We start from the raw sequence: 111199 nt of genomic DNA, 5'->3' as shown, positions 1-111199 counted from the left end.
TAAGGTATAACGGTTCATTGCAAATGTATGTAACAGGAAGTATCTCCGAAACCATAAAATATATATATTCTTGATCAGGGCGCCGAGCTGAGTCGATCAAGACATGTCTATCTTTCTGTCTGTCTGTCTGAGCGCATCGATCTCATAAACTATATATAATCGCGTATACAATACGCAGATCGAGATTATAATTATTTTCCGATATTTCCTCCCATTATTTTAGTATCGATAATTATAAATTTCGTCACATAGTTTTTAAGATGGCGAATATTTGATTTGTTTCAACATTTGTTTAAACACAGTTTTGTGCCATATGTAGGGACTGAAAATTTTATAATGATCGGAATGTGGATACCGATACTATATATGCAAGACTGTAGTTTATTTGTGTGTTTAAGTGTATATATGTATAGATGCAATTACGAATGCCTGAAATGGCAGTTCGGCATTTTCTTCACAGTATCTCCAGGTCGAGCACTCCCGACTAGAGCACTCTTACTTAATTTTTCGTATTTTTCTTCGGCTGCGTTGTAACTTGGTGTTGATTCAATTGCGCTCACACACACACACACATACAAACAGACACTCACACTTGCACACACAGATACAGACACGTACAGTCAAAAAGGTTTATGCAAATGCAATAAATTATATTTTATTATGAAAAATTTAAGCGCATGCCGCCTGCAACGGGGCGTGGTGTGCAGCAACATACAGGAGAGGCCATGAAAATCCAATTAATTGTTATTTTATTTGTTTATTGTTTTCTGATTACGCCACAATAACAACAGCAGCAACAACAATAACGACATCGTCGTTGGGGCTCTCCTTTTCTGCGTTTTGATTTATTGTCACAATTTTTAAAATAATTTAATTAATAAAATATTTAAAGTAATAAATGACTATCATAAAACTTAAAAAAAGAGTGGTCAAATAAAATTGTCTTATGCGGTCTAAAACAAACAAGACTGCTTCTGCGGGTGACCGAATAGAAGATACCCTGTGCGTACAGTAAAATACGATCTCACTTGCAAATACATATGTACTTTTACATACACTTACTACGCAGGCAGCCCAGCTAAGAATCAGCTGCATTAACTCTATATAGGCGATTTTCAACTAGTACAGGGTATTAAACTGCGCAATGCATAGTTGTATATAGTTGCAGTTATTCCTCGTAAATCTTGAAATTAAACTTAATTTAAAACAAGACAGAACAAGACAGAATTTTTGGCACGCCGGACATTCAATACCCTTGAAGACATTTCGCTTTCCGTCTTGCTGATATGCGAGGAGAATGTGAGACTCAGAATTGCTTTTTCATATAGAAGTACGATCTTGATAAGGCTGCGATCATAAATAAGGACCATAGAAAATCGAATAAATGCCGGTTTGGGTGAAGTTATTTTTTAAAACAGAAAAGTTGTAGATACAATTTTAATATTCGACCGATCGTTCCTTTAACAGCTATATGAAATCTATGGTTCTATGATGATACAATTTTGTAAAACTAAAAAATTCCATGTTCACTCAAGTTTTTCGACCGATATATGACCTATGATATATGATATAGTGATTTGATCTGGCCGGGTCCGACATATGTACTGCGTGCATCAGAAAGACGGGCCTATGTTTCATTCTTAGAGAATAGCTTGCATAGAAACAGGCAGACAGACAATCTGACCAAGAATATATATACTTAATGAGGTTGGAGTCGTCTCCGTCGAAGCTTCACCCATTTAGTGACAAAATTATATTACCCTATTTGAGAGTATGAAATAACACTGTGTTTCATTACAGAAGAAACTCGTACATTACTTATGTTATTCTTTTGTTATCGAAGCAGTAGTTGGGGGTTTTTGTTCCCATTCGCAAGGATCTCTTGAAGCATGTCGTTATTTTTTCGGGGTATACCACAGTTCGCCACTTAATTGCCAGCTCTACACAAATGATGTACCTGTGGTAACTCCTCATTGCTGTCCCTTTCTTACACAAATGATATACCTTAGGGTATCCCTTTCTATCCCTCTTTCTCTTAGTTACACCTATGAGCAACTGTTGAGTACCTTCATTTAGCTTGTCAGTCAACGCACTGTTCATTTATCACCGCCAATGGGGCGCTCCGAGCTTGTAATACCCTAAGAGCGGCAATAGCTTAGAGCGTATGTGATGATAATGCTCCCTGCCCCTGTCCCTGGCCCATGGCATGGGCGCTGCAGCTGCCCCCGTTGGGCTGCCTGCAGTCGCGGGGCAGAGGAGCAGGTGACAAGCGAACGAGTAAGATAAATTATTATTTTAATTGCATTTAAATTACACGTTGAGCGCGGCATATACGAAACAATTTTAAAAGCCTGCTGTCAGACGGGGGCGGTGGGCGTGACACTGTCAAAGCTCACCCGCTGTTAGATAAAGGGCCACCCATGGAGGCAGCTGACCAGCATTTAGGCCAGAATGTCAGTGCGATGAAGTCATTTGGGAAAGTTTCATATTCTCTTCTCTTTATTGTTTTTTTTTTTTTAGAGTAAGCAACAACAGCTTGGTGTCCTGTTCCTGGTCGGGATACGGCTGTGCCCTGTGTGGATTCACCTGGCAGCGGCCTCTTTTTCAGACATTGCCTTATAATTGCCAGCCACCCGCTGCGTGCTCGCCCACCAACAACAGTTGCTGCTGGGCCAAGTCAGCAGCAATTTATATTCATGAGTTGTTGTTAGGAATTGTAAGTTGCTGTTTCTGTTGTTGTTGTTGCTGATTCCCTTAAGCATGCTTATTGTTATCCGTGAATGAAGTTCTCTTATCGCGGCCCAGCCCCCGCCTCGATAAGCTCCTTTGGGCCGTCTGTGCAGATGTTTTGTACTTTGATTTCAAGTCTTGACTGGCGTTGTTGTTGTATTTATTGTTGTTGTGCATATCAAAATTGTTATGGGAGCACGCAAAATGACTTTAATTGTCATGCTGATAACTCAGTGCTGATGACGACGCTGAGTGCGACGAGAACGGGCCGAAGATCTCAGCCACAAATCTTTTGTGGCTTTAAATTTGCTGGCTTTGCGGCGACGCCGGAAATAATTGCCAAAATATAAACTAGTTATAAATTATTAGCATGCACATGGATGAAATGGCTGCCAAACGGAGCTGAAAGTCTAAATTAAGGCACAGACAGCCAAACATCCTTGCCAGCTTCAGCTGTAATGGATAAACACACACACACACACACTTGGCATATTTTATAAGTCTGCGTTGTGCGGTTGAAAATTTAAACAAAGCCAAGCCACAAAATCACACAAGGAACCTCTTTGCTTTTCCATGGATATCCTTGAGCAACATCCAGAGGTGATGGCAAGCAGGCTGAGGGGCACACACACAGAGAGAGGCACAGCGAGAAACAATAATTTGAAGTGCTTAAGAAGCATTGAAGCTTTTATACGCTTTCTTTAATTTAAATAAATAGTGAGTGATTTAATAGAATCTTGGAATATTTACGGAACAAACAATGTTTATTCAGATAATTCCTTTAGAGAAAATATGTAGCTGTTCGATATGCAACTCTTCAAGCCATTAAGCCTACTTATCTATATTTATTATGTTCATTCATAATCTGAAATAAGACTTAAAACAGTATGGTAATAAGCTCGATAATAAGGGTATAGATTTGGTCAATGCTCTAGCCAATGTCTAATACTTTAAAACGATCATCTCCTTGCGGATGTTTTAAATTCCTAATGAAACTTTTTACAATTTTTTAAAGTTGATTCTTTTTATTTATTATGCAAGCATCTGCATATTGACATATTTGAATATCCTTTGAAATTTATTTATTCTTTAAATTCGGTTAAAGTAGAGTGTCTTTTCTCTTTATACCGTGATTGCACTTCGAATAAATTTGTATGAGATACATTTATAGTTTATATGGCGCTGAAATATAGAGAATTACGGATAATAAAATTAGAAAGACAACATCAATTTCTCAGTATTCTGGTTAACAGAAGTTCCCGTTTAGTAGAGGTCTAGTTAATTGAGGTTCAACCGTAGATAGCTGTTTACTAATTGAACAAACTGTTAGCATTTTACTGAAATTTTTCATTCTATGCCGTGTAAAAGTCTCCTGAAATCGCCTAGACCTTTTCTAAGAGTATAGCAATCAACAAAGGCAGCTGGAGGGGGCAACATGTTGGCAACATTTCCTCCCTCAAAGTCGTCGTCAGCAACACATTAAAGCAGCTTCATTGTCCTTGGCTGCCGTTGCTCTCCCTGTGTGCGTGTGTGTGCGAAGAGTGTATGAGTAAAGTTTGTAAGCAGATAAAGTCATTTGCTTTGATATCTTTTACTAATTATTGCCAAAGCGTCGTCTAAGCCAGTTTTCTACACAGCAGCAACAGCAGCAGCAGCAACAACAACAACCTGCACCGCAGCAACATCGTCAGCGGCAACAACAAGCATAATAAATGACAGCAATTCAAGCTAAATGCGGCTGCTTGAATCCTTTTTTTGAAACACACACATACACTGCAAAGCGGGGACCACATCCTTGTCGCTCACACACGCACACACACACATACACACACATAAAGAGCGAGAGGGAAAACATTAACAGCATATTATCCCTGGCAACGCATACAAACAAAATTCAACGAAGCGTGGCGCCAAAACCGCTTCAGCAAAGCCAAAAAGTGGGCGGGGCCCAGTTTTAGCTACTAAGTTCACAGTTTGCCATTGTTGTTGCTCCTCTTGATGTTGTTGTTGTTGTTGTTTTAAGCAGCCAGCAACAAAGTGAAAAATATGATAAAATTAATTTTTGTGTTTACATTTAAGCGCACGTCTTGGTGTTGTTGTTGTTGTTGTTGATGCTGCTGCTGATCCTTGTTGTGAATGGGAAAAGGTTGAAAACTGAAATGTTTGAGATTAAATTAAAGCTGCTGAAATGTTGTCATTTATAATTTGCACAATTGCCGCTAATCAAATTTTCGACGCACTGTCAAGAAAATGGAAGCGCACACCCTTGCCGCAGTCGAGGCGCTGGCATAAATATTTGGATACTTTTTGTGTTAGCGCCTCTCGCCTTTTAATATGCCATCAAAATGCCAATGGAGCTTAAAGTGGGGCGGGTTTCTTGCTGGGCTGTTTGGCGTTTGGCAAAAGGCGATAAAATAGACAAACCTTACGAACGTTTGGCGTGTGGCTGACTGCAGCTGGGGGGCACGCGGCAAGGACTCTTCCAGAGAATCCGCCGTTCGACACCCACAGCTAAGCAAGCATTGAAACGAATCTATTAAGTGGAAATTTATTAAAGCAACAACCAAAAGAAGTCAAGTTAAGCCATAAAATGTAGCTTGTTTGTGTTTCTGCCCACTCACAGAAGTACATAAAAATATTAAAAAACAAGTAAGATTGCGCGAGTCGCGAATGACCGACTTGGAGATACCCTAAGCCCAGCGCCGTGTTATCGTTATAAACATTATAGATTTCTTGTGCATCTGTCCGATTTAATACTATTCTTAAAGCTTATTAATAGTGTGTATACGCGAAACATTATAAATTCAACAAAGTGAAATATCCTTCATGTAAGTTTTCTATACGACAACCTACAAATCTACCAAGTAAGATGTATAAGCTCTTATTGCTTAAGAAAATAAGTCTCAAAATCAGTATTTATCGTAGTTATAGAAATGAAAGGAGATATTGATAAAAGTATTTAGTTTTTAAAGTTTCTGAAATTGTCGTCCGCACCAAGATTGTCGTGCTGATCACAAATATGTTACTTACATTTGCCGAAAAATAATATAGCCATTTTCCATTTATCAGTGAGTTCTGTGTATAATAAAAAAACACAAAAAAGAAGACAGACAGCCAATAATAATAGGAGAGAGTCGCTGCCTGGCTGGGTAGCCTTTTGGTCTGGCGTTGATATTTTTATTGCTGCAACGGCTTAGGACGACAGCTTTGGCCCAGCAAATTCCTTCCTATTCCCGTTGTACTAGTCCAGACAGAAAAATTTGCACAGCATTTGCCATAGCATGTGGATTTTGCGTTGGTTTATTTTTTTCATATTTTTGCCAAGCAAAAGCTTTTTCGTGCGCATTTATTGACGATTTAGCAACTGAGCTTGGCAACTTGGCGTATGCGTAATTTTTTCGTTTATTGTTAATAGATTTACGTACATTTTGCGTATACCATGTGGGCCGTTATGTATACGCATTTGCGTCACATCGCTCCATAAATAAAGGTTTAAGAAGTGAGATTTCGAATGTGGAAACGTAAAGTTAATCAGGGAGACGAAGGAAACACATGAACATTTTTTGGTATATATTATTCGTCTGCCTGCCTCTCTGTCAGTCCGCTGCTAAGGATTCGTCGATCTCAGAGACTTATCGGAAATACTTGAAATATAGATCTATTGCCCGCCTTTCGTTTGAGAAGCTTTTATTCAGCTGCCTAGTTCTTAACGTTTAGCCACTGCATTGCTCACTTGTTAGGTAAATACTATATACATTAAATACAGACATTTATCAATTGTATTAGACCTAAAAACTTCCTGTCTGGCGCTTATCAGACAACCTAATCGAGCTAATTTCCGGGGCACACATCAAACTTCAACATTTGCTTGAATCACACTGGCACATCAGAAGGCGTCCATTTTGTTGCTCATATATTAGCCAGTGGTGGCAGGTGTCAGGGGACATAGTCTAGGGCGGCTGCAAATTAGGCAATTTCCTTTTGGGCCTCCACAGAGAGTTTGGCATGTTTCATAAATCAATAAAAAAGCTCTGAACTAAAACAGATTGACACAGGCCTTGGGAAATACTACTTCAGTGCGAAAAACTTGTCTGGCGCTACTTCCGACATCATTTTTTTCCTTAAAATGCCACAAGTTTAATAAAATAATGACTGCAAAATGGCAATTGAGCATGAGAATTACTTCACTAAGGTCCATTAAAGCTGAGGAAAGTCGCGTTTTATACTCCGTTGTCGTAGAATATGTGTAAAATGTAAAAGTTTTATCTAAACTCATGTATGGAATGGGGAAGAAGGCGTCTCTCTCTCAGCCTGAATTATTGTGTCGATCTCAGTGACTAAATAACCATTAAATCGTTTAACCAGCTGCCTGCCTCAGTCAACTCCCATTCGAAGGCTTCGAGAAGGGCCCGGCAGGACTGATCTACTTTAGCTTATGTGAATTTAATTGACATCTTGTTATAAATAGTTTTCTAGTTTAAAGCTATCCGTTATACTTAAACATGTATGACAACATCGTCTTAATTGTTTCACAAAATTTTTTTAAAAAAATCAAAACAAACATTTAAACTCTGAAATTCTACCCAGACATTCAAAACGAAAAGTTTATTCAAATTATTAAATTATTGGTTCAATAACATTTTGAGATGTAGCTCAGTTATTTTGAATGGGGAATTTGCAGTAATATATTCATATATTAATGCCTAGCATTAATTTTGCCCGTGTAAGCTTATGTTAAGCCGGTGATATGCTTCGCAATCAATTTTTAATTTAACAAAGTAATAATAAAAAACAAAAGCGACAATCCCATTTCCGCACTTTAATATAGAAAATTATAATAAAAATAGCAATAAAATACATCAAAATATGTCAACAATAATAATCCTATTTTAAAAATTCCCAACAATCTCTCCATCATTTTCATACTTTTCGTTTTCAATACTTTTTTCGTTTTTAAGATGATTAAGCCACAAAAGAAACATCGTTTCAGGCTTTTTGTTATTTACTTTTTTATGCATTGTACATTTTACTTTTCATAAGCTTTAAGTCGACTCCCAAAAGGATATCACGCATCTATGGAGGTAATTTGCCAGAGCCAAACAACAGAGGAGAGCAAGGAGGATGCTTGATAAATCGTTGGGACAAGGCCGTGGAGGGGGTTGGGGTTTGGGGGCTGGGATGCCTGGGTATAAACGGGTTGGCTGCGGTGTAAGTGAGAAAGAGACAATTAAAAATCCATTAATTTGAGTAGCGGCAACCCATGTAAGGCTACTTATACTTATATTACCCAGCCACGCCCACACGCACGCCCACAGTCGGAGCGCTCTGTCTGTGCGAGTCACAGTGAATGGAAATTTACATTACATTATACTCGCATTTAAATAAATTTTTGCAAAATTAAAACGTAATGCATACAAGAGAAGAGGCGCCCAGCAACACACACACACGCACACATAGACATTTTGGGTTATATATCCTGTGGATGTATCTGAGTATGTGTGTATATGTGTGTGTGTGCGTGTGTGCGTGTGTCTGAGTGCTGGTGACTGTATGAGTGCATTGTTGATGCATTGGCCCTGGCCCAACGTAGTACCAAATTATTTATGTGTCGCACATTTAACTTGTACATGGCAAAATATATTTTGCATTTACAGAATGCACTTCCATCATTATCCAAGGAGAGAGAGAGAGAGAGGGATAGAGAGAAAGGAGAGAGCATCAAGTTCTGGGCAGGCAGCTGGCCGGATGCTGGAACGCTAGGCACAAGGCAGTGGCATTGTTTTTGGCCCAGACCAGACCAGACCAGGCCTGGCCAGGCTGGGCGCCGCGTCTGTTCGGATTAAAATGCATGGGTTCATGAAGTGGTCATCTGTCATCTTTGCGGTAGGAAGAACTTCGCATGTTGACATTGTCGCAACAGTTTATACTTACATACAATGGACGCAACAACATCAGCATGCAAGCAGGCAGCCACCCATCAGCCCATTGGCACCCACTCAGTGCTGCCACTCAGCTGGCAGCTTGTTATGGCGTTTTATTTTTTGCAGCCACTGTTGATGCTGCCGCTGCTGCTGCTGCTGCTCAACTACGTTCAGTTTTCAGTGAGTTGGTGCGCATTTCCCCTTGAAGCCGGATTAAATATGGCTTAAAAGTCAGTTGACACGAGTTGGCCATTTCTCGATGCCTCGAGCCAAAATTGCGCACTGGTGTGAGATAATAAAACATTTATGCAGATAGCCAGCCCAACAACATCATTGAAATTAAGTAAAACACGCATACGCACTGTATGCCAAAATGAGACAGACAGAACGACCCCCAATATCAACCTCGTGATGTGCGGAGCAAAAATGTCTTTAGATGTCATTAAAATTAATTGCGCTGGCCCTGACTGACTGACAGATAGACATTCAGCGAGTTCATGGTTCAACTTAATGCGTTTAAATGCGTTTAACAGGCAATCCTCAGTTGTGGGCAATTTGTACTCTTTAGCTGAACTTGTACGTGATAATAAGTGGTTAGTATTTAATCGCTCAAATTTGGCCGCTAACGGCCCTAATTAACATTTTCTTATACACAATTTTTCACTTTAAGTTAGTTTATATGCTCTATAACAAATTTCCTTACTCATTTTAATAACTGATTGGTGACATTGACATTTTTATATTATTTGAAGTATTAGTTCACTCCTTATTTCAAACAGCTGTCCATATAAATGTCATAAAAAGATTATGTTAAGTTCATGTGAACTATCGTCAGCATATCAAATTTAATGCTATATTTAAACACACATGCACGAAGCTTTGTACTTTTATTTACGTTAAGTAAATAAATCAGTTCTGCACACATCATCACAGAAGTATGTTCGTATCATTCATAAACTTTATTGCTTTCGATAAAACTTAATCCCAGCAATACACGCACACTTGAAATTCGATTTTTAAATATCAGAACAACCTTTTTGATCGAATAATAATAATTAATAAAAATTGTTCCTATAGAGCTATATGAAATAGTAGTCGGATGTTTATTAAGTATCGCTCATATGTAAGGTGCTATTAGTAAGTTAAAAGTACCAACATTGATTCACATATCTAAGTAAACAAACTCCTTTTTCATAGAGTAACTTAATTATCAACGGATAGATGTCAGTTATATGAAATAGCTAATTGATGTAGTTGCTTGAAGAAACAGGCTGACGGACTTGACAACTTGACAACATCGACTGGGCTGTTGATACTGACCAAGCCTATATATACTTGATGGTTCACAGATTTGTTATACATTCCCCAATCACATATTTTTTTAAAATTAGTATTTTAAGTTTTTCCTGAAGTTAAATTTTGTATAAGCTTGTTTTCTAAATGCACAAAAGATCTTTGCTCTTTGCTCTTTAATCGTCGGATCAGTTTGCTTGCCGCATTGCGATTTGTCCCGCTGCTCTCCGCCTGCCAGGCTTGTGGCACAAATGTTGTATTACGTCCTGACATGCAACATGAATATTCACTTTGCACTTTCGGGGCATTGCCGGTTCGGATTTAGGATACAGGTGTTTTGCTAGTGCGTGCCTCTCGTCCCTCTGCTCGTGTTGTTTTTGTTGATGTATATATTGCTCTTGTTGCTGCTGCTGTTAGGCTTTAACCGAAATTTGCATCTTAATCTCTGCCGTCAACGCCACTGTTGACATGCAACAGCAACAGCAGCAGAAGCCGAGGTAGCTGCAAATCGTCTGCTTACGCATAAACTTGCAGGACATGCGGACGGACAGGAGCGCAGGCGCAGGCCCAGCCTAGCACCAGCACCAGGACCAGGACCAGTACACTGACCAGCTACAGTTGTGGCTGATTGTTGTTTAGTTTTGCAATTTAAATCACATTTTCAGGTGCAATGCTCGAGGAGGCGGCAACGTTGACATATGTATGTACAACCAGCACACGGGCTGCCGGGTGCGGGTGTCCCTGGCCATTACCAGGAAAACACATAATTGGGCAGCCTTAAAGTCGGCGGCAACATTGTCATTGTTTGTCGTGCGTCTGTCTGACGTCTACTTATCGCCTGGACAGGCCCACAGGACAACAGCGAGCGATAGGAAATACAAGCAGAGCCGCCAAAATGTGCTAGGCGTTGCCCTAAGAGGGGACGAAGGGCCAGTTTCCGTGTCTGAGGATTTTTTTATGTTGTTTTGCGTGTTTTTGCTGCCCCAAAACAAACGAAATGAAATGTAGATGAATATCCTTTGCCTAACCTCATGTGTGTGTGTGTGTGTGTGAGTGCGTGGGTGGATAAATGTAAATTGTATAAATGTGCGCATAAATTTTCGTTGGCAAAATTTGAAATTCCGATTTTCGACCAGATTGGTAAACAATTTATGTAAACAACAACAACAACATGAGCAACATTGAAATCTGGTTCAGATATCTCGCAGCTGCCGCTTCGAGTGTCCTTTGGCTTTTGTATGTTTGAGCGCGCTCTCACTCCCTCTCTCCCCCTCTCACTCTCTTTATCACACTCTCTGGCAGCATGTAATTGCGTAACCCTTTAGTTAATAGCACCCTTGAGTACTCGAACATTGTGTATTGTTCATCCTCGTTGTCCCTTTGCTGCTGCTTATGGTTATGACCATACGAAATACCAGAATTTCCCGAGACCACTCGCCCATCACTTTTGCTTATCTTAAGTATTTTACTTATGTTCTGATGCTGTCTGTCTATCGCCAAGGGATTCTCTGGAGACTTGCGTCCGTTTTCAATGTTTGCATTTACACATTTTCCATTTTCTATGCGACAAACTGCTTGAGTTTCTATAAATGATAACGAGGCTATTTCGACATGTGGCTTGTTTCTCGTTTCTCGGTTGATAAAGTGTTTTTGACTGCACATAAAATCGTTACCGAGGCCCCTGCGATATGCCCAACTAGTTCAAGTATTGTTATTACTTGACTTTTTAACCAATTTCTCCCCTTCTTATAAATCTACGCTCTATTTATTTTTTGCCTGCACCCTCCCCAAGAAGAAGTGTGCAATAAGTTCAGAAGTGAAATTGTGTAGAAAATGCTTTCGGTCTTACACACTCTTTGGGCATGTTGTGCCATTTACTACACACACTATTTCCAGGCGAGTGTTTGTTAGTTTTGTTTGTTTTTGTTTTGCTTTCGTTTTTGTTTTTTGAGCCATCCAAAGCCTGTGTCCGGCTGGCCCGGCTGGTCTGGCAGTTGCTCAGCTTGTTGTTGCTTGCCTGCACGGCTTTACGTGCTCGACAATTTGCCATTAATTGAAAACAGATTTGTCGCCGAGATTGCATTGTCAACAGGCAACTGATTTCCGTACAAATTAATTATAGCTGCAATCGACAGCAGCAGACCGATTGGCGGCTTCAATCCAGATTGAATTGAAAATCTGGGCAGCGCATGCAGAAATTTAATTCAATTTTATAGAGTGTAGCCGAACTGAAAGTCTACACTAATGAAATTCTAATTGCGAACTGCTTTCTCCGACTCATTAAATTCAGACTGCTCAAAAACGGAAAAAAAGGCGAGAATGTAAATAATAATAATAATAGTTGCGTCTGCGGAAACGGATATGCCAGCTACGGAAAAGCGATGCTGTGCATAAGTCAGGGCAGGGTTGAGGGGGTTGCGGATGAGATGGGAGTGGGGAGGGATTTTGCTTGACATTTTAATTTGTGCACACGTGTTGAGCTGCGTATCCTGTTTCAAAAAATATATTTGCTCTGACCATATGTTTGACACTTTGCAATTGCCATTTTATTGTTATTGCCCACTAATATTTACACACAATTAATTTCAACAATTAACTATTTTTATTGCATGCAGGTCTATAAATAAGCGTTTCGTATTTATAATGATAAAACTACCATAAGCAAAAAGCAAATAAATATTAATTTTAATGGTGTGGGCAATGTTTTTATTGTTTTTACAATAATTAACAATATTTTCATATAGAAACTTTATTTCCGATTGGTTGTTTCTATGGGAACTACTGGGTATATTCATCGAATGTTGATAAGATTTTGCTCGTATGTGGGAATAGTTATTGAGATAAGATAAATTGCTGAGCAAACGAGTTTTTCAATTTACATTATGCCGATCGACTCTAAGGGACCAATATGAGTTGATAACATGGCTATATTGAATTGGCTTTTGATACCGATCACTCTACGGGGTCGAAGATGTTTTTATGTAACATATTTTGTGACACAATTATAATACCCTGTGCTAGAGTATAAATTTAATCAAATTCTAAATGTATAATTTATATGATAAGCCATGAGCATCACAGCAGTGCGCTTGGAAGGCTCTTCAACTTTGACAATGTTTGTATAGAAGCTTAAGACGTAAGTACTTGTGCACACTGAACTTTAGTTAAGTCCACGCAAGGCATCTCCGTCTCCACATGTTCTTAGCCATTAATAGATCTAAGAGACAACAAGACAACTAGACACTTTCCCTTTGGGAGCGAAGGTCCTCACATTTCCCGCACAGGTCTATTTCGTTTCACGAGTCCACGAAATCGAAAAGAATTTTGCGATAGGGCTCATTGACCATATCTCTTTTGAGAGCTAGAGAAACCAAACTTGGTATATAGGCTCTTATAAAGCTTACACAGATTAAGAATACAGTGAAAACTATCCTATTAGACGGACTCTTGCTCGACGGTGAAGTTTTTAATATAATTCAATTTCTGAACACCAAAATAAAACAAAACTATTATCAAAGAAATACTTTGCGCTTTCATAGGAGCACACTCTGATAGATTTTTTTTTTTAAGATCGGACATCAAACAACCCAAAATATTTGAGAGTAAGGAAGAATAAGCTGCATAAGCTGTGTATGTTTAAAAGAAAATTTAAATACTTGCTTTGACATCTTTCTGGATACAGGGTAACTCCTTGTCCGAAATTTTTGATGGGAGCACAATTCTTGATGTAAATGTTTTACTCTGTCAAAGTGCTTGTGAAATTTTCATTTTACACTCCGTTTGTCTGACTCCCGCCATATAGGGGATATAAATATATTATATGGCCTCTTAATTTGCATCTCGCTTAAAGCAATCAGATTGTTTAAACTTTCGCAAAAAATATATTCTGCTTTGTAAATTAATAGGATAATTATTTGTGGACCCAGCTTCGTATAAAAGCTAATAGATTCTTTTTTTTAATGATGAAAAGGATTGCATTGTAAAACATTTTCCATTCATTTCTATCTTCAACAAACTTCAAATAAATGATAGAAGCTCAATACTTATAAGCTTACATGCCAATAGAGAGTATGATTCCGTGGAAATCAGATATGTTTTATTCAAAGGACAATCGACTTTACATCAATGGAACACATTAGTTTGAATTTTTAGTTATATGCAAATAGAAGAAGAATAATCGTTGTGCTCACTTTGCAATGCGTCAAATGAATTGGAATGGATTAAGAGGATAACCGGACAGCTTGATGGATAAATAGATGGATGGCTGGACATATTGATTTGTTTACGGACACCTACTTGACCATGTCCCGAGGCCAAAATGCGAGACCGAAAATGAAATTGTTTGTTTGACTGCTGCAGCTGCGATTGTGTGTTATGTGCACTGGTGTGTGTGTTTTGTGTGTGATTTTAATTAAAAATTGATTTAGCGAAATTTGCATAAATTATACATTACTCTACGGTAAGCCAGCGAGCAGTGCACAAAGGCCATTTTGCAATTGTGCCAGTGTCAATAAATTAGAAAAGATTAATTGAAAAACAAGTCAAAATTTCATAGTTAATAATTGCATCGACTCAAAGACACCCAGTAAGTATCAAACTGGACCAACTATGCCAAAGAAACTTACGGACGCTTGGTCATGATTTTTTTGTATATTTAAGGTCAATACTAATTTTTAAATTCAAATATTATTAATTTTAAACAAACTGCGAACCCTAAACTGTGATAAAATGTTAACGCAAAGATAATATTATACATGAATAAAGGTTTAGCGGCCAGAAGGACAGCAATGTGGTGATGGACTGCCTCATTTGATGTGAAAAGGTGCATACAACTTCATGCCATTCGCATGTTTACAGAGTATAAGCAAGAAATTCATGTGCAAAGCCTTTTATAGCATGTTTCAATTGCAATCGCAATTTCAATTGCTTTTAATTCAATATTTATCTTTTTTTGAATTGCATTAGCAAACTACATTAAAATTGCTGCCTACTTTAATTATTGATATCTGAAGTCTGGTTTTGTTTAACGTAATATAAAATATTTTATATTGCCATTGCATAATTAAAAATCATTTAAGTTTGCCATAGAAGTTCTGTCTACTGCCGCAGCTCCAATTGTGACTGAAATTCGCCAAAAATATGCAAAAGTTGCCATAAAATGGCATGGGGGGCATTGGGAATGGGACGAAATGGGGTCTAGTGAAAGTTAGGAGGAGTGGCAACACTCAGAGGCAACAATTTATTGCGGTACCCTGAAATATGGCAAAAGTTTTCAAATGAAGTCAGTCTGGGGGCACAAAACCAACAGCATAAGCAAATGAATGAGCGACTGAATGAGTGACTGAATGAATGAATGAGCGACCGCGCGAGTGAATAAGTTAACAATTGAAAAATTGTCAGCATGACGAACTTTTAATGCACTTAAAAGATCTCTCGCTGCAAGATTAATTGAATGAATATGTTTAGCTTCAAAAAAAGCGAATTTATGGAAGTGAGTTGTAGAGTTCTTGCAATACATTATCGTCAGTGGGGCATCTATTTAGACATAGACATAAGCAAACTTCTTTATGAAAAGAAACCTTTCTAAATAGCTTTAAATAAAGGCTTGACTTATTCTTTTTTGAATCAATTGAAATCTCTTTCAAATCGTTTTGATGTATTATTGAACTCTTTTCCATCTGATAGTGAATAGGCTTAAAAATATTTTGCACGAAATTATGAGATATGGACATTTAATTTTAAAAGCTCCGAAAAGATTAACCAGATGTAATGACGCTTGAAGTGAAAGAAATATTTTTAATGTAAATACATAAAATATATATGAATATATGAAACTCTTCATTTTGTTCACTACTGCGGTTGAAGAAAACAAAAACGAATATTGTATATGCAGATAGCGCCACCTATGAGTCAGGATCAGCGGTGCAAGTTAGGAAAAAGTGGAAATGGAGAGAGTGGTTTTCATATTATGTTAAGAAATTGGAAATGGCGAATGTTCCACTATCCCATGTTAATAGTTTTCGTTAAGCCGAACTTTGCTACTAGCAACTTTTTTAAATTCTGGTCGTCAGTTAAGACAGTTGTACTCGCGAGAGCAAGTGCGAAAAACTTTAAATCGCTCTGTCTATAGACAATTATTTGCCGCCCATAAAAGTTCCAGATTACGGAAAATAATTTTTTTTTTAAATATTGAAAAAGTGCCAAACCCAAGGAGCGGTAGTTAGCCAAGGTTTTTTTTCCTGTCTAATTGCAGGATTGGCCCTTAGTACGAGCTCTAAAATATAGTATGAGTTCAGAACTTAGTACGAGATGAAAAATAACTACTGGACTCACGCCTGCTACCCGCCTAAATTTAGCACCAGGCTAAGTTAATAACCAGTCGAACGTAATGCAGACTAAATTGCTGCCGAAGAAAAAGAATATTTAAAATCTTTGAATTCGCCTAAGATGCTTGCGAAACGCCGATCAGATGTTTCCGACGGAGATTAATTAATGCGCTCCCAGCGTTAAGTTGAATTCGCCGTAAAGTGGAGCTTGAGGGAGAGACTATTGTCGCTGCATTATCGCTTAATCAGTACTACTCCGCACCTTAGCAGCAAACGTCGGCGGTGAAGCTGCATATGTTTCGGAATTTCATCTTAAGTGTGATAATTCTATTGGCTGAGTGTATAAAACAAATTTTATTTTAATTCAACTTAATTTTTTTTGTCTCAAAAATACAAGTGTAACAGCCAGAAATCACTGTATCATGATCGCCAAGGGCGTTATTAAAATCGCTTAGGCGCATCACGCTACAAGTTTTTAAAAGTGTCTTAATTTGAACAATTTTGCTATCGCCAAAAAAAGCCCACATGTAAATTTTCAATCGGTCCATTCTTTTTCTATTTTTTTTTTTCTCCTTTTATTTTTTATTTTTTTTGTGTCCACCTCTCCGTTGTGATGATCGCCATGTTGGTCAAGAGAGCAACTTCTTAAAGAGTGAAACAAAAAATTATTTAAGAGAGCAACTAGAGCGAGAGAAAAGATAGCTCAGCCATATAGGACCAGTGCTTTTTTTTTATTTTTCTTTTGGTGCCCTGTTGTGCAATGTTTTTTTTTAGCAAGTCGTCGCCGTACATCAACGAAAGCGCTTTTGGAGATGGATGGTATGTACGTAAGTGATATCATTATTTATTTATTGTAAATTAAAGACTCTTTAATGAAGAAAAGTGAGACTAAATTCAAAAAAAAATAAAAAAATAAACAAATTTCAGCACAGAAATGGAATACAAAGAGAAAAGAAGAAAAAAATGAATAAGATTTGAAAATGATTAAAAGAACTTGAAATTAACGTCACATTTCCATTGGCTGAGTTTGCACTTTTTGATTATTTTTCGTAAGTTTTAAACTGTTTAAAATGTACACTTTTTACTTACTATAAGAAGATAATTAGGAATTCCCAATTTGGAGCCACTATTATAAGTGTTTTTAGCATGCAATTTAAATTTATTCATATTTAACTTTAAGTTTTAATCAACCTTATAACAGACCTTTTTTATATGATTTTACTTTTAAGTGATATTCTTAGTTCTCTTGAACTTGATGTGGATTCTAGTAGGAACAATGATATCTTGCGTTATAATAAAAAAGTTAAAGTGGAATTTTAACATGTGCTAATTTGTCTTAAAGTAGTGTAACTTTTGTTGATTAAGGGATCACCGACCAATTGTCTGGTCAAGCGGCCCCGGTGATCATGGTAGGGTGGGCAACAGCTGCCGCATTAACATCAGCACAGCATATGAACAACAACATCAGCCACTAACATTTTTTTTTGTCCCTGTTCTGTGAGTTTCTCAATCTTTCCTATTTCTTTTAAATACCATCGAACTTCTCAACAGCACGCGAATTTCTATGTAATTATGCATACATGCGAGTAGGTAGTAAGGTGATACAGTATAGAAGTAGGTAGTAAGGTGATACAGTATAGAACCCACCCCAGCCGACGTCATAGAGCCGGAACCATGACCAGCTAACAACTACACGACCATCAACTCGCTAACATACGTGATATGTTACACAGACTTGAAATCGATCTCATAAATATATCTTAAAAGGACTTTCATATGTAAGTTTCGTATTTCACCTTTTATTATGTATTTAAGTTTATTTCGCCTCTGTTTGCATTGTATTTAATTTTCTGACAGAGTAAAGTTGCTCAAGTTAAAAGGCAGATGAGTGACCAGTGCTTAGGGCAGCGGTGGAGTGTGTTAGTTTTAGGTTTTTGAGTTTTGACTGTTGATTGAATTTGCTCCCTTTTGACGCCTTCCAATTAAGTCATATGCCTGGAGAAGGTGTCTGCTTCGCTTGTGCTTTGTAGCGTTTACCTTTTTCCATTTGCATTTCATTAAAAAACACAATTCCTTTCTTTTTTTAACATTTAGTTTTATATGATTTTTCTGTTTTTTTTTCCCCGACCAATTTCATTTGCCCTCCACAAATATTTATCGACACTTTTGCATGTTGTTTATGCTACTGCTTGTTGTTATGTTATACCCTGTGCGCATTGAAAATGGGTAAAACAGCCAAGAGCACAACAAAATATTATTTATTTTTGATCATGCTGGCTATATTATAGGATGTCTTGGTAAGGTCTATTTCTGAATATTAAAATCTATTTTATGCTTTTTTAATTGGGTTTTCAGTTTTCATGACCCATAAATTGAGTAGTAGGAAAAAAGTGAGTGCCGACTTTTCGTAGCTGGGCGGAGGGTATCTCTTGAGTCTAAAAAGACTCAATAAGGTACATACATTCTTTACTACAATCAGCAGCCGAGATTCCATAGAAACAATTGGTCAAAAATTATGTTTGATAACAATATTCTTTTTTTTTTTAACATATAAGGAAAATTACGTTTCATATGGGATTAAAAGAGACCAGCATTAGACGCCATATGATGTTGATATCATATTAGTCAGAGAATGGCTCATAATATATCAGAATGATTTCAACATTTTCGGACAATTTTATCATTTAGGGTATTTCATCTTCGACAACTCTAACTCAACTATTATTTCTTGTTCAGTTTAGAATAATAATAATAAAAAAAAAGAAAACATCACCTGTGGCTATTTTGATGCCAAACAACACCTAGTTCCTTGGCCTTTATTCGTTTTGCTGTTATATGAAAATGGACTCTGTTAGTTTCAGCCAAACAAACTTTACCCTCATCGATGCCAAAACCAATTTAAAATCAAATTTTTCTCTACGCAGCAACAGCTGCAGCAGCAGGTGAGCAGAGGGAAAGAGCTGCCACAGCTCTCGACTTGGCTATGAGTGTAAATTAAATAAAATCGCAAAAGGGGCGAGATGAATGTTGTCCATAGACGCTGGCTCCTCCGTTTGCTCAATAGCTCAGCAGATCCTTCAGCTGACTAGCTTTCCCCCTGTTGGCCACCAGGCGAAGATGTTGTTGGTGTTGCAGTTAGCTTGCGCTGATTGTCTGTGATTGATTTTAATCGCCTCAAGTGATTTCACTAAACGATTCAACTTTGAAATTGGTTACTTTGCATTGTGTATGCTTGCGATAGACAGACAGAGAGGGAGAGAGATTGTGTGAGAGAGAGAGAAAGACTGAGAGAGGGCAAGTCAGAACAAGCGAGGCATTTGGGTGCGGGTGTTTTACTTTTGGTGCTGACTGTTGCGCTTCAGGCGAATTTTATAACAACATTTTCCAGGCTGGCCGCAATCCATTTACAAACGAGTACATCAAATGGTTTATATCTGTGTTGTAGTTGTTCTAGTGGTTCTTGTTATTGGGTAAATATTAAATATACATAGATTGGCACAAAAATCGATTGGGTTACTTCTCTAAATAGTTTACATGTGGAAATGAACATCTTCGAGATAGTTTTCTATGAACAAAGCTTTTGTTCTTCAATATATCTTTGATATCTACCGAAATCAGACGAGCTTATAATTTATTGTGATATCTTTACAGCACGTTTTCTCCCAAAATCGGGTTCGGTTCGAAAATCAAAACATATTGAAGATTTTTTATGAATAACTGGAGTAAATATCGTCTGATTTTGAAAAGTTATACCTTTTTAAATTCGCACAGATCCCTACTATCAATTTACATTCAAACAAATTAAAATTCGATGGGTTTAAAAAAGTTGTTGACCAAAAAACGATGCGGTAAAGTCAACCGTTTTTGATGTTTTGTTAGAATATCTCGTTCAAATTATGTCCGATTTTGGAATTTTAACCATTTGGACTCGTAAGGATCGATGCTATCGATTTGCATAAAAAAAATGAAAATCTAATTTTGACCTAAATCCACCAAAATGCAAGGGTTACATCACGCATTTTCTCAAAATCGGGTTCAGTTCGAAAATCAAAACTTTCTTATGTTTTTTTGTTATTTTCTCGGGTATATATTGTCTGATTTTTAAATATTATACCTTTTTGCATTCGTACGAATACCTACTATCAATGGGCATTCAAACAAATTAAAAATCGATTGGTTAAAAAAAATTGTTGATTAAAAACCGATTCGTTTGTAAAGTCACCCATATCAGACACCATATAGCATTTAAGCTCTTGGTTAGGACGAGGATCTGAGTTTCTAGACGTTTCGGTCTTGGTGAAGGGATTTTAAACGAGAAGGAAGGGCTATCTTCGGCACGCCGAAGATTTAATACCCTTGCAGACCCAACCTTTTCATAATGCTCATAGTGCTTTGCCTGTATCTAAGAATCACAGGGAAAATAGTTAATGACAGTTAATTAACCGAGTATGGTTAAAATGTCTTAAAAAACAAAAAAGTTTTCCATACAACAACTTAATTTCGACCGATCGTTCCTATGGCAGCTATATGATATAGTTGTCCGATCGTAATAGGATTTTGCATATATATGAAGAGCATAGTAAAAATAATAAATACCGAGTTTGGTCAAGATATCTTGAAAAACAATAATATTTTCCATACAACAACTTAATTTTCGACCGATCGTTCCTACGGCAGCTATATGATATAGTGGTCTGATCTTAATAGGATTGTGCATACCCTCTGCAAGGGTGTAAAAATAGTATATGAGTTTTACACACATTTGTGTGTTTTGACATTTGTCATTTAAATTCTTTGAAGTACTGTTTTGCGGACCATACACTTAAATGATTGTTGTTAAGTATGCAAATATTGAATGTTACTATTCTTAGGAAGATTTTTACAATCAACGACTGATTTGAACCTACTACCAAGTTAATAAGTTGATTTTCGTTAAGCTACGATTCCACGATCCAAAGCAAAGGGAGTACTTATTTATGCAGCAGTTGATTAGATTGTAACCCAGAGAGATATTAAGAAATTCTCTTAACTTGTGATCCAAAAAAAAAAAAAAACAGCAAAACAGTTTAAGCTGCAGCAGGGCGTTGCCAATTTTCAGTGCAGGGCAATTACAAAGGCCAACAAGTTAAGCGCCGGCTGTCAAGTCAGGTGAGTGCTAAGAGCTACGATAAAGAGCGAGGGGTGTGAGGTAGGACTAGTGGCAGTTGCCACTTTAATGAAAACTTTTGCCGGGGGCCGCTTAGCGGTTAGGCAACTTCAACGGCTTGCGGCACTTGCAACAGCAAGGCGGCAACTGCAGCGGGTAATCAGCCATGTTATGGCAGTTTTGGCAGCCTCGTATCCTGGCAGTCGGGTCCGGACAGCCAGCCCTGTGATGGCTGCTCCAGTGTGTGTGTTTGTATGTGTGTGAGTGTGGCTCGATCTGCGGACTGCGCTGCCTGTCGTGGCCCTGTAAAGCGGTTACGGTTACGGCTCTGCGGATTATGGCCTTGCGATGCACTTGAAATCTTTGTGGTTGCTGCTGCTGTTTTTGTTGTTGTTGTTGTTGTTGTTACTGTTTGACAGCAACAGGATAATCTTCTTGGTGTGCATCCGTATTCTCATCAGCTACATTGTCCTGTTTGACTACCTTGCCGCTCTCCCTCTCGTCCTATCTATATAGCTAAATGCATATATATATTCGTTTGTAATGCTGTCGTCGCCTTCGCTGTGTTTGAGTTTTCATTTTCATTTATTTTCTATGTTTTTAGTTTCCTTATTTTTTTGGGCTTACCGACCTCTTTTCCAAAACAAACTCTGTGCAAGGCTTTTCTCGGTTGCATTTTTCTGGTTTGCACCGGCAGCTCCAGTTGTTGTTTTAGTTTGCCAAGCACTGTTGTTGTTGCACTCCATTTCATGCTTTGTCGGCCTTTCGGTTTGGCAGCTTTTAGTGGCTTCATTTGTTTTGCATTTGGTCTCTTTAGGCAATCAAATCGGGTTTCGGTGGCTGGATAAAGAGGGGCTTTAATTAACCAAAGCTATGGCTAAATGTATTTGTTTTGGGTCTGACCCACTCGCAGCGTATTAGCATATTTATTTTGTTTAAAGTCCAACTATAATGGACTAGAAAAGCATTTTTAATTTAAAATAAGTTTACCTCTCCCCTTTTTCGCTTGTGGTTTCGTTTTTCTGAAATCTATTTGAAACTTAAACATATATATTTTTATATTTATTTCTATATATAAAACTGTTTGTCCTGACTGACCCACAGATTGATGAACGCACAGCCCAAACCTTAAGAGCTAGGAAACTGAAATCAGAGATATCTAAGGGAAATTTCGCGGTAAAATTCATTTTGAAAGATCTTTACGAAAAATTATTTGAGATATTTTTTTTAACTTTTTGCAGAATCCTAGCTTCCACATAATAAGGAATTGAAAAGTATGAAACACGTATCCAAAATATCCATACCTATACCTATACCTATACAATGATATTTACGAATTCGCTTTTGCCAATAAATTAAAGAACTAATACGTTTTACACAACTTTGTATTGATGGGTAAGGTATTTATTTTTTGGTAATTCGGGTTTGGACCTGTTAGTCCTGCTCTAATTATCTATAAAAATATAACATTCAATTGTTTACCTACCTATTAAATCAAAGATGAAGAACTAAACCGATTAAGGGGCTTTAGGCATAGGGAGCAATTTATCCATGCTTGTAGTCTTTACATTTTAAAGACCACCCTCTTCCAGTTCAAAAGTTGACTTATGTTCATGTTTCAACTATATCACGCGTATAAGATGTATATTTATAAATTAGGTGCCTAGTTGTCGTTCGGGTTTTTCGCTTATTCCAAATTTCTTAGGCCAACATTTAAAACAATTGAGATGGAAAATCAACACTTTTAAAATAACCAATTCAATAACTCTTTAAAAATAGTTCAGAAGTACTCGCTTTGCTTTTCAACGGTCTTATTGTAAAATCATTGAAATGTTAATCCAAGTCTTTGAACGTTTTGTGTGCAACAGTCAAGCAATCTAATCGACGTCAAAATAAAACTATTTTTTAAATAGCATTAAATTTAATAGTAATAATTATATTCTAAGTATATGATCCGGTCAGAACAGATATTTCATCGGTTCAGTCACAGCGAAACAAAGTCAACCTTTATTTTATTATATTTCATTTCATTTCCGACTGTGCTCATTGTCCTTGACATTGTCAGTGGCCATTTGGGAACTGCTTTTCATAACATATTTTCTTTCAGCATTAAATAACCAGTGCACTCATTACTATGGTTGCGAGTGCAGTTGTAGTTGAAATTATTTGATATTGATGCTGCGAGTTGCCTGCGGCCTACTTGTTGAATTAACTGAGCCTCTTTAAGCTGAATTTTGGTCCAAGGATCGACCTGATTTAGTTCTAGATTTAAGGTGGGCCAACAAATGGCGAGCTTATCAATAATTGCGTTTATCACAGTCATTTGCAACTTTGTTGTTCAATGCCGGAAAACTATTTTTCAATTTGCAAGCTGGTAAAAGTTGTTCTTTCCAGCTGACGCCGCGTGAGCATCGCCTTCGCCTGGCACAGCTCGAATAGTGCAACATCCATTACACACAAACATGCACACACACACACACACACACACACGCAGAACAACATGGCGATAGCTTTGCACGCAGCTATTAGCGCACATATCGATTGCCAATATTGCCAATTGAGAAATAAAAGGCAGCGGGCTCGGAAACAGAGGCAGACCCAAGGACAACAAAATGGCGGCACGTCCTGAGCTGGGCTAAAGCAAACGAAAGCCCGAGCCAGGCCAGAACTGAAACTGTAACTGAAACAGCAGCTGAACAGGTAGCAGCTGCCTCCTGACGCTAAAGTGCCAACTTATGCCACACAAAAATGCTTGAATATAATGGCCATGCCCTCGGATTTGGGGGTGTGGTGGGGGCGGCGGCACTGTGGCTGGGCTGTGGCATGCAATTGTGCGACGCAGCAGCAGCAGCAGCGGCGGCCACAAAAGGCCGCAGCGAAAGGCGAAGACGACATGCAAAAGTGGAACGTGCAGCGTTGGCATTAAGTGGCATGTGGCAGCAGCAGAAGCGGTTACAAGGACACTGATAATGATGAAAAAATTCCCAAGCACACACATGCACAAACACACGTGCACGCACACACATGCAGCGATGTATACACAATTTATCTGCTGCCTCGGTGGGCACACACTGACGAGCATAAAAATTGCACTGGCAGCCCGAAGACAGTGACAAAAAGCCACTTGCCAGGCCAGAAGCATGTGTGTGTGTGTGTGAACCTGCTTAACTCACTGCTGCAACCCTTTGGTGATGTGCTGGCATGTTGCACAAGGCGCATAGCTGCCACCTGGCCAGGGGCAGCGGCGAACAGCAAACGAAATCGACCTTGACTGACAGCTTGACATGAACTCGACTGCTCTCAGCGTTGCTGCTGCGCGTTACTAGCAGTGCCTGCTTCCAGCTTACACTTACACAAGCACACACACACTTACACTTTAGCCAGCTACATTGGGCTCATTATTTTCGCTTTAGCCGGTCAGCAGGAGCAGCCACGTGGAGCCAAGAGAGAGAAATGGGACAGGTAATGGTAATGTTGGGATATTTATGTGTCAGTGTGTGCGTGTGGGTACCTTGGTGTAAGTAGACCTTAAAGCCGCCAAGCCGCAAAGAGCTGGGCGAGCTTGTGGATAACATTTGAAACTGCTCTTACAGAATTTGTTTTTCCAATGAGCTTAAATGTTGGTTGTATACCCTTGTAGCTCTTGTCATAAAATGTGTGAAGAATATGAGGCAGAAACTCCAACCAATTAAATTATATATTCTTGATAGGTATCAACAGCCGAGTCTGTCTGCCTATCAGCCTGTTTGTTTCTATGCAAACTAGATTCTTAGTTTGAAAGCTATCGTCGTGACACTTGGCATAGATCTTTGGAATCGGTCGGATAGGACTACAATATCATAAAGCTGCAATAGCTGGTTGAAAATTCAGTTATTTTATGAACAATTTTTTTGTTTATCAGACACAATGATAAACTTCGTTTTTCATAAGGTTCGCTATGCACTTTATATATGGGAAAATCTTATATACGTCGAAACACTATATCTTGTAACTTCCACAGGAAGTATCGGTCAAAAATTAAATTAACTAATGGGCTTGCGTCATTAAACAACGTATGTCAAAAGTTTTAAGAAAAATACTTGACCTGTCGAATAACTATAATTTTTCAAAACTATAATAGCTGCTATGATGCTCACATCACTGATGCTTTTATCAATAATTCTAGACTGATCGTCAACTATTATATATGAAAGAAAATATTCGAAAACCTTAATAACTGCAAAAGGTCAATCTATTTTTTAAAATATTATAAATTTGTTTATATGTTCCGCAGACATGTTACACATTATGCTAAACCACTTGTTACCCATTTAAGACCCAGTTGTGAATGGAACTGTCTTCGTTCCCAGCAGTGCAGACAGTTTTTAAATTGTTAAGAGTTAAAAATTTATAAACTGTATATTCAGAGAGATTTTTGGTATATCCCAGCATTTAGTTCCCTTTTTCCACTGGCGCTGCGCGGCGCTGGCACAAATTGTTTCATATGTGGCCCCAGAAAGTAGGCAACATTTTTTATTCAAATGCCTGCAGGTCAACAAAATGTCAGCGGCGCTCAGTGTCATTGTGTGTGTGTGCGGAATGTGGATGTGGGCTGCGAAAGGAGGGCTTATAGGGAGATGGAGAAGAGAACGTGGAGCCCGCATGTGTCCGCTATCATGTCGTCGTTGCCGCTGCTGTCGTTGTGGGCGCAGCGACGGGTTGCGTCCGTGTCAAAGGTTCATAAATTCCTTTTAATCCTGCTTTATGGCGACATCACATCGAACATGAACTTTAACGCGACGACGTCGACGCGACTTCATTTGCATTTTACAACTTCATTTGAGCTGGCAAATGCGAAGCAAAATAAAAGAAATAAAAGAAATGTTCGCAATTTTCACACAAAACCAATTGGTGCGATTTGTGTGTTTGTGTGTGTGTGTGCCATAAAATTATTGTTTAATCTTGCCAACTGACCGGGGCGTGGCAGCCAAGCACGCCCACATCCACATCCACACACACACACAAACACACACATATCGAGGCAATTTGCAGAGAAAGCACAGTGAATGTCGCGCGACAAGCGACAATTACTTTAAATAGCCCTGCCGCGGCCCCTCCATATGCACCACACACCTGCACGCCCACTCACTGATTAAGGGCGCGAACCGGAAATGAACATTTGCACGGTTGTCGATTGAGCCAGTCATTGACCGAACCGACAGCCCGCCACCCCAAAAGACATTAAAATTCGCTTTGGTGTTGTTGCCATTTTTTTGTGTTTTTTTCAATTCTCAACTAATTTATTATTATTTCTTTTTTTGTTTTGTTTTGTCTTTCGAGTTTTAGTTTAGTGACATCCTAAAATAAATTGTTTTTTTTGCTGTTATTATTGATAATTACAATTTTTTCGTTTGAATTGAGTTGGCGTCCTTAAATATTCCCATATTTCCAACTTTGATTTGATATTTCATAACTTAAAACTCTAATAAAATGTCTAACAATCAAACAATACATCAATCAATCAATCAATCAATCAATGCCTGCAGTCAGTGCCAACTCAATTCCACTTAGAATATACGTATTGTATTTTATTAATTTATAATTATTATTAGGTTTTTTTGTTTTTAATGAGATCGCTTAAAGTACAAAAACACTTTTAGTTTGACTAACACGAGAGCTTTGGGTCTTGGAATTATCAATCAGGTTAGGATTTTGAAATAGGGGCTTCTGTCTATACACTTACGATGTGACTGTTGAATGCGTAGCGAGTAGAAAGAGTGGAAAAGTGTGTGTTCTATAATACAATACAGGGGCTGGCGTTATAACCAGTTAAGAGCCCCATCTACCTAAGCCTAATTAAGAGAAATTTCGTATTGAGAGACATTACCTTGCAGAATTATAAAACATTTGGAAAACAAAAGCTTATCCGAATGAAGTGTATATAAATAACTTGCTAAGTTGGTAAATATTGATATTTTATCAAAAATCATGGCATCACATATGTATATCAAGTTAAAAAACTTTTGAGTTTGTCTTCTCCATAAAAACATTCCTCGAACATTTTTTTGTTATTTAAAGAGTTTCATTCTAAAAGTTCATTAAAATAAGAAAATCAAACATGATTTTAATCTGAAAAGCTGTCACTGTTCTTGCCAAATAAATCAAATTTTGCTGAAGTTTCGAAAAACAGCTCGGCAGACATCCTTAAAATTTTCTAAAGCAAGTTCTTTGAAACTAGCCCAAGATCACATATTTAATGAAAGAAAATGTTGACTAAAAGTTACAGTTGAGAAAAGGGCGGAGTTTAGGTTTTACTGGGAACTAAATAGTTAAACTTTGCGGGTACTTCTGCAAGGGTATGTAAGCTTCGGTGCACCGAAGACTTTTCTGGTTTCTGGTTTATTCCTTGGCTGTACACAAGTTCGATTAGCTCTTGAAGATATCTTGGCCAGGCTGTGGCGAGGCGGCGCTTGTGGGCCCATTGCCCGTGCCATTGGCATCTGGATTCAAGCGCTTCAGCATGGCGTTGCGGTGCAGCCAATAGGGCGGGGGATCGGGTGGTTGGCCGGGCAGTAATGTTTTCGCCTTCAGCGTCGTTGTTGGCGGCTTCGGACTATGCGAGGCAGTCGCCGCGCTGTACATCACAGGGTCGGCCAGCTGGGCAGCCGACTGGCCAATGGCGCCGCGGAGTGGCGTCTCCTTCTTGCGTATAGTGTCGCAGGTCTCCTTCATTTTGCACAGCTGATCCTGCAGATTGCGATACTCCTCCAAGAAGCGCTCCAGCTGCGCCGCATGATAGTCGTAGGCGGCCACCGAGGAGTTAGCCGCGCCTGCAGCGCGCGTCGCCAGCGCCGAGAAGTCAAGCAGCGGCGTCGCCGCGCTGCTTAGTGAGCGTTGGTGCTGCACAGGCGACGATGGCAGGCTGGGCTTCTGGCCCAAATGGTGTCCATGTATGGCACCTTTATGGCCGCCGCTGTGCACCAGGTTCAAGAAGCTATTGGCACGCTGGCCACCACCCGTGTAGGTTGTGGTGCTGGCGTAGTTCGCATAGCTAGACTCGGCCGAGTAGCGCCTGCCCAGGCCCATGGCCTCGTTCAGGAAGCTGCCGTCTCCCAGCGTGCTGCTGCCGTACTTGCTCGAGTTGTCCGCCAGCAGTGGCGACTGGCTGTCCGACGAGTTGCGGAAATACTTGCCACTATGCTTCAGCTTCCGCGGCAGGGTGCAGAGCCCGCCGTTGGCTGGGGCCGCCCCAGCTGGCGCATAGGCGTGGCTTGATTGCGCCGCCTGCGCCACAGCGTACTTGGCAATGTCCAGTAGATCAGGATAGTTGCTGTCAAACAGGTCGCTCTCCTGGCCATCGCCGTTGCTGCTGCAGAACACCGAGGTGGCCATCTCGTCCGCCGAGTGATTGCCATAGTGGCTATAGGGCGTGGCCGAGCAGGGCGTGCTAGTGGCCTGAGTTGTCGCCGTCGATTTGCTGTGCGGCGATGTGATCTTTGTGGTTGCTATTGGCGTTGTCTTCCAGCTGGCAGCGTGTCCTCCATAGCCAGCGAGCCGAGCAGCGGCATCCACCTTACTGGATATCGAACTAGACGCTGAGTCGGTGCTGTAAAAGTTGAAAACACAAGTGCATAATGAACAGATATAGGTTGCAATTAAAAAAAGTGTGAAGGAACAAGTATAAATCCATTTAAATTATTGGGGAATAGCATATGCGATCCTTACGACTTGTGCTCTTTCTGGAGCAGGAGGCTTTTTTGCTTTCTATAAAGGCTTAGAACATCTTGAAGATCTTTTTAAGCTTTAAAATGATCAAAACTTCAGAAATTCTTTCAAAATGTAAAAAGGAATTACGAATGTGTCATAGGATAAATACCAATTCTCATCCTAACCAAGTGAACCATCAAAACTATAAAACATACGTAAAAAATAAATTTGCCTAAAAATGTATCGAATGATTTATCTTGTTAAAAATTGACCAGTATTCGGCCTGAGTTTCGAACTCTAAATTGGTCAATAATAAAATTAATCAGTGAAGATAAAATAAATTATTCCAAACGATGAAAATTTGTATAATTTTGTTCTTATTATAACATAATTTTGTAAATAATAAAATTATCTACAGTCATTGCTGAAAAATGATTTGCATGCAAAAATAAGTAGAAAATAATCATGACTCTATTTTGAAAGGGTTTGTTTTGTAATGTTTTACTAATCAGATATTCCTTACGCCATTTAACTTCGACATAATATCACAAGATTTATTGAGATTTTATGTGGCAACCTTAGCAAACGTTGCAAGAGTGTTGTCCTTGCCCACCTTCTTCGTCCTCGTTAATTGCACATATTCTTAAATCTGTTGCAAGCTCTTCTTATTTCTTGACAAGCTCTGTCAGAGTCTATTGATTAATGAACAACCCTTTCTTCTCCTTGGTATCTATTTTCGGGATTGGCTACAGAGGCAGCCCTTCTTCTTGTCACCCAAAGTACACATATTCTTTATTCATTATATTGCATATGAGAGGCACTTGAAACACTGCCCATGCTCGTTTGCCCCAACATGAGAGGCGCCAATCAACGAGGGGCGCACAAAAATAAAATACTCATATGCCGCGTGTGGCAGCCATCGCATATTTCGCGCGTCATTAGCACGCGCCTTTACACTGGTGAGGAAGACCTATGAAAGGGATGAGGTGGGCTGAGGGGGGTGGCGTTGGTGCAGCAGCACTCGAGCGGAAAGTGTCAAGTGTTGCCCATAATATGAACGGATCCGGGCGTGGAGCGCACTAGAGTATGACAGCTCTTTGACGGGGCGACTGCAGCAGGACAATTGCCACTCGAAGTAACGAACAGCAGAGAACAAAAGCAATGGGTAGGGAGGGGGCTGGCATGCTGAGGCGGCAGAGAATAGCACTGTGGGCGAAGGGAGGTCAACTTACCCGCCGATGTCAATCAGACGCGGTATGTGCAGATCCGTTTCCTCGGCGGCCGCAACAGTATTATTCGCTGCGGATGCGGAAATACCATTGCTCGCCATGGAGCCCTTTCTCGGCCCCAGCTGCGACGGCTGCAATGGCTGTGCTGGCTGTGCCTGCTGTGCTTGTTGGGTGTCCTCTTCGTCGTCGTCGCAGTGCGTGGATACATGCAGGTAGTCGCCGTTGCGTCGCGTGCCATTGCCAGCGCTCGGATTCACAATGGCCGCCTGGCCCGCACCGTGGTCGTTAAGTGGCGTATGCGCAGCCCGCAGATAGCTCTGTTCCTCGGCATCCTGAAAGAGGCCCGCGCCAGTGGCGCTGCCACCGCCACAGCTGGCGCCGCCACCCAAATCCGGTCGCACCCTGGCCGTCATCTCGATCTTCTCGTAGCTCTCGCTGCGTCGCACTGGCGGCACCGAGTTCCACAGTCGCAGCTTGCGGCGCCTCCGCAGCGAGCAGAAGCATATGGCCGCAAACGAGGAGCCCACCACAAAGAGCAGCGCTGCCAGCACGCCCAGCAGCACAATGCGCACGCCGAGTGGCGCCTCCGGGGGACGGCGGGACACGGCTAGGGTTACGCTGGCCTCCACCTTGCCGGCCTTGTTCTCTGCGGCGCAGGTGTAGATGCCCGCATCCTGCATGTCCGCGGTGAGTATCGTCAGATTGGAGGCATTCCTCAACATGTTGACCACATACGTTTTGCGGCCCTGCGTAGCGGCTGCTGTGCGCGGCTCCTCGGCATCCTCGCCCGCGCCGGCCGCACTCAGATTGGCAATCAGGCGGTTCTTGAGCAGCCAGCGCACTGCCGGCTGGGGCACGCCCTCCACGTAGCAGCTCATCGTCACGTTGCGCCCCTCCACGCCGTGGGCGGTTGTGTCTGTGGCAACGATTTGTGGCACACACGCAAAATCATCCACATCCAGCTTGTCCCAGGCGCGGCCAGCTAAACGCGCTGGGGACTCACATGTGGGCGGTATGCCACTGGGTATATTTTGCTGGAGCATCCAGGCCCGCAGCGGTCGCAGTGAACAGCTGCAGTTCCAGGCATTGCGCGCCAGCTCCAGGCCGTGTAGCGAGGCTAGCGAGGTAATTGTGCCCGATCTGACCTCGCTCAGGCGGTTTCCATCCAGCTTGAGCCACTCCAGGCTGCTCTCGAGGCCGGCAAAGGCGCGCACCGCCACGCTGGAGAGGCGGCAGTCGCTGAGCTCCAGGCGCACCAGCTGCGGCACATGCCCAAAGGCGTCGTCCGGCACTCGCGATATGGGATTGCCCGTGAGTCGTAGCTCGCGCAGCTCTGAGACGTGATAAAGGGCCAGCGAGGGTATCGCGGACAGCTGATTGTGGCTCAAGTCCAGCTCCACGAGGTTGATGAGCTTGCGAAACGCGTGACGCTCAATGAGCCGCAGCCTACACCTGGCCAGGTAAACCTTCTGCAGATTGAGCAGCTGGGCCGAGGCGAAGCTGTCATCGGGTATGGTCTGAATATCGTTGCCACTTAAGTCCAGCAGCTGGGTGCCCGCGTCGAGCGGCTCGGGGATATGTGTGAGGTTGGCGTTAAGGCACAAGACGGACTCCTTGCCGCTCTTCCACTTGCACTCGCACACCGACGGGCACTCGGCGCGCAGCTGGCTGAGGCAACACAGCAGCCAGAGCAGCTGGCCAAGCGGTATGGGCGGATGCAGTCGCCGCAGTGGTCGCCTGTCGCGTCCTTTTCGACGCACCTTCGTGGCCAGCGTACGCTGCTGGGCGCTATTATCGCTAGCTATATCGCGGGGCCGGGCACGATCCTCCTCCAGCGTCGCTGTCGCTGCTGCCATCGCATACTAGGACAGTGATCGCAACTTGAACTCAGCTAATGTTGCCTGTAAAACAAAGTGAAAGAGAAGTTCGGTGAGTGAATGAATGATGGTCAGGTGCATAGTCTCTATCGCTTCAACCCTGAAGTAGACTCGACAAAATCGATTAAAGAATAAATATAATCGGATGTTTGTTGATTATCTGGAATTATTAATTTTAGCAAGACATTTAATTTTAAATGGATTGAACCGGGTATAAATCGGAAATATATCCCAACGCTTGAGCAGAGGTTCGGGAAAATGTAAATTGGAATATCCAGCTCAAATGCGTTCGATTTAAAGCTAGTTTACCACCTTGATTATATTGAAACCCTTCGTTTCGGTTGTCTAGAAAGTTGCCTCTAAAAATCATTCAACTTATGTAATTGCTTTGTTTCTGGCCTGCCCCCGTCCCCTTTTAATGGTGCGAGCTATGTAATGCAGCTGCCATAAACTTTGCATTTGCGACATTTTAATAAGCCCTCCGTTCTCGGTGTACTTCCATCATAACTGTCACTTGGCGCAGCGACATTAAGTCATAACAACACCAGGCCAACGAGCTCAGCCTAGCCGTGGCACTGGCTTCAATTTTTAGCCCTAGCCTCCTCTCAAGAAGCCGGTTGACTAGGGCTTTATCGTGAGGCTCGCGGCTTTTATTTGACTTGTCTGGCAGTCCTTACACTCCCCCCCTGTCGAACCCTCTCCGTCTCTCTCTCTCGTTCGCTCCGTTATGTCGTGGCTTGTGTTTGCGGCATGTTGCAATTATGGACGAGCAGCATGCAAGTAGAGTAAGCAAAGCAAAACACTGCGAGGCACTGAGACCCGTTGCCGGTTAATATATAAAATTTGCATGCAGCCAACGGGGCGTATGCACAACATTTGAGCAATTTCGCTTTAATATTTCCAGCCAAGCGCAGAGCAAATGTCTGTGAAAACCTCTCAGAATCTGCTTAAATTACAATATAGTGAAGTATAAATATTAAAATCATGGATATTAAGCTTTGATACGATTTTTAAAAGTTGAAAACATGTGAAACACACTCATGAATCAATATTTTTATTATTAGTTAAAGCACACTAACAAAATATAATCACATTATTGATTATTTTCGTACTTTATTATATTGAATATATAATAAAGGAAAAGTTAACAAAGAGTAAAGAACAGACTTCAAATTGGATAAGATGAGTGGGGAAGATCTTAAAGGAAAAGCTATGAAAAACTTAAATAATAAGCTAGTATGTTGAGAAAACGTCGAGCTGAAAACGAGTTGTGTCATGAAAGGAATATGTAGAGAAACTGTAAAAGTACCTTGGTACCTGCCAAATATGAGCTATGAGAGAAAACTGGCTAGGGTAAGAGCACAGATAGAAGACAATGAAAATTGGAAGAAATGAAGAGAGAGAAATGGAAACAGGACACGCCAAAGATTAAAAAAGGAAGTCTGTTCAGTTGTGAGGCGGGCTAAGCTAGGGATCGAACAGCTGCGCGGACGTATATATTTTACTCAACATATGTTAAAATATTTGTTTTTATAGTAATAAATTTAAAAGCAAATTATACTTTTTATTTTTTCAGAATACCTCCCAGCATTTTTACCATTATTTATTTGACCCTACGACGCCAAGTAGCTTTTATATATAATTTATGGGTTCCGTGGATGTTCCGTTTGTCCGTTGCACGTTAGATGAAAAAATAATAGTACGCTCTACAAGTGTATATGATATCTAGCGATGAATGTAACACAAGTGACACATTTTAATTGGAATAACAGCTTAAACAGGTGAGTGTCAATTGTGTTAATTATGGAAATGCGAATTGGCATCTTTAAAATGCACTCCCCCAACTGAATGGAAAATCGGCGGCATTTAAATAACTTTATTCTCAATTTGCATACAGAACACGTGACAGGCTGGGTTTCACATTCTGCACGGCATTTCAGGGCTTCGGCTACTTAATTATGATGTTATGGGGATGTTTAATACTGCCCGCGCTTAATTGAAATGTTTGCACTCCACGACACCATTGAGAGTGGACGCTGAATACTGTTGTTACTCTTGACAGCCCGAAATGGCAGCCGCAAAAATTCTGGCAGCCCGGTTCGGCAATAATGGTAACAGTTGGCTGGCAAAAGTGCAGCTGGAAACAAAACAAAAATATTTTAAAGCGGTTATGCAGTTATCCGTGAAACGGATTCGAAACAAAACCGGAAGCCGCAAAGCAAACAAACGCTTTGCAAAAACCGCGACAAGTCAACGGGCGGACAGGAAGAGGAGAGTCCGAAGGGGGGCTGCGATAGGGTCGGTCTTGTGACTAATGCATATGTGGGGCCTTTGGGGGTCAATACACTGGACGGCGACGTCGCCGGCGCACGGAATAAACTTTTTGCATGTTGCTAAAATACTCAGCCGCATTTTTTGCGCCACAGACAAGAACCGTCGAGCGGGCCACAAACAGACAGCACGAGGCGCAGGCGGAGGCACTGTGAAGAGACGGGAGACAATGGGGCACATGTGTGAGGCATTGTCGTTGCCATTTCGTTTATCATATGAGCATGACGACACCGTCAAGTATGCAACATGCAAATGTTGCCCCCTGCACACACACACACACACACGCACACTCGTTCAGGTCGCTTTTGTTGCGGCCTTTGTTTTTGCTGCTGCTGCAGTTGTTGTTGTTGTTGTTGTTGAGCATTTACTGCAGACACTAATCCTATTTATGTTGCATTGCAGCGAGGTTAATAATTTTATTTGCCAACTGCCAGTGTCACGTCCCATGCAGTTGCCAACTTGCACTTGCAGTCACAGTTGCAGTTGCAGTCGCAGTTGCCGTTGCTCCTTAAGCCGCTTCTGCTTATGACACACGATACGTGCCGTGGGTTCGAGAAACTTTTTGCGCTGCACCAAAAGATTTGTGGCAGCCACTTGCCAGTAACTCACAGACGAAGAGCAGGGTCGAGATTGTTGGTTGAACCTAATGAATCCAATATGAGTATTCTTACACAGGAGAGTACCAAGATTGGCCTGACTAACTATCAAACACTATATCTTTTCTGCATTTATGGGGATTTGGAAAATTCCACTCGCCAATGTGAAAAATTTGTGGTAAAACTTTGAATGAACATATTTAAACATTCATTCGATCGATCACAGTGTGAAATGCACTGAAATTGGAATCTTAGATTATCTGGGCAAAAGTTCAATGTTACTTTCAAATAAGTATAGTTAATATTCATCAAAAATGAAAGAAATATTGTTGATTTTATTACACATTACGTTGCACATTATGTGATAAATATATAATAAGCTCTGCAAAATTATAAATATAACCTAAGTATTTTTTTATAACAACTGGTTAAACAGCCAAGCTGATGCCCATTAATTGGCTGGCGCCCAACGTTGGCCTATAAATATATGATTTCAAGAGTGTATCGTATTCAATAGCATTTATTGGCTAAGTGTTTGATAGTTACAAGTTCTTAGTCAAGGCCGGCTTGTAACTCTTCTTAAGATGAGCATACCTTGAATAGAAGCCAGCTAGAGGGTATATGGAATATTAAGTGACAGCTGTCAAATGTTTGCTGATTTGGCAACACGTCCACTCCAGGTTCTGTGTGTGTGAGGCGTGCACTCACGCATGCTTCTAGTTCCATCTATTTCACTCTAAAGCTGTTTCGCTCGTCCTGCTATAATGTAAAAATAATGTCCTTTCAGGCCGCATTGATTGCAAATAAATTACACACATTTGCCGCGAAAGATGTTTGAGGCGACTCTGGGCTAGGGGTTTTCGGGACTGGGCTGTGACTGGAGCGTCAGATTAAGTGCCCAAAGAGCAGCCGTAGACTCCATAAAGCTGAGCAGCGGCAAACGAAAAAAGGCCAGTAAGCAGCAACAGCTAGCGAAATAAACACAAAGGCAACAACGTACTGCCGGCTAAAATGGCAACGCCATTAATTTCACTTTGGCGCCGACGCCGTTGAAACTTTAATTAGAAAACCCTGCCGGAGATTTTGTGTAATTTTCTTTTGATGCCACCGCTGCCGCTGCTCGGCCACTGATAATGAAGTTCCCTTTTCTTGTACTTTTCTTGTTTTTGCGTTCACACTTCCGGCTTCATTATGCGCAAATTATTTTAACTGCACTTTTGGCTTGCCCATTTCCCTGCCCACCATCCGTCCAGCTGCCACGCCCGTTGAGGCTGCGCAAATATTTTCACTAGCTGCAGCCGCAGCTGAGACTTTGATAGCGAATTCTGTTGCCTAGGTCCTTAGCGAAAAGTAATCTGCCCCTTATCTGCCCATTCCCCCGTTTCAGCGTCCACTGTCATTATTCATTTTTGTGTGTATTTCTTTTATGCTGTGTAACCTTTGCCGCATTGTTTCTAGCCGCTGCCGCAGCTGTAAAGCAATTTTCGTAAGCATAATAGACTTTCCCAGGATTCTGGCCAGCAAGAAAAAAAAGAGGAAAAATTAAAGAAAGCAAACAAAATGGCATAAAAAATTACAGGGGCGATGAGAGGCGCAAGGAAAAAATAAAAACAAAGTAAAACAGCTAAGCATTATTTCTCAAGGGGCCCAAAACCTACGGATTACGTCGAGGGCTTGGCTTACTTCTCGCTGCCGCCCCTAGCTTGTGGTCAGCTGCCGCTGCAGTTGCAGTTAAGGCCATGGCCCAAAACTCGGCTCAGTTCTACGGCTGCCGCTATTTGCCCGGGTATATTGTTTGCTCTGCCTCCACACAGCGTTTACTTTCACCGCCTCGCTTTCATTTTTGAAGTGCGCTCTTCAGTTGTTGTTCCTGTTGCCTTTGTCAACAGTTCTATTAACATTTGTTGTTGATTTAAACTGCTTGAGCAACGGTCACAGCCCACAAGCGCAACTATGTTAATGCATTTGATTCCATGCGCAACGTGGCGTATACGTATTCGTCGTGCAGCCTGAAAGTATGCTTCACATATTTATTTGCAAGCATAAGATGTTTCCAGCTTAAAATTTGAACAGGCATATAATAAAGGTATATATGCTTCCTTATGTTTCCGTATACCTTTTCCCGATATTAATTCACCAGATTTTCTTATAGTATACAAGATAACCAGAAGAAAAAGTTATTTTCAGAAGTATAGTATTTGCGTTGAATAATGGCCTCATTTTGATATATATTATACCAAAATATTGTAAAGATCTAGCCAAGACAACTCAAAACTATTTAAAGATGTCTTGCGCAAACGAACCCGTTTTCTTTCCTCCTAACTTTTAAGTGCATAGCCATATTTAGTTTTGTAGTTTTAGTTTATTAAAAAGTATTTCAGTTGGAAAGCTTTTCAATGCAATTCGCATGTCAACTGTTGTCTTGGCGTGAGTCAAATGGCGGCATAAATTTGACATAAAGAAATGCATTTCATATCGTGCATTAAAATTTATCTGCTGTCATTGGAACAAAGCTCGATGTGAAACTTTTCCGGTAGCTATTAAAGGAACGTTTATCTCTTGGTCTCGCCCTGAACGGGAACATAATAAATTCCGAAGTGCTATTCAATATGCGGCTCGATTGGCAGATAAATTAAACAGCTATTGGCTATGGGGATGTGCCTTTTTATTGAGCTATAAATGTAGAAATAAAAGTTAAATTATATAATCAGACCATAGACTACCTTTTGGCTAAATGCTCCCCTTCACTCTCCTCCCTTCTCTTCGTTTCTATTTTATTCCGATATGTTTTGTCCATCATCCATTGAATGTATCCCCGCAATAACCAATAATACCGAAGCTAATAAAAGTAAACAACCCAACAAAACAAAGACGGGTCCACCACATGCACAAAACGCTTTGGGGGCCCGCATAAGCCGTCGCACACACCCACACACACACACACACAGAAATACTTACACACATGTATTCGCATACGTTTACAATTTCTGAACATAAATATCAAAATACTGTGGGTGCTTCAATTTTATGACAAGGACTACAAGGACGTTGCGAACCTGCTCGTCTTTTTGACTCTCACAGAGCAACTGACAAACGTGTTCAATTGCCGCAATAAAACTTCCTGATAATATGTGAAAATCATACAAAGCACAATATTAAATTAGCTCAAAAGATGTGTGTGGCAGCACTTGTGTTGGGGTAGGCATGTGGTGGGTGGTGGTAGGCATGGGTGTGTATCTGATGGCTATGGCAATAAAATGTCAGCCCACAGGGAATATAAAAATAGGGCTATAATTGAGCTTGCTCGACTTATAGATGACCTGTACCCAAGACTTATACCACCTTAATTAGTTGCATTGAGAAAGAATATAGATAAAATCCGAAATATTTCTGATCTCTATACCTGCATATGGGCTTATGCAAATCGATGGACAGATCTATCCACCTCAATTCAGCTATGTAAACTTAATGACGAAGGCTTTGCCATAACTACAATATACTCAATTTAAACAATTTTCAATGGGTACAGGGTATGAAAATAAGAACATGCTCATTCGCTAGAGAAAGGGAAAGGGGCGGGATGTGAGGCGTAACCGGTCTAACAATCGAGTAGATAAGCAAAAGCCGCAAGGTACAAAACAGGAATATCCATATAAAATAATGCTACTGAAAATGCGTTTCAAATTCATAAATGTCTTTGTGGCATAGTTTTTGGCATAATTTACCAAAGATCTGGAGATACCTTTGTTTCGGAGCAAAATATAATTAGGAACCCATGTTGTTTTGTTGAACTTTTAGTTTGATGTGCGTCCCATAATCTGCTCAGCATTAAAACCCTTTTCTACTTTGTGAAATTAATATTGCTCTGAGTACCACATTAAAAAATGGGATCTGAATAACTAGAGGGTTGCATCCGACTACGCCCGGTCTAGGATTTTTCGTCTGTACTCTTCGTTTATTTCATTACTTTTCGCACCTTTCGTGAGAAATTAAAATTTACGTTTCACTGAAATTCCATTTCTATTTAGCAGAGTGGATTTTTGGCAAACTGGTGAATTTTAATTGCATCTATATAGATCTTTGAAAACTAGTTTGAATGAAAAAATATATGTTAGCTCTCTTATATTTTTATCTTTAAATATTGGCCCTCTATACGGTTTTCTTTAATTATATAAATATCAGATTTGATTAAAATCTGTATTTAATCATATGGGGCTGGCAGTCAAATAAACTCTATTTCTTTTCATACCATCATACCCTCCTCCCCTAACCATCAGTCAGTCTCTCTCTCTCTCTCCCTACATTTTTTCCTGTTCTACTCTTACTTGCTCTCTACTACTTTTGTATTTTTAGAGATGTTTATTTGGGTACGTACATATTTGCAAAAATGTATATAAATATATATGCAAATTTATATATTCACAAGTATAAATACTGTGTGTGTGGGAAAATTGAAATGCTTCAGGGAGTATAACCAATGATATCTACTAATTATTGTAGCAATTGTGTGAAAGTTTTCTATTGTTCTCATCAACCAACTGAAGTCCATCGACCTGAGGTTTATATTCATGGACAGCAGCATTTGGCATTCATTGTGAGTTTTGCTGTTGTGTGTTTAATTGAATATTCATTTAAATATTGAGTTACATTCGATTGATGCAAACACAATGCCATTTCACTTTCTCTGTCAAGTCGCTGGGAATGAATTGCCTATGCCAATCAAAATAAATGAAAACAACGCATCAGTTTTGGACACAAAACTTTTGCCCAAAACTTTTGTGTTCCAAAGGCGGGAGGAAGAGCGAAATAGATAGGTGGGCGCGGTACTTCTATACATGTGACAGTTATTGATTATTCGGACAAAGTTTGGATGTTGTTGCTGCGAAGCTGCTGGGGAAATCAGCGAAATTGGAGCGCATTTCGTTAGGCCAAGTCTGCTGCTAATTGTCCAGGTGCCCATGGCAACCGGGGAAACCAGGGCAACCGGGGCCAACTGGGCAACGTGACAGCCAGCTCTGCTACTGCAACTTTAATGGCCATGCCAGGCACTTTAAAGGATTCGCGATGAGCTGCCAAAGTGGCTGAACTGAGCTTTAAGGCTACCGGAAATTTGATTTGCTTACGCTGGCTCACAGCGCTGCAATCTCCAGCTAGCTTCGGAGCTATAAAAATCCATTTGACGTTCACATTTTTCTCATGCAACCGGCTTGAGTCGTGGGTGGGGGCCGTGGGGCCGTGGGGCGTGCGTTGCACTCGTTAAATGCGTTTCGCTGTATGCCAAGGATTTCCAACTTTCGATGCTTTCAACGCGCTCGCATAAAAGCTCAATAATAATATAATAGATTTTCGTCTCGCGATTTCTTGGCGCGTTTTACGCGACGTTGCCTCGATTTGCACTTGAATCCTTATAGGGTTCATAGGGGCTGTAGGGCGCGGGCAAAGAGGGGTATCCTGCATACCAACTATGAGAATGGGTTCTGTTTACGGTTGATTGGCTTGTCGCCGAAATTCGAATGCCACATTTATTATTCAGTTTTTCATTTCTATTTGCTGTGTAGTTGCAGCGAAACTATTTGCAAAATGCAAAGTTGCACAAACTATTCGCTAAAATAGAACTTTGGCAAATAAAAAATATTTGCCTATGTGCATGCAAAACAATTTTGCATGAAAATGCATTTGGAGCAATACAGGAATATAATTAATCCAACAAATACAACTCGCTGGAATAAGAGCCAAACAATTTCAAGCTCTAACAAGCTATCAGAGCTTAAAGATTTAAATGCGCACAATCAGTGGATTACTGAAAGCATTCAGATGCTTATAGAGCCTATTGTTAGGCGTTGAAATTTTAAAAATAATATCTATTTTGCGACTTGCTTTCAAGCATAACTCGAAGATTATAAGAGCTAGATATGCCAAACGTGGCTTGCAGAATAGGGATATGGTATATACAAACGCAGAATATTTCATTTTCTGCATACCTGCCTCATTCCCACCAAAATTATATATATGTATATACACTACTATACTATACTAGTACTAGTAATTATGATTATAACAAAGAAATTGTATTTGTGGTTACATTCGCGGGCTTGGAATATGCGCCTTCATATTTTCTGCTAGCAAATATTTTGTAATTGCAAATATTTATAGGATTTATGTAATTTGTGCAATGCAACGCGATTCTCGAGGAAAATTGTAAGAATCTTGTAAAAATCTAGAAAATATTCTCTAAAGACAACATCAGCTGGGGATGAGTCAAGGGCAGAGGCAGAGCCAGCTGCCTGATTGCATTTCCTTCGCGCACCTGCCTGCTGTTTTCAATTTCCCTTTCGCCTTGCGCATCTTTAAGAAGAGACAATATTGCCCCTGGCATCGAAAGCAGCCGTTGACTTTTCCAATTGCAACAGAGCTCCAAAGCTGAGCAGCTCGGGAGCCGCTGCCTTAGTTGATTGCTTCGGGAAACTTTGAAACAACATCTTCGAGTAGTGGCAGCTAAGCTCACAGATGGATGGCTGCCTGGATGAGCTGTTGGGGGTTGAGTGGTTCAGCGGATGGATGGATGGATCTGCCAGGCAAAACTTGTCATGATTTCTTTTCCATTTACACATTTCGCTCGTTGTCGCGTTTTCGGTTCAATGACAATAATCAGCCATGTGAAAGTCTTTGTTTATTAGCGCAGCGCTGAAAAAACATTTACTAAAGGTAAATATTCAGATTGGTGTACGACATTATAAAAGCACGGATAGCTCGTCACCTGACTTGTAGCTGTGAAAACTTTAACTAACGATATAATCAAGAAAAAGCAGAAAGTCTAAGATTCTTCTTTCCGCCAAATTTAGTAAAATTAATTAATTGTCCAATACTTTAAAAACTTATTTAAAGAAACTGAATATTTTAGAGAAATCAGATTCCCTAAATGATTTTATTTTTGGGACTTAAATAATCGTCTTAACTGAAGAAATCTAGATTGGGTTAATGAAAATAAATCCACAAATCAGTGAATATTTAAATTAATTATCAATGCGAGGTATGTGAAATCGCTGTCTTAATTCCCATTTCTGTATCATAGCATATTCTATACTATGGAACATTCTAACTTTTTTTATTTTTTGTACGCAGCAATGCTGAATGCAATTGAAACTTGCTAAAAGTATTGTTTTGCTACCTCCTTTTAGTTTTTGTATCGCTGTAATTGAAAGCAAACTATTACGAATTATTGTTGAAGTAATCGAAAAATTAAATGTAAATACCCGTACGTGACTGTCATAATTAAAATTGTTGCGGATCAGAGAATGCAAATGAATACAATACCTTATCCCTCGATACATTTGAATTGATTGCCATAGCCCATGGGGTCTGCTTGCGAATTATTACTGTACATATGTGCACATAACTCATTTCTAGTATTCTTTTAGTTTTTGTATGGCTCGTGTTGACCCACATCACGTTCTGCAGTAGTTAGTTGCAGTCAATTAAATGCAGCGGATTATAAAAAAATCTTTTGCTATTTTTAATAAATAGGAAAACATTTGCATAGAACACACACACACAGACACAGGCACTCACACATGTGCACACAAATTTACATAAAAAAGAGAAAGGAAAATGTTTTTTATTGTTTGCAATAGCCGCAAGAGCAATTTATAATAACTGGCCATTTTATGGATTTTATGGTGACAATCGACAGGATAAAGCTAAAACATTCCACGACAAGAACTAAGCCCGCATAAACCTCATTGAATGAGGCACAAAATGGGGCTAACAGAATAAGAAGAAGCAGCAGCAGCAGGGGCAGGGGCAGGGGCAGAGGCAGGGCAATACATTTAATGGCATTAGCTCGAAATAAATTTCAAGGCCTGCGCCCCGTTTACCCCTTGGCTTACGCTTTAGCTTATTTATGCATATTTAAAAAGCGCAGAGAGTATTTTAAAATGCATGTGACACACCGCTGGCATTTATTCGATAGTACAGTAAAGCTTCCATTTAGATAACTTGAAAACTGGTTAATCAAAGTTATAACGCAAAATATAACATTACTTAGCTTGAAATATTTTAAATCGGTTAACAATAATGTTTAAATATGAATACAAAATTCAATTTGATTGCTGTTGACAGATGTTGCACTTAGGTAGCACGTACTGTAGCTCGCTAGATTTATGCAAATGCCAATATATAGTAAAAATTTTAATAGCTCTGCTGCTCAGGCACAATGCCGGCGCACACCTGGCCATATACAGCCATATCATTCCAGTCCTTTATAGCAGAACCCCTTGTCGACCCCCCGTGTCGACCTCTCCGTGCTGGTCACTTTTATTGTTTATCTGCTATTGTTGTTGGCTTTTGTGCGACGTGGCTGTTGCCTTGTTGTTGTTTGCCGTTATTGAAAAGCATTTGGTCATCAAATATGTAGGCGTCTATATGTAGGCTATATATATATATGGGCAATCTATACATATGGAGCTGGTTGGCCATTCAGGTCAGTGGATCAGAAATTGCAAAGACAACTTGCAAAAGTTAAAAACATTCGGCCCTTGGACTCTGCTCTCTGGACCAGTTGGCACTGCCTGATGCCAGGACATGGCTGTGGTTGTGGCCACTAAAGCTGTCGGTGTGCTCCACTTTCGCTTTTTGTGTTTGCCTGAAGCTGTCAAAGGTCAAGCGAATGAATGTGGCAGCTGTGGCTGCTCTTCACTTGGCCTGAACACAGCATCGCACATAAGGTTCAATTTAAGTCACACTAAAGGGCTTTAAATTTGTGGCAAATGATAAAAGCCGAAGCAATCTTCTGGCTTGCTTCGGCAATGCTCCAATCCCATTGCCAATCCCCAATTCCAATCCCACTGCCAGCGGCATCAGCATCAGCATCAGCATTCAGTCTGCCACATTAGGTGCAAATTCTGCCCACAAATGAAATGCATTTGTATGCATTTTTGCCTTTCACGAACCGAACAGCGGCTCGGCAGCCACATTAAGGCGAGAAAGTTCCATATGCGTCTGCATGTGAGACTGTGTGCGTGTGTGTCTGTGGGAAAGGAGCCCGTGCAGAGAGCTGGTGTTGAGGAAGGGAGGGCGGTCTATATGCCATTATGCAGCCTGAGCGGGTGTTAAGTGCTTTTTCTTTTGCCCATGAAAAAAGCAGACCGCATTGTTTGTACATTATGTGGTTAGAGTGGGGCAGAGGTTGGCCTGTGAGCTGCGCCCAATGGATTTTGGCAAGCCCGTCGAGAAATGCTCTTTAGCTCAATGCAAAGAACTTATGAACAATTTGGGATTTTATAATAATAAAATATTGTAATAGGTTTTCCCAAAACCAACGTATTATTAAATAGACGTCATTTCAATATTAGAGTAAACCATTTTCACATATTATTTCCAATTTAAGATACAAATGTATTTAATATATTTTATAAGTGTATAATTGTATATATATGAAGTTTTTGTTCTTTGCCGAATACCTCAGCAGCCATTGCTACATTTAATCTTTGGGCTTCCAATATCTAAACCTAAACTATCCACAAGTAGTAAATAAAAACTATTCAAACTTTGATGTGGCATTGGTTTCTTAAGCTCAAATTACAATTTAATTTGAATATATCAATTGAATTTAACAAATTCAATTGTTTGCCTCACAAAACTTGATTTGTTTTGATTCGACATAGCTTTTATGCAATCGATTCAAAATGAAATTCGCTTTAATCTTTAATTTTATATCTTACTTAATGTATACGTACAGAGCTCGGCATAAGTTCCTCACTCTTTGTCGATCATGCAATAATCCATTGCATTTCAGCAAATAAAATTGCCTGAGAATAGTAACTAATATCTTTGGATAAAGGGCTTACTTTAATCTAAAAAATATCTGTAAATTCACATTTTTATAGGCATTTAAGAACTTAATAACAGCTGAGTCTGTGCAAAAGCAGCAACAAAACCGAAATAAATTCTCATTTGTATTTGGTATGCAAAAAACAAAGAGAATTCGAAGATTTGTTGTGTGCCATAGTAAAAGCCACTAAAAAAGTAAACAATTTGCGCGCATAAAAGCCGAAGAGTAAACAAAGCCGAGCCCTGAAGAACCAGAGAAGAATCCTTGGAACCAGCATCAGTACAATGCAAATAAAACAAAAGCGACGCTCGCCGCTTGCAACAAATGCTCACACACACACACACAGACTCCCACACTCACACACATGTGTGGTAAGGTTTGTTGCGTGTTGTTTTTGCGGTGTTGGTTTAATGTGTATATTGCCTCCATACGAGGCAGGCAAATCTAACAATTTTTAATTATGATTATGGCCAAACAAACACAAACACACACGCACAATCAGTTATACACATAAACACACAAGCACACACACGCTCACACACAACTGATTTAATTCGTCGTGCATATTTACAAAAGGAAAAAAAGCGAAATGCGACAAATTTGTTCAATTTGTTTTCCAAAGGCAAAAACTGTAATAATCAAACAGATAAACAGATAGCAAAGTAAAAGGTAAGCTTACCCCTACCAACAACCCTCGCCCCACCCCCTCCCTTCACCTGTTCCATTGCACCATCCTCCCCTTGATGCTGAGCCAGTTATGCTCGCGCGTGCTATTTTTAATTGTCTGAATCAATCCGCGCTCGAAATTTTAATTAAATATTTAAATTAAATGTGCAAACAAACAAGAAGCACACACACAAACACACAACCTCCGCACCCCGCAGAGAGTGCATTTATTGCTGGTTCCCTTGGCACTCATATGTGTAATGAAATTTAATTTTTCGTTTTATATTTTTTGCGCATAATAAATATTTTTAGTAATTAAGCTGGTTGTTTTTTGCTTTAGCTGTAGCTGCCATTCATTTGCATTCATTAGGACTGGTCTCTTCACGTGTGTGTGTGTATGTGTGTGTGTGTGTGTGTGAATCAGCAATTAAACAAGCTCTTAGGGGATGAAGCAGCGAGGGGCACGTACACAAAGTCAAGGACAATTTTTGCATTACACGTGCCACGCACACAGCGACAGCAGAAAACCCAAAATCAGGACAATCAAAAGTGCTCAACAGTGTGTGTGTGTGTGAGTGTGTGTTGGTCTTTTTAAATATGCATGATATTGCACATGGCAGCGAAATGCAATTCAAACGACCTGTTTGAACAAACGAGCCGAAATACTCTTCAGTATTGGGAATATGTCGAATTATAAGTCCCCGATCACTTGCTGAGTATAATTAACTTAAATAATAACTTCACACTGTACTGTCACTCAAAATGAGTTAATATGTGTCATTTAAAATTAAGGAATATCCTTAGTACTCGCAGGAAGAATCAAAAGAAAGTCTATTAGTATATCTATTTTTCCATACACTTATTATAAGCAAAGCTGGTTCACGATTGGCTCACGACTCGCACCAACTGTCGGCTTTTATGTTAAGTTCGTGAACCTGTTTTTTTCACAATCATTAACCCTGTTTATGATTTAGATTCGGTTCATGGTGGTATTTTAGCCTTAAGCCTAATTTAACAATTCAAGGAATATTTTTTTTTACTTTTTAATGATTGACGTGGAGTTGAAATAGAACAAACGTGTTCTCATATATAAACCTGAATAGCAAAGGAAATAATAGCACAGCAGTTTTTAACATTTTGTATAGTTTTTGCTTTACAACACTTTCCAAGTATTTCTGTCAGTTGACGTTCAATGTGTTAGTTTCGCATATTTTAGCTAGATCGCAGAGACCGCATTCTAAGTTAGGGTATCAATGAGTGGCACCTGCAGCTTGTTTTAATTTTAAATTAAATTCCAGCGCTGTTTAGTTTGTGTTTGTGCAATATGAATTTTAGAAAGGATTCTCATCTGCTTTAATAATTTTATTTAGCCCATTAGCAATTATGGGTGCTAAATGTGTATTCAGCAGATTTTCAGCTATGATGCAATCCTTGAGTTTATGCAACCTGCCTGTTAGACTAATGGATATCAAGACTGGGCATACTTTCTATATTTAGGGCTAGTTCAGTTGGTCAAAGGTCAAGTCAAATTTAAGGTTGTCACGCTCACACAATTCCGCACACATTCGCAATTCCCATGGCATATGTTGGCCTAATTTGACTGGGGCAGCCAACAGCTGCTGTGCCCAACCTGTGACCTTTACCATTGTATCATTGTGCTTAAAATCTGCCCAGTCATGATGCGGCACTTTAATAAACGCCACCAACGCTGACCAGCTAACCAACTAACAACCCATCCGTCGGACTCTGCTCCCCGCACATCCACGCATGAAGTTGTGCTTTGGCCACAGCAAAAGTCGCTGCCGTCGTTAAAGGGCAAACTGCAGACCGGACGGCAACTTTTGATTAATGTTTGTTAGTTTGCCTCGGCGGCAAATTCATTTGTTTTAAACAAAGTGCAGAGAGAGAACGGAAGCAAAAGAGATAGAGAGAGTCTAAAGAGGAAAGATGAGTTAAAAAAGTGGACCTCCACACATATACGCATGAAACTCTATGATATTGTTGTTGATCATATTTGCTTTTAAAGAAGGGCATATGCGATTTTCATTAGTTTTTATCATCGCTTGTTAAATAAAATAGTAGACTGAGATGCCTGAGATTTGAAGCAAATACTTGGCAAGGGTAACTCTGGGTATACATATGTATAAGTGTATAAGAGGAATGCTGTTGTTCCATTGCGAATATACAAATATTTTATAGCACAATAAGTACTACTGCTGAAAATTTGATCAAGGTAGGTTAAGAATCACATAAATTATTAAGGAAAAGGTGTGGTTATATTGGAAATCCGTATAGCTCGATCTACATATGGTGTTGGTAGGACTATGTGCAAGATATCCCCTAGTCAGGCAGTCCCGGCTAGTTTACTTGTTTTTTACTGCCTTTTTGTGTTTGCCTGCGCGTTGTTTTACTTTTCTATTTCAGCAGTTGAGTTAATATTGCTCTACTTCTCCCTTAACCTTTACTCTAGCGCCTTCCTGTTATTTCCCTCTCTCTCTCTGCCTCTCTCTCTCCTTCTCTTTTGCAGGCTAACAAAAATTTGGCTGTTCATTCATCTTTGCATTCAGCAAACGCGCCAAATATTTTTTTGATATATTGACTTGCAAAATATTTTGGCTTTACATGTGTCTAAACACACACACACATGCGCGCACCCACACATACAGCATGATGTATGTGTAAGTTTTTGGAATCGGTTTCAGTTTCAGTTTTTTTTTTTTTGCCATGTTTATATTTTATGTGTCTATGTTGCTCTATGAAAAATCAAACGACCCTCACACACACACACACATGTGACGGTGTGTGTGTGTGAGTATGTGATGTATTCAAGCGTAAAGCAAAAGATTAGAGTTTCGAGAAATTTTTTTTTTCCCATGTTATTCGATTTGTTTTTGCGATACTTCTCGTTGTTACTGCCTTTATTGTTGTTGTTGTTGCTGTGCTAGTCAAATTTGTAAAACTAAGCAGATGCCAAAATAAGTAGCAAGAGGAAGCGGGAGCAGCGAGAAGAAGAGCAAGCCTGAAATTGCTACGTTATGAAATTATTTTCGGTTACTTTTCCAAGTATTTAAAAGGACATCAACCATGGGCGGGCAGCGGAGGGGATGGCACATGGCAACTATTATCTAACAGCTTAAATACGCAAAGCGGAGCACAAAAGCCTTAAAGGTATTCTTGACGATGTTGTTGTTGTTGCTGTTGGGAAACGTGCCAGGATAATGGGAAGAAAGATACGAACGGTCCTTAGCCCCCAGGAGGGGGTTAATGAATGCGCCACACGAGTCACGAACGTTGAGCCTGCGGGCACTTAACCCATTGTTGACCCCTCTGGGGCCAGCCCGCCATTATGTGTGATTGTGGGGAAGAGGAAGCACAAGACACAAGGCACAACATTTGAAATTATAAAGAATGCGATAAAATAAACAATTGCAAGCAAAACTTGTGCGGGTAATGTTATGTAATTTTATGTATCCCCCCACCGCCCCCTCATACACACACACACGCACATTCCAATGACTGCATCAATGTACGAGTAATGAATGGCCCGGAGCCGACAAACCACTGACAAGGATTGACTAACGGAGCGTTTGAAGGGTTCCATTGGGTGTCATTCGAAAATTGAATTGCATGGCAAATGCGAATGCGAATTCGAATTCAAACGAAACACGCGAAAATGTCAAGTTCAAACTGCGTGTCAAGCAGAATGATGCCAGTTTTGCAATGTGGCAATTCTGACTGACTAATCAGACGCAACGTTGTCGCTCGCTTCCATGTAAAACGATATTTCAGCTGTCAGTTTATGCTTCAACTATTTCAAATCAAATCAATGCCAAAGGACCTAAAGCTGGAGGTCTGTGGGTGGAGTGTGGAGGGGTGGAGGCTGGCAAGTAGTGGCAATGATTTATGTTAAAAGGCTTACACACACACGCACACTCACGCACACACACAGCTACACCTTTTTTGCGAGCCCATGAAAATGAATGCGTAAAGTTTCAGCAACAATAACAACAGCAACTACCAAAAGAAACAGAATATTATAGAAACAGGGAAATCTTTTTGCCAACTCGACATTGAAATACCCTTACAGCATCACATTTGTATATATTCATATTTTTATAGTTATGTACATATATGTACATCAAGGTGAATGATATTTTCGCGGAAAGTCTTTTTAAATTATTATTTTTCAATTTAATTTTAATACTTAATTAAAAGATACAATATATTATTTTAATATAAATTATAGTTTTATTCGGCCCGAATTTATTTAGTTATTGCTTGTAATGCAATAAATAAAACAAACAAAATCAATAACTATTTTCATTATTTGTTATTATTAACACGCTTTTAGGGTGATTAAAAATATACAATTAATTTTTTTAATTACAAAAATATGGATGGAAATGGTAAATTTACTGTTCAGCGAGATAAATTGAAGTTCTGAGAAAAATTAATTTCCGTTAAGCTGCTTTTTAAAATCTAGTAATATTTTTTGGCTAATTTGTTATTAGATTGTTACTCAAATTAAAGATAAGCATAACATAATATACTCAAATAGATTTTAACCCAATTGAATATATAAAAGTGTTTAATATTTTGTTTAGGGGGTTGATTTCCACTTGAGGACTAATTCAAGCAAATTGACTGCATATTGCATAAAGAGTATACAAAAGAGGGACTCCGCTTTCATTGTCTTGCCCCTCTCACAGTGCCTTCGTCGACCCTTCGCAGGCCTTGCCCTCGTACACTGCGTGTGAGTTTTTCCACCATAAATTCACAAAAATTAATCTACATTGCAAATGCAAGCAAGTTGAGTGTGTGTGAGTGCGTGTGTGTGTGTGTGTGTAAATGTACAAAAAAAAGGAAAAACAAAGCATAAATGTAGCTCAACGCATTTTGCTGCACACGAATGGCACAAAGGAGAAAGGAGGGGACGCAGCGGAGGAAACTGGCAACTGGCAACTGGAACTGGGAACACAGCGAACAGAAGCTAACGAAGCGTAAAGTTTGCCAAGCGGCTGCCATTCGGAATGGCAATCGGCCAAGCGGGCAAAGCGCTACACAATCCGGCGTAACTCCCCGCGCAGCCCGCCGCCAGCCACTCATCCACAATTCCCTTTTCAGCCCCTCAGTGTTTGCCTTGTGGTATTTTTTATTAAATATTCCTAATAAATTATGCAAAATTCCTGTATTGCATGCAGAGACAACAGAGACAAAGAGCGAGACAGCCAGGAGAGCGAATGCGAGCTAGATAGAGGCATAGAGAGAGTAAACGAGAATTTTGGTCAAATCAAAACGTTTTCCCAGGGCTATTGGCAGGGGCGAGGTGGGGGCTGTGCGTGTGGGCGTGCCATAACTATCAATAACTTTTTTTTGGCTTAAAAGCCAGCAGCCCTGGCAGCAACAATGGATGCCGTCCAGGCGTTTGTCGGGACTCGGAATAGCCTTTAATACAATATAAAGGCAAAGGATGCGCCCGGACTCTGTATCTGTATCCTTTAGATACATCTCTGTTTCGGTGCGGAAGTGAGCGCCGTGTATTGCGATAATAAAATAAAATTGAAATATGGTTGGCAATTGACTGAGCGCAATGAGTGGAAATTGTTGAATCGCTTGCGTTATGACAGCGTGACGGCAGACAGCTTGAGGAAAGGGAGTGAGTGCTCCGAAGAGGGAGGGATGTTCTAGTGTTGTGGTGCAAGGGCTTAGTAGCGTGTGGCGAATTTGTGCAGCATGTTGTAAACTGTCAAATGATGAATGACCCAATAAGTAGGCAATGGATTTTTTATGCTTCGGCAACAGATGTTGAGCTACAAGAAAATTTTATTCTGATAGTTGCATAAAACTTAAAAGTTGATAAGAGATTGAAAATACAGGGAAAATTGTTGTAGAAAAGGTTCCAAGTGCATTTGGATTTTGAGCCATGTGGTCAAAGATTAAATTGTATGTAAAAGACCAAAGTTAAGCCAAATTACAAACTAAACCCAGGGTAGTTCCTTTTTTTCTTTAATATTCGACACGCGACACCAAGTTAAATTCTCTTCCGTTCCCCTATAAATATCTCATACTCCATGTATGTCATACTCAATGTTAAAGTGTGTGTATGTATGTATAGCTATGTTGATATGTGTGTTTATCCTGCTACCATTTTAATTCTCTTCAGAATCTTCAGTGAACTAGAATTGATGCCAAATAATTTTATATTAAATAATAATAATGATGAAACGCTTTGTCGATGCGACAAAAGAATGCCCAACGCTAGCAAAACAATGCTAAAAGTTGTCTGGAGTCAGCTATATTGTTAAAACTGTCAACTTACCTGAAATTTAAAAAAAATAATATAACGTAAAAGAGACAGAAAATACTGATAGTAAATGCGAACGGCATTACAAGTTTTCCGTAGGATGATTTAAAATATACAATTCCCTTGTACCATAAATTGTGAATAAAGGCAGTTCGTATTGAATCAATCAAGCTCCTCATTCCATTCTGCTTTGAATTGAGCATTGAAATGATTGAATGCTGTTGTTGACAAAGTCACGATTTTTATTTGCATTTCACTGCGTTTGATCTGCAAAGGGGGATGAAGCTGAGCTAATATAAATGGTTGTCCCACAATTAAATTGCAATATTTAAGCAGATTTTTGGCATTTGTTTTCGTCTTATTTATTTGCTTTGCTCAAAGTGGATGATAAAAAATTTGTTGAACAACGAAATGCGCTTATGAATAAATAAACACACGCACACACAATGGAGCGATGGCATGCCAGCACGCACACATGCACAGATTTATTATGTGAAACAAATCACTCATACGCCGCGTTGGACCCCGACGTATATTTCGTGTGTATTCGCTTGCTGAACGTGAAACATAGAACGTGAAGTGACTGTCAGGGATTTTCACAAGAAATTCGTTTATTTTTAGTCGGGCAGCAACAACAACCAAAACAACATGTGAACAACATCAGAAGAAGAAGCACAACTACAGCAGCAAATGTCTTGTTTATTTGAGCTTCAGTTTTCTGACTGGCAAGCAAAAAACAACAACAAAGAAAATAAATAACAAAAAAGAAATTAAGTTGCCGCCTGCAGGTTTATAACACCAGCAAAGGCCATGCTACCACCAAAAAAGAAAAAAAAGAAACACCCGCACGAGAGCAACAACAACAAGAGCATGAAAAATTTTATCTGATTTAAACGTTGGCAAGAGTCGCCCCTTTCCGACATACAACCGCCCAGAGGCAATATTTTCCCTACTATTTCGCAGCCAGCCATCCCCCTAGCACGCCCTTCGCCATAGTGCCTGGCAAACTTATGCTGCCCGTCGCTGTGCCCAGCTTAATTTTTACTCTTTGGCAACTTTAATATTAATCATACGACCCGCATGCCAAACAAATAAAACACAAGCACACGCTCACGCTCAGGCTCACAACTCGAGCTTGTTGCGGTAGGTTTGCTGTTCAAGGACCTGTGCCGTCACTCTGTTCTATTGACTCACTATGAGGGGACCCACGAATGTGGGCGTGGAAAGTAAATGTGGGAGGGGCGTGGGCAACACTGTCGCAACCGCAGCGCCAAACGCCAAAAGTTCTTAGTTAAATTCATCGTTCAACCCAAAGTTTTCTCAAGTGGCTCATTGTGGTTGCCTGTGAAATGTTGACCCACAGACACACAGTGCGACAGAGACAGATAGCGACGGGGAGAGAGAGAAAGAGCTGCGTATATATATGGTTAACTGAGGCGACAGTTGTACACTTGTGACAGGGACACGCACAGACACGAACGACAACAACAAGAGCAGAGTCTCATGCTCTTTGCGGTCTTTAGCGCTGCAGCAGCCGCCAAACTTGGCAATGTCCAACCAAAAAAAAAGAAAATGTTACTGCTGCAGCTAACAAAAACAACAACAGCAGCAAACAGTGAAAATCGTTGGTATGCAAAAACTTTTCGGATGCGGCAAGGAAAACACAAATGATTAAGTGCGTCGTGGCATAATTCGGGAAGACAACATTTCAGTTGACACAGCGGGAGGAGAGGCTGCTGTCAGAGACGGCGACATTTTGTGGAACGGGGGGGGACGCGGAGCCGCACAGTAGCCATCGAAATGACAATCGCCAATCTGGAGAGTTAATGTTAACTGACAGTCGTCAGAGAGTGAGAAACAGAGAGTGTACGAGGAAGAGTAATAAAGAAAAAAAGACAGAGAGAAAGAGACACCATTGTAATAAATTTTGAAGTGAGCCAATGTCAACTCAAGAGTGGGCTTTGAATGGAACGTCAGCCCGAAAGCTATTCGGAAACTATGCTGAAAATTGGTAATGGTAGCCAGTAATTGCATTATTGAAAGAGTGACAGCTGTCTAAATGATACAAAGCACACACGAATCAAACAATTTAAGGCGGTTATACATCAGGAATAGAAAATAAAAGGTCTAAAACTTAACAGACATTTTTAGTGGTTTAGTCCCCGGTGTGAACCAGACACAGGAACTCAGGATAGGTTCGAATATTGATTCGCAACTGTTATTTTTACTCTTAAAATTTAATATAAATTAAATTTATTTTTTGACAAATATTGATTTATTTTATAGATACAATAAAATCCAAAGCTATTTTAAAATATTAGAACGAATCGGATTTGCCTTTAGCACTTCTTTGTCTAACTAATGCGGTTTTATGTTCAATTCTCGTTAAAAAAAGTTTGAAGATTGCGCTTTGACAGGTTCGCTTCAAAGCCCGTGCGCAGCCTTGCTGTTCCCAAAGTGAGAAGGTTTTGCTGGTTTTGTCAAATTTATGTTGTGAACTCTGTCCTTGTAAACGCATTATTTTTAAACGCTATTAAGGTTAAGGAAACACTTTACACAACACAGCCAATTTAGTTTCAAAAGCTTTTTGCCATATGCACCAAGGGATTGATATATTGCAATAAATATATAAAATCTTACAGTCTTGAGGCAACATAACCACACAACTTTACCACACAGTTTATGCTGATAATTCTTTTTCCAACACCTGCAGTTATTATTATTATTTATTTTCATGTGAAAAGAATTTTAAAAGCAAACCGATAATAAAAGCCAATAAATATTATTATTTCGTTTTCATAATAATCAAAATTCTTTTAATATTAAAACTAAAATGTCGATTTTTTTTTTTTTTGAACTTTTGTTACTATTTAAACAATATAATAGGAATAATTATGATTAAAATAGAATTTAATGTTAATTATTTAATATACAACTCTTTATAATTATTTAATAACAGATATAATTGTAGCAAGCGTTAAGCATGCACATTCCCAATATTATTCAGGTATATTTCAGCAACACCAACCCTCCATCCTTGCATCCTACTCTACACCCTTTCTAACGCCGCCACTGACCAGATTTGGTGCCCTTAGAAACTGATTCTAAGGCAGCTCTCACAACACTGTCCCTTGGCGCTTGTTAGTTTAGTTCTTTGGTTTTGGTTTTGGTTTTGGTCTGCTTGGGTTGGGCTCGGTTTGGTTTGGCTTAGTTTACTTTGGTTGTCTTGTGCCTGGCTCTGTTGCAATGTTCCTTGCGGATTTAGGAGCTCTGTCTGGCCATTTGTTAGTGACTACAACAAACAACAAAACTACAACAAACAGAAGCATGCACAACACGAACTTTTGCTGTTTAGCATTTCAACACACACAAAAACGCACAAGCTGCTGATGTCGTTGTTGCTGTTGCAGCCTGTGCATAACAGCAATTAATATGTATCTTTTACTTGGCACGCTTTATCGCTGGTGGCACCACTCCAGTTCCCCAACCCCCCTGCTCTGGCCACCCGCAGGACAACAACAAGAACTTGAAAACAAGAAATGTTATTTTTTTGGCTGTTTGGCTATTTTTGGCCAGCATTTTGCACGTTGCCATTTTATTTGGTGCTCGGACATTTTGCACAGTTACACATTATGGCGTCGGCCCTGCCCCTGCCCCTGTCCCTGCCCCGCCCCATTACGGCCAGAGACGCACATTTTAAGGCAACTCAAGTGATTTATGACAGCAAACGTTGGTAGCTGCGGGCGACCGGGTAGGAGGGTGGTTGCATTGCGTATACTTGATATTCTGTGGCAGGCGCAACGAATGCGCCTTTTAAATCAAAAGTGGCTTGAGAAACTGGCAGCAAGCAGACAAGAGAAATGAGAGCAGAGCAAGAGAGAGAGCGGAAGAGAGACAATAAGAGCGAGAGAGAGGGGGGTAACTTGGTCTAAAAATTTAATTAAAATGCACATTTGTCCTTGACAGCGTTTTATATTTTTGCTTAATTGGAAGGCAACAGCGACGGAGGCAGACGCAGAGGCAAAGGCAAAGACGGACACAGCAGCCGGCAATGCCGAAGCCAAACGAGTGCACGACACACGCACACATTCACACACACTCACACACACAGACACACGCGTGTTTAGGCTCATGTATTAGTCAAGATGCGGTTAGATATTTAAAATGACGAACGCGACACGAACTGGGAAAGGCCCCAGCGCCTACCAGGCCTTCTCCCTCTGCTCTACTTAGTACAACAAACAACACGCACAACCTGCCATCACGAGAGTGTATGTGTGTTTGTGTGTGTGTGACGCAAAACCTACATAGGAGATAAATGAGGGAGACATCGAGTGCATCAGAATAGCCTCAGCTGAAAAAGCGGCTGACTGAAATTAAAGTTGAATACGCGGCAAACTGAAGCAGTGAGAAACTTCTTCCCAGGCCGAAGGCTTGGCCATAAATCCTTGCCAAGCGCTAATTGAACTGTGCACCTGAGGTTGGGTAAATGTTTAAACAGGTTACCTGTTTGCACACACAGCAAGGGGAAAGTGGCCCGTTTCAGTGTGAAGCGAGCTAGATATCGCAGCAAATTCAAACATTTTAGATTCGCAGGCCATATAATCCGGAGGAGGAACAGCCAAACGATAGACGTGCTAGTTATTCCAAATTCAAAGTAGTTGTGGCCGACGATTGTATGAAAAACGTTCCTAACTAACATAAATATAACGTAAATATCACGTGAATTATATTAAAACAAACTGAATAATTTATGTTATACCAGAGATTCAGAAACCTTTACACTTATATGGAGCTTCACTCAAGGTCTCTTCCAGATGAGCTAGCTTCTTGCTTGTAACCAAACACTTAAAAGGGTCCTGGCAAGGAGTGCCCGACTATGGGAGACTCTGATCCAACAGCGCATGCTGTGCAGTTTATTCTCATTATTATTCTTCCCTTGCCCTCGCACTCTGGCAACCCATTTATTTATAAAATTTGGACCCATTAGCCCGATATATTATGGGATCGTATGCATGTCTTAGTGCCGAAAGTGTTAAATGTAGAGGTACCCTGTATTCAGCTCTTGTTAAACAAATACTACACATGTACTTGATTCAAAAATATGGTTGATCTATCTATATTAAAAGCTTTTGCAAACTGAGATAGATATATATTGATTTTGATAAGACTCGCAGAGTTATCGATTATTAATACGATACTCTTACTCCGAATAACGTGTCTGTAGCCCTATACGTCTCCTTAATAAAGGCGTGATCAGAAATGGCTCTATGGATTGGAGAGTACTTCTCTCCACCCATTTATTCTACTCCTCCGGCAGGGTATAAATATTTTCCATCAGTAATATTAAGTGGCCAAGCTTTGTCGATCTTTACGAAAAGCATGAAAAAAAAATCGATTTGCAGCCAGTTTTATATGTTCAAAGCTGAATAATTCCAATCGATTGCTCAAAAGAATAAATAAACTCGAATGTACGATCTGAATAGGAAAATTGGTTTGTAAAGGATTTAAATTCTCATGAATATGTTTGCTTTATGTACGCCAGTTTGGAATTACAAGTGAGGCAGAGAGGGAGAGAAATCGTCTTATGCATAACCAACTAGAAAGAATGAAGTGTCTGATGTGAGCTCTATGACAACTAATATCCATTTGGATGTCCTAAGCCCACTGCTGGCCAAAACAAAACGCATTAATGCGGAAACGCATTGTGTCTACTCTTATTTGCATATGAGCTTGAGCCCAAGACTCGCACGTATTCAACTTTACCTAAACTAAGACCGAAGAGTTATGACAGGAGAGGGTGAAGCATGTTGTGCTTTTTACGAGATGGCATACAGAAATTTGTGCCAAAGGACTTGCGCTTACAAACGAGCGAGCAGGCAAAAAGTGCGGAAGAATTGCATTGTTTCTCGCACTGAGGAGGCAGCGGCCAGGACACTGACAAACACTTGCATATGTGCAAGGACACAAGGATGTGTGCATGTGTCTTGGCTGGGATTTGTGTTGCTCCCGCTTGCTGCTCCTGCTCATTCACCTCGCTGGCAGCAGGCAGCAGGCAGCTGCAGATGATGAGCCTCAGATTATATGCACTCACAAGCGTTGCTTTGTCTCCTTTTTCGTCTTTGGCTCGACAGGTCCTGTCAGCTGCTGCCTGCTTGCTGTCTGCCGTCTGCCGCCTGCTGGCTGCTGCCTGGGCCAACCCGTCCTGGCCCTTTGTGTGGATGTGTGGGTGTGTGGGTGTGTGTGTGCGTGTGTGCGTGTGTGTGGTGCCAACAGGACATGCATAAGTGGCCTGTCTCTTCGTCCTGGCTCAACAACTTTACTGGATTTTTATTTATATTTACTCTTGATTGTTGCAGTCGGTCTGCTTCTTCTTGTTGCTGCTGCTGCTGCTGCTGTTGTTGTTATAGTTGATTCCACTGTTGTTTCTGCCGCCGCTGCTGCTGCTGTTGCAGAGAAGTGGAAACAACATGTAAAACAACAAATCCTCCTGACTGCCTGCACTTATTACTCTCAAAACAATTAAATGAAACAAACTTTTCGCTTCAGCTCTCTACCTCCTCTACCTCTCTTTTTTTAAAGTGATTTTTGTTGCTTGTTTCTCTTTTTTCATTTGCCGCTAATTTTTTTTTTAATGTGCCAACTGCCAAATTACCCTTTAATTTTGCTTTGTTTCTATTTTGATGCCTGTTTTTAACGCAGTTTTCATTTGTGCAGTTTTTTGCGCTGACGTCAATCGCCGTAAAATTAACTGTCACATTGGGAACTTTGCAAATGGCTGCGAATAAGCCTGTCACTGCTTGAATGTATGTTTTAATGGGCTTGTCATATGCCCATATGGCATATGTGTGAGTTTTAAAATGGACAAGCAATGTGAGATGGGATGAGAAGAAAAGTAGAGAGGAAAGAGTGGGTTTTAAAAAATATTGGCCTTATGGATTTGCTGCGTTCAAAGCTAAAAGCAAACTCAAGGCTTGGGAAAATAAGTAATTTTCCTGTACTCGAAACTGCACGACCAGGAGATGCTCTTCACCAGGTGCCCAGCTCCCAGGGAGGAATCATTGAAGATAATATGCTTGTTCTGTGCGCGTTTAATGAGAGCCAACATTCAAGCTTTTACAGTCTCTGAGCTTGAACATGGCTCGACTGACTATTCGAATATTACATATCCATATTTGTTAAACTATCTTATATTCAATTGACACATTACTGAAGGATAGTAAAAAAGCCAAGTTCAAAGATCAGAAGAACACTTTTTACACCAGTGTAGACCCCGATAATGGGACTATTTTAAGTTGAACTAAAGAAGAAGGCCACAACGATCGCTCTTTTAGGTAAGAAATAGTTATCATATGGTCTCTTAAAAGTTTTTAAAAAAAACTAAGGTAAATTAATAAACATAAAATTTCAATAATAAACAACTTTTCATTTGGCTGCAATGATTTTAGCTATCTGGTTGACATATGTTTTAAGGATCTCTAATTTATTTTAGTTATTTATTTAAAAGCTAACACAAAAGTATAAAACAGTGTACATTTCGCCATTTTTCGATGGTACAAACTATGGTTTTATTTAAATAAATATCAAGTCGTGTCCATTAATTGGAAAACTTCGGTAAATAAAACTACCCTCTAAACCAAGTATTTCTTCTCATCTACGTCAACAGCATTTTTTAAGGCATAATTCTTTATTGAGCCAACATTTTACCTAATAAGAATGTCAATATTTGAAAATAGCCACCCAATGTTGACAATAAATTTTGGTATTGTTTAATTTGGTGACGTCACAAACCTGGCATGGGTTGAATGCACACAAACTCAATAATTTCTTTAGCTGCCTGATTCTGGCATTTGCCTATTATTTAATGGAAACGCACCACGAATAGCATTTTGTGTCTATTTTAACATAATTTTCCGCACAGCCGATTCCCAAAACAGAACAGAACCCAAGTCGATGCCCAAGCTCCGCACAAACGCACAAAGCCGAGAGGAGCGCCAGCTCCTTCGCAGCGGCTGCTGAATGTGGCAGCCACCAAAAAATGGCAACTTAAAACAAAAATTATTGGTTAGCTCTGCGCTTGAGTTATAAAAATAGCAACTGGCAGCAAAAACAAAAAAAAAAAAAAAAAATAGAAGGAACAAGCAAATGGCCGCAAATTGAGTTGAACGATTTTTTCCCTTTCGATATTTTCGGGTTTTTCCGTTTGCCTTTTGGGGCATGAATATTGTCTGGGGTGTCTACAAAATACGCCCCATAGTTTTTGGCATACCCATACTTTATTCCTTGTCTGCTATCGATTTCAATTGTGTCATGGCGATTGTCCTACCAGCCATCGCAACCGCACCCGCCTCCGCCCCCTGCCCGGCTCCTGCTCCTGCTCCCACGCTCTACTATATTTCATTTGCTTCGCGGCAACTTCAAAGCGCGCAATGAAATTGACACCCGCAGCGCTACCAACGCTCCAAATTGAAACTATGGGCGAGAAAATAAATGTGTAGCGAAATGGAAGCTGCAGTTAACCCACTCAAACCACCCAACTACACACCGAGCCAACCACCCCACCACCCGACTGCCGTGGCCACCACCACAGACACCCAGACACCCAGCGCAAGCCGCGTGCAGAGCAGCTCCCCAATGTGGCAATAAAACCATTTTAATGAGATTTGAGCTTTAAATTTCGCGCTTTATTTACGTAAGTGGCGACAGGCGGCAACAGCATCACAGTGGGCGTGGCCAAAAAGGCAAATTTACGCCACATCGTCATAGTCACTGCCGCAACACGTAAAAAAAATAAAATGATATAAAAGGAGTTAACTTCATTATGTAACTCAAGGGAAATTTTAATTAAAAGCGTGCGAAAGATTTAATTGATTATACCCAGTGCTACAACTGCAAGGGGTAGCTAGGTTGGCAGTGGGGTGCGGGGGGACCTGAGGAAATGAGGAATACTACGAGCCAACCCAACACTGCGACTCGGGGGAGTCTTCCCCAGTTAATCTAGCAGAGCAGACACCTAGATTATGCTGCAGCTTAAAGGGTATGTCAGAATCTATCAGCATTGCATCTATTTTTGTTTTTGTAGCGCACACGCCGCTTTGCACTCAGCTGGAGGACTCAAACTGACCGCTGGCCATTGAAATTTAGCTTGGCCTCAGCGACTTGGCAAATATTTTAACAAGTTTGTTAAAACATTTTACGAAAATTGCGGCCACATTTTCGAGGGGCTGAAATGGAGCTAGCTCTAAAATAAAAGTTTACACAGTTAATAATAAAACCATTTACTATGCAAATATTTTGTCAGAGCAAAGTGGAGGGGAGGCAAAGACGGCGCGGCGCGGCGCGGGTGGCTGCTGCTGACCCCATCTCAAGTCATTTTTCACGCTTAGCATATGAGAATTTGAATTTGGGAATGCAAAATGGCAGCTGGACGCAAGACGAGACGCGTGAGACGTTAGGCGATAGACGAGAGGCCACAAGTCGCAACCCCAAACCCTAAGCTCAAACCCCAAAGCCCAGGCCCCATAGCCGGAGCCGAGTTGAGTTGAGTGCATGCAAATGTGTTTGCAATGGGTTAAATATGCTCCGCAGACCCCCAGCAATATGCATATGCATTCTGTGCGTGTGTATGTGAGTGTGTGTGTGTGTGTCCTGTAAGCTTCCCCCCCTGTGCCCTTCAGTGGCTTTTTGTTTGCGCTGACTTTGACTGAATGAAGTGCAGCAGGGGGCAGCGGCAGGCAGCGAGGCAGCCATGAAAAATTAAAAAGGGATTTTGGTGCGGCAGCTGCTGAAAATCGTTTGAATAGTAACTTGAACAAATTTTTTCTTTTTCGAGCTTTTTTATATATTTTTTTTCGGTGGCCACGCAGGGGAGAGACGGGCTGTCAGCGTTTTTTGAAAGTGCCTCTCATCCACACACAAGTTGAAAGATGATATAAGCCAGCATATTGGACATGTGCTTCCAGTTCGAGAGCGCCAACGAAGTGGCCAAAGTTGAGCGCTGCCTCTGCCGAATCAAGTGGACTGATGAGAGTTGCTTTCGAGTGCAAAGTTCGCTTAATTATGTGGCCAGCACGTTTGTGGCCAGCGGCAAGAGAAGAGCATTTCAATGAGAAGTGTGCTTTACATAAAATGATAGATAATGAAGATATCCTAAGGATATGCTAATGCGACAGGATATTAAAAGGAGGCTTGCAGAACTGCCATAAGTCTGCGTTAGACTTGACACTATTGATGGTGGGAGCAATACGAAAAAAAGGTCATTGATTGGCCAAAATAGAAAAGACTACAAAATATTATCAAGCAGTAGGTCGTTAATTCTCAAGCGGGTCAGGGACAAGCCGTGAGCATATCTTTGGGATTCGTGTGCTTAACCTTATCTGCAATATATAAGGCCGGAAGAAACGATTATATAATTAATCATAAGTTTAAATAATATACTTTGGGACCTGTTATTACTCATGACTAATTTTTAAAACATAAACAAAAAATCTGATTTTTATATACCAAGGCGAAGACGATCGCCCTGTCACGTTTATTTCCGTTGTTATTTACTTTTTGATTAAGATACGAACTAAAAAGAAAAGCAGTCTTTGGTGCACCGAAGATCTAATACCCTTCTGGGCATAGATCAGATGTGCGGTATATTGAAATATTTTTAAATAACGCTATGCAAAAGCTCAATATCCGAACGATTGGTCTTATAAGAGTCCGATGCTTATACGATTTTGGTTATTTGTTGGGAGGATGGTTGAACTGTAGCCAAGCTTATTTAAGATTTTTTAAAAGATAAAGGTGCATTCACGCAATCAATTTTTGACTGATCATTCCTATGGGAGAAACCTCTAAATAATTATAACATTCTGTTTCAGAATGTTTCAGATAAAAAGAGTATCAATTAAAATAAGGCAAAATGCCAAATGATATTATCTGACCATAGATAGAATAAGCACAAATTATCTTTTTTTATTATTTTTTTATTATCATTTAGATAATAATGTTTTTGAAAGACAAATATAATTAAGAAACACATTCTGATAGTTTAAAGATGAAGCACTAAGAGTTAGGCAACTGTAAGTTTCTTCAGAAAAATTCCCCATTTGTATAGTCTAAAGATTTAGAAAAATTTTGAAAAGAAAGCTTTGTTTAAACTCTGAACTGTAGTTGCCTGTACTCGACGCAGAAACTAATGTTAAACTTTTTCTGTACGCTTGTAACTTTCCGCAGTCCAATTGGATGTGTGCAATGGTCGAGGTCCAAAATTTTAAATCCAATAAACTGCAAGCGGGCAACTGGAGCAAATGACAAAAGCTGGTGCGAAATTGTCAAGGAGAAATAAAACTAAGGAAAATGAGAAGAAAATGAAAAGCTTACCTTGTACAATAATGAAAATTCGTTGTAAAAAGTAGATGGCAACTCGTAAAAGTGTTGCCAATCGTTTCAATTGCTTCTGTAGCTGTTCTCTCGCTCTTTCTCCCCCTCTCTCTCTCTTTCACTCTCTTTCTCTATGCAGCGTTTGTTATTACAACTCTTGTAGATGGTCTGCTGATTGTTGTTGTTTCGATTTTAACAGTTTTTGTTGTTGTTTTTGCTGCTGCGGATGCGGAAGCAGAGAGCGCGCCATTTTGTTGTGATTTTAGCGTAGAATTTGCCAGCTTTTTTGTTTTGTTTATTGTTTTAGTCACTTGTCAGCGAATGAATGAATTTGAATTCGTTTTAGTCCTTTGTGCAATTTCATTCGGAAAATTCGGAAAATTGCAAAAATACTGCGGGATTTCCCCTTTTTCGGGGCGTGAATTGTTTATAGGCTTTGTCAAGTTGATTGTTTTAATATTTGTTTAACTGAAAATGTCAAGCGTGTAAAAAAGATGAGAAAGGAAACAATAAAAATTTAATACGTATTTTTGCAGCTCGTTGCGCGAGTTTTTTTTTCCCCCCATCAGCCTCCGGCTCCCTGCCACACCATATCGTTATGGCAATGGCAGCCCATATGTCAAAAGATTTATGACCAGACAAAATGGCAGGCGGCTTCCTTGCCACCAACTCCCTATCCCTTAACCCCTCAAATGCGTAATGAATTATGCAATGAAATTTGTTTCATTTTTCCAGCACACACGCACAAGCACACACACACATACGCATTGCGGGGCAATTGAAATTTTGAAAGATTGCAGTGAATATCCTTGTTATTTGGCAATGTAATAAATTCCAGAAAAATGATTGTTTAATTTAAGAAACGCATTTGTTGATCTTGTGGGCGAGTTAAGCGAGAAAAATGCCGCCCCAACACGTTGAAATTTGCATTTAACCACATGAAAATGTACTGAATGTTGGCTTTGCCGCTTGTCCTGCATTTTTATCTGACGCTGCCTCTGCACTCATTTGTGCCTCGAGGTCACCTCACCTCCTTCCACTCTGCACAGGCATTGATACGGCAGGTGGAAGGGGCCTTCGTGACATCCTGGCAGCCTCCTGGGGGCGTGGTTGCTTCCTGTGCGACGACCAACGTAAGGCCAGGCTCAGGCGCTTGAAGGATTTCCCTTCAGCTGGGGCCGCTCTCTGACTGTGGATGTGGCTTCTGGCTTTGTCGTAATCTCGCAGTCACATTTTTTTCTGACTCGCCCCCTTAAATACCCTTGTAGAGCGTATTTTAATTTTGACATGAAACGTGTAACGCATAGAAGCAGACATATTAAACCCCTTTAAGTATTTATATGAAGCAGCCGTATTGTCAGCGGCCAGATCGAAACACTATCATATAAAGAATATATTTTACGAGATCTACCATGATTCGTACATATGATCCGTATAGACTACTATATCATACAACTCTATAGGAAAAACCTGTGAGAAAATCTAGTTTCTTAATGTCTCTTAAACAAAGACAGAGGGTATTTCGCCTTCGACAAGCCGAAGGTAGCTTCTGTTCTTTCCTGTTTTTTTTCCCTTTTCACTTATTAGTCTGCGTTTTGCAAATATTTGCATACGAGGCACGTCTCAGACATTTTTCTTCAACTTATTCTTTATTTTTGTTTCTCTGAGTTTCCTTCATTTTATTATTATTAATATTATTACTCTTGTTGTTCTTACCACGGCTCGCTGTCAGCTTTTGGGGACAGCCTTCAAAGTGCAAATGCGAGATTTCTTAGCACCACATTAAAAAGACGACAGCAAATAGCAAAACAAAATGAAAAATGTTTTAAATTATAAAATATAGCATGGAATGTTTCTCATTTGAACATTGTCTTATTTTCCGTTCACAAATTCCACTGTCTTTTTCGGGTTAAGGTGAGAAAATATTGATTAATGTAAGTTAAGTTCACTAAAATATAAAAATTATATCTATTTAAATTGATTTTGATACTATTTGAAATAACACATCAACATCTATTTAAGCCTATATTTGATGATTTTGCAATTCATTAAAATTTAGTTACAGAATAGGCCCTAAAAAAATTGTAATAATTTTAATTTTCTACATCCATAATGTGAACTTAGTAAGTATCTTACTTTCGAAAAGGTGACTTGATTATTGATTGACTCATCAGAATTTTATGAAATTAATTTTTGTTGGAGTTCATTTTATGAATATATTTTATAGATTTTGTTGACCTAGATTGACCCAGCTGATAGGCTTGCACAAAATATTTTTTAAATAAATTAAAGAAGTTGTATAAAAAGTGGATTAAAATAATGAAACGATTATCTAACAGAATGTAAACGATCATCAATGTAAATTAAAAAGAGTAAGATTGTCCTGAACAAATAAGTTAAAAAAAAGAAAAACAATCTGTAGTTTAAACTGTTTTTTTACTTATACAGGATATCTTTACTACAAGCAAAAATCAATTTTGTTTATTGAAATTTCACAGATTGGATACTTCATATGATTAAAATATTAAATTGTGTTGAAGATTCGTGTCTAAGAATTGCAATTTATGATTTCATCATATTGATAGATTATATACAAATCATTGTTTCCATTTTGATTGAGCTAATGATTGAATTAAAATACATTAAAAATACTATAGCTACTTTTTGGCTTATCCAGCTGCTAGAAAGCATTAGAAGCACTCCGAATAATAAACTGAATCGTTGATTTATTTTGACGACCCAAATCATTTCTCAGGCTTTTCCCTTTTCAAGCTGCCCGCCTGGAGGCTGCCCTCTGACTAACCCATCGACTTGTAATTTGTAAATTAAATTGCTTTTTCAGGGCTCCCTTTTTGTGGTTCCCCCTTTCTGTTTTGCTCTCGTGTCGTTTCGCTTTTTTATTTTTGATGTGCAAAAATGCAAATTTATCAAATTGGTTTAAGGTCTGGATGCTGATGGCGGCCAATTTAAATGCCAAAAATTAATTACACATGCCACACAGACACACACACACACACACACACGCACATACACATGTTTTTTGTACTGTTACTTTGATTGTTGTTGTTGCAGCTTACACCTTTTAATTGATTACGCACGCACACAGCCACACACAAACACACACACACACAGATACACACTTATGCACACCTTCGAATTGTGTTATTTGATTTTGACGTATTCGGAATTTGGTTGGCACTTGGCCCGCACACAAAAACAGCACTCGGATCGCAGCACGGGGCACGAAACGATACACAAACTTTGTTGGCAGTTGGCGGTTGTCACTTAGCTTGGCTACTGCCAATTGTTGGTGGCCAGGCTGAAAGAGCCGCAACGAAATCGCCGCAAAACGAACATGGCCACGTTTCCGAGTTGACTGATTTCAGCCTAGCTGCTGGCCAAGCCACGAGCCGTGGCCAAAGCCGAAGCACTGGCTCTTATCACAGACGATGCCGTTAGTCGGGCGTCCGTGTTGAGTTTCTTCGTCGTGTCGTCAGAGCACAACGCAGACGCCCAGCCGAGAGTGAGAGCGCAAGAGCGCGAGAGAGGCTGAAATCGCGAGAGCTATTGCCGGCTTTTGTTGGTGTGTGGTGAGTTTTGTCTGTCGTACGCATTGGTGAAAGCTTGTTGAATGTTGCTTGCGGACTGTATCACGTCGAACTGTTATCAGTAGTGCGTAGCAAGTACCGTTGTTCAAGACTCCCGTTGTACGGCTTTGACGAATGTGCGAGAGGAAGCAGCTTATTCCCTCCTGGAATGTGTCTATCTTCAGGCAAATATCATTGAGCTGTCAGTTCATGTGTCTACAAAAAGGGAGCTATCTTATTGGATTAATCGGAACCTGCTAGCGATACTGGAACTATGTATGAAGTATTATCATGAATACCTGAGTTCCTCAGTGATTTTACATATACCTATCGACGAGATCATATTTTTGTCTAGCAATGCGTAACGCAATGCATAACCACATATGAATATATATATGGAATATTATTGATCAGCATTAATTAGTATGTATGCATTAGTGAATTATTGTCTTTCAATTCTAAGTCTGTTGTGCCGAAACTAATAAAGGTTTTATGTCGACATCCGCCAGCTCGGACCACTATATAGCTGACATTAAAATGATTCGTAGAAAATGTATGATTATCAAAATAGCTGGCAAATTCACAATTAACATATCTGATATATCAATCTTTAATGTAATATATAAATAAAGTTCCTATTGGAGCAATTGACAGGAAAGAAAGCTTTATTCAAAGCTTTTGTCCAAACCGAATATCTATAATCTTTTCTTGTTTTTTAAAGGCATAAATATTTACTTGCATTAAGCTTTATAAATAATTAGTTTTAAAATTTGTGCCTAGTAAATAAAATTCGTTTAAATGTTGGTTTTTAGCTTTTTAAACTGCTCTGAGATACGATAAAAATAAATTAAAATCTCAAATTTTTTTCAAAGGTCTGATATAGGCAATATTCGCTTATTGCTTCCGTGCACTGCGGAATGCTTTACTAAAGTACAGGAGATCAACAAAGATCAGTTTTTAATGTTCTTTACGTGCATTACGTTAAGATGTTAGTGCTTAAAATTATTTTTCGGAAGCGTCCATGTGCTTGAAAAGCTTTCTTTAAATCCTTAATCTCACATACCTAAATATATTCTTAGTTTAATATCTCAACCCTAATTCTAAATGTTAGTTGCCATTTGATCCAGTTTGATCTTGTTTTAAGCTTTTCGCTTTTTGAGCTTATCGCTTCCTAATTGATGATTAGCCGGCTGATTCGGCAACAGTTTTCTTATTCCTCCTCAATGTAAATCCTTATATCCTTAAATATAGTCTTATTTTAATCTCTACACTAGTCGAAACTTTTCCTTTTGATCTCTAACGCAATATGCCGCTTTGATCTTGTTTTAAGCTTTTCGGTTTTAGCTTTCAGAGCGAGATTGAAAACTTGTCGCTCCCTAATTGATGTATTGCCGCCTGACTCGGTAAAGTTTTCTTATTCCTCCTTTTCTTAATTGAAATTCTTAATATAGTCTTAGTTTGATCTCTTAACCCTTATCCAAACTCGTACTTTTCCTTTTGATCTCTAACGCGAGATGCCGCTTTGATCTTGTTTTTAGCTTTCCGGTGTCAGCTTTCAGAGCGAGATTGAAAACTTGTCGCTTCCTAATTGATGTATTGCCGCCTGACTCCGCACAACGTGTCCATGTCCTGTTTGTCAACCACAACGGCGACTTCCGCCTCACCATTCGTCCCTCTGCTCCTGCTTCGTCCTGTGGACTCCTCGGCCTGTCCCTTTGCCTGTCATTTTGGAACATTCATTTTGACTTTCATGCGCTTGTCAACTGACGTCTAAGAGTGTTTTGTTTTTGGCCACTTCATCGTCCTTGCTCGTCCTTGTTCGTCCTGGCCGTCGTCATCATCTGGCTGAGGGGATGAGTAGCGCCTGTTGATGGTTCTTGTTGTCGCAACAGTTTTTATGGTCTTGTCATCGTCAGCAAAGAAACTCGATGCAGTTGCTCGGCATATCGATGCGCCTTGCTGCGGGCACTGGCCACTTCCATAGACGCTAAACAGGCCAAACTAATTACCGTGCATAATAAATCAGCGCTGTCATAGTTTGCGATTAGTTTGACACCACCCTCGAGCTGAGGTCCTTGCAGCTTATTGACTGCATTTATGCAAATTGCTAGCAATACAGGAGAACTAGGAGCCGAGAGCCAAAGTATCGGATTTGCTCGATACATGCCTTGTGCAATATTCATTGCAATTTGTTGGCGTTTTTCCGAGAAGTTGCAACTGCTTTAACCTAATAAGCGACATCAGCCAAAGCATGCCACACGATTGCCATATATATATATATATATATACCAAGTTAGTCTACTTGTTCCTGATGACAAACGATTTTTTTTATGCAATATTAATTGATTTCCATTGAAAAGGAAACAACTGACACATTTTTACTTGGCTGGGGGAGGGGGAGGGTTGGGTAAAAGTACTGTGGGGTAATTTATAATTGTGTAGAACTGGAAAAGCTTTTAGCATAAGAACTTGTAGCGTGACTTGAATGATGATTGAGCCAAATTGCAACAAATTGTCAGGCAATTAGCTTGAAGAGAAACATGACTAAGTATTCTATATTAAGCACTTCAAATATAGTTAGTTCTGTTTGCCACAACAAATACTACATTTATTTAATTTCCAACAATTTAAAATTTCGCTGCCTTCAATAAAGCAAAAATGATTGATTTCTGTGGGAGAAAATAAAATGACAATATCATGTGCGAGCTCTTTGAGCAGCCTTCTTACCTCAACTGCCTGAAAAAGTTGACCCTCTTGCGTACGTCGGGTATATCGTGCATATGATCATCCAGAAACTTGTATAAGGTGCCAGTGTTCGGGTCGAAGTCGTTCTTGGGCAAGCGATTGAACATAAAGTCGGGGGTACCCCCTTTGGGCGCCAGCGGCTTGCAGCGTGAAGGATACGGCTGCGTATACTCACGCATATAGCCGGACTTGAGCGGTTGTATCAGTTCCTCCTCAACGTCCACAGGCCCATAGCGTGGACTGCGGCGGTCAGTGAATAGAATTAAGTCTACGAATACCTGACTGCACTTACTCATCCATGTTGAAGGACTGAAAGTTGACCAGCTTGTGATCCGTGGTGCAAAGTGTGCGCTGTGGCCGAGAACCCTGCTCAAGCATGATCTGTGTGGTTGTCTTCATGACCGAACTGTCCATGTGCGACTCCCATAGCTTTGTCTTCCTCTTACAGGGCATGGCCGCAACAATTGAGTAAACGTGAAATATTCAAAAAATGTGTTTTTGGCATATGCTTCTGATCTGATGTATGTCGAATGTCAAATGTTTAAGTGACTAACAATGTTCGTTCGTACTTCAACACATTTATTGGACAACAAAGGAAAAGATTCCAAAATACATTTTCTATGAAACGTTTAAGTCGATATCTCTTGACTCAGCGATAGTTTTTTCTTTTTTAGAACGGAGAACGGAGGTATAATTCTACAAAAATTCAATGTTTAGCTGAAATATTTAAAAATGTTATGATTATGTAACCATATCCATAATATATATAAGTTAAATGCTATCAATAAACATCTTTCCCTCGAACCGGTTCTGTTTTTTGATGTGAATTGAAACTCAAGCCAAATCAGTTTCCCAAAAAAATGTTTATAAAAGAGACCCCGCCACTAAACATAAGGAACTTGGGCCCCAACTATTGTATTTAACGAGCCAGATATTGTAAATTCTAAAGTGAGTTCTTTTATAAGCATTTTGCGAATATGAGACAACTAGGGCGTGGGTGAATGGGTGTAGAACAACAAGTGCAGGAATTGAGCCCAAAGACAAGGAGTTGGTTCTAACCATGAGCTGAGCCAGCGACAATATTTATGTGTTTTCAGCCCAGCTTGATTTTAGGCAAAAATATGGTTAAGCTAATAATCTAAGCACTTTAAATAAAATATGTTCACTGCCAGGCAAATTGTGTTGATAAATGAAATTTGAGCTTGGGCACAATTCAGTTATATATATGTAAACCAATTAAATCCGATCATTAGGCAACAAACTGTGTGTTCCATTCAAATCACGAGCGGATTTATGGCAAGCCAAATGGCCTGAATAAACAGAGAATTGAAATGAAAATCGAACAGTCAGTGGGTCAGTGGGCAACATCATAGCATGCCCCCAATGGGCAACTGGAGCCGGCAGCAGATGGAAGGGATTCGTGCTGCAATTGCAACAGGAATAATAATAGGAAATATTGGCTGGAACAATGGAGCTGGTTGCAGTTTTCATTATGTGTTGCCACCTTATTTGCTTGCATCGACATTAATACGGGCTAATTAAACAAATATTGGGAGTGTGTGTGCGTGAGGTGTGGGTGTGTGGCGTGGGTGTGTGGTGTAGGTGTGCGGCTTGGATGGGCGGGTCTGTGGTATGTTTATGCATATCATATGGCTTATATCAACAATCAGCATCGATGACACCAGAAAGCAATGTTGAACAACATAATGCGATAGACACCGCTTAGCAGCAGAATATGCAATACGGCGTAAGCTAGACGCAGCTAGAGCCAGAGAGAGAGTGAGAGAGATGGCAACGGATGGATATTCGCCATGTGCGGCATAAATTATGTGCCACAAATGTTGCATGCGTTGCATTTTACAGCGCATAATTTGCATTTTTAAGCATTTTCACAGTGCATTGGGCATAATTAAAAGCGACGTCGCCGTCGACGGAAAAGGGGCACAGCGCCTGTGGAATGGCAAGCGGAATGTACTTTTCATTTTGGGCAAAGTGTGTACACACTGAAATGCAATTAAGGCAACAACACGCTGCAGTCGGGGTGTGGCAGTGGGTGTGCAAAACTGTTAAACCGCTCGAGTTGCTCACCTTTAAGATTACACACAGTTGGCTGGGCGTGCGGCATGGGCAGGGGCAGGGGCTGCTGCCGGGCAGCCGCCGTGGTGCACTTAACAAATTAATGTCAAGCCACAATAAAAGTCAACAGCTGGTCTGGCAACGGGCGGCACGGAGCATCTCGAGCGCTAAGGTGAAAGCAGAGTTGAGTGCAATGTCATGCTGAGACTTAGTGAGAGTTAGGGCACGTGTGGAGGGGAGGGGAAGCGGGGGCAGCGAGTAGGGACAGCGCGTGCAGCCAAGGATGGAGAACGGAAGCTGCCACTCACACAGCAACATTTACAAATGCACACAACAAGCACATCGACACACACACATACTCATGCAGGCACACACGCATGTTTAAGCGCTGCCTGCCCGAGATTTTGCGCTTGACATATAATCTTTATGTCGCCAGTCGCTGTGTGTGTGAGCGCGTGTGTGTGTGTGTGTGTGTGTGTTTATGTCGAGCTGCATCCTTGCGCATCCTGCGCAAATGGCAAAAGTTTTGCCAGAACGCAGCACTTGCTCAACTTTTGATGGCTGAGGTGTGAAATTTACGAGTTGCGATTCACAAGTCCAAATAGGCATATAATTATTGCATATACACACATAGACACACACACACAACAGCAGCCAAGGGATGCCGTTAAATTAGAAATTGCTTAGCTGCAGAAATCCATTTAAATTATCAAATTACCGCTAGAAATATTTATCATGTGCTATGGATATCGAATCAATAAAATTCAGTATCTGAGGAGCCCTTCATATACATTTAGATACAAATTTTCTTGCAACTTTGCCAGATCTATTACGTTATCTGATATATGAGAGGAATAAAGACCACAATGCCATACTTGACCACTTTCACTCTCTAATTATATTTTCCAGCAGGGCATATTTGCATAACATTTTCAAACTAATCGCTTTCGTATTGAAAAATAAGAAAGAACTTTGAAACATGAATACCCTTGTCGACAAAAGGCGAGAATTGTATAGCTCGTAAATGCAGTAAATTGTTAAAGATAACTTTAACGAGGAAATCAGGATATCTCCAAGTCGAATACTTAATACCCTTGTGAGAATGGGATATGTGAGAATAGTGAAGCACGTTTATTACCAGCTTATGAGAATATCTGGGTAAAAGGAAAAATATTACGCAGCATAGCTTAACCAATAATTACCGGGCTTGCTAAAGCTTTTCACACAAGATATTAATTTTCGACCGATCGTTTCTATGGCAGCTATATGATATTGTATCCCGATGTTGTTAAGATTTTGCATATATATGTAAGGAACAAATTGAAACCTTTAAGTGCCGAGTTTGGTCAAAATATCTTTATAAACTAAATAGTTTTTTTCCAGAACTTAATCGATCCTATGGCAGCTATATGATATAGTGATTCGACATGTACTGCCTACAACAGAGGGTCGGACCAATGCAAAGTCTCAAGACAATAGCTTTAAAACTGACAGACTAGTTCGCATAGAAAAAGACAGACTATCATCTCGGCTGTTAATGCAGATATCTCCTTCTATGCTTAACACAGTTCATAACAAAACTTTAATGCCTTCTGCAAGGTCAATGCAAATGTATAAAACAAACAGATAGAAGCACCTCCCACCAGAGGGAAAAAGGCTGGTGACTTGCAATTTGAAATATATGCTCCCGTATGTCATACGAAGTTTACCATATTATTATCAATGGCTTTGACCTTGACATTGTATCGATTTTAGACTTCACTTTTAACTTGATTTGGTATGAAAGGACACCCTAGAAATAGCAATGTGAATATATAATCATTCTTAAAATATCTTGAGCTTGACTTTCGACTGGTCGTTTTTATTGGAGGTATATATTGTGACCCTCTCCCAACAACACCGTCGTGGACACGTCTGCAAACAAACAGATCGACTGATGTAGTCGGCTGTCGGTATTATGAGGAATATGCATATACACGTATAGAAGAGGAGATGTCTTATCTTATGTATTCCACATTTCGTGCCAAGCTAAAATAGCCTCTGCAAGGATATAAAAGCAGAGTTATTTATAAGGTCTGCTGAGTGGAATTTCATGAGCTTGGCCTCTTGCGCCAACATTCATTCATATGCTGCTGCGGCTGCTCCAAATGAACTTCCTGGCGGAGCTACAGTGGAAAAAACAACTTCACGGCACTTGGAGCCAGCCACAACAACAACACCAGCAATGAGTGAGGGAGAGAGAAGGAGAGAGAGAGAGAGTGGTCAAGTGAGAGACTACCGAAAAAATGCAGTTAAATGAGCGGAAATGCAAAATTAACTCGCCGCGAAAGCGCAGAACAAACAAAGAAATTGTTGTACAACTATAAAAACAAAAAACAAAATGAAGAGGAAATAGAGAAGAAGAGCAGCTAGTGCGGCAGCAAAGGGAAATGCAAGTAAAATTCCTGGAAAAAAAAAACGAAAAAAATGTTGCCACTTGGCCAAATTTAATGCAAATATTTGGCCAACCACAAAAGAAAAGGCCTCGTACATTTGTGGGCAGAAGCCAAATGAAAGCGCGGAAAGGGCAACTTTATGCATTGGGTTAATATTAGGTTTGAGCCGGTTTGAGTACGACTTTTCTAACTATGAGCCTAAGTTTAAACCAAACGAATTATCTTACAAACAGCTTAATCAAAGCGCCAATCGAAATATAAAGCCAAGGGAGAGAGACTCAGCCCCTACTTTTGCATTTAACAAACCATATTCGGCTGATGCCAATTTTGGCTAGAGATTAAATTTGTCAGTTTGATTAATCACAGCTTGAGTTCATGGATGTAAAACACCACATACACGAGTCATTGCCAATTTTTTGCTATGGGCCTGCAGCCCTGGTTGAGATAGAGGATGCATGAAGATTCGATTCTGAGACTCTAAAGAAATAATCGGTTAAGCAAAGTCTATTCCACACCTATTTGTAGAATTTATGGCCACATCTTTCGCTCACATTCTGGCGAAATGAATGCGAGTCCTTATTGTGCTTCACACGTAAACAGCTATGAAATGTGCACGTCGCACAACCTCAGGGCGAGTGAATGCCCGACCCCCTTCCCCTGCGTCTGTCAGAGTATTTACCAAGGTAACGACCACTTTTTGGCCATACAATTTGCAGCGACAAACCGCGTCAGGCGGGAATTGCTTAAATCCCTCCTCGCCCCGCCGAGCTCCTTGCTGTCCTTCGCTTTTGGCCAAAAGGGTCTTTGAGCATATCCTTAAATGTTGAGCTTGATAAATAGAAAATGAAAATGTAAATGATTTATCTTCTGCGCGTATCTTAAGCTGCTGCTGACGAACTTTTGAGTATTTGAACTGGGCGAAAATTGTATTTAATTGTCGTGCTCGCAGTCCGCTGTTGATAATTGCAATGGAGAAAAACTGAGAGAGAGAGAGAGAGAGAGAGAGAGATTTAGTCGTAAATTAAACAAACATTTTCACAGAGCGGGCAATGAAAATGACAATAAAAATAGCATCAAATTTATGGCATACCAAACGAAGCGAAATGGAACGAAATGAGAGTCGAAGCAGCGGGAAAGGCTTCTTGGCCATTTTATTATTTTGCACTTGCCCCAGCTCACTCCATGCCCCGCAATCCACTCCCCACTCCCCACACCTGCCACACTCCACAGTCGTAGTTGGCACTGAGCAGGGCATCTGCCACTTGGCACTGACTTCTGCCTGAGGCAGACAGCGAGCCGCAAGGGACACGTGCAGCTGCCAGGGGCGACACATTCAGTCGCACTGACTTTGCACAATTAATGGCGGCCAGCCTGACACGCCCCCCAACGATCCTCCCCGGCCGACAAGTCTTGCGCAATTATTGCGCCATTGTGTGAGAACCTTTGCCAAGTGTCTGTGTCACCGCTAAATTTAACATAATCCTGGAACGCCGCCGACGCCGGCGTTGCCACTCATTTAATGCGACCGTTTCGGCAGCTGACGCGGCGCAGCCCCCTCCTTGTGACCGGCCCTGTTGGCCCATGCCCTTTTTGGGTGCTTGCATGCGGTGTCTTTGTCCTGCGGTAAGCCTTTCTTTTGCCGCGCATAATTAATTTCGCGTTCCTGCCAAAAATATGCGCCTGAATCTCGTCCGCTCTGCTCCACTTTGATTTTCTCTCCAAATTGTTGTCGCAGCCTCGCTATTTATTTTATACTTGGCAAGCCGCCTTCAAGTCGCATTCAGCGCCCTTGCCAATTGGCATTTCTCAGTTGGCCCACAAACGCAAAAATGTTCACCAAGCAGACTCGAAAGCCCAGACATTTCAGCTGCCAAAGACGGGATAATGCCATCAAATCGTAATCAGTTTATTGTCGGATGTACTAGCTATGAAGAGGTCGCTCGAAAGCTTGAGCCTTGGATTAAACTTTAATTAAAAAGGGGCTCATATTTTGCGAATAGTTATGATTTCGAGCTGTTCTTCATTTCAATGCGTTTAATTGAACATGTCTTATTATGTCTTATTATTATAAAAATAGTTCGATTTCATACCATGCAATATTACCCAGATTTGGTCGTGCCAAGACCAGCAGCTGAAGCTGATTGGAGGCTAAGCAAAAAAGTTTTATGCAATCGTTTTCCACCAATTTTTCACAGCTGAGCGTAAAATTTTCAAACTGAACACATTTAGCTTGGACTGCACAGACTGTCAGTTTTATTTATGAAGAATGCATCAGTTCCTCTGGGTAGCCTCACTTGCACATAATTATCATAGCAAATTTTTGTAGCAATTGTGCAGAGGCTTTTCAAAAATGCTATATAGAAAAATGCTTCAAAAATATTATATTTACAATAGTAGGAAAATCTGTTATTTTTTGAGAGCCGAGTAGTATTCAGATTTTCGCACATATCAAATTTCTTGACTTTTAAACTCTCGATCGTACACGATTAATTTACATTCTTAATGGTTCGTTTAATTTTATTTGGCAAATTTTTGCACTTAGCTATTTATTACATAAATATTGGCAAACATTTATATATGTATATTAAAAATTAATAGATAGCTCGAAGAAGAATGTGTAGGCTAAATCCTAGGATAATAAGTATATCTAATCTACTTTTGTTTATACTTTTTATACCTTCTGTAATTCATATTTCTTGGAATACCCTATGGCGGCTGCCTTTCACGATGTTTATTATGCTTTTGAACCGAATTGTTCTCTTTTCATTCAATAGCATCAGCAACATATTTTTCTCAGATAACATTCAATTTGAAAACATATTAACTGAAAATGTTACATCAGGCACTAACGGAGGTTAGTTAAAGGCAAAATAGTTCACACAACACAGTTTTGGCAGGAATATCAAAATAAATAGAAAAGTCTGCACCAGTTGACGACTAACAACCACAAACTGTTTGGTTGCCGTCCTAAACCTGACAAACAGAGCCATTTTTATCTGCTTGTTCATATCAACAGGAAACTAACCTGTTATAGGAGCAACGAAGGCGGCAACAGCAAAATGATGCCACAGAGTAAAAAGCATAGCAATCCAAATACTCATGCAGAATCAGCACGACAGTTGCAAATGCTCATAACACATGCGTTCATAAGGAAAGAAATATATTGAGGACTGGGTAACTAGAGATGATGTCAACTTATTGAACAGCATCATTTCAAGATAGCTGCCAAAATTCAAAAAAGAAAGGAGAAGACTAAATGTTCCTCATCTGAAAAACGAAAGACAGATAACGAACCGTAGTTTTGGCCAGGTTTAACCGAAATTCCTCTGAAATGTCGATGAAATTATTTTGGTAGACGAAAAGAATTGAGAGCTTCGATTTTTTTTTTGCAATATTAAGACGATTTTTAAAGGGCATGTTATTAAGTAAATGTGCAATGTTTCAATATTACATTAAAACTTGAAAGAACTGATATTATAGACATTCCGAATTTGAAATACCCTGTTGTCGAAAAGCTTGCGGCTTTGTAGGTTTTTGAGGAGTATATTGATTCGACTGTTGATACTGATAGATCTCTATATATAAAACTGTTTGTCCTGACTGACTGACTGACTGACTGACTGACTGACTGACTGACTGACTGACTGACTGACTGACTAACTGACTGACTGATTGGTGATCAACGCTCAGCCCAAACCGTAAGAGCTAGGAAGCTGAAATTTTCACTGTAGTTACCTTATGTGATGTAGGTGCACGTTAAGACGGGGTTTCGGGGAATTCCACTCGCAAGTGTGGAAAAATCGCGAAAAACGTTTGTATGTAACTTTTTTGTTTACCATCCGATCGGCCCCAAAGATCTTTGTTCAAATTCATTTGAGGGGTGTTTCGCACTTTTCGGAAAAACCCATTCCTCCTTGGTGGAAATGGAGGTCAAAGATTTGGTGGGTGACGTTTCGCGCTCAAATTCATTTCCAGTGATCTATATGAAAAATCATTTGAGACGTGTTTCTCACTTTTCGCAGAATTCAAACTTCTTCGCGGGGAATGCGATTTAAAGATTTTTTGGGCGGCGTTTTAAGTTGTGTCCGATTTGCTTCAAACTTATTTTTAAAGCTCTACATAAGAACTTAATAAGTACGTATTTCAGCGATTTGGAAAATTCCACCCGCAACAGTGGTAAATTGGCGGAAAAAGGTTGTATGAAAGTTTTTTGTTTACCATCCGATCGGCCCCAAACTAATTTTCAAAGATCTATATTCAAATTCATTTGAGGGTTGTCTCATACTTTTTGAAAAATCCATCCCTCCTTGGTGCAAATGGGGGTCGAAGATTTGGTGGATGACGTTTTGTGTTCAAATTTATTTCCAAAGATCTATAAGAAAGATCATTAGAGACGTGTTTCACATTTCTCGCAAAATCTAAACTCCTTCGGTGGAAAATGCATTTCAAAGATTTTTTTGGTGAATTTTAAGAGTTTTCCGATTTGCATAAAAGTTGTTTGAATCCCGTCCGATCAGTTTTAAAATCATTTTCAAAGCTTTTTTGATTTTATAACATACGTGCCACGGGCAAGGCCGGGTTATACCCGCTAGTAATATATATAATAATACATAATATATACTATAGATATATCATGTTCACAAAATATTAATTCTCTCGGCAGAGATATAACAAGTTCTATAACTTCTATAAAATCGTACATATAGGAACCATTTATTGATTTTTTATTATCTGACAGCAAATGTTCTGAAATATCATAACATTTTGCAATTTATAAGTGCGCAATTCAATCACACTTGATTCACATGATTCACTCGATTCACTCGATTCGCTTCATTCGTTCGCTCGGCATTCATAATTGTTTCACAGCTGCAGCCGATAACAATTTAAATCCATTGTTGCCAATAAACAATTATTGCAATTCATGCAAAACAAAACGCGGAGCACACTTCAGGCTGTCCCCCACCCCCCTTACCCGCCTCTATTAGCCACAGGCGTCAGCCTGGCATAAGCGGCGGCCCAGAGCCATGCCCTAGACCAATGCCAATGCTGTTGCCGAATCGCTGAGCTTTTTATCTTCATAAAAACGCCGCCAGACAAAGCGACGGAATGACAGACAGACAGACGGACGCTGTCCCAAACGAAATTCATTGCAAAATGTTCAAAAATGGCGCACGAAAAAACTGTTGCCGGGGAAAATTGAATGGAAATGAAAGGGAGGGGCGTAGCTGGCCGAGCTGGCAGGATGGCGCCCAACGGGCCATGTCATAGACAGCCAGAATGCTAGAATGAGAGGTGGAGAGTACGCGGAGAGGGGGCACTAAATAAAGTTGCAGTAAAAAACTATTAGACAGGCGCTCGCGTTGAAAACAAAATAAAAATCACCTAAAATACCACAGTCAAAAATAAGCAAATGTGTTCTAGTCGTGAGTGCCCGACTAGCAGATACCCTAAGCCCAGCGACAAGCTGCTGTTGTCCAGGTTCACCAGGAGACATGTTCCCTGCTTAACTACCATGTTATAAAATGGTTGTAAGTATGATAATTTTTGGAGGAAACAAAGATTAGATGGTGGATGTGAGGCCATCGTTGCTTTGTTTTTACTTTTTACTTCAAACACCAGATAATCGAAAAACTTCTAGGCTATCTGCAGGTTTGAGAGAGTATGTTAGAGTAAGCTGTATCCTTATTGCTTACTTACATATACACGCACGTATGCTGACTTATTCCCATTGCCCAAATACTTCTGTGTTTATAGTTCGATCTTTATTAAATTTTCAAGGCATCCAAACCATGCTCCACCTTTATAGCAGCCTTTTTCAGTTTTAGGGGAATAGGAGAAGCTAGTCGAGAGTGAAATAATCTCAATCGATTTAAATATGGAATTAGATAAAGTGGGAGGGCATATCAAAAATGTGAAATTTCAAACCTTTAGCTTTTGAATTTTCCGAAATCGACGCAGCTCTTCGTCATGATCCATCCTGAAAATATATATAATTTAATGGGGTCGAAGCAGTCACGTTCTGCCAGTTACATACATTCACATGTCCAGTCATACTACCTTGCTCAACGATTTTCAATGGGAGCAGGGTATGAAAAATACAAAAATTTTGGCCATATATGCAATTGGGGGAAAACTATGGAGAAAGGCAGTGGGAGGTGGGGAAGCGAGCGATAAAAGAACAGACTGAAGCCGACAGCAATCGGAGAAGCTGCAACCGAAACAGGAAATTAAAAACGAATCGTGTGCGTGTGTTCTGTAGATGAGTGTGTGCGTGTGTGTGTGTGTGTGTGTGTGTGTGTGCGTGTGTGTGTGTTTGTGTATCTTGCAGATGGCTGGCATCAAGAGACACTTCTGAGGCGGCACAAACACAAAGTGTTTTATTCAATACGAGGCCAGGGACACTGGCCATTGGACAGTGGCATGCATCAAATGGGGGCACGGCAGTCAAAACTTTGCCCTCTTACCTTGACTCTTAAATTTATGTGCAAACTTTTGCTGTATAGCTGTGTGTGTGTGTGTGTGTGCGTGTCTGGAAATTATGCAATTTTAACGCATAAATTTCACGACTCGACCCGAGGCAAAAGCACAGCAGCCTCGTCTGCCAGCCCATAACTTAACCGACTTCACGACTGTCTAATTAAAGCCAGTTCAGCGGGCGTAGCCCCTTTCCTGTGTGCCAGCAATACAAATGCCTTCCGTTTACCATTATGGTGGCGCAAACAGGAGCGGAGGCTGCTATAAACTATTTGATTAAGGCTTGCTTTCAAGAAACTACGCAGACTTAGCTTAAACTAGGCTATTGAGGAAAACAAACGAACTGCATTTTTTAAAAATCTATTTTTATCCGTGTATATTTATATTATCAACAGTCTTAGATGTGACTAAAACGAATTAAAATTAAATTAAAACTTATTTAAAATAAGATATTTGTATTTTAAAATTTATTGAATGCAAATTCTTGTAAATTCCTCAGGTGAATGTAAATAAGAATAATAAATAAAATACGAACATTATTTTCAGTTCATATTACGTATACGTTTTACGTATACTATATCAATTTTATGAAAGTATAAAAGTTTAAAATGCAAATAAAATATAGAATAACGTAACAAAAACAATGATCAATTAAATAATTATTTCATTGAATTGTCCTTTACTGCACCTACCACAATATATATTTAAATGTTACTTATTAGATTCAGCTGCATCAAGCACATATAGAGTATTTGCAGTTCGTGCCACGTTCGTTTCAGCTTTTTTGCATTTTGAAGATCCTATGGCTCGCTCGTAAACATAAAAGTTGGCAACACTCCCCGGAGACAAATCAGTTTGATTTTGATTGCATCTTTTATGGCCGTTGGCACCTTATAACTTTTTCCACCTGAATCGGCCATCGCCATTCGCGGTCCGCCAGCTGTTCAGATTCGGAGGCTTCTGCCCGAGTCCGTATCTTTCGGCTCTGCCGCATGTTTTAATTCTCCCATCGCAGTTGTTTCATGCCGTTGCCGGTTGACGGTTGTTGCCTCTTGGTTTCTTGATTGTTGGTTGTTAGCTGTGGGTCGCAGAAGTCAACGTTATTGGCACGTGTTTTTGTGTGTGTTTGCAACGTGTTCCTCATTCGTATTTATTTCTTGGGATAAGCTCGGAAAACTTTTGCCTAAAACAAAACAGGGCAGAATGCTCTAGTCGGGTATGCCCGACAGGAAAATATCCTGAACTCAGCGCCAAGCTGAAGTAACAAACATTCTAGCTTCTATTCTAGCAGGCATGCCTCCCTATGGAAAGCTATGAACTAAGCAAGGGCTCATCTTTTTCACATGGGGAATCCGAATGAAGTTGGAGGCTGCGTCCCTCTAAATTATTTTGTCTGAATTTTTAGCGGATATCCAAGATATCCTCCTTATGTCGATATCAATACCAATATTGCCTGAAATTTCACTTGATCTGGAAAGATCCGACTAGACTCAAAGAAGAAATCCATTATACCCATTTTCAATGGGTTCAGGGTATGAAAATATAAAAACAAAGCTACGCAAAAAGTTGACTCGTGTTTGTGGCTTTTGTTGGTTTTATGCGCGCTTCGTGCCGCAACCATCAAAGGTGGCCCAGAGCCCAAACAAAAACGGTTCAACATTTTGTCTTAACAATTTAATGAGTTGTAAGGGGTGGCAATGGCAGCCGGGGCAGTATGGTTTCTAAGGTTTGATTAAAGCGAACAGCGTGACAAAATAGACACGAAATTATTTAACATGCAACAACAAAGTATCAGGAGCATTTGACCAAAAGATACCCCTTTGCCCAAGGCAAAGTATTATCAACAATTTCGTACTCCTACACACTGACAGGTATTAGCCGACGCATCTAGCTCAAGTGCTTCTCAACATTCCCAAAGTCTCAACACTTGCATTTTTCAAACAGACGATGCTGACCACAAATATATATACACTTTTTAGTTTCGTAGAACTTCCTTTGTGGCTGTTAAATACATTTGCAAGGCTTTAGAATAAATGTTTTGTCCCCTTATAGATGCAGGGTGGAAAAGGCTATAGGGAAATGTGTCGGCTAACTTGCGACTGTCTTTTTTGACTTCTCGACACGTTTCTGTTCCGGTTGATATTCCCGCCGTCCGGAATGTGTCACACAAAATGCTTTGCAATTGAAATGTCAATAATCTTTTATGACATTGTAGCGTAACGCTTCAAAATGTAGTACTTTTGGCTCTACTTCAATTTTATGCACTGAAATTGTTTTAAATTTTTAAACTTTACTACCAATTCCGATTTACTCTTTTTATTTGAAATTTTGCTGGGTAATTATGTGCTTCCAGTGGATATTTAAATGAATTTCGATTACAAATTTTATATATTTTTTCTGCAGTGTAGCACAACAAAATATTTTCATTTGGCTCGCAAAATCTTTGACATGCAACAGCAATCAAAAGCGAAGAGCGGTAAGGGAAGAGTGCGGGTACAGGACATGGGCCTGTGGTTGTTTGGTGGCGGCAGGGGAAAGCCAGGACGCCATTTTGTGGCCTGTCTTGCGGTGTCGCCTGAAATTGGCCAGCAAACAAGGCAACAAGCACGAATAGACCAAAAAGGATATAGAAAGAGAGCGAGAGGGAGAAGAGGACACGCAAAAAACAAATGTCGGAATCCAATTCAAAATGCCATCAGACATTCTAATTTCATTCATTTCTCAATACAATCAACTGAACGTGGGGCAGGCTGGGCCAGAACAAAGTCCCAAATTCACTTCCTTATGTCACATAAATTCTGATTGTGATAAAGCGAAACAGCAACTAAAACGGAAATGCAGCAAACGATTCTTCAGTTCTCTGCGGCATAAATTGCGGCACCAAATTGAATTCTGGTCTATGATTTTGTCAACTGGACACATGACCCCCGATTGACCACTCCAATTACCTCCTTTGGCTGAGTTACGAGTAACATCTTCAGGTTGAGTATCTTACCTTAAGTAGGTACCTTACCGCAACAGTCGAATCTATTTTTCAGACAGCCCAAATATTTATTCACTAAAGGTCATTTTAAAAATTGATTTTTAAAGAATAAATAAAGTATTAAAAAAAATAATAATACATAAAGTAAAATAAATAACAAAAGGGTTCGAATTAAGCCTAATGTTTATTTTAAAACAAATTAAGTGCAATCCGAGAGGCTCCTAAAATAATGTATTACGGCTTATATTAAGTAATAATTCATGCAGTCTTGCAATATTTTGAGTAGAACAGACAATTTCCTGATTTAATTTCTTATCTAAAAGAAATAGTTACTTTGCGATAAATTATAGGTTAAATTGAATTGATGCAATTTTTGTTTAAAAATACAACCAGTGTCAGATGGTTCATGGAACTGTGAACCGATTCACGAATGAACTGTCTGGGATTGTGGACACGATAATAACACAGTAAGACAATATTACTAGATCTAATTTTAAGTTATCTTTCATTGCTTAGGATTGCACAGAGCTCTTTTTGAACCACATTTCAAAATCTTAATGGATTGTAATCTGCTCGTAACAAGTTCACAATGACTGCCCAACTCTCAAATAGCCAGCGCCCTAAAGCGCAATTCTTAACATAGTTTTCTGTTTCAAGTATTTCACTTTTCTCATCTTGTTGCATTCGCAGCTGGGCTATAAAAATGCCAACTAAAGGCTTGGTAAGAGGGCAAAGCAAATGCAGAGCCAGAAAAAGAGTCATTTGGGATATTTTCTGGAGCTGGAGGCGTTTTGAGGGCTTTCAGTGTGTCGCCCGTTGGTGTCGTGGCTCATTTTTGTGCAAATTGTATAAAATAAATATGAATTGGCTGTCACGAGGGCAACGTCAAGGTCTTTAGCGTAATGCCTCGGGGGATCAATTTGTAGTTTGGCTGCCGCTTCAAGGGATTTGCATTAGAATTTTGATGGCGAGTGGACACAAATTGAATTGCCACACAAAACGTTAATTGGCATCATAAAGCAACGGTTCAAGACAGCGTAAATTAATTAAAGTTGCATTGCCAGCAGCAGCAGCAACAAGGACAATAACAATAGCAATAACAACCTAGGTCAACAGCCATTTAAAATAGCCGATATGCGTCTAGAATGCAATCAGAAATTAATTGCGGCAATAATTGCGTTATAAATAAATCCAAGCATATATCTTGGTGTGCACACGTGTGTCTGTGTGATTTGTGAGTGCGTGCGTGCGTGCGTGCGTGTGTGTGTGTATGTGTGTGGTTGAGTGTGGTATTTAGGGGCCTCAATGAGCTGCACTACGCAATCGAACTAATAAAACGGCAGTTAAGTTAATCAGCCAGACAGCCGGTAAGTTGATTTAAAGCCGCAGCCAACGGCGCGTATGATTGATTTATCAATCTCTGCGTGGTTTGGCTGAGAACACGTGGCTGGGGGAGACTCGCATGCAGCTGCTTGAGGCATAGTTTTCTATTTGTATAATTTAATATTGATTTGCATTATTGTGACCGATCCACGATCCTAATCTCCCTCTCAGTAGACCATCTCCGAGTCGAGATTGAGCAGTCCAAGCCACTCCCAGCCAAAGTAAACTAAAATAATCAAAACAAAAGAATTGTTTACACAACTCATACACATACTTATACAATGCAGCTGTGACCCACCCAAGACCGACAGCAAGACCAGCAGCAGCGGCCACGACATGCGGCTAAGCCAGCTCCGTTTGTTGGGAGGTCGATGGATACGCTTTAGGCTGCACTTGCTGCACAGGGGCTGATACTGCTCTTCCATGAGTTTGATGAGGGTCTTGGCATTTCCGTCTAAGCCAAACATATTGAGCAATTCCTTCTCATTCTCCACGAAATTCTCCAGCGCAATGCATACTACAGTTGTGTGTGCGTGCGTCCAATCCTCTGCAGGGTCTGCCTCCTCCGAATGCTCAGCTGGGAATGACTTGACTTTGTACTTGACTGTTAAATTACAGCTCGGCTGATCTCTGGCTGCAGGCTGCATTAAAATGCTTAGCTCGGTGGTGTCGAAGGCAGCCACCTTGCCGCTAGAGGGGAACACTTGGAATAGTGCCTCATTCGCAATGTCAATTAAGTATACCATGGGCTGAGCGCCCAGATTAAGCAGGCTCAGTTGACGCTTCTGCAAATGTGGAAATGGAGCCTGAAACTTCACGTTCGTTGGTGACACAATCAGAACATCGCTGCCTGCCATTTTCTAAAAAGAAAACCAAGTTTTTTGTTTAATTTAACACATTCAAATTGAATTTTCTACTCTTATCTAATGGCCTGTCTCGATTCCATTTTTCAAAAAAAAAGTACAACAAAAGAATGCTTAAATACAGACTTCATGCTTCAATTTTCATAAGATTTATGGCAACTTACACCACAAAGAGCTTTAAGCTGAATATGTTAAACTAAATGATTGAATTCATTCATACTTTACATCTGTTGAATGATGTTTTCTTTGCAAAGATTAAAAAAGTTGGAAAATTGAGTTAACATTAAGTAACATTTATTGGTGTCAAATTTACGTTAGCTTGAAAACCCAATTAATAGAGCCTTGAGCTTTAAATCAAAGTTGGTTATTTTCAATTAAGGCTGATTAAAAACGACATTTATCAATTTAATAATTTAATAAATAAGGAAATGCTCAGTCAGTTTTAAAGTTTAAAAGTTAAAGCAACTAAAGATTAAGCTTAATACATCCGAAAACCATAATTTGTATAATAACATTCATTACTCTCTTGATAATTACGTAATTTACTCTTTTTAGAACTTTATTAAAGCAGCTTTAAATAGGTAAATAAAGTAATTTAAACCAATGTAGCTTTAAGAAATAGTGCAATATGCCTTTCAATAAATATTAAAGCTAGCTGACATTGGAAAATGTCTTATGATATCAATGAATAGATAAATAGAGTTCATTGGCAATGTTAGAAGTAAGATTAATTGTGCTTAATATTCGCTTAGCGAATCGCAATAAGTAGATTGAGAAATGGTCGATATTATTGCTGGAGTCATTATGTAGATGCCGTGATGTGCTTTGTACTCATATTTGTCACATCGGCAACATTATTAGCAACAAATGCCTTATAAACGCCTTGGGGTCCTTCAAACTACCGCAATTTGGCCAGCTTGGCCAATTTGAGGCTACCCTCGTCTTATTTTTTGTTCTTCCTACCAAATGGCCAGCTTTGAGTGTGTCCTGTAAGTCCGTCCGCCGTCCGTTTGTCCGCTGTCAACAACATTTGTACAACGTATTTTTTCATCTTTCTTTCTGCAGATTTATGAAAACGTAGAAATCGTGAAGGACGGAGACAAAGCGAAAGCATTGTTATGCCAGTAGCCAGCCAGGACACTCGTTGACAGCAGGACGAGCGGCAACTTTGAACAAAATGCTGCGTAGTTGAACGCAGCTGCTTCAAAAATATAATAAATAAATAAACATAATTTATAAGTAGCAGATTTTTTACGTCTGTGTTGGCATAAATGCTTCAACACACAAACACACACACACACACACAGTTAGAAACACACGCACACACAATACTGGCATTTTTTTCTCGTCTTTCACTTTTGTCTGTCTGAATAGCTGAAGATGAATGCGATGCCATCTTTGAGGGTATTTACCACAGCGAAACTCTGAGACAAAGAAACGAGAACAATGAATTCTTGTGGATAACTCAATGAGACGTATGCGTGACGTAGCGAGTTTACGTTACGTTAAACAGACCTCGCTAAATGAGAAGCTAAGCAATTGTCTGTCTAATTTAAGCTGGGGGTGCAACAAGTGTCCTCTGCACTTTTTGGGCTCTGCTTTAATAAGACCAAGCCAAAAGCTTGGTAAAGCAAAATATGTGATAAACGGTTTGACGACATTCTTTATAACTAGTCTTGACTGGTCGACTATCCTCATTAGATCTGTTAAACAGGTAAAATCAAATATAATTAACCTCTCCTCATTTAAAATCTCAGAATAACAACTTCCAAGACAAGAATATCTTTCATGTTTGACAGTAATTAAAAAGTGGAATTCACTGAAGTACTCTATCGATCTGCATAAAATCGACTTTGGAGCTTCTATTAAAAAGCTTTTGCTTATGACTGCTGGCCCATATCATATTTGCCAGTAGTTTAGCCTTCATGTTGTTCTTTGAGTTGTCAAAAACATGTACACTTGAGGCACACCCACCCTTGAGACACGCCTACTTCTTTTTAGCCCACATAAAAGCAGTCAAAAGAGAAAACAAAGACATTTCTAGTCGACAGGCTAACCGGAAGTCAAGAACACAAACGAACTAAAAGCCGCACTCTCAGCAACAGCGTTCCTTATCATATACATATATATACATAATGTACATATGTATATACTCCCTGTATATATATATATATATATATATATGTATATATCAACACATTCCGGGAGGCACACCCACACGCTAACGCTGAAGGGGGGTGCCACATTCAAATGGTTCCATATTTCTTGACAATTTAGGACACCATTAGCGAGAAATTATTACATTGCGACGTCAGCGGAGCTGGGCGGAGGGTAGGCAGCCGCCGGTCCAGGCCAAGCACTGGAGTACGCATGGAAGCAGAAGGCAAACTGTACTGCGGCGGGTGAAGAGTGGAGGGTAGAGGCCGTTTGCCGATTTTGGCGGGAAAACGACAACACAGTGACACCCACACGCCTGCGATGCCTCTAAAATGTAATGGGGCACAAAAAAATAGGAGAAGTGCGCTAGTCAAGGATGCCCGACTAAAAGATACCCTTTCATTTGGGACCCATTCGTTTTCCCTCTACATATACTGTGTGCGGGATATACAATACTTACTAAAAATCGATATATATCGATTTATGAGAAATGTGAGAAGTGATCTGTCTATTTAACGTCTATACGGAAAAGCACAAAATCAACAGGGCAGGAAAACTGTTTAAATAACAAGATATTCTCATTCTTACACTCATACCTACACCAGTTCAATATGCCCATATTTGTCGATATTTTTAGTAAATACAGGGAATAGGAAAGAACATTTTTCTGGGTACCGAAAATTGAATACCCTTATAAAAATATCGATGCAGCCTTGTGGTATTTGTTTATGCAGCCCAATTTTGCAACGACTATAATTTTTTTTTATGTTTCATGGAATTCGTATTTAATAAACGGAGTATAATGAGTCTCAGCTAAAAGATATAGTAAACTAATCGGGCCATTGCAGATATTTACTTTCTTCTGCAATGAGATGAATCTTTGCAATTTTATTAATCTAAGAAGTTCAAAGATATAGAAAACTGTGTATTTTTTGTTTAATGATCATTTTTATGGGAAAACTATAACGGAGTATTACTTAGTACGGTTTCTATAAATATAATTCAATTAATTTATATTGGTAAGTGTATTGAGATTTCGGGGTGCCAAAGGCAGCCGCTTCTATGTGTGTTTTTTCTATCGCTCTGTTTTTGGGGGAGCGCGGGCAACTTATGTGGGTGCTTAAGTGAACCATTAGCGCCGCGCGTCATTAAGTTGTTTCCGCTTCGCGCATTTCTTCTACTGTTTTCTCCGTGCAGGATGGCAGGCGTGGGCGTGGGAGTAGGCCCAGCTCTGCTGACAGACTGCAACAGCTTCCCCCATGGGGAAGCTGGGAAACTGCGGCTGTGGCATTGAGGCACGTACTCGCGTTCGTATCGAGGCTTGTAGGCCACATCATTAATGGTTATAGACCGGGCCGGAGTAGGTACGTAGACAAGGCTTTGGCTTGCCGACTTTGCCTATTTTTATCTTTCTTTTTTGTTGCCTACCCATTGCGGTTCATTGACCAGCCACTGAGCAGGCATCCGTCTTGATTTATATGCTCCAGAGTTTGTCTGTTCGTTTAGTGCCCTCTAGTAATCATTTTAAGTAGGCTCAACATGTTTTAGCTGCCCTTCCTTTTCGACGCAATTAAATGGGGCTCGCAAATTGACGGGGCAAGTGCGGGGCCAAACGCCAGCTGTGTCAAACGCAAAATTCAATTAAAAGCAAATCAGTGCAAAAATCACATGAACCGACCGTCATCGTGAACTGAACAAAGCCCAGCGCCAGCATCAGCCGCATGTACCCATTTTCCGCAGCAGGCAAATAGCCGGACCTGGCTATCATCGTTCGGTTGTTCGCTTCTCTCCATTGCACCTTTGGCCGGGCCAAGCGGCACTTAAACGCCAACTAACCAAGGCCCACACACACATTGCCAGAGGGCGTCACAATCAGCTATGCAACGGTGCAACGCGTCGTATGCGTGTTTTGCTGTTTGTTGATGGCAAATAAAACCAATTGGGGGCGTGGCGGATCTGTAGCAGCGCAGGCCATTACCAGTTTAAGTGGATTTGATGAGCGTTTATGTGCGCTCTGTGCTGCATTGGTTCCCACTGCAGCGCGCACGGCACGTTCTAATTATGACAACCTGACGGCCAGCCGAGCCCTGGTTCAGGTTCATTTAAATGCTTTACGGCTGTTGGCTCTAAATACAAGTTAGAAATTTCCATAATTAAATCTAATTTATAAACAAATTGCCGCGTTCAGCTAAATGGAAATTTAATGCAATCTATCAATTGACTATGCATAAATAAATAAAGGCAGTTCTTTTTATAGAATCGATTACTTAGCCCTGTGTCTGTTCCTCTGGAAGATACCTCTCGGAGATATGACAACTCTATTCTTGTAGATCATATGCTTTATTTATTCGATAAGTTTTGCCTTGGACACTAAGTTTATAAGCACAACAGCCAAACTTGGCTGGTTATCGAATGGCATATACAAATTCTGAAAATTTCACGTTTGGGATGCCCTTCAGCAATTCATTCGAAAATAGAAAATATCTGCCTGGAAGAGGAAGCAGAGCTGCAGCGTAAAGTGCAACGGAGGCTGGGCGATGGGATCAATATACCTCCCAGTCGCTCCCTTCCGATTAGATCTCTCTTGCTTCTTTAATCCATTATTTCCTTATCGAAGCTTCTACTTGCCTTGTTTGGTTTAGATCGCTGATGTGGATGTTGCTGCTGCTGCAGCAGCATTTGCCACAGTTCAACACCAACAAATTGGCTTATCACACATGCCCCGAGGCGGGGAGAGATGGGACGGCCACTGCATTTGCATGTTTATTGTGTGGTGGCTTTATGGCTGCCATAGCAATAATTAAGGCTTATTTACAAGCTCACAATCCACGGCGCACAGGCAATTACAACAACAACAACAACAACAATATCGACAACAATTAGAGCGCTTACAGCAACAGCAATCGGAACAAGCAAGGACAACAACAGCAGCTCACCTGTCCGGCAACATATTGGCAAACAGTGCAAGCGACGCAAATTTTCCACTACAGCTAACGAAGGATGCGACGTGTGTGCGTGTGTCTGTGCCTGTGTGTGGGCATTTGACACCTCATATTGGTAATTATTTGCATCTGGGTGGAACGCACAATATACGATTGATACACTGAGAGGTGCGGGACGCACATCGATAGAGAACAAGTAAGGGTACGCTAGTCGGGAGTTCCCGGCTAGAAAGTACTTTGTACCCAGCGAATAGATGCAGTCAAAACCATTTGAACATATGTACAAAAATACACACATACACAAGCTGGCCTCAAACTATGCACAGTTTGGCAGCAGCATTGTTTATTCTTCCCACAGTCTCATATTATTCATTGATAGCATCGGTGCCTATAGTCCGATCCTTACAAAATGTTCGTAGGTCACAAACATGGCACCCAGCTGTGTGAATAACAAAGCATTAGTCTCTACCTTTAAAAATTATTTTTTCCGTTTTCATATATCTTATCATTTTATTTTGATTTTAGCGAGAACACGTGGATGTATCTAAAAAGTGAAATGTTTTGTACCTGTATAAATTAAACTATTACCAACGTATCAAGTTTGGTATATTTAGCTCATAAAACATCCGATTTATGATTAAATTATCATGTTCAAAATTTATATTTATCGATATAATTAAAATGGGATGAGATATCTCAAAAAGATGAGCTTGATCATACAGACGGCCGGAAAAACCGACGGGCTTACAAGCATGGCTAGATGGATTCAGTTCATCTTCTCCTATACTTTCATCCGTCTGTTACATAAATATATAAGAAATTATAATACCCCTTTTAGCCATTCTCAATCCGAGGTATAAAAAGGGTTATACAGAGAGAGAGAGAGAGAAGCGTATTCAGGTGTTGGTCAACCCTTCAAATGCTTTGATTAGCTGCACTCTCAACTCTTGGAAGGGAATGGAAGTCGTGGTATTCGCAAAGGACTGACCAAGTGCCGAGTGAACTGCATTCTAATGCATTCCTAAAATCAACCGGGCTGAAGAGAAGAGGAAGCTGAACTGAAATGCGTTGCCTTTTAGCTGAAAATGAAATGAAACGCTCGCCATGGACTGCGGATTGAGGATTGTGGATTGGACTAGAGCAATTTGGTTTATATCTTTTATGGGCCAACACAAACAATTCGCACGTAAAAGCAATAAAGTGTGCACATGATTTGGCCCTTTTGTGAAGGTAAATGCAGAGCAGCGGCATAATAAAATAGAGCCACTTGGCGGCAACAGCTACAACTGAGGCCAGGCCACGTGCCCGGAGCCAGGCATAGCCAAGACGATAACGAGCAGTGGCGGGGGGAGCAGGATGCGGATGAGTGCGATATCATTTCAAATTGTTTTCAATCAAATGTGACTTGCATCTGTAATTTGTATGCAAACGAGTTGGCGACGATGTCGTCCTCGTCGTTGGCGCATTGACTGATTTGTGATTGACAGGCTCCGAATGGAATCCGTGTGTAAATGTCGTGGGGAAAACGCTGATGCAAGTACAAAATAGGGAGCCATGCCTAAAATCTCAATGTGTTGGGATACTTGCAATACTGATTTGACATTGATCAGGTCTTCAGTTTGTAATCGAACAGAACGTATAGTAGAAATTGATTTCAGTGTGGCCAAGTAGGCTCCTTGTTTCACTGTACCGCAATCGTCACACTGAATTCATTTTAAAACTTATATTTGTCATACATATTTAAAAAAAAAAGGTGCATTGGTCCATCGGATGAAAATAAAACTTAAGTTTCCAGCTCATTTTACTTCCGTGGTGGACCTACAATATCAGGGACCTACATTTTGAAATAGGAAGCGTGGATTCCAAAGAACCTTAAAAATGTGTTTCAATGGGACGGACAACTATCCAATAAGTTATATAATCACAGTGAAACTCTCCTGACCGACAATCCTATTATGCGGTCAGACCTTTTAAGCAGACATTTTCTGTGAAACGATTAAAAATCTGGACAAACCCAGTGCTCCTCTATTAGCCGGACACCCCTCTTTTAGTCGCTTTCCGTCCAAGAAAGCTGTCAATGGAGTACTGCAGCCAATGAATTATTTGGTTACGCTTGGAACAAATATCTCACACTTTATTTTTGTGTTCAAGATTTGCCTCTGATCAAATAATATCTATGTGAGTTTTAATATTGCCAGCTCTATTTGGGTCGTCTGATCTTTTTATGGGCTTATATTCCTTAGCAAGGTTCATGTAAATAAACATAAATAAAATAATTTGTAATGAAGGTATAAGCGTAGTTACCGAACTGAAATCACATCTCTTATGCAACACTTTTGGAAGTGACGCAAAAAATAGTTAATATTAGATTGATCCTCGCATCCCCCTCGGCAGTTGCAGCAGAGCATATTGCACCAGCCGGTGCCGCAACAGCGCTTTTTTCCACACGGCTGGTAAGCACATACGTCGTCTTTAGTGAATGCACCCGGAATATTTTCGCATGCGAAATCTGTTTTAGGCGTAAAAGTCAACTCCTTTAACGGGCAGCAACCCTTCAAAAACAAATTTGCTTCTCCCGCTTGCACAATAAGAAAGAGCAGCTCCAGTGATAATACCAACATCCAAACGTTGGCCATCACAGCTTATTGGAAAAATTACTTTTGGAGCGATAACTGCGATTAGTAAGAGACGCAAGTTCTTTTTGCGCCAATCGGCATTTATATTGAAGCAGCGCACTGTGACGGGTAAATAATTTAATTATTTCTTTTTAACATAGCGAGAAATGCGCAATATTATCATAGTGGATACCCTGAAGATACCCTGTATGCAGCGCCGCGCTGAGAAGACATGCATTCGAAGTTCCTTTCATTGAAAAAAAAAAAGAATATCCTAGATAGCGACATCTATGAGTCACGACCGGCGGTGCATGTTAGGAAAAATTAGAAATGGAGAGATTGCTTTTCATATTATGTTAGTTAATTGGAAATGGCGAATGTTCCACTATCCCACGTTGGGATAGGCCAAAAATTAGCACCAGCCAGGGGAAACTTGTGCCGACTGGATTGCTGCCGAAATACCCATTAACCACTGAATTCGCCTAAAATGATTGCAATTCCAAAATTAGGTGTCCCCTCTTGAGATCAGGTAATGCGCTCTCAACATTAAAGTGAATTCGCCGCCTATCGTGGAGCTCATGGGAGAGACTATCGTCGCCGCATTGTCGCCGAATCAGTATTACTCCGCGCCTGAGCAGCAAACGTCGGCGGTGAAGCTGCGTAGTTTTTCGACTTTTTTGTTGTTTGTTTTAATTTTATTGACTGACTCACAAAAATAATAATAAATATAATAATAATAATTCAATCGGTTAATTCTCTTTCATTTTTTTTCCTTCTCATGTTATATCCTTTCTCTCTTTTTCTCCGTTGCTATGACCATTTTGGTCAAGAGAGCAAAAAGAAAGAGAGTAACTAGAGCGAGAAAAAAAGCTCTGCCACATATGAGCTGTGTTTTTTTTTTATTTTTCTTCTTGTGCCCTTTTGTGCAAATTTGTTTTGTTACAGCAATTCGTCACCGTACATCAGCGAAAGCGCTTTTGGAGATGAATGGTATGTACGTAAGTGCTATAATTATTTATCATAAATTAAAACTCTCTTTAATTAAGAAAACGTGACGTGAAATTAAAAAAAAAAGTAAAAATAATGATCAACCTTTTTCAAGATTAACACAATAATGAAATAAAAAGAGAACAATTATTTTTAATTTTCGAATTTCGAAAAAAAAGTAAAAGAATAGACTTCTAAAAGTAACGTCACCTTTCTTTTGACTACATTTGCCATTTTAATAAATTTTGTAAAGCTCTACACCGTTTTAATTTTACACTATTTACTTATTATAAGAATATAATTAGTGGTTCCCAGCATGAAGCCATTATTATATTTTTTAAGCATGCATTTTTAATCCCTTTATATTTAGCTCTAACTTTTAATCAACCGTACACCCGGCATCGATCGTTTATTTATTGATTGGTTCCAGTGTTATCTGTTAATACATTTAAATCTATAGCATCGATTAAGAGGAGCAATAAAGAATGAAAATATCGATGGTGGAGATGATCGATATTGACAGCTATAGTACAGAGTATCATCTACTGACGCATTTATAAATAAATAGTCGCGGTTAATATAGCGTTAATATAGCTAGTTAGTTTAAGCGTGCCCGTCACACAGCTAAGCTCCAATACAAATATTAACTGTGGCAAGCAGAACTTAGTTTTATTTTGAATTTTACGCAATAACTCTTTTTGAGGGAAGAGCTCTTTTAATTTCCTATGCTGTGTTATACGTGGCCATTGGTAATATTATGCCAGCTGCTGTTTCTAGCAGTGTCGTCCGGGAATATGGCGGGCTGCTGCCCTAGAATAGAGCTGAAATATATCCCAGGGCCTGGTCAACCGTGCCACTCTTATCCGAATTGCATTCCATATGGCGATATATGTATTCACTTACCGTGTGGCAAACATAACCGCTGTTGCTCAAGAGGCTCGTGCGATAGGCATTGCTGCAAATGCCAGGATAGATGCATATATAAACATTTTACTTAATGAGTATGACTTGCTTTGCTTTAATACCAATAATATTTTCGGAATGAAATTATGGTATAATGTTCGATACTTAATTGATGTACATTTATTTTAAGTAAATTAATAATAATTGCAAACGGATCTATAAACAATATATATGAAAGATTTTGTTCTGACTGACTGACTGCACCAAATTCCTTTGGGTCGAAAGTTTACACAAAAGCGGGATATAAGAAAATTTGTTCTGCAAAGCACGAGCACGAAGTCGCCGGTTCTCAATCAGCAGGAATTTGTCAAGTCAATATAAGCTTTAAAATTATTATTTATGTTCATTTGGTAGATTAAAATAGTTCTGATGATTATAAAAGTATTATATATAAATTTTTGCTCTTGCCTCAACGTGGACTGCCAATCTCCCTTTGCCATCGTACTCCTGCAAGCTGTTTTTTCTTAATCCTTCGTCGTTAACTTACCGTAGGATAATACTCCATGTTATCTTTCTTCATAGATTGACTGTTGCCGACTTAAATTCCCGTTCTTGGACCTACCAGAAAGTATCTGGCCTCATTTCAGCACGTGTTCTCCGCTGAACAATCTATTCCCCTAACAAAGTCTTTGATTCAAAGATACACTCGGGAACTTACTGACCAATAAGTATTATAAGTAGGGGTACAACTTGCCGATCTCGCAAAAAACCTCTCAATCAATGATTTTTCCCTTATTCTTGTTTAATATTCTCTTCCATCTTTTCACTTAGGTTTCTAGGTTTCTTACTTATTTACTCTTTTTATACCCTAAACCCATTGAAAAATGGGAAAGTGGGTGAAATAACTTTGTGGAAATGTAAGTAACAGCATTTACTTAGTCAAGTAAAGCCCTGCTTACATATTGGTTATATAACCAGTTTACAATTTTTATTAATTCCCTGTAAGATGTACATTGAATTGATATCGGATATTTTCTCATAAAAGAGTTGTTTACTAAAAAAATACAATTGCCACAGTTTATATTTATATTGGAACTGCGCTGTGTGACGGGCACGCTTAAATTTATTTGCTGTGTTATTGTAACGAGAATCCATTGTGTCATTTGCCCATTTTGTTATGTTAAAATTATTAACAAATGCACTAAATAACATACTATGTAAGTATGCTCTCTCCCTAGTAGAAGATAACCCGAACTTGAGTTGTCAAATTAGCCTCTTCGTACTTAGTCCTCTTTGGGAAAATCAATCCATCCCGGTTGGAAAATGCCTTATATAGGTTGTATGGGCGATGTTTTAATAATCTACAAAGGACACGCGGAATAATGCATTTTCGGAAATCGTATTCATCCCCTTTTGGTTGAAAAGGGTGAGTTATGAGAGCAAAATAAAATCAAAATATTCATTTGTCTAAACAGAATACTTGTGGTAAGATATCCCATGACAGATGTATTCATAATAGGACCCTCAATGTTTTTTCGGATTAGATTTTCTGAAAATAGCATTGGAATTAAAGAATGTAAATATAGGTACGTTTGATTAACCAAAATTACTCAGCAAAGGTTTACTTAGTTGCAAATTTACATCCCTCTTTGTAATGGCAGCAGAATTCATTGCATTCGCCTTTTTCGCAGAAGCCGTTATGTTTTATATGCAAAGTCGTATCAACATTGGACCACTATATCATATAGGAAAGACTAGTGGTTATATAGAAAAATATTCGGTTTTTAAATATATTTTCAACAAACTCAATATTTTCGAGCTGCACTAGTCTCACGTATTTGCAAAAGGCCAACAAGGGTATTAAATCTTCGGCATGCCGAAGATCTGCTTACTTTCTCGGCATAGTTAAAAACGAAGCAAACGCCACAGCTATACACAGGTCGCAAAGAGGTTTCTTGGTCGCAAGGAGGTTTGTTGTTTTTAAGTTGTGAGTCAAATCTAGAACATTTTCCCAGTATCTGAGTATATTTGTAGCATTATATATTAAGGATATTATAACTATTCATCGTCTATAGTTGCTTTCTACGCCCTCCATTTGATTCTATACAAAATATAGAAACTTAATAGGACATATTTCATATAAATACTTATGGCATTGTATGTGCATGTGTGCGTGGCTGTATGTGTGTGTTTGTTCATTCAATAATGTTAATTAAATTATAATGAGTGTGTTAATTACTTAATGAAGCGAATTACTGAAACTTTTGCTGTTGTGCATGTGTCAGTTGCACCCTCAGTCGATTGTGCATTGACAGACTCAAAGGAATTCTCACGCAGTACCGCGCCCGCCGCCCGCCGCCTGCCGCTGCCACCCGCAGTCAAAGTTGATAAGCGGGTAACGAATTTCCGGTTTGACTGCACTTTGTGTTTTTAAACTATCTAGGGGAACACTGGCCGGTAAATTATCAGCTAAGTGCAAAAGTTGGAAGCCTGTTTTCCTGGCATAGAACACGACCTACTTCTGGGTTATATCTTTTATATAAGAGTTTATCCCTTAGGTGCAGACTAAGGCAGGACTGTAGAAAAATCCACCGGCAATTGTGATTAGTTGATAGGAAACGGCTGTAGAAACCTTTTTTATACCATTCGATCAATGATCAATGTAAGGCAGATTAATGAATGAATGTAAGGCAGACTCTATAAAGTAAATATATTCTTCGTTAGAATCAAAGGTCATAGTACCCTTGCAGTATGTTTGTTTCCGATTATTGATAATTAAAACGTGTCTTTGAATTAAAGACTATGAATTCTTTCACAGATATAGATTATAGCCTAGATATATACACAAGCTAATGGAATTTCCCAAATCGCAGAAACACGTATCATTAAATTCATATGTAAAGCTTCAAAAATGAGTTTGAAGCAAATAGGATAAAAATTGAGACTTAGCTCAAAAAATCTTTGAATCGCATTATCCACCGAGGAAGCTTGGAAGTTCGAAAAGTGTGAAACACGTCTCCAATTTTTTTTCGTATAGATCTTTGACAATAAATTTGATCACGAAACATCACCCACCAAGTCTTTGAACCCCATTTCCACCAAGGAAACATTCGATATTTTGGTAAGAGTGAAACACCCCTCAAATTTAATTTGAAGAAACATCTTTTAAAATGAGTTTGATGCCGATCGAAAACAAAAAGTATCCGATTTTTCCACAATTGGTGGAATTTTCTGAAATCCCGTCTTAACATGCACCTTCATCACATAAGGTAACTACAGTTTCAGTTTCTTAGCACTTACGGTATGGGCTGTGAGTTGATCAGCAAGCAATCAGTCAGTCAGTCAGTCAGTCAGTCAGAACAAACAGTTTTATGTATAAAGATAATTTAAAATAGGTAAAAATGTGTTAAGTTGAGCAATAGCGTGAAAATGTTCTTAATTGTGGGGTATGTATTGATGTATGTGGGAATGTATATGTATGTATGTGTATGTACGAATGTATGTATGCGTGTATGTATGCGTGTGTGCGTACGTACACATTTTTCTTCAACTTAACACAGTCTAAGTTTGATACTACTGCGCTGCAAATTGAAAATAAATACACTTTAAATGCTCTCCTCCTCGATTCTCAAAACTTTAAGTAGACCCTGCTGAAATTCAACACTGCAGGGAACGTTGGCTTCAACGGCCGGTGGAGAAGCAGCTTGAAGCGGTGGAGCAGGAGGAGGTGGAGCGGTTAAGTAGATAAGCAGAAATGTATGTAGATGTAGATGCATGTATGTAGTTGTACATATGTATGTATGTATGTATGTATGTAGGTATGTATGTATGTATGTATGTATGTATGTATGTAGGTATGTATGTATGTATGTATGTAGGTATGTATGTATATATGTATGTATGTATGTATGTATGTAACCGGGTATCCGGGTATGTAAGCTTGCATTCGGGCTTGCATATGTACAAAACAAACATGCGTTTAAGAACAGTATTCTACACAACTTTTTATATTTAATGAAACAAAATATCGCACATTGTGTTTCAATTTTAAAGTATTCTCCTTAGGATTATAGAAAGCTAAAGTGTGCGTAAAATTGCATTAATGTTATTACCAACAAAGAAAAAGAAACGGAAAAAGGGACACTATGCGTTGAAGGCTTAATTTCAGCTACTACTTGGAGTCCTGCGAGGCCGAATTGCTTCTATCCTTGTTGTGGTTTTAGGGACAAAGTAAAATGTACTTAAAACAAAAAACTGTTCTTTCGCTTTTGCCATTGTACTCCAAAGGGACCCAAAATCAAATTGCTCATATTACCTATACACTGAGAAAACATAAATGAATTTTAAAGAAACCCCAATTTTACAAATTCTTGTTTATGTAAATTGTGAATTGCGCATACATTTTTATTATAAAGTTAAATGCATATAATTGAAAGAAGAAATAATCTTAAACATTTTTAAGCATAAGTTTCGATTTCATAAAGTGGCCAAGTCCATTTGTCTGTGTGTCGAAAAGGTTCTATCTTGAACTCTGTTATAGCTTAAATGCTCAAATGTGGAAGGCAGGTGCTTCTAAAGCTATTGCTTTAATAAGACTTAAGTTCTACAAATTTGAAACAGAAGGCCTTTAATGCTTACCAATGTTAAATAATATATCATCTTTCATCGAATTCAGGGAAAAAGAAAAGGAAACGCTGCTACGTTTGAGTGTATGTCTTTTGTAGATGAATATACATATAAGAGGAAGTTCGAATACTTGTAAGGGCAACTCATTTCTGGATACAGGGTATCTCCAAGCTTATCTCTGATGCTTACAAAACAAAGTAAGAATTCTATAAGAAAAAAATTGAATGTTTCTTGAAATCTTTAAAATGTTCGCTTAGTATCCTGCCAAAATATAGCATCCATAACTCAAGGACTCGCGCCCAGACGCTTGCTTGCTAAAGTAAACACAGATAACTGTTTATCAGCGCCAGTTCCACCTGCTGCTACGTGCCATACTCAACGCTCAGCCTCGTACCGTTCTCCATTACCAGCTTTGGATTACATGTGTAGTCACACACGCACACACACACACATACACAAGCACACACATACTCAGAGACTGGGAATGAGCGAGAAGGAACGAGTCGAAGTGCTCTTGGCCGAAATCTACTCGCACTTTTGTTGATTTAGTTTGCCACTTGTTGCAGGCTAACAAATTGTTATCCTTTATTTATGGCGGATTTTTGCCGCCTGCCCGCCGTGCCTTCCCTGGCAGCGCTTTGGCCAAAATGTCGCAACAAAGGCGCTAAGCGCATTAGTCGACTTCACTCGAGTGTGGACCGTGTGAGCCTCGGGCTAATTTATTGAAAGTGTGCCGAGTGCGGTGACAATGCGCTAATGTGCGGCATAAAGCACATAAATCTCACTCGCTACTGCATTGACCAACTCCTGCAAGTGCTTTCCTTAAGGACATGTGACTAAATGCGCTCTTTTCACTTGTTAGCTGTCTCATATATATATAAATCCAACTTGCGTGAAGCCTTCGAAGCTGTGCCCAAATATTTCGCACGCAGAGCTTATACAATTCATCTTAAGTAAAATCAAAATCATCAAAAGTTAAAACAAACATTCCGGCTAAGGGGTTCAATAGTTTTTATACCTTTTGCAGTATGATAGTCAATAATAGTTTTATACTCTGTTGACAAGCATTAGAGGGGTATATTGATTATTTCGTCTCCTATTCCTCTGTCTGTCCGCATGAAAGCAAGTCGTGCTATAATACCGATGATCTCTTCTAAAGGTCAAAACTAAGTTTTTGGCCTCGCCAATATAGAATGGCAAGATAAATGGTACAATTTTTGCTAGAAGTCTGAAAGATCCTGCGTTTTACTTCCTCATAAAATATATCCTGCCACTCTTAAGATAACAGCCCAATAATAAGTTTGTAACTTATTGGCTGCTTTAAGCTGTGAGCAGAGTACAGAGCACAGTCTGTTTCAACCGACTTCAAAGTTTTTGCCTCTTAGTATATTGCAGCTGCAGTCTCTTTCAGCTCAAACTCATGGACAACTTTTTGAGCGACAATTACGCATTGTTGTGGTTCATTGAGCTTTGCAACTGCAAGACCTTTGCAACGTTTCGCTTAACATGTGGCATATGTGGCACGCATATCTAGTAGGATTCATTTATACAACTGTATAATTTCATGGCAATTGGATTTCAAACTCGCATTGCACGGGACCAAAATATAAACGAACAACGTGGCGTATACGCGATTCGAGTCAAATGAAGCGTTGTCGACTTTTAGCTGCTGCGAGTGCCTGGAATGCTCTTGACATGGCGAAAAGAATCAGAGAGAGAGAGAGATAGAGAATGAGTCAAAAAGAGCGGAACATGCAAACATCGTTACGTACTGACGCTGGCACAAAGGTGCAACAGACAAATGCTGATGACGATGCAACAGCAGCAGCAGCAGACAAATGCGCATTAATTTCAGCGCATTTAAATTCAGACAAATTCGCTGAAGCACCTGCCAATCCAAAAGCGAAAGGCTGAACTCTCACAACAAGCTGCGAAAATCTGTTAGTGGAATATTTTAAATCAAATCGAAATAAAAATGTTTTCAGATTTAATTGGGCCTCTAGCACTACATCAGTTAATGAAAGCTGTTAAAGTAATATTACCCAGAGTGACTGGTAGATTGGTAGATATCCTGTAGTCAGCTCCTAGTTCCCTTATATATATTCAAACTTGCGTACAAATATGCACACCTAATCTTTGCAATCGTCGGAGGTTTCCTTTTACTCTAAGGACCACAATTCGAAAATTCCTTCCAGAATAACTTTGGTATAGTCTGATCTTTATACAATACTTGGCGCTTGAATAAGGAAACTTAATTAAACAAATATAATTTTTTTGGGAAATGTGAAAATGAAACCCAATTCGTTATATTGGTCTGCCATGTTAGAGCTTCCATACCCTTTGGTGTCTCTAGCTATTATAAGCTCTGAGATATGATCCAAATTGAAAGTTTACGTCTTTAATAGTTCCCGAGCTCGACACGATCAAAAACATGGAAAGACGAGCTGGGATTTGGAGGGACTGACTGACAAATATGGCTCGAACGACTCTTCCTTTAGGGCTGATCAAGAACTATCATCTATCGAGTCACAATACCATTATCAATATTTATCTCTATGGACTGCAGGCTGGTAACAAAAGTCGTATACCCTCGAGACGGGGTATAAAAAAATGAACGGGCAATAAAATATCGTGTGTCACCCAATTAATAAATATTTCGTGTGTTTTACATGAAAGCCACATAATTAATTAATTGCTGTGCCAACAATATAATAATTTCCATTAAAATTGTATGCAGGCCGCACTCAAAAGGGCCGTGCCACTGAGCTCAGAGCTGGTTAGTATGTTTTTAAATTGCTTCATGTGACATTTTTATAGCGTGCTTATAAATATGTGTGAGCGTGTGTGTGTGTATAATATATATATATATATAGAACTTGTCGTTAAGAGAAGTTGTTTTTCACCCTGTTTCAATTTGTTGCAACCGTCAGATCCATCAACTGTCAAACGACAAATCCATTTCGCATCTGTTAGTTTCGGATTATGCCAAAAATAACAGCAAGAAAATAACATTTGAGAATTCTACAGTCGGTTTGATATAGCTGCCTGCCTGGCAAATTGCTGTGCAAATAAATGAATTGAATTGATATTTGCCGTTCGTGTTATTCGAAAATTGCATTGTGTGGCATTCTCGAGTCGCCAACAGTTCCCTCTCTCCCAAACTGCCACCCACTCTATCCGCATGACAGTTGGAAAGATGTGGCACTTAATTATATGTAAATATGTCTTTGCAGTTGAAGTTTAATGTAGTGCATGCATATGGCGCAAAATGAGCTTTCGATGTTTTTGAGACTTTCCCCGACATAAGCAGACAATTCTAATTTCTAATGCCATTGGAATGTTTGCTTTATTAGAAACTTAAAACAACACGAATAATTTCTATAATTTCCTTAATTTAAATCATGCTTAGGTCATAGGAAAATCAGGTGCTTTTGTCTTAATCGACTGTGTTCAACAGATGTTATCATAACAGAAATGTATCATGTTAACATTTCTGGTATGTTGCATTGCAGATTGAATTAGTTTAATGTATTTTAGCCAAAAGAGCTCCCATCTTTAAGTACGAGTATTTGCCAGAGAAGCGACTGATATTCTCCATATTGTGTTGGCTTGTTGCGCAAACGTAGAATGTTTTGGGTGCTGCTTGAGACTAAGAAGAGGAAGGACAGAGACATGTTATATTTCTGCAATACCACAAAAGCAGAATCATCTTTTTTGGCTCTTTTTTACTCTCTAAACTATCAGATATCTCTTTATAATTTACAAACTTATTTATATAATGAATGCCAACCACAAAATCCTTTATTATTTAAGAATATAAATTAAGTGTCTTATGGCTAGAAACGTTTCTCTCATTAAAAATATTGCCTGTCAGTCACAAACGAAATATCAGCGATTAACACCGAAATATACAAAATAATCGAGGTAAACTCCTTAAAACTAAGAAGATGTTTATTTGAACAGAAGGTAGGATATTCCACAAGCAAATTTTAAGATGTTTCTATGTGTTTTTATTGGTGGAATATATTTTCTGATTTCAAACCTTTTGTAAATACATTGCAAGCAAGTAATTAGTTAACATTTATTCGTAATTACCACAAAAACTATATTTTTTAAAAGAATTTTTCGAAATACCTCTGATTTTTCTTAAACTGATTTTATTGAAATCGTGACTTCTCTTCTCAAATCCCACTGCAATGTGCTATCACTCTCTCATTTTACGAAAATCCTCTTTTGCCATTAGATACTCTTAACTTCTTTCTACTTATGTTTTAAGTCTCTTTCAATCCCATCTTCTGCAAACAACTCTGATTTTACAAACTGCCTCTGGTATGTGTAGTTCGTTTGCTGATTTAACCCAATTTTATTTTATTTAAAATTCAATAGTTATTGGTTCAATTTGGAAATCGTCGTGTGTGCGCGAGTGTGTGTTCGCTTGTAAGCCATGTAAATGACTTGAATGGGAAATGTATCGCAATTAAATATTTAAAATACAGTGCGCTAAAATTTTTCTGCCAATTTCAATTTGCCTTCTTTTTAGGACATGCTCTTATTTGTATATTATTTTGCCGTTTCTGCGGCGGCGAATTAAATTGAGGCTACCAACTGTCAGTAATTTGCATAGTTGAGCTGAAAATTGCTACCCACACAGGATTTGTACTGTGCCAAACACACACACACACACCCCACGCACACACACACACAGAAGATGGCGAGCAACTCTATCAAACGCTGCCTGAATGATTGAAGGCAGCTGGTAGAAGGCAAACGCAGAGCCTGGGGGCGTATTGAAGTGGGTGTATTGCTTTGCAAATTCATAGAACTCAAAATTGATTTATTATGCGGTAATTGTTTTGGCCCAGTTTGAGCTCTGCATACACAATGAAGGCGAGCAGCCGCATAAATGGTACGCTTAATGACTGCACCGTTTAGGGTACGCTGACAAGCCAACGGGGGCGTGGCCGCCCCAAACAAATTTAGGTTAATAATAAGATATTCAACTGGCGAGCATTAAAATAAGTGGCCCAGCAATTGCCGACAGAATATTGAAGTTAAAAATTGACAACAGACCGCAAAACAACGCCCAATGATGTAAAGTACAAGTTACACCAGTTGAAGATGCTACCAGTATAGGATTAATCCCAAAAAACGCAAGTCTGTCTGCGACTGATGCATCTAAATGGTATAACCCCATTTTAGTTTCAGATATTCGTTTTTTACCCTGTAAAAGGGGAAAGAATGTATTAAACGGACAGATGGAAGCGTTTTCGACCCCATTAAGTATATATATACTCTTACTCAAGGAGACAAGTTGAGTTTGTCTGGTCATGATCGTCTATCTTGATATATTATGAGTTAAGCTGTTTGGTTCGATATCTCCACCACACTATAATAATGATAAATATCGACTTTGGAACAAAGTCTTTTAACATATCATAGCAAAGATTGAAAAAGTGACCTAAAATTTGACATGTAAGATCTTGTATAATTTACACATATCAAGAATATGAAATTTATGAAATAGCCTTGCGCTTTGAAATACACATATGTTGTATGCCATATAAAAGTCGTGACAATGTCAGAAGGATCGAGAAGGTGAACTTGGCTCCGCAGTTAGCGGCGTGTATATTTGTGAGAGTGTGTGTAGGTCTGGGTGTATTTATGATTGTATATGCATCAACGACCTTTTAAATATTTGCAAGCATACCCCACTAAAGCACTCTAACTGTGAACATACCTTTGTGTGCAATTTCTTTACATTTATTTATACTAAGTTAAAGCTGCTTAAGTTGATTTAAAAACAATTTTAGCCAATTTCTCTAGTGCCCTTAAGTTAAATAGTCAGAAGTAACTAACTCAGATAGTGTCATTAAGTCGATAGAAATTGCGGACTTCAGGGTTTTGCTCTAAAGCTTTTGCTAAGCCTGCAGCCCTGGTGACAACTGAGAGAAACGCAAGGCGGGACTGAGAGGTTTTTTGTAGCTCTTAAATTGCCAACAATTATGCGCAGACAACGCAAAATTTCAATAAATTTACACAGAGAACGACGAGGAGCTGGAGGTTAACTCGTAAGTTGGCGAACGTGTGTGAAAAGTTGTAAGACTGCAGGCAACAAAAATAAACAAAAAAAAAGTTTTATATTTTTAATATAAATTTTACGTAGTTCTGCAAATGAAACTCGCTGGGAAGCATTAAAGCTTACACTTAATTTAGCTTTAAGTGAAGTTTTTGGAGTAGCTCCCTGTCTGACATTGGACGGCAAAGAGCGTTCGCTCATTCAATTTGCATTTTTCATTTCGCTTTTATGGACAGTTTAACCAGAAAGTGCAGCCAAAACAGACACAGAAACTGAAACAGAAACAAACGGACACAAACCCCAAAACAAATTTTTGCACACACCCCCAAATACTCAGAGCCAACGCAATGTCATTCAATCCGAGATCAATTGCTGTAAAAATGACAAAATTATGCTGGACCACCAGATAAAATCGTGTAGTGGTGCGAAGTGGTGCGTGGAGTGGCCAGAAGGAGGGCCAGAGAGGGTCAAATGAAATTTGTAACAGCTCACAGCTTTGCTCGGTTTCAATTTGGCTTAATCTGTTTAAATGACCGTTGGCCAAAATAAAATATCAATGAAAGCAAACAAAAAATACAAACAAAATTACCAAAAGCTTCAATTTGACAAATTCAATTTGCAGAGCGTGCGAGCCGAATGGTCAGTATAAATGGAAGTTGCGTAACAACCAATAAAGCTGTCAAAAAGAGTGTTGCGCAAGCCTCGTTTCTATCTGTATCGGCATAAAGCCAAATTGTTGTATATTTAACAAATCCAAATTATTTGCACTTTAGGATATAGTGAAAGGGACCGAAAGGGATTTCACTGCTTGATTATCGGCTCTAGCGGGCGATCTCACAATACTCAAAACCAACTCAACTATGGAGTGGAAATTCAGCCGGCCCATTACAATATATTTCGGAAATAACCTTTTATCACAAGAAAATATTGAATACACTTTTATTATGTCTTTAGAGTACAGCATCTTAAATATATATTTTTAGTCATGTTTATACCCACGAAAAACTTCCTCGTTCATCAAGATTTGTTGACCAAGCCCGTCATGTGTAAGTTTCAGAATGCTCCTTACATATTACCCAAAACTTATCAGCAACGAACTACTTTATCGTATAGCTCTATATTCACAACTAGCTTGCATAGATACACCCAAGCAGAAAGATAGATGGACATGGCTCGAATTCTTGATAATAGATAAATAGTATATATTGTACTAGCGGGTATAACCCGGCCTTGCCCGTGGCACGTATGTTATAAAATCAATGTTTTCAAAAAGCTTTGAAAACTTTTGAAACTGATCGGACGGGAATCAAACAACTTTTATGCAAATCGGAAAACTCTTAAAATTCACCAAAAAAATCTTTGAAATGCATTTTCCACCGAAGGAGTTTAGATTTTGCGAGAAATGTGAAACACGTCTCTAATGATTTTTCTTATAGTTTTTTGGAAATAAATTTGAACACAAAACGTCATCCACCAAATCTTCGACCCCATTTGCACCAAGGAGGGATGGATTTTTCAAAAAGTGTGAAACACCCCTCAAATGAATTTGAATATAGATCTTTCAAAATGAGTTTAAGGCCAATCCGATGGTAAACAAAAAAGTTACATACAACCGTTTTCCGCCAATTTATCACTGTTGCGGGTGGAATTCCCCAAATCGCTGAAAAACGTATTCATTACATTCTTATTTAGAGCTTTGAAAATAAGTTTGAAGCAAATCGGACACAATTTAAAACTTCGCACAAAAAATCTTTGAGTCGCATTCCACCCGAAAAACACGTCTCAAATGATTTTTCTTATAGATCTTTGGAAACGAATTTAAGCGCGAAACGTCACCCACCAAATCCTTGACCTCCATTTCCACTAAGGAGGAATGGATTTTCCTAAAAGTGTGAAACACCCCTCAAGTGAATTTGAACAAAGATCTTTAAAAAAAAAGTTTGGGGCCGATCGGATGATAAACAAAAAACTTTCATACAACCGTTTTCCGCCAATTTATCACTGTTGCGGGTGGAATTTTCCAAATCGCTGAAATACGTACTTATTAAGTTCTTATGAAGAGCTTTAAAAATAAGTTTGAAGCAAATCGGACACAACTTAAAACGCCGCCCAAAAAATCTTTAAATCGCATTCCCCCCGAAGAAATTTGAATTCTGCGAAAAGTGAGAAACACGTCTCAAATGATTTTTCATATAGATCACTGGAAATGAATTTGAGCGCGAAACGTCACCCACCAAATCGTTGACCTCCATTTCCACCAAGGAGGAATGGGTTTTCCGAAAAGCGCGAAACACCCCTCAAATGAATTTGAACAAAGATCTTTGAAAATAAGTTTGGGGCCGATCGGATGGTAAACAAAAAAGTTACATACAAACGTTTTTCGCGATTTTTCCACACTTGCGAGTGGAATTTCCCGAAACCCCGTCTTAACGTGCACCTACATCACATAAGGTAACTACAGTGAAAATTTCAGCTTCCTAGCTCTTACGGTTTGGGCTGTGCGTTGATCACCAATCAGTCAGTCAGTCAGTCAGTCAGTCAGTCAGTCAGTCAGTCAGCACAAACAGTTTTATATATAGAGATAGAATCTAAGATAATATATTACCAAATTATAAAACTCTATTAACGGCTTAAAAATGAGCCAAAATAAAATGACATTTATTATGTCATGATATGCCCATGTATTATTATTCTAAAATGAAGCACAATATATTAAAAATTATTTTCAGAAGCTTTTTGAAATATCCTTACTCTTTTTTTCTGATACGGGCCTGGTGACATTTTTTTTCTTCAAAAAATGGTAATCTATGTATATGGTCTACATCCGCGATCACAGTTGCAGCAGAAAATGTCGCATCTGCCTTTCCCACAACAGGGCGTCGGTCTTGTATGATCTCCACAGACCTTAATCTTAGACTCGGAGTTTATGCTGACACAGCATTTACAATTCGCCTGCCAGATATACAGCGAAAATGTATATAAAAGTAATAATTGCAACGTATACCACATTGCAGCTGTATAGAGCAGCACCGAAGTGCACTGTAAAGCTTCGAGAAGTGTTTTACAACTGCTATTCGAGCTGTGGAAAAAAAACAACCTACTCTTTGTTATGTGACAAGGAAATAATTAAATTAGTTATATATACCGAATAAGAAATTTGTGTGTAACGAATGGGAGTAATCTAATATTACAAGTGTCACCAGATTCTGGGTTCCGTTGTTTTGGGTGGAATTCCCCAAATCGCTGAAAACGTATTCATTAAGTTTTTGTGCAGTGCTTTAAAATTAAGTAACAGTGAAAATTTCAGCTTTCTAGCTCTTACGGTCAATCAGGACATACAGTTTTTTATATAGACATTAATCGAAGAATGAGCTTGCCGAAATTCTCTGCTTTACAGGATATTTAATCCTGAATTCAGCAATTGCAATCATCAATATTCTATTCACATATCTGCAAAATCGTATTCCTAAGAGGGTATTAAATATCTTTATCTTGTCAAAAATATATATACTTTCTATGACATGATTATAATAATGCCCTAGATGTCTTAAAGAACAATTGAGCCGCAATAAACGTAAGAGTAACGTTCGTGGATCTGGTTTAACCTAACTTAGCTTGGAGCCGTGCAGTATGAATGATAGGAAAGCCACTTGAGTTATGGCACTGCAGCTCGTATACAACAGCTGTTCGTTCGCTGCACATCAGAGGAAAGACATTATCTTTCTTTATTTAATGCCTGACGCCAACAACTAAGTGCCAAAAGATGCTGCAACTCAAGTTCCCTCACCCTCTCTCTCTCTCTCTCTCTTTTAGTCTCACTATTTGCTTGTCTTGCTCGCGCTCATATAGCAAAAAATTAGAGCGCTCTTAAAGCAGAAACTTTGTTGGCCCTAATGGCTTCATAACATGCAACATTACAGGGCCAAAAGCACTAGATTTGTGGGCGTGGCAAGCGAAAATGGGCTGGTGCTGTTGCTGTTGCCTGCTAATATGCAACTATATATTATGCGAATATCTCCCTTTCTCTCTCACTCCCTCTTCCTCTCTCTCTCTCTCGCTCTTTTGTTCATTTCGCGCTGTTCGCCTTTGTTGACTTTGACGGCACCTGGCAACACGACGACAGCAACAGCTGCGCTCCACTATCAGCCGTTAATAAATGTTATAGTTGTAATTATAATAAAACTTGACTTTAAGCGTTTACATACTAGACACACTCACACACACACACACATATATATACTTATAAGAAGCATAACTTCCAAACAGCTGTCAGCTAACGATCTCAGAGCTCGTTGCCGGCGGCAATTGACAAGGACTTTGCCAACTGCTCCACATCCTCAGAGTGGAGCACATGTTGTGCGCCAGACGCCTTTGAGATACTTTCCATTGCAAAGCGAGTGTATCGAGCTCTTAAAACACTAGCAAAGGGTAGCATTAGTTACCCACTTTATGCGATGTACGGCAATATATATTCATAAGCAAGAAATCATATGGAAAAGTTGATCGGGAGTGAAAATGACAACAAGATTTGATTAGACAAGCAGAAACGATACCCTAAACAAAAACAATAGATAAGCGAAAGCTAAGGAGGAGACGACAGGCACGAAGAAGATGACAATTATAAAGTGGAATCAAATGAACATAGTGATACTCGAAATAAAGTTACCAAATAGGACATTAGTCATAAAACAGAACGAGTGACAGGTAAAATTTATTTGAACATGAGTTTATTTAACATGAAAAGAAATTGGCTATTAAAACAGCAAGAAAAATACACTGAGGAAATAAAGGAACCAGGGAGGATACACTAAATGAAAAAGTTTGGAAATTTGCAATATGTTTTAGTAGCAAAAGCAGGGTGCCTACTGATTTATATACTGATATATAAATATATATATATATATTTAGCATGTCTGAACATTTTGAGAATATTTGTACTGTCAATGCTTTTCAGTTTGTTAGTTTATGTACTTATGCTTTCCAGTTAAGATTCCGTGTACCGTATGTGGCTTTTAGTTTACAGTTTGCAACGTGTTTTGC

General features: G+C 39.6%; 3 protein-coding genes and 1 long non-coding RNA gene across 4 annotated transcripts; all 4 read right to left on the bottom strand.

Moving 5' to 3' along the window:
* Positions 1–26740: 26740 nt before the first annotated feature.
* On the bottom strand, positions 26741–63454 carry kek3 (kekkon 3). Its single transcript, XM_064679334.1, has 3 exons — positions 63305–63454; positions 30335–32232; positions 26741–29001 (listed from the first exon to the last, which is right to left on the bottom strand). Exons 2-3 carry the CDS (start codon positions 32185–32187, stop codon positions 27822–27824), a joined length of 3033 nt encoding a protein of 1010 aa, XP_064535404.1. The 5' UTR covers positions 32188–32232; positions 63305–63454; the 3' UTR covers positions 26741–27821.
* A 6018-nt stretch (positions 63455–69472) lies between these two features.
* Positions 69473–70185, bottom strand: LOC135426261 (uncharacterized). The gene is made up of 3 exons (XM_064679292.1): positions 69929–70185; positions 69619–69876; positions 69473–69560 (listed from the first exon to the last, which is right to left on the bottom strand). Exons 1-3 carry the CDS (start codon positions 70087–70089, stop codon positions 69536–69538), a joined length of 444 nt encoding a protein of 147 aa, XP_064535362.1. The 5' UTR covers positions 70090–70185; the 3' UTR covers positions 69473–69535.
* A 14902-nt stretch (positions 70186–85087) lies between these two features.
* Positions 85088–85930, bottom strand: LOC135426238 (uncharacterized). The gene is made up of 2 exons (XM_064679267.1): positions 85289–85930; positions 85088–85216 (listed from the first exon to the last, which is right to left on the bottom strand). Exons 1-2 carry the CDS (start codon positions 85845–85847, stop codon positions 85158–85160), a joined length of 618 nt encoding a protein of 205 aa, XP_064535337.1. The 5' UTR covers positions 85848–85930; the 3' UTR covers positions 85088–85157.
* Positions 85931–93064: 7134 nt separating this feature from the next.
* Positions 93065–93682, bottom strand: LOC135426294 (uncharacterized). Its single transcript, XR_010435885.1, has 2 exons — positions 93257–93682; positions 93065–93190 (listed from the first exon to the last, which is right to left on the bottom strand). It is a non-coding gene; the product is annotated as an uncharacterized LOC135426294 (long non-coding RNA).
* Positions 93683–111199: the final 17517 nt, after the last annotated feature.

The sequence above is a fragment of the Drosophila montana genome, unplaced genomic scaffold (genome assembly GCF_035044405.1).
Source record: "Drosophila montana isolate Dmon_TW-CO22-7 unplaced genomic scaffold, ASM3504440v1 contig_1_1, whole genome shotgun sequence".
Taxonomy (NCBI): Eukaryota; Metazoa; Arthropoda; class Insecta; order Diptera; family Drosophilidae; genus Drosophila; species Drosophila montana.
The sequence above is the reverse complement of the archived record's forward strand: the minus strand, read 5'-3'. Positions and strand labels throughout refer to the sequence as shown.

Excerpts from the sequence above, each read along its gene's own strand:
- kek3 (XM_064679334.1), bottom strand. The coding sequence starts at position 32,187 with ATGGCAGCAGCGACAGCGACGCTGGAGGAGGATCGTGCCCGGCCCCGC. Across the intron at positions 29,002-30,334 it reads CGTCTGATTGACATCGGCGG|CACCGACTCAGCGTCTAGTT; the intron begins GTAAGTTGACCT and ends CAACTTTTACAG.
- LOC135426261 (XM_064679292.1), bottom strand. The coding sequence starts at position 70,089 with ATGCCCTGTAAGAGGAAGACAAAGCTATGGGAGTCGCACATGGACAGT. Across the intron at positions 69,877-69,928 it reads CAGTCCTTCAACATGGATGA|TCCACGCTATGGGCCTGTGG; the intron begins GTAAGTGCAGTC and ends TGACCGCCGCAG. Across the intron at positions 69,561-69,618 it reads AACTTTTTCAGGCAGTTGAG|AAATCAATCATTTTTGCTTT; the intron begins GTAAGAAGGCTG and ends TTTCTCCCACAG.
- LOC135426238 (XM_064679267.1), bottom strand. The coding sequence starts at position 85,847 with ATGGCAGGCAGCGATGTTCTGATTGTGTCACCAACGAACGTGAAGTTT. Across the intron at positions 85,217-85,288 it reads GGTCTTGCTGTCGGTCTTGG|TTTACTTTGGCTGGGAGTGG; the intron begins GTGGGTCACAGC and ends TGATTATTTTAG.